This window comes from Mesoplodon bidens (assembly GCF_964165515.1).
Source record: "Mesoplodon bidens genome assembly, chromosome: 3".
Classification (NCBI taxonomy): Eukaryota; Metazoa; Chordata; class Mammalia; order Artiodactyla; family Ziphiidae; genus Mesoplodon; species Mesoplodon bidens.
The window spans coordinates 73,142,635-73,286,813 of record NC_138178.1 but is presented as its reverse complement, the minus strand read 5'-3'; the positions used below and the strand labels follow the sequence as shown (position 1 = coordinate 73,286,813).

At 39.9% G+C, this 144,179-nt stretch overlaps 3 protein-coding genes across 5 annotated transcripts in view; 1 reads left to right on the top strand and 2 right to left on the bottom strand.

Annotated features, from left to right (window-relative positions):
- CERS3 (ceramide synthase 3) overlaps window positions 1-5,813 on the bottom strand; it is a 98,321-nt gene extending 92,508 nt beyond the window's left edge. The window contains exon 1 of the mRNA XM_081230174.1: window positions 5,728-5,813. The gene's annotated coding sequence lies outside the window, so the exon portion shown is untranslated. The remainder of the gene's footprint in view (window positions 1-5,727) is intronic.
- A 28,656-nt stretch (window positions 5,814-34,469) lies between these two features.
- Window positions 34,470-65,671, bottom strand: LINS1 (lines homolog 1). 2 transcript variants are annotated; one of them, XM_081230170.1, is made up of 7 exons: window positions 65,541-65,671; window positions 41,834-42,328; window positions 41,643-41,732; window positions 40,669-40,810; window positions 39,619-40,209; window positions 38,231-38,402; window positions 34,470-36,382 (listed from the first exon to the last, which is right to left on the bottom strand). In XM_081230170.1, the coding sequence occupies exons 1-7, from the start codon at window positions 65,652-65,654 to the stop codon at window positions 35,497-35,499; spliced, it is 2,490 nt and encodes an 829-aa protein (XP_081086296.1). In that variant the 5' UTR covers window positions 65,655-65,671; the 3' UTR covers window positions 34,470-35,496. The 2 variants fall into 2 exon arrangements, with proteins under 2 accessions (XP_081086296.1, XP_081086297.1); XM_081230171.1 differs by having other exon boundaries at window positions 39,730-40,209.
- A 308-nt stretch (window positions 65,672-65,979) lies between these two features.
- On the top strand, window positions 65,980-121,346 carry ASB7 (ankyrin repeat and SOCS box containing 7). 2 transcript variants are annotated; one of them, XM_081230176.1, is made up of 6 exons: window positions 65,980-66,364; window positions 66,588-66,682; window positions 73,333-73,457; window positions 75,373-75,634; window positions 103,613-104,218; window positions 119,369-121,346. In XM_081230176.1, the coding sequence occupies exons 4-6, from the start codon at window positions 75,424-75,426 to the stop codon at window positions 119,506-119,508; spliced, it is 957 nt and encodes a 318-aa protein (XP_081086302.1). In that variant the 5' UTR covers window positions 65,980-66,364; window positions 66,588-66,682; window positions 73,333-73,457; window positions 75,373-75,423; the 3' UTR covers window positions 119,509-121,346. The 2 variants fall into 2 exon arrangements, with proteins under 2 accessions (XP_081086302.1, XP_081086301.1); XM_081230175.1 differs by having other exon boundaries at window positions 65,980-66,417.
- Window positions 121,347-144,179: the final 22,833 nt, after the last annotated feature.

Here is a 144,179-nt window from a genome sequence, read left to right as displayed (position 1 = left end):
CTGTGTTTTTAAAACCTCACAAGTTACTGCTCTAAAAAAAAAAAAATATCCTGAGCATTTGCAACAATGAATCAGTCATTCAGGAGCCCTGCCTGTGACTCAGTCACTTTTAAACACTCTGAGAAGCTCACTGACTCCCACATCAAACTCATAGCCCATCTCTCATCTTGATTCATTTGGCTGAACTCTAGGCCTTTCTGGCAACTGAAAATTGCCAACCGTGTTGACAACTTTTCCGTCTCTGCTTAGTGTTCTCTCGGAAGCAAATGTATTCATTTACTCCTTGGCCATTCTCCGTCCCTTTTTTTCTCATCAGCTACTCAAACTCCATTTTTTCCCATCCTTTGTACATTCTCTAAGTACCAAAATTCCTACTTACATAAAAAAAAATCTGAAGGAACTATAATTTTTATTTATATAAAAGAATCTGAAGCTATTTTTAAAAATAGGAAATATTTACAAGAAAAGTACCTGCAGTTATTTCTTTTTACTTTGGGGAAGTTCAGTAATGGAGGTGGCATCATAGCCCAGCTGTGTTTTCCCACTAATACTGTGGAAATTTTAAACCCTATTTTCAACTCCAGCTGTCAGTAGTTTGCAGGAAGACAATCTAATGAATGTAGGTTTTTATGACTCATTATTTTCTGACCTCATGGATACAGAACCCATCAGGGTGAAGGAAGCCTATTGAGCCACTTTCTCAGACACACACCATTAAATCTGACCTTAGGACTTGAAGAAATAAAATCATCTGGGTTACAGGTTTATCACTATTTGAAGCAACATTTTTGTAAAGTTCTGAAAAAATGTGGTACTCAAACTATTGCTGAGGTAAGAACTCCAAGTCAGGCTGAGTCTTTGGACAGCTTCTGGTAACTATCCATCTAATCCCTACTATAAACATCACATCAGTTTAGAAGATAACTCTACAGAACATATCTCTTGGATAGAGGGGAGTGACAAGAAAGTATCTCTACAGAACAGAAAATATCTCTCAGATAGAGGACAGTGATGAGAAATGGGAAGTTAGGAAAACAAGTTAAATTGAACTAAAGGCATATTCCTGAGCAATGCAGTGAGAGACACTCTTGAATCAGTGTTCACAATTTCTGAGTATTATTATGGTTGGAAGATATGAGAGTTGGTGAGAGTTTTTGTGACTGGGTGACCAGCTGGATTACAGAGGGACCAGGGTTCTCTGGTGAAGAGAAAGTCAGCTCCAGAAGAGCAAGGACCTTGTGTGGCTCATACACTACTGTATACCCAAAGTTTGCCACACAGTAGACACTATACAAGTGCTTGCTGAATGAACTGATGGAGGGTTTACTGAGGCTGGAATGGAGTTTTGAACAATAAAGGCGTGACACCATGGCCAGAAATTATATCTAATTTATTGATAACTATATACAACTTCATTTTCATTAGTTGGAGAACAATTTTTAAAATTTGGTGTAGGAGGTCAGGTAAACATGTTTATCTACCTTTAGTCTACCTTAACTCTACCAACTCAGCCAAAAGAACTGGTTTATGTCTTTAAGATAAAACACAAAAGAAAACATGAGCAGCTACTTGCTTCCTGTGAACAGTGTAAGCACTGAGCCAGTTGTAAATTCCAATTCTGAAAGCATTTTAAGTTGCGCCATTTCAAATGGATAAGACAATGCAAATGACAGAGCAACTTAACTCTGAAGGATATTTATTATGACTAAGTTAGTTTAAAAAAGCTAATAAATGCCTGGGCTTATAACTTTAGAAAACTGAAGAGAAGGAAAAAAAAAAACCCCTATACTTTATGTAAAGAAGTAATTAACTTACAACAAGATAAAAACAATTTTAATTCCCTCATATTGAATTTTACAATTATACCAATTTAAAGCCTCAAAGAAATTCAGAACGAATTTAGAGATGAAAAGGAAAATTTCAGAAGATCTGTAGCAGAAACATGGTATTGCCTCAAAGATGCCATTGAGGGGTGTCAGGATGTCCTAAGTATCCATTGATTTTGCCTTTTAGTTACAGACCCCCCACCCCCACCTCCAGTTTAACCTGGCACGTGGCTGCCCTGCCACACGAGGCAACATTTCCCAACCTCCCTCTAGCACGGCTAGGTGCGGCCATGCGTGACCATGTCTGGGTCAATGACACAGGAGTGGGAACTGATTTGGGTAATCTCCCTAAAGACCAAGCTGCATGTCCTGGCTTCTCTCTGTCTTCCTTCCTGACAGCTGGAAATAGGGATGACAGAACTGGAGCAATTTTTGAAGCCAATTAGCACATTAGCCCTGGTCCACCCATATCTGGACTGTTATGTACAAGAGAAATAAACTTTTATTTCATGTAAGTCATTAGATTTTGACCCTGTTTGCCTGCTCTGTGAAGTCTGGTCTCTTTGGTCCCTTTACCTATTTCCCTTTGCCAGCGGGCCCAGGACCTTTCTAAGTAGGGAGTGGTGGAGAGACACTGCAGGAGGAAGAAGTTTTGGTTTTGGCTCTGGTGCACTCCCAGTGAAGGCTCCAGCAGCCCCCAGCAGCCAGCAGAATCCACCAGCACCTTCCTGGGGAGTTTTGTGGCCAGAGTGTCTCCAGCGAGACACTTCCCAATGAACAGCACCCTAGAGGGCAGATTTCCCGCAAGTTTCTGAGGGCTAGTTCCATAGCCAGCCAGTTCTGCTGGTTTTCCATAGTGACCCCTCAGTGCCCTCTTCATCAGGGTCTGCACATCAGCCCTGGGGGCCTCTTCCTTGTGTACTCTATCTCCGCCCCAGGGGTCGTGACTGCTTCCTATAGCTGTGATTCCTATACTCTTTAGAGTTCTTCCTACTGGTCAATCCTTCATTCTCTAATCCTGATTGACTTGAAGGAAAAGTCCAACAAACTTTATGTGCTTACTCTAATACTAATTAACAAAAGCTAAAGTTATATTGAGCAAATCAAAAAGACCTCTGAAATTGAAATTAGAAGAAAGGGCCTTCTCATTTTGCCCTTCTAATACTGTATGTAGAGTTCGCTTATAGAGTAAAAGTTGACTTGAGATTTTAGGAAGATGTGCTTCTGCCTTTTTGCTTCCACTGATTCCAAAGCATAGGTTAATGTCCCCATGAGCCAGCTATCACTTTCTTCTAGAACAATACTTTTTCATTGTTAGTACACATTATGGAAAAATTTCCAGCAAAACGAATAAATCCCTAAAATGCCAACAAGGCACTTGGCATCTGTACGGGGTCATGTTCTCTCTCAAGCGAAGGCTCTCTCCCCTGGTGCTGTTCTCTTCAGGCCATGTTTCTCTTGGCTCTATAATAAGACTTCACAATATGCCTTGATCTAGGTTCCTAACATAAATATCCCCTTCCTAACTCAAATAATGAGCCAGTGAAGTTTAATTCCTAGAAAAGCACAGGCAGGGTCACCGTTTGCTGTTGTGTGCACAAGAAACCCCACCTGGGGATGGGATGGCTCTGCCGGCAACTTATTGCCCAAAACAACTCCAGCTGTGTTTGGAGGCAGCTCTCACCTTCCTCCCCCTGTGTGCACTCTTCTGTGAGTGAGAAGCTTGTGGCATGGCCCTGGACCACTGGACCCCTGCCTGCTATTCCAGGCTCACTTGTGCATCCCCTTCTCCTCACTTTGTGATCCCACAAGCAAGCCGGTCAGCTTTATGACCCTTAGAGCAGAAGGGAAAGTCCTTTCCTGCCTCAGGGCATATGCATAGACTATTCCTTCTGCCTAGAATGCTCTTTTCACCCATCTTCACCCTACTCTCTCCTCCTTATCCTTCAAGTCTCAATTTAAGTATCTCTAAGATCTTCATCAAGACTTTCCATGACCCCTGGCCCCCCATCACTCTTACAGCTAAAAGAAATATTCCTGTTAGATGCTACCATCACTCCATCCTTTTTCTTCATAACATGTATCAAATTTGTAATTATATATATGTTGATTTGATTAAAGTCTGGTGCCCTCCCCAGACTTCCAGATCCATGAGGGCAGGGACTAAAATTGTTTTTACTCACAATAGCACCCATAACTTGGCATACGGAAAGCGTACAAACAGTACATGCTAAATAGATATTAAGGGAGCCAGTATAACACAGTCGTCAAGCACATGGACTCTGGAGCCAGACTGCCTGTGTTCTGACACTTAACTAGCTATGTGCCCTTCGACAACTAACTTAATGTCAGTTTCCCCAGCTACAAAATGGAAATAATAATTGTACCACCCTGATGAGGTTGTTAAAATAACAAAGTGAGTAAATATTTGTAAATCACTGTATTACATGCCTGTTAAACGGCAGATTGGAGTCAAGCTATCAAATACCAGGTTGCCCTTCTAAAGAGAGCAACTAAATGAACTTCCAGGTCCTAAAATCCTATAATTTACACCTATTAAATTAGAAGACATTATTTAAAAATAATACTCAGTGCTAACTATGCTATAAATGTCTCATATATATCATTTACATATAAATGTACATTCCTATGTTACTGGTGGCAACGTAAATGATACCACCCTTTTGGAATCGGATAATAAATTTTAGGAGTCACTAAAATGTTCATGCTTACCTAGAAATATGTGTAAATTGGACAGAAAACTTTTTAAACTATAGTTAATAAATAACACTTCAGTATTAGTAAATAATGGATTTTTAAAATATGGAATGTTTAAGTACATTTTTAAATGTTAACTCTATGTAATAATAATCAATTAATGCTAAAATTGTAAAATTTATAAACATGAAAAGTGTTATGACACGTTTAAAAAAGAAAATTCAAAATTATATCTATACTATGATCATATGATGGTATATGATCTCATATAATATACTATTTTAATCATAAACATATGTGTGTAAAGACAAAAACTAGAAAGAAACATGAAAAAATAACTGATATGCTAGAACAATAAAACTCTGCATATTTAAGATTTTAAATTATTGTTTTCCCAGTATGCACCCAGCTTCCCATAGTAAAAGGTGTTATTAAGGTGATTTATTTCACATTAATATATTTTAAGAGGCTAACTTTTTAAGTTAACTTTTTAAGTTAATGTTTCATATACAAAAACTAATAGATGATTTGAAGTAAGGCAAGTTTGCTACCTACACAAAACTTATCACAGCCTTTTTACACACACAAACAGGTAACTGAAAATTTAAAATGTGCTTCCTTGGTCAACAGGAAGACAGGCTCTTGTGACCTATCTATAAACTGACTTTAGATTCTGGAGATAATAAAGATAATGCAGAAAAAGCCATTTAAGGAGGGAGTATTCACCAAAAAGTAATTCTCCTGGATGCCTCTTCACCTTTATCGGATCTCTGGTTCATCTCTGTCCTGGTCATTAACTGACAAAGATTGCCAAAGGCCAGCTCAGGAACAAGAGAGGTAAGTGACTGAGGAAGTTTATTTAGACTGGTAACATGGATAGGAGCTTGCAGAAAAACAGGTATGACTGAAATAAGAAGGATGTAAAGCAAAGTTACACAATGGATAAGTTTTAGAAGAATGCAAATCCTGGGGTTCAAAGAAAAGGGGTCCAAGATGATTGAGAAGAAATCTATGAGAAAGTTACATAGATTTGATAATTCTGCCTTCAGAGGTAGAATTCCCTTTCCCTCTTTCCCCTGTTCCCGCCCCCCTTTTTAGTTAACTTTAGAAGTCTAAAATATAAATTAACAGCTGGATAACCAGGCAATGGTGTTGCAATGTAAAGAAATTTTAACCCAATTACCATCATGTCAGCATTTCCTTTCCAGTTGCTGTTAAATATGTTGCTCCTCTCCGCCGTGTCCTTCCTTGCAAGCTCTCCTCCCTTGCCTGGTGAGTCACACATCTTGCTTCATAAATTACGCTGTTATTAGTCTCAGGCACAAGGGACTGATGCAGGCAAAAGCAAGGGAGTTGAGAACCTCGCTGCTGCTAGTGAGTCACAGAGGAACCCGAGGCCAGGCCCTGATTCTGTCTCAGGTTTTCCCACTGGAGAAACTGGAGGATTGGCTGGGTGCAAAGTCCTCCTGCGCACTGTGGCAGGTTCTGCAGAAGCTCCCCACTCACTTAGTCTCAGGTCAGGAAGACCACCATACAAATCGCAAGCCTGCAATTTAAGAATTTTTTAAAAGAGTGCAGTGCTACATACACTGCCTCAAGTAGCTCACTTTCTTTCAAACAGCTGAAAAAGAAAGAACCTTGGCTCTGGCGTCAGACAGCCCGTTCAAGGGCCAGACCTGTCAATAGCTAGGTCTTGGACAACTCAATCTCTGAATCTTCGTCTGAATTAAATGGTGCTAATTCTACCTACTGCAAAGACCTGTTGTGGATTAAGAGTGACTAGGTATGTATGTACTTTACCTGAATACGGTAAAGTACAGAATCAATGTTATGTATTGATACTATCTTATTATCCTGACTTTATTGGGTAGGGGCAAGAATCCCATGTCAGGCTGGTTTAAATAATAAGATTAAATGCTAAGTTTAAAAAGATTCTCCAAGGGAGAGGAATGGGACATCTCCTGCTCCTTCACAGCTGCCTTCCTGCCACTATGTTCACATCTCTCACTACTGGGAAAAGATAACTGGTTTCATATTCTTCTTTCAGTAAAGGAAGCCCACATAATGGGCACAAACTCTGCTAAACAGAGAGTCTGGAGACAAGTCCTGGAGAGGCTGTCTTGTATACAGTCACCTAGTTCCAACCTTCCCAATGGTCAGACTCACCTGGGGGGATGCCCAGACCTTCCCCCCACAACACACTGGGATAGAATTTCAGGACAGGATGCGTAGGAACCCAAGGCCTATTGGCTTGTCAAGAATAGATGTTTGGGAATCTGAATGCCCATCCTACCCCTTTCCAGCTATATGACCTCATCTGTAAAACAGGTATAATGATTTTTATGTTTGTAAACTTTAGGTCAGGATGAAATGAGGTCATGTGTCTCAATCACTTTGTAATGCTCCGTGTATAGTAAGTGCCCAGTAAGCTGCAGGTGTTGGTACTGTGGTCACTATTTACATTTCCTCATCAATGGCACTATGGACTTCCAGGTGGCACAACAGGCAGCCATCATTCACTGATTTCCTGTAATACCCTGATCAGTATTGAGGTTACCCGACCAAGTGTTGGTGGGGGAGCAGCTTTTCTGAGGGATAATCCATTTTCTTGACAGGGTAATTCATTTCCTCAGTGTCAGCAGGATTTCTTACAACACGGTAGCCGTCGGGGGAAGTGTCACCAAAGGAATCTCTTATAAAAGAGAGTGAAACCTACAAAAGGGTATAGAGCCACACCTTGATCAATAAGGAATCTGGAACATCTGTCTCACTCACTGATAAAGAGGAAGAAAGTTACTTTTAGGGAAGGACTTGGTGTTATTAGAGAACTGATGAAGCAAGCCTCCAATTTTAATATTTAAAATATATGCTTATGAAATGTTTCCTGCTGCCACTGCAGAAGGAAACATCCCTTAGAAAAGAACAAGATGACAAAGATTCCCGTTATCTTCAGATGAGGGTGGGGTGCAGTGGGTGTGAGAGCCTAGAGCAGAGGGCAGGGAAGCAGTGAAGGAGTACAGAAAAATAATCTCAATTACACGTTCCCAACGGTTTCCTTCTTTAACTCAGAAATCATTAAAAAAATAAATAAATAAAACGGGAGATTTCCCCCTGGCAAGAAGTGCTGGCATGAGATTAGGAAATTGGGCACCTGCTGGAATAGTCACTGTTTCCTCCTTTGAGCAAACAGGGATGGGTCATCTCCCTTCCTCAGCCCAGACTCTCCCTCTGTCCATGGCCACTAGCTCTTGCTATTTACTCACCAAGAGAAAGTAACTCATAAGATCTCAAAACTGAAAATAACTAGTCATTCCTGTCTAGCTCTATCTAATGCAAGAAGCCCCTTAAAGAAAAAAAAAATGCAGAACACCCAGATTTTAAGTAGATAGGGGGAAAGAGGCACAGAGACAGAGACACAGAGAGACATATAGAGTATCTGCAAAGTCTGCAACGTAGAGAAAATATTTCATTTATTAATTATACTTTTGGGGGAGATTAATGATTAAATCCATGGCTTTAAATTTAGGGATCTTTTGGGATTTCCCCGGTGGTCCAGTGGTTAAGACTCCGTGCGCCCAATGCAGGGGGCCCAGGTTCGATCCCTAGTCAGGGAACTAGATCCTGAATGCTGCAACGAAGATCCCACGTTATGCAACTAAGACCCAGCACAGCCAAATAAATAAATATATTTTATTTATTTTATTTTATAAAAAATTAGGGATCTTTTGACTGCAAAAGTATCTGGAAGAAAAAACATTCTGGGTATATTATATGAAAAATGTAACATATTTAGAAATAAAAATTTCCCTAGGTTTCCAGACTTTTCAAATATATATTCTTTTCAAAAGGGCATCCTTAAATTTCTGTCCAATATATATTTATATGATTTTCATTTGTCTCTGATTTCTGCCATTAGCTGTTGTGAATCAGAGAAAACACCATGCTGACACGTACCAAGGTCCCAGGTCAGTTCCATGTCAGGCACAGAGCCAACTCCCTTTTCCCTGGTCGGGGGAGGTCCAACATGTGCCAGTGTGATCTGCTGGCTATTCCTCTATTGATCTTGATCTGGGGTCTATGGGTTTCTAAGCCTTCTATTTAAAATCTTCTTCTCTAAACTAAGACTTATTGGGTATTTCCTCAGATTTTTTTCTGCCAAAACATACAGTTGCCATTAGTGCTACCATGAATGACTAGTCTGATTCTGTAAAGCAGGACCACATGTGAACCTAGATGAGAGTGGTGGAACTGGGGATGGGCTGACCCGCAGGGCAGGTTGCTGGCTCCATATGCTGTAAGAGAGGATTCAGAGTTCCCCTGTGTCATTCATGTCAGTGAAGTTTAATTATAAATGTCTTAAGGTTGACCAAAAAGAAAAAGATGCTCTGAAAGTGAACAAAAGAATTATGATATTCAACTTCTGCTGCACGGAACAGTACAGATCCAGAAGTTATATTATTTTACCTGTCACATCCATACTAACATTTAGATCTCTATACATTTTGAGGTTAGAAACAAGGTTAATTTTTTTCCATATGGATATTCAAATGATCATTCTTTCCCTATATTATCAATACTGTCATAAATCAAGGGTCCAATAGGTATTGGAGTAAATGTATTGTGTCCAATATGTAAAGTGGAGGTTTATTTCTGGAATCTCTAGTCCATTTCATTGGTCTGTTGTGCCTTTGGCTTTAGTATTTTTTTTAAAGTTTCCTAGTTGATTCTTACTTTCAGCCAGTATTGAGAACCACTACCAGCTACAAAATTAATTAGTAGATCATGACCAGAAATTTTATAGAGTGGAATGGAATAGAAGAGAAAACATCAATACATATCAAGTATTGTTTTGGGAAACTTTTATTCCAGTTAATGTGCGTGTGTGTTCTGAGCTGAGATCTAAAAGTATTTACCATTAGTGATCATTAAAAGAGGTTTGAAAACCACTGTAATAGTGTAATCTGTGAAACAATTACTTAGGAAAATCCAACTTGAATATTATTTTACAGTCATCATCTAGTAATGCTCTGACGCTTTCTCTTCCACAATTGGTTGTAGACCAGCATTCCACAGAAAGCATATTTCCATTGGAAACAAGTCAGGGAAAGCCAGTTACAGCTAATGGAACAGGAGGAGCTCCTTATAAGCCCGTAACGCTGACCCAAGGTCGGAAGTGACAGTGAGCCCGTGGGAACATCACAAATGAAAATTGCCCATCTGCGCAGTTTGAGATTTGTTCAGCATCAGCATATTTTACATTTTTAATCAGATGTCAAGCAAGAAAACAAAATTTGAGGGGAAGAAATTGAAGACAATTTAGTTATTAAATGATGTCAAGTCATCTTCATTATTGAAGAAAATGCTCTCAGAATTTTTGCTTGAATCTTGAAATAATTATTGTTCAGCCTGTGTCAGGATCAATCTAGTCAACAAGTATTTATTGACTACCTGCTAAAGTATGTCTGGCAAATGAATCAAAATAAAAGAAATAAGCCTTGTTCTGGAACACAAGTACTCTATAAAGAACAAATGGATTATGGCATATGCTTTTTCCTCCCTAATCACTTCATTTTAGAACATGGAAATATAAATAAAAATTATTTCAAGTCCCTTAATGTAATATTTTATCTCTTCAAATAACCTAAATATATGCATTAGCTGTGAATTTTACAGTTTTCCCATTAACGAGAATTATGTTTGGTGATTATTTCATAATATATACAAATATTTAATTATTATGTAACAACACCTGAAGCTAGTATAATATGTCAATTATATCTCAGTTTTAAAAAAAGCTAGAAAACTGGGGCTTCCCTGGTGGCGCAGTGGTTGAGAGACCGCCTGCCGATGCAGGGGACACGGGTTCGTGTCCCGGTCTGGGAAGATCCCACATGCCGCGGAGCGGCTGGGCCCGTGAGCCATGGCTGCTGAGCCTGCATGTTCGGAGCCTGTGCTCCACAACGGGAGAGGCCACAGCAGTGAGAGGCCCGCGTACCGCAAAAAAAAAAAAAAAAAGGCTAGAAAACTGCTTCCATTTCTCCCTTCTCCAGGCCCAGTGACCACACGTCACATGTTTCAGAAGGCAGAGCTATAGGATGGAAGAAGGCAGCACAATCTATGACAGGAGAACTAAACCTTTGCTGCACACATGCAAAAAGTATGTATCTTTTGATTTTGTTTTTATATTGTGCACATGCACACGAACGTGTGTGTCTGTGTAGTGTGTGTATGTGTGTATCTGTGTCTATGTCGTGTGTGTGTGTATGTGCATCTGTGTGTCTGTGTGGTGTGTGTTTGTGTGTACCAATACTGAGCAGATGAATTTGGAAATTTTGGTTAAATGTATTAGTTTCCTGGTATTTCCTGAAGATAAATTCAGGAAAAAAAAAAAAAAAGGAAAGTTTCCATTGAATTGAAACTTCTGTAAACCAAATGCCAGCTATGCGTAAGGCCTCTGGTCTGTTCAGTTCACACTCCTTAGAACGCTGTACAGATACCCTCCACAGACTTTCCAGCGACCAGGTTGGCAAAAAAATAAAGAGGAAATGGTTTTTTAAATGAACCAAAACCCTTTAACTTTATATTTGAGCAGCATGTGAACACTCCCTGCCTGAAAAACTTTAAATCCTCCCACTTGGGAAAGGGGAAATGTGTCTCAAGGTCAAACTCCCTCTCACACAGCCCTCTTCTACTTGTTAATGGGCTTCCTCAGACTTTAAGGTCTGATAATAATGAAATTTGGAAATAATTTAACTGTTTCAAAAATACAGTGATTGCTGAAGTCCATTTACAATGGAACATCTGTCCCCTATCCACAGAAATCCCTGGGAAAATTTAGGCTGTTACAGTGTTGTATAAGGTCAAAGCGTCTTTTTTAAAAAAAATTTATTTATTTATTTATTTATTTATTTATTTATTTATTTAGGCTGTGCTGAGTCTTAGTTGCAGCATGTGGGCTCTTCGTTGAGACATGCAGACTTCTTGGTTGTGGCATGCATGCGGGATCTAGTTCTCCAATCAGGGATTGAACCCAGGCCCCCTGCATTGGGAGTGTGGAATCTCACCCACTGGACCACCAGGGAAGTCTCAAGGTCAAAGGTTCTTAATCTCTCCATCCACGTGCTCTTTGAGGTTTTTATACCTAAGCCCTAATTTATTCTAATTAGGCTTTTAACTTAGTTTATATTTTCATCATTTAAAATCCTTGCTATAAGACACAATCTTAAGGCAATATATAGTATGGCCCCTAAAATGATGAGATTGATTGTTGCACTGGGCTTAGGAAAGTCAGTCCTGCCACTTAAGAAAGTCTCCTTTCAGAGTGCCAATTTCTGGTCTGTCTGGGATGACACAAAGATTTCTTCAATCATTCTGGGTCTACCAACTAAATTAAAACAAACTCACGATGTGTAAGACCAATGAGGTCAGTGGTATTGTGTGCGCAGGTGTTTCCAGGAAAAGGAAGAATACAATTGCATTTGATTCCAGAGGGAGCTTCCCTGTGTTCCTCTCCTATCTCTCTGCTATGATCTGCAGTTCACTGGGATTCAAAGTTAGAGACAGATGCCGAAATGCCATTCTTGATGCCAACTGGCCTACTTAACTCCAGGTTTTTAGCCAGTAAATAAATCAATCACTCTTGTCCTGAATCTGTCTTTATAAAGGTATACTATCTCCAGTTCAAGCTTTGTATTGCATAAATCCACACCTAAATTCACACTGTGGAGGCCTTGGAAAGCCCAAGGCTCCTGAGTAGATGGCCTGGGGCCCAAAGCAAATGAATGGTTGCCACACTACTCTCTGTTCCATGAGTTCTTGGAGCCAGACCCTCCTCCCACATGCATCCTGCCAGCAAGGTTTCTGCTATGGCTTTGGGAGCCCAGGAAAACTCAGATGAACTCTGTGTGTGTGTGTGTGTGTGTGTGTGTGTGTGTATGTGTGAATGTGTGCATAAAAACACATCTTTCCTGACCTCTAACTCTGAAATGATTAGCACAACAAACTGACTTTGGTAAAACAAGTATCTGATGTTCTTGCTTTTTGCCTGATTTTACTATGCTTTAGGGGAATCTTGGCACAGGACTTTCACTACCCTGCTTCAGAGGCTATGTCAAAGCTGGATGGTATCCACTATAAAGGATCTCAATAATTACAACGTGATATTCAAAGAAAGTCAATCACACGATGATATAATAAACAAGCACCAGGCATCTCCATGAGGGCAGGTTCTTGCCTCCATTGTTCACTGCTGATACCCCCATGCCCAGAACAGGATCTGGCATGCCAAAGCATCAACAAATAATTGGAGAAATGACTACTATTTATCGAAAGCCTACCATTTTTCAGTCATGCAGACGACACACTGCATAACTTGTCTCTCTATTCCTTATAACAAACAATGCCATGTGATGGACATTATAATAAATAGCTTATAAATAAGGAAACTGAGGTTTGAAGAATTTCACTGACTTGTCTAGGTCACATAATTAGTAACCAGGAAGGAGCTATTCAAATCTAGGTCTGTTCAGTCCAGTTCATCATGCCTTCACCCCAAGAGTAGAAGCAAATTATAGATTGGCTCTTGTTCTTTTGCTATGATACCAAATTAACATATCTGCATATTATTTTGGATTCAGAAACACCTCCAGGTGACAAGGACTCTGTAAAGGGCTGATGGAATACAATAGGAGAATAGAAGGCTCCAATCATATATATATGATTGTATATATATCTGTGTGTAGGAAGGCAACAGAGTTCTGGCTTTCTCTCTTCCCTATTATACTGCTAAAATCTCACTGAGCCTAAATTTCCTTATCTGAAAACTGCATAAGATGAGTCTTGTCTCAATGAATTAAATGGGAAATGCATATACATACAGCAAGAACCCACTAAGTGCAGATTATTGCTAACCCAGAATTATCTTCAAACTTATATACGTTAATTTGATTGCTTTTAGAAAAGACAGAATATTTTTAATGGGAAGACTATACAATTACTGTCAGTATGAACATATGCCTATTTTCCCCTTCAAGAATTTGTCCCTTTGTCCAGCAATTCTACTGATGAAATTTTAAGTGAAAACCCCCTTTTTAAAAAAGGCTTGTAGGGGAGAGGAATGAAAGGTGTTTAAAGTCTGAATCCTCATTCATGGTAGAGAAGGACCTTGGACATTATAGATTAATGAATAAATTAATATTCATCATCTGGTGAGTCCCAAAGGTTTCTTTCCTTTGCTCTGTGTAAGGCTTTTCAGGAAATAAAATTTCTTAAAAGAACATCTTCACTAAACATGGGTTAGAAAAAATAAAGTTTTGTTTTTGTTTCGTTTTTCTGCACAAAGCTGGCAGTTTTAGAATTAATCACCTAATGTCTTCTGGACATGACATTTAGACTATCTCCCTTAAGACAGAACCAGCTTAGAAAACCTTGTTACTGTGAGATGAGCAAATTCTGCCTTGTTCCAAATTTAAGACATTCTAAAATGGCTTTTGCTATGCCGCCTGGAGATCCTCGGTCACCCTTTGCATTTCAGCTTGAGTCAAGGCTTTCCAAATAAACCAAGCTATGCTGATTGAGTGTTCAGCCTCATGTGATTCCACTCTCTGAACAATTCTTCCTGTCCCTTCAGTGAATCAGTTTAAACTCGCCAAAGAGCAAGTAATACAAGTTAGAAGTTTGAATTCAACATTTACTCTCCACTACTAAAGACTTCTGAAGAAAAACTCATCAAGTAAATGGCTTCAAAACTCTCTTTTCTGTATCTCTCCCACAATCAGGCCCAAAACAAACATTTTCATCATTTCTCTCCCACTCTCTCTCTCCCTCTCTCTCTCCCTCTCTCTCCTTCTCTCTCTCTCTCTCTCTCTCTATCTCTCTCTCTCTCTTACACACACACACACACACACACACACAGCCAAGGCCAACTTGGTTTTGAAGGTTCTCAAATAGTAACAACATCCGCAACGTGGTGCCTACCTTTCTGAAACTTCAGTCCACAAAGATGCCCCTTGGTTGTGACGAGAGACAGAGCCAGACTCTCAGTGCTCTAGCCAACTTTGCTCTCATGAGAGAGCAACACACCTCAGCTCTGTGTAAGCTCTGAAATTCTTTCAGAGACCCACCCTCTAAAGTTGCAGGTCAAGATTTCTGACTGAGGGCAGTCAGTGACGTGAGGCACAGCTACTGGATGGCACCTTCAGATTCTTCCTGATGCAATCTTGTTTCCTGTTTGACCACTTGGAGAGGAGAAAACTGGAATTCAGTGGGACACCGAGTCACAAATGCATCAACTGCTTCATCATCATTGCATTTCAGTGCACACAGTCATTAGTCAACTACTGAACAGGATAGTCTTGCTGTTTGTATTAAAAGGAAGGGGTTTATGTGGCAGAAAGAGACCTGAAACACTGATGACAGCCCTGCGCTATCCTCCGAGCTGGTCTGACAGCTGTAGTACTCTCCAGAAGCCTGGAACACAGGCAGGGCTTTTTGCTAACTAAATCACCACCACCACCACCAGCACTGCACCACAAAACTCATTACCAAGGAGCATCAGTCTCAGAAAGGCAACTTTTCCACCTGTTTCCTAGCCATTGAAAAAAAATCCCTTTTTTGAACCATAAAATGACCAAAAAAAGAAAAAGAAATCAGATCATCTTTTATTTTTAGAATAGTTGGATGCAATTCGCTTTGTTTTTATTTGTGTCTCAAAGAACAATCATCACAGACAAGGAAAGACAAACCTTTTAGTAGCACAATATAAATGTTGTTTGTCTGCTTGAGGCACTTCAACTTTAAAGGCAAGTGTCCCTCATTTTATAGTGTTTATTTGAGATGTTGCAACTTTTGGGGCCATTTTCACTTTCTCTTGCCTGAAGATGAAACTATTGCAGGCGTGGATTATTTAAAGGTGCTTTGACAAGTAAGAAAACTTCAACAAGTTTATTCCTGTCCCTCTTATAAGCTGAACCTTGCCTCCCAGGAGGTCTGGGCAGGAGGTACTGCCTCCTCTGAATGCCTGATTCGAAGCTCTTCTCATTGGCTGACTTCAACTGCTGAAAGACAGCTTTTTTCTTCTATCAGCTTAATAGCTGAGAGCAAATTAAAAGCTGACTAGAGGCAGAGGAGGGGAAATGCCAGTTTCAAGCGCTTTGAAACTCCATAGTTTCTCAAATTTCTCTAATGAATTCAGTTCAAAGAAGGAAGCCTGGTCAAGGCCCTTTCACTCAACACTTGCTCACTCAATTCTCCTAGGCTGTTTTTCTCTTCCCAGACTTTCTTTTTTCTATTAAGGTGGTCATAAAATTTAAAGCTCATCTGGCAGGTGGTGGACTTCCAGCAGAGTGGGCACTAAATGCGCAGACTGTGGTTCAGACCCTCATCAGATCTTGCCAGGAGACTATGCAGAATTACCTCACACTATCCATTTCTAGTCTATTGTCTTCTAACTGCCACCAGACTTATTGTAATAGGGAAGAACAAATCTAACTTCATGTTGGATCTGTTTCTTTTTCTTTAAACCTTGTATTCTATTGCTTTGGCTACAAGTTAAGAATGTTGCCTATAGCCTGAAATATACAGGATAGCTCATTCACAAGGCTCTGACCTTTAAATATATAACACTTTTCCATTCACATGGAGATAAAAGGTTGCAGAACAGAGAATAACATTTGTCTTGTTGGAAGTTTATAGGAACATTGTGACTGGACCTCTGCAAGAACAAAGGATTCTGGCACCAAGAAATTGCAGAACCAAACGCACCCCCTCGCCTTTTAGTATAAAAGAAGCTTGAATTCTAACTCAGGGAAGATGGTTCTTTGGGACACTAGTCCACTATTTTCTTGGTCTGCTGGCTTTCTGAATAAAGTTGCTACTCCTCACCCCAACAACTCATTTCTCAGTTTATTGGCCTGTTGTACAGTAAGCAGTAGGAGCTTGGACTCAGTAACATTATCTTCCCAATTAAGTTTTTTTTCTTTATCATGTCTCTTTCCCCTGCTGATAAAGCTCCGCCAGCCACCTTTTCTTATAGGTCTCCTTAGCACAGGAGATAGCTACTCCTCCAGAATCTTCTCTTGTCCCTTCCCACTACCTTCAGGCAAAGCAAACAGGCAGCTTCCATGCCCTTCCATTGACTGCTCTCTGCCCTCTCTGAGTGATGAAAGTCTGACTCCCCTGCCAAGTCCTGCAGCTTTCAGCCCTCCCTGTTCTGTGTTTATACCTATATTACAATGTTCACTCTACTATTACAACTTAGTTGGTTCTGTACCTGCTTCCCCACTACACTGGGAATCCCTCTGGGACATGCCTTACACATCCTTATATTTCTGGAGCTTAGCGCAGTGCTGAGCTGTTCAATACTTGTCAACAGTTAACACTTGTCAACAGTTAAATTGTGGGCATCAAACACTCAATTTCACTCTGCAGATATCTGGGGAAGAGGATACACCTGAACTCTACTCTGGATGCCCTTTCTCAGAATTAAACAAGCCAAGAGTGTTGTAGGACCACATTTTTTTGTTTGTCAATTGTATAACTAAATACATGTCACCTACTGATGAGATAGAATGTTCAAATCAAATATGAAGTATTTATACATAGCTCAATATCTTCTCTATCATTAAAAGAATTTCACATCTGCTGTACTTTTTGAGTCAAGGTCAAGGTGTAGTTCCTCCTTCTTTAGAGACAGATGAAAAACCTATGCAACAGGGGACAATATCTAGAGGGATGGAAGAGAGGAATTCTGGAGGTTTGCTAGTTGTGACTTGGGGGAGCTGTGAATTGCGGGAACTCCCAGACATGTAAGCCTCATGTCTGGGAGTTCCTCTGAGGAAGATAAATAAATATAAACATGGTTCTTTCCAGGACTCCTAAGGTAATGCTTTTCTTTTTCTCTGTTTTTTTTCTCTCTTTCTCACTTGTGCTTCATGATAAATGTATCAGTTCATTGCTAACAGAAAACAGAGAACCTGAAGGAAGCATGACAGAGCAAGATGCATGTGTGGGTGTCACTTCTAGGCAATACTTAACTGTTTCATTTTATGAGAAAACTTTAGGAGTTAAGACATTGAATCAGTTTTATATATTTGAATCTCCATTATAGATATTAAATCATTTATTAAAATCTTAATGATCATTGCATTTTAAAAAGTGAATATTACCTCTGCCAATTAAATGTAGGCAATTAAGCCTGATAAGAGTGGAGAAGTTTCGAGGGGAGCAACAAGGGGTACATTACAAAACATGCGCTTTTACACACAGACCAATCTTGTCACTAAAGGTTACTAAAGTAAGAAAGAGCGTAAAGGATATTTCACAGAGTAAAAGAGGGGTGGGGGATAAGAGCAGTGTGGACTCAGGTAAATCCAATCAAGATTCTGGAAGGCTACTTAGGATCTCAGAAGAGGAAAACAGAGGAAGCAGGACACAGAAAAATGGACTGTGGGACCCAGCAGGAAGCAGACAACTAGACATGGTGCCATAGCTCTGCTAGCAAGGAGCAGAGGTACACAGCTGCACGTGGTGTGGGTGTGGAGGAAAGGGAAGTGGGGCAGCTTCTGATATTCTACGCTGCATGTTATGTTTGACACTGAACCTTAATCTAACTTTCCAGAGAAGAAAATATAAGTTTAATAGAACTGATCTGCTTTTCTCCTCAAAGGAGAAAATCTCTTCCAAGAAACATAATGAATAGTTTTGGCCATGTCCATCTTAACCTAACCAGTCCAATTTTCTGAGCTTTTGCTATCAACAAACTCTGTTTTCTTGTAATGTTTCATCTCATCGTCTTCACAGATTCTTCAAATGCAAAGGTTTGCTCAGAGATAGAAATGTTAACTCAAAATGCTACCAAACCGTGTATTCTTTAAATAGGTATATGGGAAAACTCCTGTGGGATATAATGAAACAAGGAAATGTCTGCACAAATACCTACACTGATTGAATATTGACATAAAATAGTCCCCCTGCCTCCATGATTCAATCTCCACAGTAGATTACAGACTGTAGGAACTGAATTGTGTCTCCCTTACCCCACCCACCAGGGTCCACACTTTCCCTGGCCCAGTGTTGCAAGGGTCTCTGACAGGTGATTTGAGAGGCTACTTCGTGAGAAAGTGAGGAAACTGAAGAGCGAATCATCAGAACTAAGGGTTCTACTGCACTCAAGTGCCCTCCCTTTCCTAAAGCTCCATCCCCTGTCCTGCTTTGTTTCCCCTGGTCACTCCTCACTATCTCTTACTTATTTGTTTTACTGTCTGTCTCCCCATTAGAATGGCAGCTCCATGAGGACTGGGACTTCCATCTGCCTTGTTCACTGCTGAGTCCTCAGGAGTCCAAACAGTTCTTGGCAGAGTCGACACTCAGTGCTGAGAGAGTACATTCAGTTATCTAGCTATTTACCATCGTATCTTCCTCTCTACCACAAAGGGTAGTTACTTTCTCAAAGGTAATTCACTGGGCTTTTTCAAAATTGAAAGTCGGCATTTGTGTGTCGAGAAGATGGCCATTTCTACTTTGAGCTTGTTAGGAGAGGGGGAGAGTCTTCCCTTGAAGACTTAAGTCTGTCTCATATTGAGTACTTGAAGCAAAGGATCTTTAGAATCCAGCTGGCACATTCTCTGGGAAGCCTGTGGTGTCACGTGCCAGCCAGATCACACATCATCATGTTAGCAGGCTCTCCACAGCTTCGTTTGCCACCCCCAGTGATGGCCAGCAGATGGTCTGTGCCTCAGTGATGGGGCAGGCCACATCTCAACTCACCTCCTGCAGAAAGGTTTTGTTGCTAAGCCCCAGTGCCACTTTGTGCTCATTATGTGATCTTACTCTTATTGACTGTGTGACTCCAGACAAGTCATTTAACCTCTCAGTTCCTCAGGTTTCTCAACTGCAAAATGGGGAGGATAACAGCAATACCTTATAGAGTTAGGAAAACATTAAATTAGTTAATATCCATCAAAGCACTTAGGAGAGTACCTGGCATATAGTAAGCACTCTGTGAATTTTAGCTATGATTATAATAATAATTATTATTAATATATTTAATCTATAGGTTTTATTCCTATGTTTATCCCTAATAGACTTTATTTCTTGCATGTAGACTTAGTTTCTCCAATTAAATCTTGAGCATAAGGACTGTATAAAGTTTCCAAGTAGCACCCATTACCATTCTCTGAACAGAGTATTTGTTCATTTGTTAGTCAATGAATAAATACTCATTCAGCAAGTATTTATTGGGTTCATACTAGTGCCAGGCACATCACATTATGTCTTTTGAAGGAGCTAAGGATCTCAAGAATAATAATATAGCATGACTGCCCAAACTGACACAGATGCATACTCACACAAATGAGCAGAACTGTTCACTAACCCTATTATACAGAGTGTAGAGGGAAACAGACACATGTGTATGTGGTGCGGGTATATTTATATGCTCTACCCAGGTACAAACTGGGACAATAAAGGAGATGGACTTCAAAATTTATTATTTCATATCCTTTGTGCAAGCAAGCATAAGCCATGGATTTTAAATGAGGAGCTCAGACTACACAGTATGGCATCAGGAATCAGACTGGAGTGGGCAGATAAACTTTTCATCCTCAAAATCATTAATCCCATGATTATCTCAGTCTGTGAAGGCTGGACTTGGCAGCTTTAACATCTACAGTCCCTTTATCCAGCACTGTGCTGGGCATTCCATGTGCTTTATGAATTGCATCAGCACTAAACAGGTAGGAAGGAAGAGGAGGTAGGAAGAAGATGAATGTTTTAATAAATATCTGGGCCATTGATACCACGTTATGTGTGACTAGACAGTAAGGAAACAAAATGCCCCTTATCCATCTAGCCATCATTCATTCAACACATTTATTATATAAGCTGCTTGAAACACAAAGATGAACAGAAGACCCCTGACCTCAAGGAGCTTATGGTCTATCTTTTCCCTCCCATTCTCCCTCTTACCCCATACCCTACATGCCACCTGCCGACAAAGAACTGGGAGAAGATGTGCTTGGCAACCTGAGACCCCCAAGGATAGGTACCTCTCTTCAGCTTATGAATTTTGGGGAGCAATTTTTTAAAAATCAGGATGGAGTGCTTTATGGAAAACACAAGCTGGACTAAATTTCATGAGATCAGCAACTAAGACTCATTCCCGAGAACAAGAACTCACACTTCTGCCTCCTTGTTAATAAAAGACTTTGTTACTCCACAGGGCATTAGAGACACAGACAGGCTTGAGGTTGGGAGTGAGCATGTGTGGTTCTGTGGCAGTTGAGCAGACTTGGTCACCCTTTAGTCATTTCCAAACCCTCCTAAAGTGGAGTTCTAGGCCAAAGGCATTTCCCCTCATCAGTTGCTTTTGTGCCACCAAAGCATCCAAAGTGACCAGAACATCCTGGTGTGACTGAAAGTGGTGCTGAGGTTCCAATCCTGGGGGCTGCTTCCTGTCCCTTTCTGGTCTCTGAGGGAGAGCTGCCCTCCTGCTTGCAGCTACCAAGTACTCTCAAAACACAAAATGCTTCCTTGCTCCAGAACTTATGGCTTCTTTATGCTGGTTACATGAAATCTAACTTCCGTGACTATCTATTTCCTAACCTCTCCTCCAAAATATAATCTCCACCCAGGCTATCCCACTTTACTCTCAACTGTACCCCAATACCAATCTCCCCTTGGCCTGAGCCAGTGGCTATGCTCATGCCCCACCTGTGATCCCTCCTTATCCCAGCCCCACACATTTCCTCTGGGAAACTTTGCCTCTCAAATCAACCTGAATCAACCTTTCTCTTTCTCTTTACACTTATTATCCAAATCACACCATTAGCCCCACTTTATGTGCAGCCCCATTTTTTTTTTTTTTTTTTTTTTTGCGGTACGCGGGCTTCTCACTGTTGTGGCCTCTCCCGTCGTGGAGCACAGGCTCCGGACACGCAGGCCCAGCGGCCATGGCTCACGGGCACAGCCGCTCCGCAGCATGTGGGATCTTCCTGGACTGGGGCACGAACCCGTGTCCCCTGCATCGGCAGGCGGACTCTCAACCACTGCGCCACCAGGGAAGCCCCAGACCCATATTTTAATAGCACTGCACAAAATCCTCCTGTAACACAACTTGATCAGTATGTGCCTTGTCTCCCCTAGGCTGTAAACAGCCCATGAGCCCAGAAACACTACCAGGTTCATAGGAGACCCTCAATAAATATTAGTTAAGGATCTGATAATACTCTTTCCCCCATGTTTTAAGCTATATGTACCTTCTGCTGCTGCTCTTCCTCCTTCCATGGTATTTTCATTCCTTCAACAATTATTTATTGAGCACTTCCTATGTGCCTAAAAATAGCAAATCACAGTGAACAAGGCAGCTATGGTCCCTGTTTTCTAGCTACTTAAGAGTCTCGAGCTTTGGCTATGGCTGGAAAAAGCAAGTACATTCCCTGAATGTCCACAATCATTTGCTCTCTCTCTGTGGGAAACTATCAACAGATCAGCTGAACTACACAGCAATTGCTGGGGTCTAACACTTTGAAAGAGACTAAAGGGAAATGAGCAAAATACCACATACTAAGTTGATTATAAAATGCCCCTCACTGGCTTCTCCTGAGACCTCAAATAAGGAAAAATAATACCCCTCCCCCCTTTTTAACCTCTTTTGTGTTAGGCTGGTTTTGAATTAGAAATTCAGATGTCACATAACTTGTTTCACTGTTAGGTGCTGTTTGAAAGTGTCCTGTAGGACAAGATGACTTCTATTCACTTATCTCATTTAAAATAGATGCCTTATAATTTCTCTGGACTAAACCTGCCGAATATGTTTCTCTTAAAAGAAACCAGTTTCTCTTAAAGTTGCTACTCAACTACACAACCTTTCCAGGTATAAAAATTGTTTTACTAAAAACTAATAATATGTATCACCAAATGTTTACATGAATAATTTATAGGGCTTCCCTGGTGGCGCAGTGGTTGAGGGTCCGCCTGCCGATGCGGGAGATGCGGGTTCGTGCCCCGGTCTGGGGGGATCCCGCATGCAGTGGAGCAGCTGGGCCCATGAGCCATGGCCGCTGAGCCTGCGTGTCCGGAGCCTGTGCTCCGCAACGGGAGAGGACACAACAGTGAGAGGCCCGAGTACCGCACAAAAAAAAAAAAAAAAAAAATTTATAGTGTGCATTCATTCATACATTTATGGAATTCCTATCATAGCAGTTACTACACCAGTAAGCATGGTTAAAATAAAAATATAATAGTTTGCTTGATCATGTTAAACTGTCTGCAAGGTCCATCTGCAAAATAAAATACTAGCCATTTACAATTAAATGTCTGGCCTAAACATTAGAAGATAAATTGTACACTGGGAAATTAATTTCAACAACTATAGTCCAAACTTATAGTTATTTAAATCCTTAAAATCAAAATCAACCAACTAATCATTCAACAAATAAATACAAACACAAAATATAAAAAATAATTATTACAGTAAGAGTTAAGAGCTTTAAATTTTAGTCACAAATTTTTAAAAAACCTTTTGGGCCTTCCCTGGTGGTGCAGTGGTTAAGAATCTGCCTGCCAATGCAGGGAACTCAGGTTCAAGACCTGGTCTGGGAAGATCCCACACACCGTGGAGCAACTAAGCCCGTGCGCTACAACTACTGAGCCTGCGCTCTATAGCCCACGTGCCACAGCTACTGAGCCCGCGTGCCACAACTACTGAAGCCCACGTGCCTAGAGTCCATGCTCCGCAACAAGAGAAGCCACGGCAATGAGAAGACGGTGCACCGCAACGAAGAGTAGTCCCCACTGGCCGCAACTAGAGAAAGCCTGTGTGCAGCAACGAAGACCCGACACAGCCAAAAATAAATAAATAAATTTATTTTTAAAAAAAATCTTTTATCAAAGCTGAAAAGAAAAACATCTTTCAATAGCAAAAACCCTTTGACCTCAGATATGCTCTGCATCAAGTTTTCAGAGAAAGTAACATCATAACTAGAACAGACCAGAAAACTCTCAGACTGTTAAATTTCATCACTGGCTTTTAGCAAGGACAATGTAAAGCAAAGATCTTCATATGGTCACACATGGTAACAACAGACATAACCTATAAATCATGCATATTTTCACAGTAACAGTGATGGCTTGTGGCTTCTATAATCGGCAACCACCAGAGTGTCTGATCTCATATATTGGAGCAATTCTGCCATTCCATTCCTTACACATCAGCAATGATCTATAATGAATGTGATGGATCAGATACCCAAATACATGCCATGCTAATACCATGTAAAGTAAATATCAAACGTGAAGCTAATTAGGGCAGAAATACCATTTGACTCTTTTATAGTTCCAATCTTTGCAAATAATTGTTATCAAGATAGATTATTACTACTGCAAGGGTACTTTGTATATACGTAACATATTTGTCCTGATCTAAACCTGTAACTTAACTTTTAAAATGTAATTCACAATAAATACATTTTGCATCACAACCTAGTACAAATACACCTATAAATATATATATAACAAACCAAAGTTTTGCACAACAGTACTTATCCATACTATTTTTGATGTACTCTATTGGCTATTCTAATCTTTTAGAAAAATGCTGGTCTGGACTTACTAAACTTGTTTACTGACCTGTTAATGGATTATGAGGCACAATTTACAGTGCCCAAACCAACCTAACTGGATCGACTTACCCTTTCTACAACTCCACATACTACTTAGATATCTGTTTCCTCCCCTCATTTCAGACATTTTCTGATGGGGTAAAAGAAAAATTGGAGTAAGCATCAAATATCAGAGGGTGATTTAGGCCTCCAAACTATGATTATGGGGAATAGGATGGGTGCCTTTTTCATTTTTGAGGCCCCAGCACCCAGATCTCATACTGGGTCTAAGCACATACTGGGTCCTTGATAAATTCTGTTGAATTTTTAGAGTAAATAAAAGGGTATTGTTAGAGTTTGTTTGAAGTCACATAGGGATAATAACTTTCACCTGAGAAAAAGCCCACACAGAAGGATGTCCTGGACAGGAGTACAAAGGCCACAGTGGCCTGTGGAATCAAGTCTAGGCCTTCAGTCCACTTCCCGACAGGCTCTGAGGTTCCCTTACTTAGAAGTCGGCAGAAATCTGGGCTTGACCTCTACTCACCTGGTTGATAAGATGGAGCCAACCCAGCAATTCACAAAAACCCATGAAGGCAAAGACAAAGGCAAAGATGGAAACCTGCTTGGCACTGTAGCCCTGGGACGCGCCTAACCGACTTTGCACGGCCTGGTAAGCAGGGGCTGCAGCAGGAGGGGCAGAGACTCGGCCTAGGACGCGGCCTCGGCCTGCGTGGGGACAGGTAGCCGGACTCGGCCTCGGCCTGGGCGAGGAAGGGGCCCAGTACACAGCCTGCGTGGGGACAGGGGCACAGCCTTGGCCTGCGTGGGCACAGGGACCCAGACTCGGCCTCGGCCTGCGCAGTGACGTCTCCCAGCGGTGAGGTCGGGCCCGCCCGGTGCACACCCGGCCGCAGGGCCCCTGAGCCGCATCCTTCCCACGCACCTTTCTCCTCCTTTGTCCTGAGGCCGAGGCTCCTATCGTAAGCCGGGCTGGGCGGTTAGCTCAGCGGTGCATCCTGGGACGCGGGCCGCTCGAGGCCTGAGGGCGTGGGACCCTGGGTGGGGCCGAGAGGGAGCCCCAACAGGCCACCACGCTGCACCGTAGTAACAACATCTTGCTTTTGGTGGCAGGAATTTACGTGGGCCTACACCTCTCCTAATAGGCACGCTGACCTCGTAACACAGGCATGTAACGGAGGGGCTAAGTAACTTGCCCAAGCTACACAGCTCGCACATAGTACAGCTGAGGCTCGAATCTGGGTTTTTCGTGAGTCCAAACCCAGTGCCCTTGCTACTCAACTACACAACGTTTCTAGGGGGAAAATAACATTGTAACTGGCCTACAGACTGTTCACAATTCGGGGGGTAGGGAGAGGGAGAGGAAACTTCTAGAATAATTACATAAACCCAGGTCTGCAGTGATCTCTCATTACAAGGTTGAATTAACAGAGGTAGATCATAAATAGAAGATAGATAAAATGGGGCAATGAACAATACCCCTCCAGTAAAAGGGGGGAGTATTATTCCTCTGAATATTTTATTAAATATAAACCTAAAATCATTTATAGAGAAGATAGTATAGTGTAGTAAGGAAACAGGCTTTGGAGCCAGACAGCCCTGGGTTTAAACTACGACTCTTCAACTTATTAACTTTGGGATGTGTGACCTTGGGCTTTTTAATAGTCCTTTTAAATGCTATTTTCCTCATGAGTAAAATAAGGATAATAATTCCTCCTTGCAGGGTGTCCTGAGGATTAAATGAGGGGGAAAAAAAGTCTAGAAAGCATTTAGCATAATATCTGGAAAAATTAAGCACTCAGAAAATGACAGCTATTTTTACTATTTGAGTGCACAGAAAATGTAGAAAATTATGTTCTTAATAATGAGCAACTTAATGATTAAGTAAGTCTTATTAAGTGCTAAGTCTTAATTAGTTCTCCATGAAATAAAAACAAAAAGGCATCAAGGAGAGCTCAGGATGAGATAAGAAAACAAGGAGTTGGGATGAAGGTAATATATGAATAGAGATGGATGAAAGGAGATTTCAAGGAAGTAGAAAAATAACCATAATTTAACACCTGCTTTGGAGGTGATGATGAGCTGAACTGACATTGGAGAAGATCAAATCAGTTATGAAGAAGGAAAGAGTTCAGATATTCCACCAGAACACTCAGAAAAAAGAACAAGGATGAGGGTGTTAAGAGAGGAAAGTAAGCATGGAGATTAGAAAGCAGAAACTCAATCTACAAATGATGATTTAAAAATGAAATGTAAAGAATACTGAAGGAATGGCAAAAGAGAACCTAGAAAACATATCTGGGATGGTATGTAAGACTCATCTTGTTCTAGGCAAGAATACTCAAAAGAGAACCAGATGTAGTCAGAACCTCAGGAAATTTCTGGATTTCAAGGACAAGAAATTAGTTTGGACGCATCCATCAGAAAATCAGTTAACCTAAAAATAATCAAATGAGGATGGCCTCAGCTTTCTTCTCCAGAAGCTAAGGATAGAAAAGAAGAGCAAAATGGCAATGGTTTAAGAAAAGTTGTAACACAAAAACTGTTCTCAAACAAGTTGTTATTCAGGTCAACAAAGGAATGGCAACCAAAAGACACTCCGATATACGAGGTCTCAGAAAATATATCCCCCTTCCTAGAAAAATTGCTGAGAGACATACCCTAGACTTCCTTCTTGGAAACGTTACCCGAGAGGAACCAAAATTGAGATTAGTTCATTGGACAGATTGTGAAACAGAGTTAAGACAATGTAATAAATAAATATAATGGTGATAATAAAATGGAATGTAAAAGGCAAAAGTAAAATTGGGAGAAGCTATATAATGTACAAATTTTGGGGAAACAGCAATTTGGTTTATGAATTCATATGAAATTAACAATGGCCAGAAAACTGGAGGGGGCAGGAAAAGTGAAAGTGAACTAAATTTGCATATAATGGAGTCTACACTTATGGCTTCAGTCTTGGCTTTGATGAAAAAGGAATTTTCAAACATTTGTTTTGAAAGCATAAAAGGTAATGACTTGTATAGTTAAAAAAGTAGGCATGTTTTCCAAATAACTACAAGACTTAGTACAAATTACTAACAACCCATCTGCAGCCCAAGAGAAAACAAAGGAAATAACAAAAAAGAATAAACTGTAATGGCAAAAATGTAATTTATGACAACAAAAATCATTTTAAGGTTAAAACTATGTATGCTATACTTCAATAAAAAGGAACAACTTTTCAACTATTAAAAGGGAACAACTTTTGGATTGTTTATAAGGTCCATTTATTTATTGTCTGCTGCTCGTACGTGACCAGACCAAAGAACTCATACCCAAAGGTTTAGATTTAAAGTCATATAATATAGTTGGAACCGCAAACCCTGGTCTTGGATGGTCCCAAAGCACTTTTCTTGAGATACTACAGTGATTTTTTTTTCATCAGCTGGTTCACAAATCAAGTTGCACAGCCCGGGTGTATAACACAGATGGCATAAGAGTTCTAGCATATTTTCTACATATCACTGTCCCACATGGCATGCTACTGTGTTTGTGAGTCCAGCCTCCCATGGTGGTATGTCACCACTGACCTATAACACCTGGAATGACACACCTTTGCTGCAGGTGGCCCTTTGACACCCTCTATAACAGACTATTAAAGAACAAAATAAACAATACTGTTAACTTTTTATAATGCTGTTAAAAGAAATACTTCTGATGGAATCTTGGTTGTTTCTTCTCTCTCCATGCCGATCCAGGAAGTGCAGAGTGCTGTTCAAGATCCATTTCCAAATCCCCATCTGAAGGTGTCCTGACATACTTTTTTGTCCATACGGACCTTCCAGAGAATCAGGCTGTTTGTGATTACTCCTAAATGTTACTCTGATTTCACTCTTAGTTTTTAATAAAACTCATTCGTATAAAGCTGTTGCCAATCAATTTTATTTTCTAGTTCACCACTCATTTTCACTTCCATATAACCATCAAATCATTCATTATACATATTAAAAGTGACACACAAGAGGACATATGCCATATTCAAGCAAAGAATGCTACATGACACCAAAAATGATTTACTTGTCGACAATCTAGTAAGGGGAATCTTTCCACTTTATTACAGAAAAAAATAGCAAAATCAGAAAAAAAAATTTAAAAGAATTTATAGGAAAATCGGCAGTCAAAAATCCAATTCTATTTTACAGTAGTGGGCTATACTACTCTTATGTTTTACAGAAATGAACAAACAAAGTCAGCAATTTAGAAATGGAAAATAAACTTCCTTTCTTAGCAAATAAAAAAAAGTTTAGCTGCAGGAAAACCTGTGCTTCCTTATTATAGTTTGTTAAATAACTTAAAAAACAAAGTCATAAGCAATCATAAATGTGCTGTTGGTGTGTTCACTTTGTGGGCCTCAAGGGAGAAATGTGCCTTGCAGGAGGTCTAAAGCACTTTAAAAAAAACCCACATGCTATCATGATGCCACAGACAATCCCAATCCCCACTCCTAGACAATATCTTTAATGTAAACTCATGTTTTAAACTCTACGGCTTTCAATGATTAGGTAGACTCTTGTCTCAAACCAGACTAAAAACACCTGAACTTTTCTTACTGGAAAGGAAATCATACCCTGATCACATTTCATTTTTCAGTTCTTCTAAGTATTAGAAAACTACTTTCTTTGAAGAAATAGCTAAAGTCCCAAAGAGAAAAAAAAAAAAACACAAACAATCCAGGGTATATATAAACATGTATTTTACCCAACACAGTGAGTAACTGTACTACAGTTTAGTCAATCTACTTGAAAAGGTTAATGTCAATGGCAAATTTAGAAGGGGATCCCTGTTTTTTCTATATCTTAAAAAATATACTAATGAACTGTATAACTAGGAGGGGATACATGGGGTTAACTGTAAAGGCTTTGATCTGCTTTGTTTAGCTCCACTTTCCTTAGAATAATTAGAAAAACTTACAGTTGGTTTGCTAGTCTGACCTATAATAATATAGTCAGAAAAGGCATTTTATCAACCACAATTTTCAAATGAGTATTTTAATATAAAGCAAGACAACTCTATATGGTGTCACAAATGACAATTCATAAAAGACCAATTAAAGTTCAGTATTTAGGTCAAGTTTTTCCAAACCCCTGGGCAGTCCAAGTGGGCTAAATGCAGCATGAGTGGGCCACATGTGCCCTGAGGAGAGGTCAGGAGGTAGGTCAGAGTCCCAGCAGGTGCTTGGTGACCACAATGTTGCCTCTGGGGATGGCATTCAAGTCAGTGATGACACAGTCATTTCACAGGTGCCACAACAAATCCCAGTATTCAGATGGCACAGAGAACACAAATAAGTTGGAAATCACTGTCCTGGTGGTTTCTACCTCCTCTCCCTCTCCTCTCTCCGGGTCCAACTAAAGCTGGTTTGTCACAAGTGACCAACAGCTTACTGATGGTCAAAATGCCCAGCGTCTTCTCAGATACTAAACTCCATATACATTTCCCTTCTCAAGGCCCTACCTGACCTTAGTTTCTGCAAAGTATTTCTTGTTCTCTGGCCTCTGTAATTTTTTTCACTTTCCTTCTTCATCCAGACCTCTTTCCCCTCCTCTCCCTAGTTTCAGGGAAATCAGACCTTCTTCTGTGATTTTCATAATGCATAGGCAAATGACTCCTAAGTCTTGCTCTAACGCTGATCTTCTCATTTTCAACACAGGATTTCTATCTGTCTGCTGGGCATCAACATGTGCTGAAGACAGTGCCCAAGTCACTCAGGTGAAGATGGAGCTCATTTTCCTCCTCTAGACTGTAACGATCTACTTCCCCTATTTCCGTGAACAGCAGCAGCTGCATCTCCACCGTGCACGTGTGAGTGAGAAAACAGCTCCTGTCTCAGGCTGATCTTCTCCTTCCTTTGTAAAATTTAGGTGTATATTTTTTTCCAGTTATAATATTCACACATTGTTGAAAGACTGAGTCTTTCAGTTCTGGAAATTTTTCCTGGATTACTTTAGTACTTTTCCCTCTCTGTTTCCACTTTTCTGTCTAGAACTTCTGCTATTCAGTTATTGAACCTCGTGAACTGTCCTCAAATTTTGTCATTTCTCTTTATTTTCCAATTTTTTTCATCCTGCTGTTATACTTTCTAGATTTCCTCAGCTTACTACATTTCTAATTTTTCATTTCTACTATTGCATTATTCATTGATAAGAAGTTTGTTTCTCCTGAATATTTTTTTATGTATTATCTTTTATAACCATTTATCTCTGAGGATATTACTAGATTAATCTCCTCCTTGCCTAATCTGTCTTGTTTGTTTTGGCCTCTGTCATGTTAAGAGACCTTCCGCAAATGCCTCGTGATCCTTGGCTGTTCACTCCTATGTAAGAGTTGGGCATATAAATGCCAACTAGAAACTCTGCCCATGGGTGGTTTGTGACTGTGGGCTTCATAGTTGGGAGACTTGGCCGAGTAATTTCTTTGGGGAACCCCCCGCCCCACAATGTATCTTTAGATCTTTCCTCTTAAATCTGTGTCAGGTTCCACAGAACTCTCTTCTAATTTCCTGGGGGAAAAGTTTAGGGGTGGTGGTGGTTCTCAACATTCAGTATGTGTCTAATTAATCCCATTTCAGTGTGGTAGCCCTGTCCTCAGCTGTGCCTGCTGTTCCTCAGTCCAAAGACCTGCTCAGGATTTGGCTTTCTTGGACTGCTGTCAGTGCTTGTGTGTCTCACTGCTCCTTTACTCATGTCTTAGTGAGTCTATGGAGGGAGGGGGCCTGATGCAGGCATTCAGCAAGAAGGCCTTGCTCCCCCTCTTCCATTCCTGTTGCCCCTGATGCCAGTGGGACTTCCCCAGGATTCTTTTCAATCTTTCTACTTGTCTGCCTAGCCAATATGTTGCTATGGAGTCACTTTCTTCAAACACAAAACCAGTCACTTACTTGAAAACCACACTGGCTCTCCACTGCCTACAAAACAGTCAAAACTCCTTAGCACAGCACACAAGGTCTTGGATGCTCTGACCCCAGCATAGCTTGCCAGCATGACTTCTCTTCGTACCACTTACCACACACAGTACAATGTTAGTTTTAATAGTGCACATGTACCACCCTCTGCTTGGAGACAGGCAGTTATGGAGAGAAGGTTGGAACTAGACTGACTAGATCCACTGTCTCGGCTCTGCCACTTTACCAGTTTACCAAGTTAATCTCATCCGCAAAATAGGGATCATCATAGTACCTATTATTGTGAGGATTATCAGAGCACTTGGAACAGCAGCCGGCATATAGGAAGTGTGACTGATATATGCGTTAAAGATTTTAGGTCTCTGCACACCTGTCTGCCCCAGAAGACTATCAAGTCCTTGGAGAGGATCTCTTCTCATTTGCTTAACATTTGTGGTGTGTTTATAATAATGGGGCAGACATGATGCTGTTCTCGAGGGACAATGTAAAAAGAGCATGGCAAATGGAGACTGTTGGCAAATTATTAAAACATAATGTGACAAATGCTACAATACAGGAAAGAGCACAGTGAAGAGAACATAAAGCATGTGAGATCTAATGGTTCAAAACAGGTGGAGAAAGCTTCACAGGTCCAACATTTAAGATGGGGCTTGACCAAAAAAAAAAAAAAAAAAAAAAAGATGGGGCTTGATGAATGAATATGTAAGGCAAAAGGTGGTGCTCCTAAGACAGTGAGTGGGGTGAGAACCACAGGTGAGACTAGAGGAACAGGTTGGGGCCAACTGCACAAGGCCCTGTATAACCTGTTTGAGTCTCTATTTTGTTTCAACCACTGTTTGTCAATTTCACCGTCCTAGCACATTGGGAGTGCCATAGACAATTTTGAGGAGTTATAAGTATTTTGTTACTAATAGCTGAAATGCAGCTACTTGGCAATTATTTAAAAAATAAATTAGAACATGCTTCCAAATAATGTTGAAGAAACCAGATATAAAAGAACACATACTCTATGATTCCATTTACATGAAAGACAAAACTAGGCAAAATTAATCTATGTTGTCTCAATTTAGGGTATAGTTACCTTTACCGGTGGATAGTGACTGGAAGGGGATCCAAGGGGGACCCCTGAGTGCCAGTAATGTTGTTTCTTGATGTGGATACTGGTTTCACAGGTATGTTGTTTGTGAAAATTCATCAAGTCGTATACATGTATTTTGCTGCATCTGTTGTATTTTAAGTTAAAACAATAAATTAGATTCATGACACTTTGTGGTCACTTGGACACACATGCGTTTACTTGAAGAAGAGGTGGAGTAACAGACTGGAAACTCATCGTGCAAATATCACTAGTTTTGTGTTCCTTTATGGACTACCTCAGGACAGCTCTGGTACTCTGAACAGCCAGGAAAGTTATCACATGGCCAGAGTCAAGTCACCTTCACCAATAGTAGGGCTTCAGTGAGGGTGGGAGGAATTGGCTTACACCTAAGGGTTATATTGAATATATGTAGCGTCTCTGAAATGCCAACACTCTGCATACATAGGAGATTGCCTTTTCCTCATTTTAGATATAACAAGGGACTGATGGTTCCTTATTAACCTTATAGATAAACACAGGTCAAAAACACATCTTTATAAGCATGACTTTTAATGCACTTAACATTTATGTACCCTTAGGAACATAAAGAATCAGGTTTGTTTTTTTCATTTCCTTAAAAAAAATTTAACTAAAAAAAAAAGTACCCAGTTAAAAACAAGTAAGAGTAGAAAGAGATATATAATGAGAAGTCAAATTTTCTACTTCAGATCTGTTTCCCAGGGCAACCACTATTAGTATTTTCTTCTATGTTCTTACATAAATATTTTATAAACACACAAAGGCATATATAAATGTGTGTGTATTACTCCTTCCCCACCTTCTTTTCTTAAACAAATAGGAGCCCAGTATACTCATTTTTTTTTTATTTTATTTTTATTTTATTTTGCGTTACATGGGCCTCTCACTGTTGTGGCCTCTCCCGTTGCGGAGCACAGGCTCCGGACGCACAGGCTCAACAGCCATGGCTCACGGGCCCAGCTGCTCCGCGGCATGTGGGATCTTCCCAGACCGGGGCACGAACCCGTGTCCCCTGCATCGGCAGGCGGACTCTCAACCACTGCGCCACCAGGGAAGCCCTACTCATTTTTTTTTAACTGTAAATGTTTCATTTCTGTAAACATGAATACAGCCCATTCTTTCCACAAGTATATATAACTGAGCATACGTACTATGAATATATATATTATGACTTACTTAACCAGATTATTTCTAGTCTTTCGCTTTTATAAACAATGTGGCATTGAAAATCCTTGACGATACATACTTTTTAATTTATGTAGAAGCTGCCCCAATGTATACCCCCAACTCTGTTACCAGTTTTTGACCTCTGCATTTCTCTTTGGTTAACATTAGTATCTGTTATTCTGATTAGCCATCCTCTGTTTAGTTCCACTGATCTTCCCATTTCTACCTGAATGAGTACTACCCTGTTTTGATTAACACAGCCTTAAAATATATTTTAATGTCTGATAGGTTCAGTCTCCTTATATTTCTCTATAAAAGGATCATTTAAAAAATATTTTAAGGACATTTCAGATTGTCTTAATGACAGACTGACCAGCGCAATATAGTTATGCTCTCAGTATATAAATCCATCACAGACCTTGGAGATATTGTGGATTCAGTTCCAGATCACCACAATAAAGCAAGTATCACAAGGTGAGTCACACGGATTTTTTGGTTTCCCAGTGCATATGAAAGTTACGTTTACACTATACAGTCTAGTAAGTGTGCAATGGCATTATGCCTATATATCTTAATAAAGAAATACTTTATTGCTAAAACATGCTAACCATCATGTAAGCCTTCAGCGAGGTGTAATTTTTTTGCTGGTGGAGAGTCTTGCCCCGATATAGATGGCTGCTGACTGATCACGGTGGCCATGGCAATTTCTTAAAATAAGACAGCCATGAAGTTTGCCCCACTGATGGACTCTGCCTTTCATGAACCATTTCTCTGTAGCAAGTAATGCATTTGACAGCAGTTTACCCGTAGTAGAAGTGCTTGCAAAATTGGAGTCCTCTCAATCCCTGCCGCTGCTTTATCAACGAAGTTTATACAATATTTTAAATCCTTTGTTGTCATTTCAACAACCTTCACAGAATCTTCACCGGGAGCAGATTCCATCTTAAGAAACCACTTTCTTTGCTCATCCGTAAGAAGCAACTCCTCATCCATTAAAGTTTTATATTTGTAACAAACAATGAAAAAGTTTGAAATATTGCAATTACCAAAATGTGACACAAAGACACAAAGTGAGCAAATGTTGTTGGAAAAAATGGCACCAAAAGACTTGTATGACACAGGACTGCCACAAACCTTCAATTTGTAAAAAGTGCAATATCTACAAAGCACAACAAAGTGAAGCACAATAAAATGAGGCATGCCTGTAATGACATGAAAACTTGAATTTACTGCCTCCTCTCAAAAAGACAGAATATAATTATCCATATCACAACAATTTTAAATAGGAAAATTACCTATTAAAACTCTTTTTAAAGAATACACTTGTGTTCGTAGACCACATATATACGTATAGAGCTAATCACCTCTCTTTAAAAAACTGCTAAGATTTAAGTTTTTTACATATCACATTACACGTAAATACCTCAGGGGGAAATAATAACCATACTGGCTTAAACAGCGTCCCTCCCAAAATTCACATCTACCCAGAACCTGTGCATGTGACCTTATTTGTTGGAGACAGGGTACTTGCTGATATAATTAAGCTAAGATGCGGTCACACTGGATCAGAGTGGGCCCTAACTCAGTGACTGGTGTCCTTACAAGAGGGAAACTGGATACAGATAGACACACAGGGAAAATGTCATGTGACAACAGAGAAAGAGACTGGAGTGATGCAGCTACAAGTCCAGGAATACCAAGGATTGCCAGCAATGGCCAGAAGCTAGGAAGAGGCAGGGAAGGATTCTCCCCTAGAGCCTTGAGAGAAAGTGTGGCCCTGTAGCCATCTTGATTTTGAACTTCTAGCCTCCAGAACTGTGAAAGGATAAATCTCTGTTGTTTTAAGCCACCAAGTTTGTGGTAATTTTTACAGCAGCAATAAGAAACTAATACAATAACTATCCCAAATTTGTGTAAGTTGAACTACCATAAATTTTGAGCACTGTACTTGTGTCAAGTGACTTATCATTTGATATATCTTTTTCAGTCACTAGGCAGCTTCCAAAAGGCAAAGGAAAAGCACGTTAGAAAACCCTTTTGAAGTTTTTTTTTTTTTACTGTTATCTCATTAAGGCACAATTATATTAGGGAAAACCAGTTCCTGTTTTACAAAGGAGTCATACTTCTATTATATATTGTCTCAATATGTTTTAACAACTTCAAAAGTGCTGTTGGATTATATGGGAACAGATTTTTCTTCTGCAAACGATAAATGGCACCTTGTAGCTCTTCAAAGCACTTTACTGTTCTGTAAGATATTCCCACTTTAGAAGCAATGTTATTTGGGCCTATGTGACAATCAACAGAGAAGGGAGTATTAGATTCTTTGGGAACCAGAGACCTTGACTGAGACTCCAGGCTAAGTTCTTTTTTATCCCTACTTGTTCCGATTGTGTCCTGAATTTTCTTCATTGCTTCTTGGTGTAAAGATGTTAGTCTACTGTTTGCTAAACGCTGGTCTGTGGATTCTTCTTCAGAATCATCAGAGGTTTCATAATCTACCAGACATTGAGAAGTTCGTGGGGGAGGCAGACTATTAGCCTGGAGTGTGGCCTGGGCCTCCTCAGACATCACAGCATGGTTCAGTGGTTCAGAAGAAGCTTCAGAAGCCCAAGAGACCCAAGCATGAGCATCTCTGTGATTACCAAGAACAGCCAAAGGACTAGGTTCTGTTTGGTTGCTGCTTCTGTCTTGGACAAGTGAGGAGATACAACAACAAATATTTACGTTATCTTTAGATTCAGTTATATCAAAGTACTTGCAAATGGTGAAAAAATTATCCCAGTCTTTTTGCAATAATTTTAAATACCTAACAAAATACTCAAGAAAACAGGTTTCTGATGAAATCAAAAAATCAAGAAGAACTGTAGAATCAAATCCTATATTTTTTAATAAGAATAAAAAAATACAGTGTGGATTATAGCCATTTTCATGTGTGTGATGGTTCCACATTTCTTTTTCTTGGGTCAAGCTTTCAGTAGCTTCACATTCTCTGAAAACAAAGAGAGCAGAGACTTCAGATTAATGACTGTTTACAAATATAAGTTTTGACAGATGTAATTCAAAAACCATAAATTCTCCTATCAAATTTCTTTTTAATGTATGCTTTTTAAAAAGAAAAAAAATTTCAAAACAATCTCTTTTTCCACAAACTCCATATAAATCTGATTCAATAAAATCCATTGACTTTGGTAGTTCTAGTTTTTACCTGCCCAATTAAAGTCCTCTGTCTTCCTGTCTCTTGACATCAGAATTCCTTGTTCCTACAGGTAACTAATTCCCTGTTACCACAGGTGGGAATTAACCTCCTTCCTTTCCTTCCACACTTGCCTCAACAGGGGTGGGCATGTGACCCAGACTGACCAATCAGAGTACCCAAGCTCCTGGCCACCATGATTCCAACATGAATCTGTGACCCACGCAGGCTAATCAGATCTCTCCAGGACTTCTGCTGGCACCATTAAAGATTATAACCGTAAGGCTGCTGTAAGCCCGGCACTGCTGGTGGCCCTGTCTGAGAATTAATTCAGAGCCGTGAGATAGAAACAAAGAGAAATAATCAATGACATGGTTTGAGTCATATACAGTTATACTTGATGCCAGTTTGACCCCTTAGAATTCCCAATTAAGAGCCAATAAATTCCTTTTTTTTTTTTTTTTTTGCTTAGACCAACTTATGTTGATTTCTACCATTTACAGCCAGTCACTCTTAACTAATACAGTTACATTAAAAAAATACGTATGACATGAGCACATGCCTCTGCGAGCACACTAAACTCAAGCTAAGAAAGTTAGAAATTCACATACAAAGTAAATTTAATTCAGAGGCTTCCTCTTTCTTGAGGAGTGAGAAGTCAGCTTTGAATACAACTAAGATATACTCTACGAGGCATGTGCATTCAGGCGGAATTTGTATTTGACCGTTTCTAAGCCTAATTCAAATCGCATGCAGGAATTCTGTGTTCTTGATTAGAACCTTTTGAAAACTGGCCCCAAACTCTTACAGTCTGAAAGCAGCCACTGCCAGCAGTGTCATAATACAAGTAAGAACTGGCAGCACAACACTGCACCGACAGTCATTAGTAAGAAATCCCTTTCTCTGAAGCCAAGAAAGAAATGGAAATAAAGCAAATACTTTAAGGTTTTAATAAAGCAGAAGCAGAAACAGTGTAAAAGGTTTTCAGTTATTAACTTCATTACCAATTACAGATATTTGCCACAAGAAGATTGACCCAAGATTGACCAAGTACAGCTGTTTTAATAAACAGAAATCGGATCAGTATAAAATGTCATCAGTAACGTAAGTTCATAATCAATTTCAGATATCTGCCTCAAGATGATATCAATCCCAGTTCAACTGTACATTAAAATGAAAATTTACAACAGCTCCTTTGATTACTTACAAGATTGTACTCACCTTTACAAAGTCAAAAATCACCTTACAGAAGTTCAATACAGACAAGTTAGTCTCAGATGTGAAAAGAGTTCTTAAACATCAATTAAGTTAAGACTTAGACAAGTGTATTAACTTATTCCTGATCACACAGGTAAAGCAAAGGTGGAGACTCAGCCAGAACCCATGCTGTCTAATATCAGTCTAGTTCCAATCCCTAGATCTGCCTAGCCAGCCAAGTTTTCATAATGAGAACTCAAATGTAATCTATTTTCATGTAGGGCAGGGTTAAAGAAAGGAATTGGAACTTATAAGGAAACCACAAGATTGTTAGGGATTTTTTTCCCCCCTAATGATGGAAAGTAAATAGTATGTCCAACACATTATTAAAAATGTTTTCTGCTTTCCTGGCATGTAGCTAGTATAATTACTTTAAAATATACGAACCTGGTCAACTTCAGGTAGATGCCCATTGCTGTTTTGGCAGCCTCCAGCATGTCATCGTCTTGTTCTATGAAGACCCTAGACAACCACTCACAAAGATTGTGTGATTGCAGAGACGGCTGAAGGTGAGGCTTTAAGAAGGTCAGTAACTCAGACATGAACCTCTGTAAATCAACTTCAAAAAATGCAAATTTCAAGGAGCAGGCAACAGTTTATGAATGCATTTATAATAACTTGCCTATATATAAATTTATAATATCTAGAGTACTTTAAAATTCATTTTCATAATTCACACTTCCAAAAGTTTGTGAGTTAGGGATTATCTCCACTCTGTATATTAGGAAACTGAGCTTCAGAGAAAAAGTGACCCACTCAGTAGGATACAGTTAAAATGTATAGCCAGATCATCTACTTCCCATGCTGCCAAATAACTAATTATCTCTGAGAAATAAAAGTTACATAAATTCTTGCTAAAAGCCTATAAATGAATGAGTAGTAGGCAACAGAAATCACTTCACTGGATGCCACATGGTTTGTTACTAGAGGCAACAATGCACCCAAACAAAAATAATTTGCCCTCAAAATAACAGAAAAAAATTTTTTTGTTTGTTTAAAATTGTTTAAAGTATTAAAAGAAAGTACTACTATTAAGCACAAAAGTCAAAAAGGTTTTGAGGAGTTTTAACTGCAATTTAAAATTCTTGACATATAACACACGCCATCTAGTGTTGTAAATGATAACTGCACAGTATTATATCTTGAGTGTTACTACAAGCTAAATGTTATCTGAAGCAATTCGGGGAAGTCATTGCTTACAATTCAAACCTTTCACTGAAACTCTATGCTGCTTGCTTAGAGACGTTTACTATTCATTTTTCTCAAATGAAACAGAGGACATAACCTTCCCCAGCACCTACACTGAATACTTTAAATGGCTCTCTTTGGACTCTAAGTTAACATCCTGGAAATTTTATACAAAAATTTCTTCATCAATATAACTTGACATAATAGTTTTGATTCAACTCCTAATTGTCAAAAATCTGTATTAGTAGATATACCAATTTTATGAAGGAAAATATGAATAATATACTACAAATATCTGAATATGAATTGACATTGCTTACTTCGAAGTAACTCAACAGCATCTTATTTTTTTTTAAACATAATTAACTATACCATGCAAATTCAGTTTAGAGCACAAAACTGAAACTTTTTTTCTTAAGGCAATTCTAGTTTTTTCTTTTTTTTGAAGAAAATTAATAAATTATAACTAGAATAACATATAGCTTAAATTGTGAAATTACAGTCCTGAGATTTGATAATTGTGAATAATTTTACTTCAGTAAATAATTACCCATTACTTTGCATACAAAAGGAGTTGAGAGAGTTACCTTTCATTTCATTTGCTGAAGCACCATTTTGAAACTTGATTTCTAAGGATCTAATGATAAGTAAGCTCGCTGCTCTAAGGATCACATGATCTGGACCAGGGACACACTCACATCCAGGTTGGACTTCATCGCCTCCAAAGCAGGAAGGTTTTCCATAGAGAGACAGTGTCCTCAACAAGCCCAAATCCACAGCTTGCAGAACAGCATCAGCCAAAGCCAACAGGTCCACATCTAAAGGATGATCTGGTGCCATGAAGGTAGGGACAGATCCCCGACAAAGGTCTTCACCCACTTTGCAGAGAAGGCACTTTTTGATGAATATGATGAATTTCCTTTTGACAAAAGCCTGAATAGGCCAGGTAATAACGTCGAACACACAAGAAGGTTTCAAAAATAACATCCTCTGGCAAGTGAAATGTAACTTCAGGTGGATTCTGGAGGCTATAAGAAGTTCAAGCAATTCCAGGAAACATATCAAGCTGTTTATTAGTTTAGAAGTATCTTGGTTGTTTTCAAAATGCTGAGAAAATAAGGAATTGTAGAAGACTTCAAAAATAGTGTCAAAAGGAGTCAGGAACTGCTTTAGAATTTCTGTGATTAAAAAAATAGTAATTATAAGCAACAGGAAAAACAAAGACTTCTTAAAAAACAATTTTACAATTCAATTTTTATAATTATTATCACTTTATAAGATGAAAAAATGGATTAGATTGTTTATCTCTAACATGAACAAATGAAGATACACAGACTAAGTAAGAGCTAATAACCATGGCTAATACCCATTTTACAAATAGCAGTAACATCAGACGATGCAAAGGATATATAAAAACGAAAAGCTTTAATTTCAATTTTTAATAATAGTGAAGTTTTACATTTTTTTCCTTTTAAAAAGGTATCCTCAATCAAAAAATATGGGGCACAATTCTTTAGTTTTTCATACTTCAAGACAGATCAGACGTTGTAAAGTAAGTTTTACTCTTCATTATATAACTATAATGCTCCTTGGGAACAAGATAATGACCATTGTTTACGGGGAAACATAATTCATACCTGTTTTTTGTGAACATGTGTCTTTAAAGATTTCTTTTATTACAAAGGTAAGCATCCAGAGGCAGTATACTACTTTATCACTTTCAGAATATTCAGAAAGATTTTTTTGGCAAAAAGAAATCCAGGAATTACTCAATGTTATCTAGAAGTTAGAAAAAATTTAAAGGAGTAAGTTATAATACAATATTTTCTTTAAAATTACAAATTGCCTATTATATACAACTCAATACAACATTGCTTACTCCCTTCCAAAAAAAAGTATGATAATATTTGTTAAAACAAGGACACAAATATCCTAATATTCCTTAAATCAAGAAATTCAATATGCCATAGAAATAAAAGATCAAAGGGAACATGAAAATATTAGCAGTGGTTATTATCTCTGGTAGCTGGAATGATATTCAATTTTTATTTTGGTCTTTATACATTTTCTTTTTTCCCAAATTTTCTACTGCAAATACTGCCTTTTTTAATTCAGGAAAGAATGTTATTTTAAGAAAGGAACAAGCAATTATAGCTGAAAGAAGTCAGTAAATTTAGATTTATTAAATAATTCAGAGATAAGAGAAAAATCTGATAATTTGTTATTTTTTCATTATGCTGAGGACCACTCTTAGAATTTATTTATATTAAACCTGTGAAAATGGTCTTAGTCTCAAGCAGGGGTTCCTAAACCTTTTTTTGGAGGGGAGGAAGGAGGCCCACCTACTTCTTTGACAATCTGAAGAAAGTTATGAACTCTCTGACGTGAAACCCATCTTTTGGGTTAAGAATCTGATTTGTGAAGATTTACAACATATTTAAGACTCTAATCCTTGATATAAGCCATCATCATATTATTCTATTCTTACACTTTTGTGGATTTACACGTTATTGTGTGAGCAAATATTTTACTGATAAAATACTGAATGCCAGAGAGCAATTTTAAAGAAACTATAAAAGAAACAGTAACATAATTTGATTACTTATCTTACCTTTTCCTTCAATTGGAAATACAGAAGTAGTGCAAGGCACTTTGCAGCCATGTGAGATAACAATTTATCCGAGTTTTGGAACATACAGGTCTATAAGAAAACAAATAAATTTACCTACTGTTACTGAATGTTAAAACTTATATTTTAAAAATCTAGATCTTAAAAAAAACCCCAAAAGCAAATGGGCTTACTAGTTTAGAATCGATGTCAGATGATTTTAAAAGAATTTTAATTATATCTCTATATTTCTCCTTTGCATGCAATTCAGTTTCGACAGATAATATTCTGGTTATCATCACTCTGATCACTGTTAACTGAAGGAGCATTATTTCTCGGGTACTGCTCATCTGAAAATGTCTCTGCAAACACACAGGTGCTACAGAAGGGGTAGCCAAATTGACAGAGGATGGCTGATGCTTGCCCTGAACATCAAGGATGTTTGAGCAGTCTGAGGAGGTGGTTGTAGAGCAATCTTGATCTGAAAATGCTGGGTTGAGATAAAAGATGTAATCACGGCTGTCATTTTCAAGTGTGGCTCCAAGAAGTACTTTCCTGTATAATTGTTCTAAAACTTCAAAGAAAGCTTTCATTTTGATTGCCAAATATATCTTACAAGAAGGTCGACAAATCCAAATTGTAAATATTAATCTTAGAAATGGGATGAATCTCTGTTTCTTCAATAAAACCTAAAATAGGAAAAATAATTTAAAAATATAAGTGTTATATACATTACATTACAAGGGAAAGGCATCTGTTTCCACTTAATCATTTAGTCTCTCAAGTTAAAGGTAATACTGATGGCTTAATTTCTAAAAATGGAAAATTGGTAATAAGATTATTTTAAAACCATAAAAATAAAATTTATGTTTTTCATATAGATTTAAGATCATAAAATTATTTTTAATTTTATTACAGTAAAACTTTAGCTTGCCTCTAACATTTTTCAATGGGCTGTCAGAGTTTCTCAACCTTGGCACTATTAACAGTAGGAACTGGGTAATTTTGCTTTGGGGGAGCTGTCTTATGCATTGTAGGAAGTTTTAGCAGCATTCCTGGCCTCTACCCACTAGATGCCAGTAGCATGCCCTTGGGAGGCAAAATCATCCAGGTTGAGAACCATTTGGCTAATAACTCAAATTCATTAACTTTTACTTTCAACTTATAGATGAAAACCTAAAGTTAGATTGCTATGTGGTCAAACTATTATGGTTATTGCTGATTAACTCCCAACTTAAAATTATATGATAATATAGAGAAACCCTGGTTATCATTTATAACATTAAATTAAAAATTTTTAAATGCCATCCCAAGAAAAAGACAAGACGTTAAGCAAAAGCAATCCGAACGTGAGCAAACTGTATTTTGTATTTGTAGCTGGATATAAATTTAGACATCCTGGTTGCCCCAGGCTCCTTTGACCTGATGGAGACCAGAAAGAGTGGGGAGAAAGGAAAGGATCAGACGTGGCTTTTAAAGCAGAGAAATGGGCAATCAACTGATAACTGAATATTAGAGAAAGTATGTAGTTACTATACAGCAAGCGTGGCTAGGAAAAATGAAAGACTTTGGTGCAAGCAAAAGAGATTACTGAATATCCTTTCAATGGAATACTGGAGCCTCTGGAAATTATCGGATCCTACAGGGCTCCGTCTTTTCACTGCCTTTGAGCTATTTTACACCTTGGTAAATTGTAGCTGACTGATAGCAATGCAAATAATTCTTGTCTGTGGACATGCCCATAATTGTCTGGTGAAGGGGCAACCCTTCCTGCAGTGGGAAAAGCCAGTTTTGCTTCCATCTGTAAACTCATTTCAACATTCTTTTACTCTATATAAAGTCAACTTTTCTTTTAAAATGGTTGTGACATTTGTCTAGTTCTTTCATTAATTAACTAGTTAAATAAAATCATTGTTCCGCGTTCATTTTATATGGGTCATGATTTTGTCCTTTTAAAATTTATATTTAACAAAATCCATGAAATTCCTTCCTTTACCCAGACCCACTTATAAATGCCCATCTTTAACCACCTTCCTTCCTCACTGGAAGAGACCTCATAGGGAGGGCTGTCACTTTTACTGGGTCTCACTTTTACTATAGGGCCTACTGGCCTGCCCTTGGTCTTCAAACCTCCCTCTCCACTGGTTTCTTCCCCTTGCTTAGCTTGTGAGGAATTTCAATTCCTGGTCACCCTTACAAGACAAAGCTGCCCTGTTTTAGTCCTCCAGTGCAGAAATAAATATTAAGAAACCTATAGATTTTAAGGTTACAAATGAAGCTTCTGTAAAGTTTTCACCAAATTCTATTTTCAAACCATGGTGTGTATCTCACACAATTTATAAACATAACCTAATACGGTAATATCAGTAACCTTGTTCCACCTGACAATGTTAAAATTTACCTGAGCCCTGTGCTCCCAGAAAGCAGCCATGGTTAAGAAGCACTGAACCTTCTGTGTTCCAAGAAAGGGCTGACCGTATTTCCAGATAGGAGCCACCTTCACCCTTCCTTACTGACTCCCTAGTTTTATAAAACTCCCCATTTTTTCCTTCTTTGAGAGGTTTTCCATTAATATACATTCTCCCTGTTGCAATAGCTTGAATAAAATCATCTCCTTAATTGCCTGGTATATTTTGTCTGTCACATACTAGAAATTAGTTTTCATATTCTACTTCAAAGATGAATTCCATCATACTTATTTTACTTTATATTTTAGTTATAACATTTCTTCCCAATAAAACTACTGGCATTTTAATATATATTCTATTATATAAAATATTCTGTGACAATATTTTTAATTTTAAAACTAATTTAATCAGTAAACCTACCTAATTAGGTTTTAATATTGTATGCTCAACTCTATTAATATAATTTTCAACCACAAATGGAATTATTTTTATTTCAATGCTATAGCAATAAAAATACTTCTACTAGTATTTCTATACATCTTAAGTCCTTAAATTTTACTACAAATGAGAATAAAACTGCTGCTATTTCAACTATTTTCAACCTATAAAAAGACCCATTTCAAGTGGTTCAATAATTTCAGCACACAAAACTAAAGTGAATGCCAATAAATAGGTAAACAAAAAAGCATTTTGGGGGTATGGGGGGATTGGAGGGGAGGATGGGCTGTTTTCTATCACGGTGGGACCCAGGATCTTGATAAGAGTGGTTATGAGAAATCAGATTGAAAAGTTATAAACTTGAAGATACAAAGAGTCAAAATGATGCTTTATAGACAGAAAGAAAAACAAAAGCATTAACTAGGGGTCACAAATGCCAGGCAGATAACAAATGAATGAAGACAGTAGGTGCTAGGCTGCTTCTACTGTGACTATTATAAACCCTTCCTAATTACAGTGTCTTTTAAGATATTAATGCTGGCCAAAGAAACGTGCATTGAAACAAATGTCTATGGTAACCCATTGAGAACTGAGAACTGCAGTTGTTGTTTTAAAGCAATCATAGCACTAAAGGAAAGGACAAATCCTGAAAAAAAGAACTAGGGGATTCACTTAAAGCGATTCACCAAAGCGAAGTGTCTAGGGAAGGATGCTCAGAATGCTGAGAGGCTGTGGAGCCAGCTATCCTGGATAAATGAGAGAGATTTGTCTAGCCTGTAAAGGACACAAATGTTAGGAGAGACCTAATTAGGAAAAGTGAATGAGCAGTGCTTCTCTGAGTTCTTTCAGAAAACGCCTCCTGGAAAAGGAAAGTGAATTCCCACGTCAGGGGGCCTAAGGGGGTGCCCATTACAAGCACAAAATTTGTTTAAAGTCTCTCTTTTATTGTTTAAGGACTGTAAACTATCTGAATTTTGCAGTCAAATCCTAATAGAATCATGCTTGTCTTAATATAAAAAATATATTCCCCACCCATCTTCACATAAAATCAATGATTTAGGGATAATAATTGCTGAAGTTTATCGAGCACCCACTATATATCAGAAACTGTTTTAAGTGAGTAATAGCTTCATAACAACTGTAATAGGTGGGTACTTAATTACCACACCCATTTTACAATAAGGAAACTAAGGCACAAAGAGATCAAGTTTCAGAGCCAGTTAAGTGGCAGAATCAGGATTTGAACCCAGAAAGTCTAATTTCACAGCCAGGGCCCCTTCTCAAATTTCCTCTGATGTTCCAAAGCCTCAGGGCAATGGTTGAATAGAAGCTCTCTAATAAACTTCTTAAGTGTAAGGAGTAACTCACACAGCCTAATCTTTAACAGTTTCTTTTTTTTTTTTTTTTTTGCCCGGGCCTCTCACTGTTGTGGCCTCTCCCGTTGCGGAGCACAGGCTCCGGACGCGCAGGCCCAGAGGCCATGGCTCACGGGTCCAGCCGCTCCGCGGCATGTGGGATCCTCCCGAACCGGGGCACGAACCCATGTCCCCTGCATCGGCAGGTGGACTCTCAACCACTGCGCCACCAGGGAAGCCCTAACAGTTTCTGTTTGTACTCCCACAATACCTTAAAGCAGAATACTGATCCTCAGAATCATTTCTACGTGCTGCACAAATTCTAAAATCAAGGCCAATTACTATACAACTTCCCAACTATGCCACTTCCCAGTGCAAACCACAATTAATTTTTTCAAATGATACTCAGCAACCAAAGGTTGAAACATTAATCAGGACACCCATTTGATTGATTTTTACACTAAATTACTTTTAGTAGCTACATCAAACCCAGGGTGAAAAGCCTAACTATCCACTGATCATACTTTGATATCAGTTCATCAACAATTTAAAGGCAGTATAAATAGGAGTGACTAAGACCTTGATTTAACTTCATTTAAAATAATTTCAACCTTTTACAACAATTAACTCAAGATGCATCACAGGCTTAATACTTAAAATTAACCTTTTAGAAAAAAAAGGAGAAAATCTTTGGGATCCAAGGCTAGGCAAAGAGCTCTTAGACTTGGCCTTCAAAGCCCAATCCATAAAAGTAAAAACTGATAAACTGGACCTCAACAAAATTAAAAACTTTTGTTCTGTGAAAGACCCTATTAAGAGGATAAAAAGATAAGCACAGACTGAGAGAAAATATTTGCTAACGACATTTCCAACAATGGACTAGTATCTAGAATATATAAAAAACTCAATGTTAAAAAAGATAATAATAATTCAATTAGGAAATAGGCAAGAGACACGGACATGTTCACTAAAGAGGATATAGAGCAAGTAAGTACACAAAAAGATGTCCAACTACATTAGCCATTAGGGAAATGTAAATTAAAACCACAGTAAATACCACTATCAATGTGATTGAAATAAAAATTAGTGATACCAAATTCTGGCCAGAACATGGAGAAAGTGGACCACTCTACATTGCTGGTGGGAACACAGAATGGTACAGTCACTGGAAGACAGTCTGGCAGTTTCTTAGAAAACTAAACATACTCTTACCACGTCGTTCCAGCAACTGCACTCCTCGGTGTTTACCCAGAGGAGTTGAAAACTTATGCCCAGAAAAAAACCTGCACATGCATAATTGCCAAAACTTGGCAACAACGAAGATATCCTTAAGTAGGTGAATGAATATATATAAACTGTGGTACATCCACTCAATGGAATATTATTCATGCTAAAATGAAAGTGCTATCAAGCCATGAAAAAGACATGGAGGAAACTTAAAAGCATATTACTAAGTGAAAGAAGTCAATCTGAAAAGGCTACACAGTGTATGGTTCCAGTTATATGACACTCTGGAAAAGGCAAGACTATAGAGACAGTAAAAAGATCAGTGGTTGCCAGAAGTTGGGGGATGAGGGGAAGGATGAATACACAGAGCACAGGACTTTTAGGGCAGTGAAACTACTCTGAATGATACTACAATGATGGATACATGTGATTATACATTTGTCTAAACCCATAGGATGTAAAACACCAAAAGTAAACCCTAATGTGAACTATGGATTTGGGTGATTATGACGCGTCAATGTAGGCTTATCAACTGTAACACATGTACCACTGTGGTATCCCATCTGCAGATGCTGATAATGGAGGAGATAATGCATGTGTGGGGGCAGAGCGTATACAGGAAATCTCTGTACCTTCCTCTTAATTTTGTTGTGAACCTAAAACTGTTCTAAAAAATATAGTCTTTAAAACAAAACAAAAAAGCTAAACATGCTACCATATGACCCAGTAATTACACTCTTGGGCACTTATTCCAGCAAAATAAAGACTTATTTTCACACAAATACCTGTATGTGAAAGTTCGTAGTAGGTTTATTCACAGCAGCCCACAACTAGAGACAATCCAGTTGTCCTTCAACGGATGAATAAACTGTGGTACATCCATACTACTCAGTAATAAGAAGGAAAGAACTATTGATACTTGCAATAATTTGGATGACCCTTAAGGGAATCACGCTAAGAGAAAAAAGCCAATGTCAAAAGGCTGCATACTGTATGGTTCAATTCTTGAAATGACAAAATTAGAGAGCTGGAGAGCACATCAGTGGTTGCCAGATGTTAGTGAGGGCCCCTCCCACTTGGTGGGTGGGTCATAATGGCCTTGTGATAATAGAACTGATGGGGAACACGCTAACCTATATATGTGATAAAATTGCATTGAACTAAATACAGACACGTAAATTAATAGAAGTAAAAGGGGAATCTGAGTTGGAGCAGCAGATTGATTGTATCAATGTCAATATCCTGGTTGTGATACTGTACTACAGTTTTGCAAGATCTACCATTGGAGGAAACTAGTTGAAGGGTACACAAGATCTCTCTGTATTATTTCTTACAACTTCACGTGAATTTACAATTAGCTCAAAATAAAAAGTTAAACTAAAAAAATAACAATTTCAGCTATAGACATCAGCCTTCTGATCCTTAGCAACAATATGCGTAAGACTTCATTAATATCAACTAAAATATAAACGTAAACTTATTAGAAATTGATTTTAAAAATTTCTAGACTGAAAACTGAGAATGGTATTTAAAAGTATTTTCTTAAGAAGTATTCCTAAGAAATAGAGCTTTTAAGTGCATAGTCTATTCACTAGAAAACATTCTCCCACAACTTAATTTTAAAATTCTCAGAAAACAAGTTGCTAGTAATTTACTCCTTTGTCTAAAAAAAAAAAAAATGACACTACTTCTAGGGAGTTCTTTTTTTTACATAAACTCTAAATTAGGAATACAGAAAAATAATTACTTTCATGGTCAGTATGTAAAGTAAAAAACTGCTTTTCTTTCTATGAGAAGCTAATGGTTTGCTAAGTGACTAGAATCTCTCAATACTGGGCTTTGGCCTAATGGAACAATAGGTTCAAATCTGACCACAGCCAGACAGGTTACTTAATCTCTCTCTCCAATAACAAGGCTGCTGTGATTCTTGAGGCAGAAGTTGAGGCACTCTAAACAAAGGCTGCTTCTAAGATTCCAGTTCCTTCCCCCAACTGAGATGGCATTTACTTTGTCCAAAAAATTAAAGTGGGTCTGGTTAGACTCCACAGAAAGTTGGGAGGGGGCGGAGAACCTGGGTGGCAGTGCCAAGGTTAGGAAAGTCTGAGAGGGCAGTGAAGGTACTGAGAAGGCCCAGAAGATGAAAGGACAGAGGTTCCCATCATCCATGTCCACCATCAGGGCCATCATAGCTGGCCAACTCTGATTTCAAGAGCACCTCTCTACCCTAGTGACAAGAGGGGGAAGGATATGTTCCAACAGCACATCCTGTGTTGGGCACCTTCCTTTCGCCCTGCTAGTTCTACTCTTCCCCTTTCTCTGCGTCCCAACATGCTCCTGTAGGAGACGAGGGGGTGAGGAGGGGGGAGAGGGAGAGCAGGAGACTGTTCTTTCCAGTTTCAGGAACTGCTCCTTCTACTTACCTCCAGGCCTAGAGCAGGTACTGGCAGTTACCAGCCCCCAGTGTACACCATCCCTTGCTCATTTCCTTAAAACAAGTTTTAGCTGCCTCAGAATCACTTGCCAAGGCATGTAAAAGCAGACTGCAGGCCTTACCCCAGGAGTTTCAGATCAGCAGTTCTGGGATGGGGCCCCCCAATTTTTATTTCTAACAAGTTTCCAGGTTATTGCTAAAACACTAAGAACACTTAGACCCTGCCTCATGTTTGTAAATCGTCCTCCTATTAAACTCTTGTTGGCAGGACTCTGATCCAGGTCAGGCATCTTTTTTAGCATAAAGAAAAAGTCTGATAATTAAGTTATAGATAAAAGATAAAATGTATGATTAAGACAATACTTAAAAGTGTTTTTCTGTCAACGTGGTATACTGGTAAGAACCTGGGATCTGGGATCTAGAGTCATATGTCTCTACCACATCAGGGTCACCATAGGGCAAGCTACCACCTCAGCTTCAGTCTCCTTCCATGTTCAAGGGCATAATGACGCTGGGAGGGTTAAGTTAAATGATTGTCTCCGTAATAATCCCCAGCGCACATCTGTCAGTGTTTCCTGCGCCCCAGGTGGCCCTGTTAAGACAACACACGGCAGGAATGACTCCAGGCCCTGCCCACCCCACTCCTTCCTTTTACTTCCTTTGTACTTATATTTATGGTGTGAAATTGTTAAAAAATGAATGAACATGATTTATTTTGAGAAAAAACAATGCTCCTCCCCCATTTTTTAAAGGAGTGGCAAGTTAAGAAAGGCACAAATAGAAGACACCGTTTACCAGATTCTTTTTTAATTGAGGTATAATTGATATATAACATTATATTAGTTTCAGGTGTACAAAATAATGACTCACTCTCTCTATATATATATATTGCAAAATGATCACTACAATAAATCCAGTTAACATCCATCAACATAGTTTCAAAAAATTTTTTGTGTGATGAGAACCGTTAAGATCTGCTCTCTTAGCAACTTTCAAATATGGAATGCAGTATTATTAACCATAGTCATCATGTACATGACATCCCCACGATTTATTTATTTTATAAGTGGATGTTTGTAACTTTTTTTTTAATTTTTTTTTTAATTTTTTTATTTTTTTAATTAGTTTCTGCTTTATAACAAAGTGAATCAGTGATACATATACGTCTGTTCCCACATCCCTTCCCTCATGCATCTCCCTCCCTCCCACCCTCCCCATCCCACCCCTCCAGGCGGTCACATAGCACCAAGCTGATCTCCCTGTGCTCTGCGGCTGCTTCCCACTATCTATCTACCTTACGTTTGGTAGTGTATATATGTCCATGCCTCTCTTTCGCTTTGTCACAGCTTACCCTTCCCCCTCCCCATATCCTCAAGTCCATTCTCAAGTAGGTCTGTGTCTTTATTCCCGTTTTGCCCCTAGGTTCTTCATGACATTTTTTTTTAAATTCCGTATATATGTGTTAGCATACGGTATTTGTCTTTCTCTTTCTGACTAACTTCACTCTGTATGACAGACTCTAGGTCTATCCACCTCATTACAAATAGCTCAGTTTCGTTTCTTTTTATGGCTGAGTAATATTCCATTGTATATGTGTGCCACATCTTCTTTATCCATTCATCCGATGATGGACACTTAGGTTGTTTCCAGCTCCGGGCTATTATGAATAGAGCTGCAATGAACATTTTGGTACATGTCTCTTTTTGAATTATGGTTTTCTCAGGGTATATGCCCAGTAGTGGGATTGCTGGGTCATATGGTAGTTCTATTTGTAGTTTTTTAAGGAACCTCCATACCGTTCTCCATAGTGGCTGTACCAATTCACATTCCCACCAGCAGTGCAAGAGTGTTCCCTTTTCTCCACACCCTCTCCAGCATTTATTGTTTCTAGATTTCTTGATGATGGCCATTCTGACTGGTGTGAGATGATATCTCATTGTAGTTTTGATTTGCATTTCTCTAATGATTAATGATGTTGAGCATTCTTTCATGTGTTTGTTGGCAGTCTGTATATCTTCTTTGGAGAAATGCCTATTTAAGTCTTCTGCCCATTTTTGGATTGGGTTGTTTGTTTTTTTGCTATTGAGCTGCATGAGCTGTTTATAAATTTTGGAGATTAATCCTTTGTCAGTTGCTTCATTTGCAAATATTTTCTCCCATTCTGAGGGTTGTCTTTTGGTCTTCTTTATGGTTTCCTTTGCTGTGCAAAAGCTTTGAAGTTTCATTAGGTCCCATTTGTTTATCTTTGTTTTTATTTCCATTTCTCTAGGAGGTGGGTCCAAAAGGATCTTACTGTGATTTATGTCATAGAGTGTTCTACCTATGTTTTCCTCTAAGAGTTTGATAGTTTCTGGCCTTACATTTAAGTCTTTAATCCATTTTGAGCTTATTTTTGTGTATGGTGCTAGGGAATGATCTAATCTCAAACTTTTACATGTCCCTGTCCAGTTTTCCCAGCACCACTTATTGAAGAGGCTGTCCTTTCTCCACTGTACATTCCTGGCTCCTTTATCAAAGATAAGTTGGCCATATGTGCGTGGGTTTATCTCTGGGCTTTCTATCCTGATCCACTGATCTATCTTTCTGTTTTTATGCCAGTACCAGACTGTCTTAATTACTGTAGCTTTGTAGTATAGTCTGAAGTCAGGGAGCCTGATTCCTCCAGCTCTGTTTTTCGTTCTCAAGATTGCTTTAGCTATTCGGGGCCTTTTGTTTTTCCAAACAAATTTTGAAATTTTTTGTTCTAGTTCTGTGAAAAATGCCATTGGTAGTTTGATAGGGATTGCATTGAATCTGTAGATTGCTTTGGGTAGTAGAGTCATTTTCACAATATTGATTCTTCCAATCCAGGAGCATGGTATATCTCTCCATCTATTTGTATCATCTTTAATTTCTTTCATCAGTGTCTTATAGTTTTCTGCATACAGGTCTTTTGTCTCCTTAGGTAGGTTTATTCCTAGATATTTTATTCTTTTTGTTGCGATGGTAAATGGGAGTGTTTTCTTGATTTCATTTTCAGATTTTTCATCATTAGTGTACAGGAATGCCAGAGATTTCTGTACATTAATTTTATATCCTGCTACTTTACCAAATTCATTGATTAGCTCTAGTAGTTTTTCGGTAGCATCTTTAGGATTCTCTATGTATAGTATCATGTCATCTGCAAACAGTGATAGCTTTACTTCTTCTTTTCCAATTTGGATTCCTTTTATTTCCTTTTCTTCTCTGATTGCTGTGGCTAAAACTTCCAAAACTATGTTGAATAAGAGTGGTGAGAGTGGGCAGCCTTGTCTTGTTCCTGATCTTAGTGGAAATGGTTTCAGTTTTTCACCATTGAGGACAATGTTGGCTGTGGGTTTGTCATATATGGCCTTTATTATGTTGAGGAAAGATCCCTCTATACCTAATTTCTGCAGGGTTTTTATCATAAATGGGTGTTGAATTTTGTCGAAAGCTTTCTCTGCATCTATTGAGATGATCATATGGTTTTTCTCCTTCAACTTGTTAATATGGTGTATCACATTGATTGATTTGCGTATATTGAAGAATCCTTGCATTCCTGGGATAAACCCCACTTGATCATGGTGTATGATCCTTTTAATGTGCTGTTGGATTCTGTTTGCTAGTATTTTGTTGAGGATTTTTGCATCTATGTTCATCAGTGATATTGGCCTGTAGTTTTCTTTCTTTGTGACATCCTTGCCTGGTTTTGGTATCAAGGTGATGTCGGCCTCGTAGAATGAGTTTGGGAGTGTTCCTCCCTCTGCTATATTTTGGAAGAGTTTGAGAAGGATAGGTGTTAGCTCTTCTCTAAATGTTTGATAGAATTCACCTGTGAAGCCATCTGGTCCTGGGCTTTTGTTTGATGGAAGATTTTTAATCACAGTTTCAATTTCAGTGCTTGTGATTGGTCTATTCATATTTTCTATTTCTTCCTGAGTCAGTCTTGGCAGGTTGTGCATTTCTAAGAATGTGTCCATTTCTTCCAGGTTGTCCATTTTATTGGAATAGAGTTGCTTATAGTAATCTCTCATGATCTTTTGTATTTCTGCAGTGTCAGTTGTTACTTCTCCTTTTTTCATTTCTAACTCTATTGATTTGAGTCTTCTCCCTTTTTTTCTTGATGAGTCTGGCTAATGGTTTGTCAATTTTGTTTATCTTCTCAAAGAACCAGCTTTTAGTTTGGTTGATCTTTGCTATCGTTTCCTTCATTTCTTTTTCATTTATTTCTGATCTGATCTTTATGATTTCTTTCCTTCTGCTAGCTTTGGGGTATTTTTGTTCTTCTTTCTCTAATTGCTTTAGGTGCAGGGTCAGGTTGTTTACTCGAAATGCTTCCTGTTTCTTAAGGTGGGATTGTATTGCTATAAACTTCCCCCTTAGAACTGCTTTTGCTGCGTCCCATAGGTTTTGGGTCGTCGTGTCTCCATTGTCATTTGTTTCTAGGTATTTTTTAATTTCCTCTTTGATTTCTTCAGTGATCACTTCGTTATTGAGCAGTGTATTGTTTAGCCTCCATGTGTTTGTATTTTTTACACATCTTTTCCTGTAATTGATGTCTAGTCTCATAGCATTGTGGTCGGAGAAGATACTTGATACAATTTCAATTTTCTTCAAATTACCGAGGCTTGATTTGTGACCCAAGATATGATCTATCCTGGAGAATGTTCCATGAGCACTTGAGAAAAATGTGTATTCTGTTGTTTTTGGATGGAATGTCCTATAAATATCAACTAAGTCCATCTCGTTTAATGTATCATTTAAAGCTTGTGTTTCCTTATTTATTTTCATTTTGGATGATCTGTCCATTGGTGAAAGTGGGGTGTTAAAGTCCCCTACTATGATTGTGTTACTGTCGATTTCCCCTTTTATGGCTGTTAGTATTTGCCTTATGTATTGAGGTGCTCCTATGTTGGGTGCATAAATATTTACAATTGTTATATCTTCTTCTTGGATCGATCCCTTTATCGTTATGTAGTGTCCTTCCTTGTCTCTTCTAATAGTCTTTATTTTAAAGTCTATTTTGTCTGATATAAGAATTGCTACTCCAGCTTTCTTTTGATTTCCATTTGCATGGAATATCTTTTTCCATCCCTTTACTTTCAATCTGTATGTGTCTCTAGGTCTGAAGTGTGTCTCTTGTAGACAGCATATATATGGGTCTTGTTTTTGTATCCATTCAGCCACTCTGTGTCTTTTGGTGGGAGCATTTAGTCCATTTACATTTAAGGTAATTATTGATATGTATGTTCCTATTCCCATTTCCTTAATTGCTTTGGGTTCGTTATTGTAGGTATATTCCTTCTGTTGTGTTTCTTGCCTAGAGAAGTTCCTTTAGCATTTGTTGTAAAGCTGGTTTGGTGGTGCTGAACTCTCTCAGCTTTTGCTTGTCTGTAAACGTTTTAATTTCTCCATCAAATCTGAATGAGATCCTTGCTGGGTAGAGTAATCTAGGTTGCAGGTTTCTCTCCTTCATCACTTTAATTATGTCCTGCCACTCCCTTCTGGCTTGTAGGGTTTCTGCTGAGAGATCAGCTGTTAACCTGATGGGGATTCCCTTGTGTGTTATTTGTTGTTTTTGCCTTGCTGCTTTTAATATGATTTCTTTGTGTTTAATTTTTGACAGTTTGATTAATATGTGTCTTGGTGTATTTCTCCTTGGATTTATTCTGTATGGGACTCTCTGTGCCTCCTGGACTTGATTAACTATTTCCTTTCCCATATTGGGGAAGTTTTCAACTATAATCTCTTCAAATATTTTCTCAGTCCCTTTCTTTTTCTCTTCTTCTTCTGGAACCCCTATAATTCGAATGTTGGTGCGTTTAATGTTGTCCCAGAGGTCTCTGAGACTGTCCTCTGTTCTTTTCATTCTTTTTTCTTTATTTTGCTCTGCATCAGTTATTTCCACTATTTTATCTTCCACCTCACTTATCCGTTCTTCTGCCTCAGTTATTCTGCTATTGATCCCATCTAGAGTATTTTTCATTTCATTTATTGTGTTTTTAATCGATGCTTGATTCATCTTTAGTTCTTCTAGGTCCTTGTTAACTGTTTCTTGCATGTTGTCTATTCTATTTCCAAGATTATGGATCTTGGAAATAGAATCTTGGATCAGCTTTACTATCATTATTCTGAATTCTTTTTCAGGTAGACTGCCTATTACCTCTTCATTTGTTAGGTCTGGTAGGTGTTTATCTTGCTCCTTCACCTGCTGTGTGTTTTTCTGCCTTCTCATTTTGTTTATGTTACTGTGTTTGGGGTCTCCTTTTTGCCGGCTGCAGATTCGTAGTTCCCGTTGTTTTTGGTGTCTGACCCCAGTGGCTAAGGTTGTTTCAGTAGGTTGTGTAGGCTTCCTGGTGGGGGGGACTAATTCCTGTGTTCTGGTGGTTGAGGCTCGATCTTGTCTTTCTGGTGGACAGGTCCACGTCTGGTGGTGTGTTTTGGGGTGCCTATGGCCTTATTATGTTTTTAGGTAGCCTCTCTGCTAATGGGTGGGGTTGTGTTCCTGCCTTGCTAGTTGCTTGGCATAGGGTGACCCGCACTGTAGCTTGCTGGTCGTTGACTGAAGCTGGGTGCTGGTGTTGGGATGGAGATCTCTGGGAGATTTTCGCTGCTTGATATTATGTGGAGCTGGGAGGTCTCTTGTGGACCCGTGTCCTGAAGTTGGCTCTCCCACTTCAGAGGCACAGCACTGGCTCCTGGCTGCAGCACCAAGAGCCTTTCATCCACCCGGCTCAGAATAACAGGGAGAAAAAGTAGAAAGAAAGAATTAGTAGAAGAAAGAAAGAGAGAGGGAAAGAAAGGAAGAAGGGAAGAAAGGAAGGAAGGAAGGAAGAAAGAAAGAAAGGAGGGAGGGAGGGAGGAAGGATGGAAAGAAAGAAGGAAAGAAAGGAGGGAGGGAGGGAGGAATGAAAGCAAAAGGAAGAGTGAATGGAAGAAGGGAGGGAGGAAGGAAAGAAAGAAAGAAAGACAGGAGGGAGGGAGGGAGGAAGGAAAGAAAAAGAAAGTGGAAAGAAGAAGGGTGGGAGGGAGGGAGGGAGGAAAGAAAAAGAAAGAAGGAAAGGAGGAGCGGAGGGAGGGAGGGAGGAAGGGAGAGTAGGAAAAAAAGAAAGAGCAGGTAAAGTAAAATAGAATAAAGTATGAAATATAGTAGCGTTATTAAAATTAGAAAGTAATTATTGAAAAAAAAAAAAAACCGGACCGATAGAACCCTGGGACATATGGTGGAAGCAAAGTTATACAGAGAGAATCTTACACAGAAGATTACACATACACATTCACAAAAAGAGAGCAGGGGGAAAAATCAAAAATCTTGCTCTCCAAGTCCACCTCCTCAATTTGGGATAATTCGTTGTAAAAAGAGGAAAAGGGCGAGAAGTCTGAAATCTTGCTCTCTAAGTCCACCTCCTTAATTTGGAATAATTCGTTGTAAAAAGAGGAAAAGGGGGGAAAGTCTTAAATCTTGTCCTCAAAGTCCACTTCCTCAATTTGGGATGATTCGCTGTCCATTCATGCACTCCACAGTCGCAGGGCACATCAAATGGACCGTGGAGCTTTAATCCGCTGCCTCCGAGGCTGCACAGAGAGATTTCCCTGCCTCTGCTCTCACAGCTCCCGGGTCTCAGCCTTGGACCTGGCCCCGCCTCTGCGCGTAGGTCGCCGGAGGGCGTCCGTTCTTCGCTCAGACAGGACGGGTTTAAAGGAGCCGCTGATTCGGGGGCTCTGGCTCACTCAGGCAGAGGGGAGGGAGGGGCGCGCAGTGTGGGGCGGGCCTGCGGCGGCAGAGGCCGGCGTGATGTTGCAGCAGCCCGTGGCGCTCCGTGCACTTTCCCGGGAAAGCCGTCCCCGGGTCTCGGGGACCCCGGCAGTGGCGGGGTGCACAGGCCCCCCGGAAGGCGGGGCGGACAGTGACCCGCACTCGCACACAGGCCCTGCGGCGGCGGCGGCAGCGGCGGCGGCGGTGGCGGGCCGCGGCAGCGGCGGCGGCGGCGGCGGCCCACGCCCGTCTCCGAGGTCCGTGCCTTACCCACGGCTCGTGCCTGTCTCCGGCGCTTCCCCAAGCAGCCCTCTTAATGCCCTCTCCTCGCGCACCAGGAAACAAAAGGGAAAAATGTCTCTTGCCTCTTCAGCAGCTCCAGACCCTTTCCCCGGACTCCCTCCGGGCTAGCCGTGGTGCACTAACCCCTTCAGGCTCTCTTCCTGCCGCCAGCCCCAGTCCTCTCCCTGCGCTCCGACTGAAAGCCGATACCCGAGCCTCAGCTCCCAGCCCCGCCCGCCACGGCGGCCGAGCAGACAAGCCTCTCGGGCTGGTGTGTGCCTGAGGGCACCGGTCCTCTGTGCCAGAATCTCTCCGCTTTGCCCTCCGCACCCCTGTTGCTGTGCTCTCCTCCGCTACTCCGAAGCTTTCCCCCTCCGCCACCTGCAGTCTCCGCCCGCGAAGGGGCTTGTAGTGTGTAGAAACCTTCCCCCCTTCACGGCTCCCTCCCACTGGTGCAGGTCCCGTCCCTATCCTATTGTCTCTGTTTATTCTTTTTTTCTTTTGCCCTACCCAGGTATGTGGGGAGCTTCTTGCCTTTTGGGGGGTCTGAGGTCTTCTGTCAGCGTTCAGTAGGTGTTCTGTAGGAGTTGTTCCACGTGTAGATGAATTTCTGATGTATCTGTGGGGAGGAAGGTGATCTCCGCGTCTTACTCTTCCGCCATCTTCCTCCGGGGCCGGATGTTTGTAACTTTTGATCCCCTTCACTCATTTGCCCTCCACCTCCCCCCACCCCACCAATCTCTAACAAACACCGATCTGTTTTCTGTATCTATGACTTTGGTGTTTTTGTTATTTTTTTTTTATCATCCATCGACACATACTTAGGTTGTTTCCATAAATTGCAAGCAAAGGAATCAGGCAGCAAATGCAAAGGCAACCTACAAAATGGGAGAAAATATTTGCAAACCATATATCTGATAAGGGTTTAATATCCAAAATATATAAAGAACTCATATAACTTGATAGCAAAAACAAAAAATCCAAAAAACTGATTAAAAAATGGGCAGAGGATCTGAATAGACATTTTTCCAAAGACATACAGATGGCCAACAGGTAACACTAAAAGATGCTCAACATCACTGATCATCAGGGAAATGCAAGTCAAAACCACAATGAGATACCTACCACCTCATACCTATTAGATTGGCTGTTTATCAAAAAGACAAGAAATAGCAAGTGTTGGTGAGGATGTGGAGAAAAGGGAACCCTTGTGGGAATGTAAATTAGTGCAGCCACTATGGAAAACAGTATGGAGGTCCCTTAAAAAAAATTAAAACTAGAACTATTATATGATCCAGCAATTCCACCTCTGGGTATTTATCCAAAGGAAGTGAAAACACTAACTTGAAAAGATATATACATCCCTATGCTCACTGCAGCATTATCCACAATAGCCGAGACATGGAAGCAACCTAAGGGTCCATCAACGGATGAATGGATAAAGAAGATGTGATATCTACATATTTATATATCTATAGATATAGATATTATTGTTCAGCCATAAAAAAAGAACAAAATCTTGCCATTTGTGACAATGTGGGTGGACCCCGAGGGCATTATACTAAGTGAAATAAGTCAGATTAAAAAAGACAAATACCATATGATCTCTTTGATATGTGGAATCTAAAAAACCCCCAGATTCATGGATACAGAGAACAGACTGGTGCTTACTAGAGGCAGGGGGTGGGGTGTGGGAAAAATGGTTGAAGGTGGTCAAAAATAAGTAAGTCATGGAATGGAATGTACAGCATGGTGACTATAGTTAACAATACTGTATTGTATATTTGAAAGTTACTAAGGGAGTAGATTTTAAAAGTTCTCATCACACAAAAAATCTGCAACTATGTAAGGAGATGGATGTTAACTAGACTTATTGTGGTGATCATTTTGCAGCATATACAAGTATTGAATCATTATGTTGCTCACCTGAAACTAATAATAATGACTTTCTCCATCAAGGTTAGGCCCTCCTGAGATACTCTCAGTCTCCTAGCACCACTGCTGTCTTACAGAATGTGTCACAATTGTACTTTAATTTATCTGTGCAATAACTTGTAACACACTCCTGCCTTAAGAGGAGTCTGGTTGGGCTTCCCTGGTGGCGCAGTGGTTGAGAATCTGCCTGCTAATGCAGGGGACACAGGTTCGAGCCCTGGTCTGGGAATATGCCACATGCCGCGGAGCAACTAGGCCTGTGAGCCACAACTACTGAGCCTGCGCGTCTGGAGCCTGCCTGTGCTCCTCAACAAGAGAGGCCGGGACAGTGAGAGGCCCGTGCACCGCAATGAAGAGTGGCCCCCGCTTGCCACAACTAGAGAAAGCCCTCACACAGAAACGAAGACCCAACACAGTCAAAAATAAATAAATAAATAAATAAAATTAAAAGCTCAGAAAAAAAAAAAAAAAGAGGAGTCTGGTTCATCACTTCTTCCCCAGCTCCTAGTTCAATGCCAGGTACACAGTAGTATTAACAAATATTTATTGAATATGTTCATGGCTGAATATTCTGCTTCAGTCAAGTTCTCAGGGATTTATTAACTTCATTCATTTAGTGTCCATGAGTAGTGTGTATGTCCAAAATAATCCTAAAATCAGTTCCAAAGTTCATTTTAGTACTGTTTTGATCTCAAAAAAATTTTTAACTGCTGTATAATTTTTAACTTATGAATTTTAAAATACAATAAAAATTTCATGTCAAAAAATTATAAATGCAGTACTATCTATAGCAGGGCTTGAGTTCTGAGCTCATTCGGTCTTTACTGTGTTACACACCTAACAATGTGCTCGAGCTGCACACATTGAAGTCACAATAAAGTGCAAATTAAAACTACCCTTGAGGGAAAAAAATCCCTTAAATTAGCAGAATCAGGGCTACAAGAAGCTCAAGAGCCAGTAGTTAGCTTCCTTTCTTTCAGCACTTTTTTGCTGGGACCGTGAGGTCAAAGTGGAATTTCTCTATCCATCCCCATCCTCTTTTCCTGCCAGGTACTGCTGAACAAAGTTAGGCTAAAAGGCAGATGATGTGACTGCATGTCTGGTGGCCCTATTTACAACACACAGGTCCCGATCTCCCTGCAGTCCCAAGAATGGTGTCTGCTGTCATCAGGGCATAACCTGCTTACTCTCTCCACCAACACTGCGTGCTTTAAGACACAGCCTTCTGGGCAGTAATTCTTGACTTCAGTCACACACTGAACTCTCTGGGGCACTAGGAAAAATGCCTGAGCCCTAGGCACCAACTGAATCAGAGTTGCTGCAGTGGGGCTTGAGCATTTTTCCAACAATCAAGTCCGCTTCCATGCAGGGTATAAACTTAATTCAGGTTGAGTCAGGGTTTTATGAACTAAAACATCATAAGCACTGATCCTGAATTATCTCATTTATATGTTGTAAAATTAGTGTTTCCATTTGTGTGAATTTGATATCACCTAACTGAATGGAAAATGAAGTATGTCTGGTGAAATCTAATCAATTTTCACTTGTTAAAAATATTATGCAATCTAAACTTTTAAATCAATGAAAAGTTATAATTTAAGAATTACCAAATTTGAGAGCACCAATACAGTAAAGCAACTTAGAATTATCTAGAAGCACATTCTGTGAAAGTGTGGTAATACCATGTTCCCTGGTTGTGATATAATTGTACCTGTCAGTAATCTTAAAAATTATTGCAACCTGAACAAAGGATTTCAAGTGAAAGATAAATGACCAGAGAAGTGGAAAAGCTTGGAAAAATTAGGACTCAACTCAGATACCAGCTTCTGTTAAGAAGCTCATAGACCTTCATGTCTTGGTTGAAGCGGCATTTTGCAAACACACTATCCAAATTGCGTGGGTGCTGAGGATGCTGTAAGACTGAACGTGTTCTCCATAACTATTCACATATTTATTCATTCTTTCATTCCTTTTGGAATTCAAAACTGCCTGATTTTATAATCAGTAAACATTATAAAACTGAACTTATAACTTACATTCATACTAGTAAAATACCACTTTTAATAGACTTTTTTACAATGGAGTCCCACTGCTACGAAAATTTGAAAATCCCTGGACCAGGAGATTCCTAAAGCCTCTACGCAATTCAAGAAACCAAGAGTACTAGGGATGTCAGGTGGCAATCCAGGTTGCCAAGAAGGAAGCAGTAATTATTTAGGCAGAATGCACAGATAAAGTCTAGAAATTCATGGCATGAGGTTTATTATTATTTTTTTTGGCCACGCCATGTGGCTTGTGGGATTTTAGTTTCTCAACCAGGGATCGAACCTGGGCCCTCGGCAGTGACAGCGTGGGAGTCCTAACCACTGGACTGCCAGGGAATTCCCCATAGCACAAGTACTGTTGGAACTGTGTGAAACGTCTGAAGACAAAAAGAGTATGCAAAAATACAGTTGGGGGCTTCCCTGGTGGCGCAGTGGTTGAGAGTCCGCCTGCCGATGCAGGGGACACGGGTTCGTGCCCTGGTCCAGGAAGACCCCATATGCCGCGGAGCGGCTGGGCCCGTGAGCCATGGCCGCTGAGCCTGCGTGTCCGGAGCCTGTGCTCCGCAACGGGAGAGGCCACAACAGTGAGAGGCCCACGTACAGCAAAAAAAAAAAAAAAAGAAAGAAAAAAAAAAAGAAAATGCAGTTGGTGGTGGTACTGAAGTTGAGGTATTGTAAGTTGGTTTCCAAACTTTTTGTGATGTTATTTTGTTTTTATAATAAACCAGTAAGAAATCATGGCAGAATTGAAAGGTCAGAAGTTGCTAATATGTAATATCATTTAATATGTCTGAATATAACTGGTTTCTAATTATAATTCAGCTACGTACTTCAAGGAGGAAGGGAAATTTAGAAATTCAAAGTTATGAAATATTGCTGAGAAGTATAAAGATATAAAAAATAGCTGATTTTTTAAAAATTGGGAATTATACATCCAAAAATATGTAGTAGCCTTCAATGTAGTTTTTTTATGAAGAGTTACCTCCAAATAGAGTACCTTTGTTCCAGGCTCTTGTTGAAACCCCTTTGGAAACTGCTCGCAGAGTTTTGCACTGTATATTCTTTTGAATATACAGTTAGATATGATACTTTCTGGGTGGATTTGGTTTAAAGAAACAGCCAGAAGTGATTAAAAACTTCTCTTGTATAATTTGCAGCCTGGCTTTTAATAATACACAACTTTAATTTTTTCTAATCTAAGCAAATGTTTAGCAAGAATGTTCTTTTAAGAATTTGTATTTTCTGAAAAGCCTTACACAGAACAAGGGAAAGAAGTCTTTAGGGCTCACCAGATGTGAATATTAATTTAATCATCAATCTATAGAATTTCAGTGCCTTCTCTATCATGCATGAGGGTTCTCACTTTATAATACATCTTTTCATTCCCCTCCCCCTGCAAGTCTTCAAGTTTTCTTCTTAAAAGGGGCTTCTGCTTACAATTTCATCAGTAGACTTGCTGGCCAAAGGGGTATATTCTTTAAAGGAAAAATGGGCACATGTTCACACAGATAATAATTGTGTAGCCCTTCCATTAAAAATATTTTTGCCTTTTTCTAAACACATACTAATCCTTGACAAGTCAATTTCTCTTGGAGTTCCTTCTTCCTCTCTGGAGATTCCTTCTCAGACAGGCTTGCTGGACCCCTTTCCTTTTACAGTCATTTCTGGGTATGAGATTGGTTCTGGACCCCTCGGGGATACCAAAATCAGTGGATGCTCAAGTCCCTTACATAAAATGGCGTTGTATTTGCATATAACCTATGCACATCCTCCCCTATACTTTAAATCATCTCTTACTTACAATACCTAATATAACATAAATGGTATGTAAATAGTTGCTAAGCTGGTGGCAAGTTCAAGTTTTGCTTTTTGGAACTTTCTGGAATGTTTTTCTTTTTACAAATATTTTTGAGCTGAGGTTGGTTGAATGTGTAACCTGTGAATACAGAGGGTTGACTGTAGTCCCTTAAATGTTTCATGGACTTTCAATGTCTTCAATTAATATCTACATGCTAACAACTCAGAACCCACAGTTAGGTCTAGCTCTCTTCTGGGCTCCACACTCATGTATCTAAATGCCAGTGGAGAGCTGCACTTGGAGTTTCCACAGCACCTTCAATACAAACTCAACTCAGTCTATGGCCTCTCAAACTTGCCATCTCAGTGTACGGCACCTGTATCTCATAGTCACCCAAGTGAGAAACCTGGCTATGTTCCTGGACCCTTCCTAACCTCACTTCTCTCTATCCTCACTGCCACTGTTACGGTACACCACTCCTACCCTGGACAACCACAACAGAGTCCGTGCTAAGCGGCTGTTTCTTGGCCCACCCTACACCCACTTCCTTCTGAAAAACATCTCAACTTTCATTTGGATAAAGTCCAAATCCTTGAACATGGCTTAGCATGTCCTTTGAGATCTGGCTCTTGGGGTCTTCTCACCTCTGTACCCCACAAACTTAGCTCCAGGCTTTCTCTGAGGGCCTCAGAAACTCTGTGCACTTTAAAGATTCCCAAGCTTTGCTTGGCCCATTCTTTCTAAATCACACTCAACCATTTCCCTCCCACTCTCAACCTTCAACTAGGAAACCTCCAGTCTTGGGGAGCCCTCCACATATCCAAGTCAGGATTAGAGGGCCCTGCCAAGTGCTCCCTCAGCCTATACACAGTATTTCTCTCACTGAATTGTCCATAACTATTTTCTAGTTTGGTTCCCCTACGCTTGACTATGAGCTTCCCTGGGCAGGCCTGAACCCAGTTTGCCCACCTAAGCCAATAAGTAGCTCATGTAGAAGGCACCAAAACTAGTATTCTTGATAAATGAATGATAATGTACAATAATATACCAGGATATAAATTTAAAGTGTTTTCAGTGACCCCCATCTGCCACAAAACATCTTAATATATTTTATTAAACAAAAACAGCTGATATGTTGAAATGCATACTTCCTTTATACAGTTAGGCCTTTCTTTGAGGACATCGGTGGTAGTCAAACGTCTGGTGTACTGGGTGACTTAGTTTAAGATAATGTCTACTACTGCCTGGACTACTACAACAGTCTTTCACATTTGCCTTAACCTCACTCCCAGCTACAGTCTTCTCCACTGAGCAGCCAGTGATCTTTTCAAAACATAAACAGATACGATAACTTTCCGACCACCCGCTACAAGGTCTTGCAAGATCCGCAGCCTGTCGCACCCCCCTCCCCCACCCTCAACTTCATTACTAACCATGCTCCCTCTTACGCTGCTTGACTACCTGGCCTTCTTTCTTGCAGTTCCTGCCAACAGCAAAGATTATTCCAGAGTCAGAAGCTCTGCCCTTTTGATGTCTCTGCCTGAAAAATTCTTCCCTCAGATCTTGGCATGGCTGGCTCTTCCTCACTCAGATCGATACTCATAAATGTCACTTCCTCAGAGATCTTTCCTATCTAAAATAGCCATCGCGCCCTAGCCAATCTCGATCCCATTATTCTGCTTTTCTTTACATAACCTATCCCTATCTGATAAGTAATTTTGTGTTTGTCGGTCTCTCTGTAAAAGTGACGAGGGCAAATGATTGCATCTATCCTATCTTGTTCACCGTTGTCTCCCTAACGGCTAGAACAGTGCCCGGAGGGTAATTACCGGCTAAACGAAAAAATGCAGTTAATAAACACGTCCTCCTCCCATATTTTCCACTCTTTTCCCTTTCATTCACAGGAATTCGTGAGAGTCGCTGTTCTTGCAGGAAAGCCCTTGAAGCGTCACCTTCACCCCACAGAGAGTCCTCTTTTCCATGCTAGGCGAGGCACGCCCAGCCTGGGAGCTAGCGGAGCCTCAGGGACCGAGAGAGGAGCCCAGGACCCGGCACTCGCGTCTAAAAAGCTCCGAGGAGAGCGGCGGGACAAGGCGCCCCTCTCCTGGCTTCCTGGGGACTGACGCCTCCGCAATCCTAAGCCCTGGAACAGCCTCTTAGTCGGCCGCACACACGGCCGCACACACGCCTCCCCCGCCGCCGAGGTTAGCGGCTGCGCCCAGTTACCTGCCAGGGAGCTGACTCAAGCCACTCTGCCTTCGCACCGCCATTCGAGGGAGCCCCGGCCCCTTCCGAGACACCGTAGTTCAGGGAAAGTACAAGGCGTTTCCTCTTCCGCATGAGCAGAGGACCTGTTCGGCCTACAGTGTTTCTTAGCAACCGCTTCGAGTCCCTCCGCCCCCTGGCGGAGGGGGAAGTGAGTGAGGCCAATCGGAGACGAGTCCTAACCTCGATCGGCACGCCTCCTCTTACTGTCGCGAATGCACAGGCGGCTTTACGGCAGGCAAGGGGTGGGTACTGCTGGGGTAAGGAGGAGGGAAGGAAGCAACCAACCAACCAAGTCGCCTCCAACCCCCACCCCCACCCACCCCGGACCTGGCTCAGGCTCCAGTGCGGCCGGTGATTGGCCGCTATAGGCTTGGTCCCATCCCAGTGACCCCAAAGTGTTGGAGGGAGGGGGCGGGGGTGGATCAGTGCAAAGTGCATCCCGAAAGCCCCCTGCCTGGAGCCCCCGTGGCTGGCACTTCGGACCCTGAATGACCTGGGACCTCGCTGCCCCGAGACCTCCCGTGTCCCCTCGTAGCTGGGAGCCTCCGGCCCGGAGCGCGGCAGCCCCCTGCTCCGAGCCCTCAGACGGGGACTGCCCCCCCACCCGAGCCGGGACTTCCTCCCTGCACCCCTGCCCCGAGGCTGCCCGGCGGCCAGGACCGCCGCCTCCAGTCTGCTCGGCAGTCTGGATGCTCGCCGGGCTGGGGCCGTGAGGCATCGAAGGAGGATCAAGAACACCCGTGTCCGGCCCTGCCTGGGCTGTTTCTTCAATGGAGAAGTTGGTGAGTGTGGAGGAGGCTGAAAGAAAGAAGAGAAACAGCAGCTGAGGAGACAGGTAAAGTCAGTTACCTCTCCTGAGGGGAAGGGGGCTGGCCTGGGAGGGAGGAGAATCACTGCTTCTTCCTGCTTGCCTTTTACCAGTCTATTCCTCTGCTCCCCCTTCTTCAGAGCCCCCTCCTCCTCGCCCCCGGGGTACTGCATCACTCACAGGTTTCTGATTTCCAGGTTTGAGCTGGCTAGGGGAGGCGAGAGAGCAGGAACGGGGTTGCCCACCCACCAGAGAAGCAGCAGCGAGCCTCTGACCAGCATCCTCCATAAAGGTAATAAGCCAGCCCTCCCCTCCCCCACTGTTTATTCCTGGCCCCTACTCATTAAGCAGTGCTTTATTTTCAGGATGGTTACCTGGGAATGCAACCCTTTCCTGGCTCCAAGTTTCCCAGCAAAAACAAAAACACTGCCCATGCCCCAATCCTTAACATTTTAATAACTTCTCTTTCCCAGGAACATGTTTTTCCCCTTTCTCTCTGTACAGTGTGTTTCCGTGTTTTGCATTATCTTTTGGTGCACTGTACCATTTACCCAGCTCAGAGACTTTGAGACCTTTTTGTAGCTCCCCCTGCCCCTCTTACTCTCATAGGAATTCCACAGTTCCTTGTTAATGGCTCGTTAGTTCTGAATGACGCTGCTTTTCAGTTAAACCACAATTTTCTGTTTTCCCCTGTTCTTTCCTATCATCTTTGCTCTACCTCCATCAGAAAATCTTTTGAGTTACCTAACTGACAGGGGTTTGGTAGAGGATGGTACAGTAATAGCTTGAAATTTGTGAGTTTCAGAAAATAATGTGACTTTTTTTTCTCTAGTAAAAAGTGAATCTGTGTACCTTAGTAGTATGAATGGTATGAAAGCAATACTCCCTCCCGAAGCACTTATGTATAATTAACTCTTTGGGCTTTTGTGTGTTTCTGTGTGACAGATGTGGCTGGGCTCTGAAACTCTTATAAAAAGATAAATCGTATTTGTTATACCTCATTTTCTAATACTTATAAAACTTTACAGAATATCTTGTTAATCATTTGACAGTCAGGAATTTTAAAACAAAATAATGTTTTGGTGTGTTTAGAATCTAGGGTTTTATTTTGGCACTCTTCATAAGATTTCTCATTTCAGAACCCTTACAGAGAATTTGTTAAATTGAAATTTAAGCATCTAATTCATGTGATCACATTTCTGCTGCTGTATTTCGTTGCTGCCTCTGAAAATAGACTAAAGGTAAGTTTAGGACATTCATGTAAGTCCTAAAGAGGGGATGTGAACAGAGAAATTATGTAAGAGTTAATTCAGAAGTTAGCCAAATGAATAGCTTCTCTAACATCCAATAGCAGGAGTATAAAGTGACTTGTTAATCTCAGAGTTATTTTAATATCTCAGATTGTTTAGGGAATTTTAGGTACAAAGAAGTACTTAAAATAGCAGAAGTTGTTAGGAAATCTTTGACTTACTCTGTTTTACTGGACTTTCTGCCTTCCAGAAAAGGAAATTAATGTCTTTCCTGATACTTCTAATTGTCAAGGTGTAGCTAAAGAGACTTTTAAGGGGCTCTGAGGGTTTGCATATTCTTGAGATCTGGAACTGGACACCAAAATGAGAGTGTATGCTACTGAATGGGATTTAAAATCAGTATCTACCGATGACTATTACACAGTGAACATTTAGGGCACCCTTTGTATGTATATGTAGGGTCCACTTCATTTCAGTAAAAGCTAGGTAGAATGCGGTTTTCATTATTGAAATATGTGAATCACTAGAGAAATGCCTAATGATTCCTTTAGAACTTTGAAAAAAATGATAAAATACTTGAAATATGTTTTTAAGGTAAAAATGAATTATGTATTTTCTATTCAGGCCTTCTCAGTTAAATATATTTATACTTTAGATTGAACTCTAGCATGTTTTCATTTCTGAGGGATATTACCACCTGTGCTGACTCAAGTATGTAGGGTAAAGAGAGAACACTGCTTTCCTCTGGTTTCCAGTCAGTTCATTCTCATTGCTTAAATAATGTTTCATTGATCCTCTCAGCTTTTAATGATTTTTCTAAGATTACAGAATATATATAAATTGTCAGCATCTGTTCCTAATATTAGCATGATTGAGAGTATTTGGTCTAGGTTATGCCAGTCATGTAAAATATTGAATTTAGTACTTCGTTACCAACATGGCCAGATAGGTAGTTTATCTTTTTCAGTCTGGTAGTTAACTTTGTGTTAATTCTGTTGTCATTCGCATGGTTTTGAAAGGAAAAAAAAATTTAAAACACCCAATTTTTTTGGTAATCAAGTAAGATTTATGATCACATAGGAAGAATCACTGATTTTAATTGAAGTGTTGCATTTTGAGTATGCTATGGCCAGTACTTATTTTCTTCATACCTAAAGTGATGCCATTCACAATTATGACACGTACAATATCTCTTTATTTGATAACACAGAAGTACATACTGTTCCTAAAAAGTCTAAAGTCAGGTAGTTTCTATAAGCATATCTAATACGTGACTTTCAGCCTTTCATTTCATTCTCAACAGAAGGCATGCCTTATGTGGAATGCTTGTCTCATTTCTTACAAACTTAGGTACCGACATGAGGTTGCTAAGGTGGTAATGCCAGACATGGGTTAATGAGATAAGACTGACAAGACTTCATCACTTATAGTGCTTGTGATTTATGCTTTGAATTGGGTCTGGGGAAGTGAATTACGAAATTTCCTCTGTTACCTTGTCCACATTTCATGAAATTTCTTGGTCTTTCTGTTAGAACTTAGGAGACTTATAGATAAGTCTTGCATGATAATAAATCCTTATGTTATATGGAGGCCCAGTAATTTGAAGGGAATAGGAATACCCTCACTTGTTTTGGAACATAAACACTATGGTGCTTTGTTGAGTGATACTAAAATAACACTTCTACTTCATTTTGGGTTCCAGGCTCTTAGTTATACGAGTAGACCTCGTTAACATCCATCTCACCCATGTTGCACACTTCGGGCATTGTAGTGTTTCTGCATCCATCTTCCTTCTTAGGACTTGTAAACTATTGTTTTTTTTGTTTTTTGTTTCTTTTCCTCTCCTCAGAGCCAGTATCCTTGGAGTTGCTGATTTTATTTCCTTTCCAGCCTGTATCTCTGTTTACTCTGCAAAGAAATGCTTATTTCTTTTTTTGAGTAGCAAGCTGTTATCTTGTTTCTAGTTCGTGTGAAATCTGAAAGCACAGTTCTAATGTGTGTCACTTAACCAAAAAAATGTGTGGCCTTTTAGTGAAAATAATATGTAAAAAGCCATTAATGACTAATCATTTATGCCAAAGGAAACTGGGGACATGTGGGCAAATTTGGTGGAAGTTATATAATTTTAGACAGATCTTAAATATATTTTGTTTTATAGCTATTCTTTATTTTGTGAATATAGATTTCTTTTAATTATATGAAGCAAGAAGCTTTGGTTTTAACTTAATGAGGTTCACTTGGCATCTATATAGAAATTAGATGGCAACATTTTAATTCCTAAATTTATAGTTTCTAATATTGTCAACAGTATAAAAGCTTGGATGCCTAGATTGTTTTCTTTTGTAAGAAAAGTGTAGAGTAGAAAAGATAAATTCATACAATTTAAACACACCATTAACATTGGGCAGTAAAATCTTATATAAAAGTGATATACATTGGGAAGCAGCTCATTTTGATATATAATTCTGAAGTCTTCCTTGTTAGTATGTTTTTTTTTCTTTTTCTGACTGTGAAACCTAGAATGGGATTTCTAAAGATTGCACCCTTAGAGTTTTAGTCATTCTGAGTCAACTTACATTGTACATATGTTTATTAGAAAATTGCCTCCGCCATATTTTTTAATTTTATAGGTCACTACCATGAGCTATCAGACTTTCAAACTTGCACTTTTTGAGGGGGAATAGACTTTTTTCCATTCTCATCTCTGGGCTTCCTTTTTAGTTTTTAATAGGTAACTTTACCACTGGATATTATATTTACTAAGTTCAATAGTCTTTTTCCCCTGTACTTATACATACATGGATGGTTCTACTCTAGTAAATGCAAACTCTCATAAAATTACACCAGGATGAAATTAACTCATCTGATGCTTTGAACTATTAGGATATTTTGGTAATAAGTCATTGGCCTTCATAATTTAACATATGCAGTTGACAGGGGTCATGTGTGCATGTTATGTGTGTCTATGTTGTTTTTTCCCATAAAGACTGAAGCGCTTTTTTGGTTTAAACCTATGGTTATTATTTATAGAGCTTGGTATTGTCAGAAAAGAGAAAAAGGATCTTAACCATTCTAGGTGTATTTGATTCATTTGAAGTATGCAAAACTCTCTATTAAAGTTCTACCCAGGGATGATACGAGTGGCCAAAGCCTAGTAGTATGCCAGGCATGTGTCAGGCACTCAGTAGACTTTCATTTGTCTAATTGAAGCAGACCACGTGGGATTATCACAAGTTACTGTTGTTTGTGCGTCTTTTCTTATAAGAGAGAAATAGTTGAGTCACTTTGACTTTTAACAAAGCCTTTCTTGATATTATTAATAAATTAATACCATTTCATATTCTCCTCAACCCCCACCTCACATGTCCTCCCCACCACTCCGCTGCATTCATGGAAGTGGTGACGGCTATATGGAAAGCAACAACAACAAGAACAAGGACTCTTAAAGGCTCAAGACCGTAGAGGGTCATCTCCACTTTTCTTGGGAGGCAGGGAGTACTGAGGACACACTTAGAAGTAAGGCATTCAGTGGTGTTCATTCTTGCACTGTAGGTGTAGCTCACATGTGAAGTAATCACATGTTCCTTTGTGGAAATGCTGCAGGCTCATCATTGGAGACATTGGTTTGCATTTTTTATTTTAGTACAGTTCTAGATTTATGGAAAAATAGCGAAGGTAATACAGAATTCCCATATACTGCACACTCACCTTCCCCTAATTAACATCTTATATTAATAGATACGTTTGCCACAATTAATGAACCAGTAATGAACATTCTTATTAACTAAAACCCATACTGTATTGAGATTTCTTTAGCTTTTACCTAATATCTTTTTTCTGTTCTAGGATCCCATCTAGGATATCACATTCCATTTAGTCGTCTGTTTAGGCTCCTCTTGGCTATGACTGTTTCTCAGACTTCTTTGTTTCCTTGCTTTTGATGACCTTGACATTTTGAAGAGTACTGGTCAGGTATTTTGTAGAATGCCCCTCAATTGGAATTAGTCTGATATTTTCCTCATGATTAGGCTAGGTCTGTGGGTTTTGGGGAGAAAGAGCACAGAGGTAAATTGCCATTCTCATCATATACTAACAACATGACTTGGCACTCTTGATTTTGACCATGATCACCTGGCTGAGGCAGTGTTTTTCAGGTTTCCCACTGTAAAGTTTCTTCCCCCCTCCCCCATACTATCCTCTTTAAAGGAAGTCACACTTAAGGAGAGAGGAGTTGTGCTCCACCTCCTTGAGGGGAGAGAATTTACACAAGTTATTTGGAATTTTGCACAGGAGATTTATTTCTTCTCCCCCTTTTAAAATTTAATTAGTTATTTATATCAATACAGACTTATTGATATTTATTCTGTACTTTGGGTTAGACTCTAATAGCTCTTTGATTATCTTCTTGTTCGAATTGTTCCATCTTGGCTATTGAGAGCTCTTTTGGTTGGCTCCTCTGTCCCTTTGACATACCCCCATCATTGCATTTTTCTTGGAGTACTTCCTTGCTTTTTGGCACTGTGAGATGCTCTAGGCTCATCTTCTATATTTCTTGCCCAGTCTTAGAATCAGCCATTTCTATAAGGATAACTGCATTTTTTACAGCTTGCCATGTAGGAGTTGTTCTGATCATGCCTAGTTCAGTTAGAAGTGTTAAGCAGAGTTTTAAACCCAATATTATTTATTTCCAAGTGCATGTTTGCAAAGTCTTTGGCCTTCCTTGAAGAAGTTTGACAAGAAAAAATAAAGTGTGAAAAGAAGAAAGGTTCAAAGTAGACCATACTAATTTGGATTGGTTGAAAATCCTGGTCTTTAGCCACCAACACCTATGACTGTCACTTTTCTCCATAGCTTATCAGATTGCCAGGCAGCTTGACCATTCCTTGTTTAAGTGATGGAGGGCTTATTAGCACTCCCACCCCACTGATATGGGACGGCAGTTCTCCCAGTGAGTAATTCCCAGAGGGATTCTGGTGTAATGCATGGAAGTCACTTTGCCTGTGTTCTTAACCTTAATGGAATTCACAGATCTAGGATTTATTTGACGTGGAGAAAGATCCCTATTCTTTTAGTTGTAGAGAATTTTTTCAGAATCCATATGGAGAAGCTGGCAAGACTGTTAATCTTTTACCTAGTTTGGTGTATGCATAAAGGAATAAAAGTTTCAAAATTATTAATGTGATGCCTTTTGTGTGTACGAAGAACCAGCATTTAAAGAAAATCTCCTTTTAGTTGTCATAGATTCCATTTTGACCCTAGCCACCTATTGTATTGAATGCAGATATATTCTCATTTTAATTGTTTAGAAAGAGTAAGAAACTTGCGATGCCAATTAAAAAGTAATTCAGTACTGAAAATATATTTTGAATAGAGCAAAAAGAAGAATTTGTGTTTGCATCCAAATTCCAAGTGTGTGATTTATTATTTTCCTTATTCATTAAAAAAAAAACACACCTGCCTTTCTAGAAAAAAAAAATTCCTGAAAATAAGTCATATCCTATACCACCTTGCGGGTTAATGTAGATTTGAGATAATTTTTTCTAAGAATTGATTTAAGTTCTTTCTTTGCTCTGTAAGTTTGTTGTAAAGTGCTAAAATATAAGCTCATCAAAAGGTAGGCTACTCAGGCAGCTATGTTTCTTTATTTTTTTTTTAGAAAATTTCCTGTGATTGTTATTTCATTCATTTTTAGGTTAAAAAAGAGCTCATTGACACCGGAATCTGGACACACTCTGAGCCCCCTACTCACGATGCTGTATGTGCACAATGGTTATTAGGCAATCCACGTATCAGGAAAAGGGGCATTCTTCCCGTAAGGTAAGTGACTGAGGGTCATAAGTCATCTGTGCTGTTCTGGGGTAAAATCCATTTAGCTTTTATTTCTCCTTCAGATCACCTAATTCATACTAAACACAGCACTTGCTAAAAGAAAATCCAGGTTTGTTTTGATATTGTTTGAATCTTTTTCCTTGCATAGTATGCCTTAAGTGCCAAGGTGATCATCCCAGTTAAAAAAGAAAAATCTGTTAAAGATGATTGTTTTGAGTATATGGTAGTAGTTTCTATTAACTCCTTCTAATGGTCTTCATCTTTCCTTATAATGCTAAAAATAAGCAAAAACCTATTACAAAAGGATTCTTGGTTTTAAAATTTCTAAGACAAGAGACTTAATTTTAGTGTCAGTTGAAAAAGTAATTAAGTGAAGAGATGGGGGAAATCACGTTTATTAAGAAAACAAATTGTCAGGAAATTTCTCATTTCCCAATTTTCCTTGAGGAGATAGCCTGATATTTTTAAATTACATTACTTAGTAGTGATACTTAGGAGTTTTGTAATAACCATTTTCTATGTATGGAACCAGGTAGGATATGTGATTATACTATTAAGCTGTGATAATATGACCTAAGTTATGACCTAAGTTAGGCTTAAGTTGACCTTTGTACAGTCTGTAAGGAGAAGTTTTACAAGGTAAACTATTATTGGTAACAAGATTATCCCAAGATGTCTAACCTACATATGAGACCAGAATGTCTTTAAAGGACTTTCACATAATTTTTTATTTTTAGAAATGGAAGCTACTAATTAGGAGGTGAGTTTAATCTATACCTTAAAGTTAGCCCAGATGGAATGGCTTCCTAGAATTATGTAGTTTAAGTTTCTGTATGTATTTAAAAGCTAAAAAATGCACTAAAAAAGTTTTTATATACACACATATAAGATGTAACTTTTCACCAATTCAGTTTGGACTTTCCTGTTTGCATGAAGGAGATCTCATTTTACATTGGGTTTGAGTACACACCTCTTTTGTGACCTATTAGAGAGTGTTGGAATTCTATATACTGCTTTTACTTTTTTCATGTGGTTAATCAACAGATTGTTTAGATTCCTTTAGTTTTTAAATATCTTGTATGATCTTGCTACTTTGAGTATTTGTAGAATAAAACTTCTGGAAAATGGAAATTAGAAAAGTGCAAAAGAAATGTGGCAGAAAAAGAGGAGTAGTAATTCGTGCCTCAGAGGACATAAAGTGGGGAGGATAGAAAGAGAGACAGAAACAAAAGGAAAGTAAATATAATCTACACATTTTCCTCTAATTTACTTAAACCCCGCCCACTGCCCCTTCCCCCCAACTTTCCACTCTTTGGGGCTAAAAATAAAATATTGTTGAAATACTTTAGGGGACCAGCCTAAAGGTGTTTGCTTTTTTTAAATTTTAAACTACTTCTCGAAATAGCTGGAGGTCTTTAGTCCTAGTCTATGAATTGTCCATTTGATACTCGATATGTACTCGCTGATCTGTGATAGAATCCTTGAATGGTTTATAACTTAAATTTTCCATGTGCATCAGGTAAATGCAAACTCCTAAGAGAAGTACTCATTTGCTTCCTCTGTTGTCTCCATCTTCAGCTGCCCAGCATCACTTTCCATTTTACCTAAAATAAATGTTGTGTTCATTGATATTTGCTTTGAGTTTACAAAAGGCTGCAGAGGAAATTTCCTGTTTTGGCATTTTAGGGCTTTATGCCTCACTTTCTTTTTGAAATCTTTTATAATCTTAGGGAAATAACTGAAAGTTTTGGTCAAAACTGATACATGTTAATTTGTTGTAGTAGTATGAACTGTCATCACTAAAGTTTACATGATTTAGCAATGGAAACTTCTGTGCTATTTAATGAACACACTGTCAGGTGTCAAGTATTCTAAATTTTATGTATTCTACCTACCCTTCAAGGTTGATCCCTGTGACCTAATGAATCCTTGGTAAAAAGTGGACTCAGCTAGGATGTTACACCACCATTGTCGAAGGAACCCTGAACTCCAGGAAGAGTTGCAGATTCAAGCTGCAGTAGCTGCCGGGGATGTTCACACGGTACGAAAGATGTTAGAACAAGGCTATTCTCCAAATGGCCGGGATGCTAATGGCTGGACCCTGCTTCATTTCTCTGCAGCAAGAGGAAAGGAAAGATGTGTTCGTGTATTTCTAGAACATGGAGGTGAGTTTATTAGGAGCAAACCCTTTTTTCCCAAGGAGAAACTTAAAATGAAATTCTATTTAGTTTAAAATATGTGAGTGCTTGTGTATATAATTTCTAATGCTTCTTTTTGCTAATACTAGACTTCTTATTGTCTCCTTTGTGAAGATGTGTTAAAATTATGCTGAGTCTTGTTTAAAACCAGATCGTCTAAAAAATCAGTTTGTTGAATGTGCTTTTTTTCCCCTTGTAACTCTAGTTTCTATATAGCCAGATTTCCCCAGATTATTTCAACTAAAAGCAGCCCTTCTTCAGGTTGTCCAGTTGCTTTGTTTCAGAAGCAGAAGTGGCTGTGGTCTCAACAACTGAGAGTTGCTCAAGCTCCCCCTTTTGAGACTTGCTCAAGCTAACTGAGCTAGCACAGGCCCCCTGTCAATACCATGGCCTTCAGGATACCCTATCTTTTGAATTTACCTCTTCATAAAAAATTTTTAGTTGCTTTTATTACTGTTTTAGAGCACTTGCCTTTTCTAGAATTGTACATAGTTTCTAGGTATCCTACAAGATTGGTTAGCTGAGGTCTAATTTTGTGTAAACATATGCAGTTGGAAACTACATTTGACATTTAATGTTCTTGCTTGAAAAACTGTCCATTCCTGTAATTAATAGTAACTAATAATTGTCTTAAAGTCATTTACTTTTTTCTCCCATTAGATTTTCACTTAATTTATTTTCCTAAAGATGAACAAGTGTATTTTGTCATTTGTACCCATATTATTTTTGTAAATTATGGTGTAAAATAGCCTGGTTGGGACTCAGGATCCATTATGTACCATTCTAGGGCCTGGATTGCTTATTAACAGTCATTTAGTTCCATTTCTATGGTGTACTTTGTTACAAGACTAGTCAAACTTACTTGCAAACTAATTTGAAGTACAGAAAATGTTAGAAGTCACACAGCTCTCATTAGGGTCTTGTGAATTATGTGAAGCTAGGAATACAAAGGCTATGAGCGTGGACTTACTGCAAAGTCCTGCTAAACCTGAGACTAGGAATCATCACACATCCGAGTGGCCCTGAAATAAGAATTATATCCCTGAAATAGTTGACTGTTGACAGGACACCACCATTTGCTAACCTGTGCCTCCTTTGTAGCCATCCTCCATCCCTCCCTGCTGCCCTTGCTCATATCTCATTTCACCTTGAAACTTGAAAACCTCAGCTCTGAAGGCAACGAAGGAGAAATGTAAGAGGAATGCCAGGAGAAAGATCTGAAAAAACTAAGAAGTGGGTGTAGGATCAGAATACTTAAAATTCTGGCAGTGCTTAGTAAAATTAAGACCAAGATCAGAACTCACATTTTTAAACTCTACCTAGTCCTGTTACTTTTCTGTTTCTGCCAGCCTTGCTTTTAAAATATTTAAAATATTAATTAGAAAGAAAGTTCAATTACTCAGGTAATATACGAACTTGTCTCCTTAAAACAAATAAAATACATTTTCAAATAAATTACAAATAAAGCCAAAGTCCCCTTTGGCCAACTCCCAATCCTTAACCTGCCTACCCCTGCCTAGAAGTAACTCATGGGTATGAGTTTGGTTTGGTCCTTATCTTTCTAGATCATTTCCTAAATGTACTTATAGAAAATATGTCTTATTGTGTTGTGTGTGGTTTTTAGAACGTAAATGATATCATACTGACTGTATTATTCTGCAACTGTTAATTTTTGCTCAGCTGTACATAACTTAAGACTTTTTTAATATTGGGTTGGCAAACTTTTTCTGTAAAAGGCTAGATGGTAAAGATTTGGGGCTTTGCGAGCCCTCCTGTCTCTGTTGTTAACTACTCAGCTCTGCCTTTGTAGCATGAAAGCAGCCATAGACAATATGTGAATGAATGAGTGTGGCCATGTGCTGATAAAACTATAAAAACCAGTGGTGTGCCGGATTCGGCCTCTGGTCCCAGTTTGCTGAATCCTGTTTCCTCACCATCCCCCTCTCTCTTTTTGTGTATGTATGTGTATGTAGATATTTTTAACAGCTTTTATTGAGATAGAATTCACATACCTTACAATTCACCCTTTTAAAGTGTACAATTCAGTGGCTTTTAGTGTATTCATAGAGTTGGGCATCCATTACCACAGCCAATTTTAAAACATTTTCATTACCCCAGAAAGGAACCTTGTACCTATTCAGTATTAATACATATAGGTTTACTCTGTTCAACTGCTAGATATAGTATTTATTACTGTGGATATACTATCGTTTGTTTAAACCATTCTTTTTTATTTTTTGAGTGGCTGAAATTTTCTCAGTAGGACATTTTATTAAGAAGGTAACACATACATATAAATACATGGTTAAAAACAAAACAAAAGGTGATACGGACTGTTCAATGAGGGGGAAATGTATGCTCTTCAGCACTGGCCCCTCCTCTCCTTCCCAGAGACAGTCACTCTTACTGGATTCTTCTGTGTCCCTGCAGAGATAGTCTGTGCATATAAGTATGCATATTTTCCACCCTCCATCTTCTAGCCTGCTTCTCTTTTGTTAATCGTCTGTTCTGCATCTTGATTTTTTTCACAAAACGGTTTCTCTAAGTGATAGTTCCTTGTCATTGATTCCATTGTATGGATGTAATTTATTTAAACTTACTCCCCATTGTTGAACATTCTAATTTTTCATTTTTCTGCTTCTAGAAACAGTATTACAGAGAATGTCCTTGACTAATCTTTTTACATATGTGAATTTATCTCTTGGCTAATTCCAAGAAGTATAATTGCCACATCGAAGGGTTGTTAGATTTTTGTTGTTGTTGTTGTTGTTTTGATGGATATTGACAAATTGTCCTCCAAAGAAGGTTGTTAATGGCTCTGCCCTTAACCAGGTGGGAGGGTGCCCAGCCCCCTGCCTTTGCCAGGAGTGTGTCACTAAGTGGTTTGCTCTTCCTCTGTGTGATTTGCTTGCCTCCTTTTTTCCCGAAAATGATATATGAGTAACAAAGCATTGCAAGACTGGGCTGCTTGCTTGTCTTTTTCTTATGACTTGTAGGAGTTGTTTATGTATTCTCTGCTGTTAGTTATATGTTGCAACAGTCTTCTCCCAGCTTGTGGCTTTTCCACATTGTTGTTTTGCTTGTTTTTTGCAGGCAGAAGTTTGCATTTTAAGTAGGTAAACTGTGTTTCTCCTTTGGCTTATAGTTTGTGCTTTTTGTGTCTTGTACATCATACCATAGGGTCATTATTTGCCTATATTTTTTTCTAAAATGTTTCATGGCATTTAGGTCTTTAATCTATCCAGAATTGGTTTTGGTGTATAACATGAGGTGGTCAGGTACAATTTCATACATAAAGGTAGCCTAAATCATCCTTTCTTTCCTCATTGTTATGTCTTGCCAACTCAGGTATAAAGTTTTTCTATACACATGGTTCCATTAGTTCTATTGTCTGTTGTTATATCCCTGGGTCAGTATAATATTGTTGTAAATTATTATTATTCTCTAATAAGTTTTAATATCTGGGGGGAGCGAATCTCCTCTCCTTGTTCTTTAAGGATGTCTTGGCTATTCTTAGCACTTTACATTTCCATATAAAATTTTAAAACAACAAAATTACATATTTTGCAGAAGCCCCTCACGTATTCTTGTATAGCACCGTTTACTTCCTCCTTTTACCCTAGTACAATAAGAGATTTAGGGAGTAGTTTTTAATAGCACATTGTGTATCGATTTGGAAACACAAATAGGAGAGGAGACTTCCTCCTCCTTGCTCCCCTTGGCCACATGTGATGCTTAGACTTGCTCTGTATTTAGTCTAGGCCTGGCTTCTGATTCCTAGAGCAGTGTACCCAGCTGCCTGTTCAGCTTCTCCACACCTGTGGCTCACAGCACAGCGCAGCACGAGCTGCTGCTTTGACCGTGTTCTTTTGCAGTAGATGGCACTACAGCCTATGACTGCTGTGCCAGAAATCTAGAAACCATCCTCCTAAATAGTTGTCAGATCTTTTCCCTTCCTTTCGTTGGAGGCACTGCCCCACCTTTGGGCAAGGAAACCTTGTTCCTCACCAGGACGGTTATGATGTCTCTTTCATTCCTGCTTCCAGTACTGCCCCCTTCCAACCAGTCTCTAAATGGAGCGATCTGTTAAAAATGACAATTAAACTATTTCCTTTTAAAATCCGTCAGTGGTTTCCCACTTCTCTTGGGACAATATTGAGTCCTTAATGTGACCTACACAGCCCTGCAGCCTCTGCTCCTCGGCGATATCTTCCCAGCTTGTCTTTGAGCCACAGCCCATCTGCGTTCTTTCAGACTCACTGAGCTCAGAGGCCTGTGCCCAGGACCTGCTGGGGTCCCCCTGCTCCCTGCACTGCTGCTACCTTCGCCTGGCTCCTGCCTGCATCTCCCTCACCTCTCCCCACACTTTCTCAGGGAAGCCTTCCCTTACCATCCGGACTTGGTCAGATCCCTCTATCATGTGATACCATCGGGCTCTGTACCTTGTTATTGTAGTTCCTATCACAAGCATAATAAATTATTTTTGTAGTATTCTATTTAATTCTATTCTTGTTAGTCTGAGGCTTCATGAGGACAGAACCCATATCTGTATTGTTCTCAATGCGAGAGAGAAAGAGGAAACAAACACCAGTTATCTAAAATAATTGTTCCCCAGCCTTACAGAGACAAGGCTGATCCTTTTCTTTTTATTAAAAAATATTGATTGAAAATGGGCCAGGTGGGATTAGAAAAGTCTCTGAATTCATCATACCTGCTCTTTTCCTTAAACCACAGTTTCTTTAAGAGCTTATAAACTTCCAGTTAGATTGGTCCCCTCCTGTTAATACGTTTATTTTGTGATGGACATTAAGGTGAAATGCAGTCAAAGATTCAAATATGGGAAAGTGAGCAAAGAAATGCACAAGAAACAAGGGTTCACCTTCCTCTTTCCCTCCCTCTCCCCTCCCCCACCTCTGTGCCTGAGATAGAATTCATATAGATAGCTAGATGAGGATGAGGTGACCAGTTGGTCACTTATTCTTATATTTATTCAGCAAATATTTATTGAGCACGTAACGTATGCCAGGCTCTGGCCAGGCCCTGAGATATGGACGTAATCATTGTGCTCGCCTTCTGGCACTTCATAGTCTAGTGGGTGGATGGATTTGTAGCCAACATTTGTTGAGCATTTAGTATCAGCCTAATTCTTCACAACTATTCTGTGAGGGTAAGTAGTAATTTTTCCACTGAGAAAACGGAGCCACAGGATGGTAAGTAATTTGCTCAGTCATTCACTTCATAAATTGCAGAGTCAGGATTCAAACCCATTGTCTTAACCATGATTCTATATGACCTGTAAGAAAACAATGCAGTCCCAGCAGAGTGAGCTAAGCGCCGTGTATAAAAGACCACCCCAGTTGCTGGGGTAAAGGTGGTGGGAGTGGCATGGAAGGCTTACTAGAGAAGACATGGTTTGCATCAAGGTCTTGAAAGGTGAGGCTGCATGGGGTGCTGGAAGGGTGGAGGTGTGGGGTTCTTTCAAACACAGAAGACACTGAGTAAAGGGCTGAAGGAGAAAGGGAGCATGTTTTGTTTTAGGAACTGAAAAAAATTCAGTATGATTGGAGCATATCTGGTCATTTATTTTGGGGACGGTGGTGAGCCATTTGACAGAGAGGAGTGGGAGAAACAGCTGTGTGTTGTAGAAAGCTCACTGGTCGTAGTATTGGGAGTTTAGGGAAAGGGCCCAAGGCCTCAGGCACTGCTGCCTGGTCAGGACTGCAGCCTCATTTCCCTGCACCCCACACGTATTTGTTGAGCACTGCTGTGTGCCAGGCACTGTTCTGAGGGCTGGGAATACAGTAACAAAATAAAGTCCCCGTTGTCATGGCACTTACATTTCAGTAGTTGACAGTAAATATATGATATCAAGTCATGAAGAAAAAGGAAGCAGAGAAGGGATAAAGAGGTACAGGCTTCTGTTTTAAATGAGGTATTCAGGGAAGGCCTCTAATATGACATGTTTGCTGAGGCCTGAAAGAAACGAAGACCAAGCCCTGTGTGTATCTGGGAGAAAAGCGTTAAAGGAAAAGTGTTAAAGTAAAAACTCTAGGCTGGGAATATGCTTAGCACTTTCGAGAAAAAGCCAGGAAGACGGTGGCTGGAGCAGAATAATGGGAGGCGGAGGGGGGGCAAACAGGGCTAAAGAGAGTCAGCTGACACGTTCTGTAGCTCCTAGAAGGCATGGAAAAGACTTTGGACTTTGTTCTGAGTGAGAATGGGGGTGCCATTGAATACTTCTCAACTGAGGCACAATATGAACTTACTTAAGGGCTCACTCTGGCTGCTCTGAGGAAGATAGATTGTGGAGGAGCACAGGAGAAATAGGAAAACCTGTCTGGACGCTTTGGAATAGTTCAGGTGAGAGATGTTCGTGGCTTGGGCTACATGATAGCAGTGGATGTGTTGAGAAGTGGTCGGATTCTGGATATATTTTGAAAATGGAGGCAACAGTATGTGCTGATAGATTGGCTATGAGGTGAGAGGGAAAGAAATTAAGAATAACTGAGGTTTGGGGGCTGAGGATCAGGAAGAAAAGAGTTGTCATTTACTGAATGAGCAGGGGAAAGATAGCCAAAGCAATTGAAAAGAAGAAAGGATATAGATGTTTAATATCAGCCGTTTACCCTACCAGAAATTTTTAATCTCACGTACATTAAAGGAGCAGATCTTATAATTCAATGTGTACACCTGCACCATGAAACCACCAATGAGTGATCACACAGAGCTATCAAAACTCAGAGCTAAGAGGTTGCCTGTCTCTGTGCTGTGGTGACAGCCATGTGACCACAGAGGGAAGCCTGGTTGTGGAGCAGGTATGTGAAGTTCGCTTGCTGCTGCTTGGGAGAAATCCAGTTTCATTGAGGAAATGAGCAAGTTTGACCCGAATTGCTAATACTGTCTATATTCCAAAAGGAAAAAAAAAAAAGTGAGGCTCTCTTTAGTTTAACCTAAACCTGTGCTGTCTATAGCAAGTGTGGCAGCAGGTATACCTCAGAGATACTGGAGGTTGGTTCCAGACCACCCCAATAAAGCGAATATTGCAACAGAGGGAGTCACATGAATTTTTTGGTTTCCCAGTGTCTAAAGAAACAATGTACATATCTTAGTTAAAAAATACTTTATTGCTAAAAAATTGCTAACCATCATCTGAGCCTTCAATGAGTCATAATCTTTTTGCTGGTGGAGGATCTTCCCTCATGTTGTTGGCTACTGAGTGACCAGGGTGGTGGTCGCTGAAGGCTGGAGTGGCAATTTCTTAAAATATGACAAAAATGAAGTTTGCCACCATTGATTAACTCTTCCTTTCACAAATGATTTCTCTGTAGCATGCAGTGTGTTTGATAGCATTTTATCCACAGCAGAACTGCTTCCAAGATTGGAGTCAATTTTGTTAAACCCTACTGCTACTTTCTCAACTAGGTTTATGTAGTATTCTAAATCCTTTCTTGTGATTTCAACAACCTCCACAGCATCTTCACTGAGAGTAAATTCCATCTCAAGAAATCACTTCCTTTGCTCATCCCTGAGAAGCAGCTCCTCACCTGTTAAAATTTTATCATGAGATTGCAGCAATTCAGTCATATCTTCAGGCTCCACTTCTAATTCTAGTTCTCTTGCTAAGTAATCTGCAGTTACTTCCTGTACTGAAGTCTTGAACCCCTCAGAGGCATCCATGAGGGTTGGAATCAACTTCTTCCAAACTCTTGTTAATATTGATATTTTGTCCCCTTCCCATGAATCATGTATGTTCTTAATGGCATCTAGAATGGTGAATCCTTTCCAAAAAGTTTTCAATTTATTTTGCCCGAATCCATCAGAGGAATCACTAATTATGGCAGCTGTAGCCTTAGGAAATGTATTTCTTCAATAATAAAACTTCATAGTCAGAATTACTCCTTGATCCATGGACTGCAGAATGGATATTGTGTTAGGCATGAAAACAACATTAATCTCATTGTATATCTCTATCAGAGCTCTTGGATGTCTAGGTGCGTTGTCAACGAGCAGTAATATATATATTTTTTCATCTTTATTGGAGTATAATTGCTTTACAGTGGTGTGTTAGTTTCTGCTTTATAACAAAGTGAATCAGTTATACATATACATATGTTCCCATATCTCCTCCCTCTTGCGTCTCCCTCCCTCCCACCCTCCCTATCCCACCCATCCAGGTGGTCACAAAGCACTGAGCTGATCTCCCTGTGCTATGCAGCTGCTTCCCACTAGCTATCTATTTTACGTTTGGTAGTGTATATATGTCCATGGCACTCTCTCACTTTGTCACAGTTTACCCTTCCCCCTCCCCATATCCTCAAGTCCATTCTCTAGTAGGTCTGTGTCTTTATTCCCGTATTACCCCTAGGTTCTTCATGACATTTTTTTTTTCTTAGATTCCATATAAATGTGTTAGCATACGGTATTTGTCTTTCTCTTTGTGACTTACTTCACTTTGTATGACAGACTCTAGATCCATCCACCTCACTACAAATCACTCAATTTCGTTTCTTTTTATGGCTGAGTAATATTCCTTTGTATATATGTGCCACATCTTCTTTATCCATTCATCCGATGATGGACACTAAGGTTGTTTCCATCTCCTGGCTATTGTAAATAGAGCTGCAATGAACATTTTGGTACATGACTCTTTTTGAATTATGGATTTCTCAGGGTATATGCCCAGTAGTGGGATTGCTGGGTCATATGGTAGTTCTATTTGTAGTTTTTTAAGGAACCTCCATACTGTTCTCCATAGTGGCTGTACCAATTCACATTCCCACCAGCAGTGCAAGAGTGTTCCCTTTTCTCCACACCCTCTCCAGCATTTATTGTTTCAAGATTTCTTGATGATGGCCATTCTGACTGGTGTGAGATGATATCTCATTGTAGTTTTGATTTGCATTTCTCTAATGATTAATGATGTTGTGCATTCTTTCATCTGTTTGTCGGCAATCTGTATATCTTCTTTGGAGAAATGTCTGTTAAGGTCTTCTGCCCATTTTTGGATTGGATTCTTTGCTTTTTTGTTATTGAGCTGCATGTGCTGCTTGTAAATTTTGGAGATTAATCCTTTGTCAGTTGCTTCATATGAAAATATTTTCTCCCATTCTGAGGGTTGTCTTTTGGTCTTGTTTATGGTTTCCTTTGCTGTGCAAAAGCTTTTTAAGTTTCATTAGGTCCCATTTGTTTATTTTTGTTTTTATTTCCATTTCTCTAGGAGGTGGGTCCAAAGGGATCTTGCTGTAATTTATGTCATAGAGTGTTCTGCCTATGTTTTCCCCTAAGAGTTTGATAGTGTCTGGCCTTACATTTAGGTCTTTAATCCATTTTGAGCATATTTTTGTGTATGGCGTTAGGGACTGTTCTAATCTCATAATTTTACATGTACCTGTCCAGTTTTCCCAGCACCACTTATTGAAGAGGCTGTCCTTTCTCCACTGTACATTCCTGCCTCCTTTATCAAAGATAAGGTGACCATACGTGCATGGGTTTATCTCTGGGTTTTCCATCCTGTTCCATTGATCTATATTTCTGTTTCTGTGCCAGTACCATACTGTCTTGATTACTGTAGCTTTGTAGTATAGCCTGAAGTCAGGGAGCCTGATTCCTCCAGCTCCATTTTTAGTTCTCAAGATTGCTTTGGCTATTCAGGGTCTTTTGTGTTTCCATACAAATTGTGAAATTTTTTGTTCTAATTCTGTGAAAAATGCCAGTGGTAGTTTGATAGGGATTGCATTGAATCTGTAGATTGCTTTGGGTCGTAGAGTCATTTTCACAATGTTGATTCTTCTAATCCAAGAACATGGTATATCTCTCCATTTGTATCATCTTTAATTTCTTTCATCAGTGTCTTATAATTTTCTGCATACAGGTCTTTTGTCTCCTTTGGTAGGTTTATTCCTAGATATTTTATTCTTTTTGTTGCAACGGTAAATGGGAGTGTTTTCCTGATTTCACTTTCAGATTTTTCACCATTAGTGTACAGGAATGCCAGAGATTTCTGTGAATTAATTTTGTATCCTGCTACTTTACCAAATTCATTGATTAGCTCTAGTAGTTTTCTGGTAGCATCTTTAGGATTCTCTATGTATAGTATCATGTCATCTGCAAATAGTGACAGCTTTACTTCTTCTTTTCCGATTTGTATTCCTTTTATTTCCTTTTCTTCTCTGATTGCTGTGGCTAAAACTTCCAAAACTCTGTTGAGTAAGAGTGGTGAGAGTGGGCAACCTTGTCTTGATCCTGATCTTAGTGGAAATGCTTTCAGTTTTTCACCATTGAGGACGATGTTGGCTGTGGGTTTGTCATATATGGCCTTTATTATGTTGAGGAAAGTTGCCTCTATGCCTACTTTCTGAAGGGTTTTTATCATAAATGGGTGTTGAATTGTGTTGAATACTTTCTCTGCATCTATTGAGATGATCATATGGTTTTTCTCCTTCAATTTGTTAATATGGTGTATCACTTTGATTCATTTGCATATATTGAAGAATCCTTGCATTCCTGGAATAAACACCACTTGATCATGGTGTATGATCCTTTTAATGTGCTGTTGGATTCTGTTTGCTAGTATTTTGTTGAGGATTTTTGCATCTATGTTCATCAGTGATATTGGCCTGTAGTTTTCTTTCTTTGTGACATCCTTGTCTGGTTTTGGTATCAAGGTGATGGTGGCCTCATAGAATGAGTCTGGCAGTGTTCCTCCCTCTGCTATATTTTGGAAGAGTTTGAGAAGGAAAGGTGTTAGCTCTTCTCTAAATGTTTGATAGAATTCGCCTGTGAAGCCATCTGGTCCTGAGCTTTTGTTTGTTGGAAGATTTTTAATCAGAGTTTCAATTTCAGTGCTTGTGATTGGTCTGTTCATATTTTCTATTTCTTCCGATTCAGTCTTGGCAGGTTGTGCTCTTCTAAGAATTTGTCCATTTCTTCCAGGTTGTCCATTTTATTGGCATAGAGTTGCTTGTAGTAATCTCTCATGATCTTTTGTATTTCTGCAGTGTCAGTTGTTACTTCTCCTTTTTCATTTCTAATTCTATTGATTTGAGTCTTCTCCCTTTTTTCTTGATGAGTCTGGCTAATGGTTTATCAATTTTGTTTATCTTCTCGAAGAGCCAGCTTTTAGTTTTATTGATCTTTGCTATTGTTTCCTTCATTTCTCTTTCATTTATTTCTGATGTGATCTTTATGATTTCTTTCCTTCTGCTAACTTTGGGGTCTTTTTTTTCTTCTTCCTCTTATTGCTTTAGGTGCAAGTTTAGATTGTTTATTCGAGATGTTTCCTGTTTCTTCAGGTAGGATTGTATTGCTATAAACTTCCCTCTTAGAACTGCTTTTGCTGCATCCCATAGGTTTTGGGTTGTCGTGTGTCCATTGTCATTTGTTCCTAGGTATACTTTGATTTCTTCTTTGATTTCTTCAGTGATCACTTCGTTATTAAGTAGTGTATTGTTTAGCCTCCATGTGTTTGTATTTTTTACAGATCTTTTCCTGTAATTGATACCTAGTCTCATAGTGTTGTGGTCGGAAAAGATACTTGATACAATTTCAATTTTCTTAAATTTACCAAGCCTTTATTTGTGACCTAAGATATGATCTATTCTGGAGAATGTTCCATGAGCACTTGAGAAAAATGTGTATTCTGTTGTTTTTGGATGGAATGTCTTATAAATATCCATTAAGTCCATCTTGTTTAATGTATAATTTAAAGCTTGTGTTTCTGTATTTATTTTCATTTTGGATGATCTGTCCATTGGTGAAAGTGGGGTGTTAAAGTCCCCTACTATGAATGTGTTACTGTCGATTTCCCCTTTTATGGCTGTTAGTATTTGCCTTATGTATTGAGGTGATCCTATGTTGGGTGCATAAATATTTACAATTGTTATATCTTCTTCTTGGACCGATCCCTTTATCATTATGTAGTGTCCTTCTTTGTCTCTTCTAATAGTCTTTATTTTAAAGTCTATTTTGTCTGATATGAGAATTGCTACTCCAGCTTTCTTTTGGTTTTCATTTGCATGGAATATCTTTTCCATCCCCTTACTTTCAGTCTGTATGTGTCTCTAGGTCTGAAGTGGGTCTCTTGTAGATAGCATTTATATGGGTCTTGTTTTTGTATCCATTCAGCCAATCTGTGTCTTTTGGTGGGAGCATTTAATCCATTTACATTTAAGGTAATTATCGATATGTATGTTCCTATTCCCATTGTCTTAATTGTTTTGGGTTTGTTATTGTAGGTCTTTTCCTTCTCTTGTGTTTCTTGCCTAGAGAAGTTCCTTTAGCATTTGTTGTAAAGCTGGTTTGGTGGTGCTGAACTCTCTCAGCTTTTGCTTGTCTGTAAAGGTTTTAATTTCTCCATCAAATTTGAATGAGATCCTTGCTGGGTAGAGTAATCTTGGTTGTAGGTTTTTCTCCTTCATCACTTTAAATATGTCCTTCCAGTCCCTTCTGGCTTGCAGAGTTTCTGCTGAAAGATCAGCTGTTAACCTTATGGGGATTCCCTTGTGTGTTATTTGTTGTTTTTCCCTTGCGGCTTTTAATATGTTTTCTTTGTATTTAATTTTTGACAGTTTGATTAATATGTGTCTTGGCGTGTTTCTCCTTGGATTTATCCTGTATGGGAATCTCTGTGCTTCCTGGACTTGATTAACTATTTCCTTTCCCATATTATTGAAGTTTTCAACTATAATCTCTTCAAATATTTTCTCAGTCCCTTTCTTTTTCTCTTCTTCTTCTGGCACCCTTATAATTCGAATGTTGGTGTGTTTAATGTTGTCCCAGAGGTCTCTGAGACTGTCCTCAGTTCTTTTCATTCTTTTTCTTTATTCTGCTCTGCAGTAGTTATTTCCGCTATTTTATCTTCCAGGTCACTTCTCCATTCTTCTGCCTCAGTTATTCTGCTACTGATCCCTTCTAGAGTATTTTTAATTTCATTTATTGTGTTGTTCATCGTTGCTTGTTTCATCTTTAGTTCTTCTAGGTCCTTGTTAAATGTTTCTTGCATTTTCTCTTTTCTATTTCCAAGATTTTGGATCATCTTTACTATCATTATTCTGAAATCTTTTTCAGGTAGACTGCCTATTTCCTCTTCATTTGTTAGGTCTGGTGGGTTTTTATCGTGCTCCTTCATCTGCTGTGTGTTTTTCTGTCTTCTCATTTTGCTTATCTTACTGTGTTTGGGGGTCTCCTATTTGCAGGCTGCAGGTTCGTAGTTCCCGTTGTTTTTGGTGTCTGTCCCCAATGGCTAAAGTTGTTTCAGTGGGTTGTGTATGCTTCCTGGTGGAGGGGACTAGTGCCTGTGTTCTGGTGGATGAGGCTGGATCTTGTCTTTCTTGTGGGCGGGTCCACGTCTGGTGATGTGTTTTGGGGTGTCTGTGGACTTATTATGATTTGAGGCATCCTCTCGGCTAATGGGTGGGGTTGTGTTCCTGTCTTGCTAGTTGTTTGGCATAGTGTGTCCAGCACTGTAGCTTGCTAGTCATTGAGTGAAGCTGGGTGCTGGTATTGAGATGGAGATCTCTGGGAAATTTTTGCCGTTTGATATTATGTGGAGCTGGGAGGTCTCTTGTGGACCCGTGTCCTGAAGTTGGCTCTCCCACCTCAGAGGCACAGCACTGACTCCTGGCTGCAGCACCAAGAGCCTTTCATCCACATGGCTCAGAATAAAAGGGAGAAAAAGTAGAAAAAAAGAGAGAAAGAAAGAGGATAAAAGAAAATAAAATAAAGGTCAAATAAAAAAAGTTATTAAAATAAAAAAATAATTATTAAGAAAAATAAATTTTTAAGTAAAAAAAAAAAAACGGACACGTAGAACCCTAGGACAAATGGTGAAAGCAAAGCTATACAGACAGAATTTCACACAGAACATACACATACACACTCACAAAAAGAGGAAAAGGGGAAAAAATAATAAATCTTGCTCTCAAAGTCCACCTCCTCAATTTGGGATGATTCGTTGTCTATTCAGGTATTCCACAGATGCAGGGTACGTCAAGTTGATTTTGGAGGTTTTATCTGCTGCTCCTGAGGCTGCTGGGAGAGATTTCCCTTTCTCTTCTTTGTTCGCACAGCTCCCAGGGCTCAGCTTTGGATTTGGCCCAGCCTCTGCGTGTAGGTCGCCGGAGGGTGTCTGTTCTTCGCTCAGACAGGACGGGGTTAAAGGAGCAGCTGACTCGGGGGCTCTGGCTCACTCAGACCGGGGGGAGGGAGGGGTGCAGATGTGGGGCAAGCCTGCGGCGGCAAAGGCCGGTGGGACATTGCACCAGCCTGAGGTGCACCGTGCGTTCTCCTGGGGAAGTTGTCCCTGGATCCCGGGACCCTGGCAGTGGCGGGCTGCACAGACTCCCCAGAAGGGAGGTGTGGATAGTGACCTGTGCTCGCACACAGGCTTCTTGGTGGCAGCAGCAGCAGCCTTAGCGTCTCATGCCCGTCTCTGAGGTCCGTGCTGTTAGCCACGGCTCGAGCCTGTCTCTAGAGCTCCTTTAAGCAGCGCTCTTAATCCCCTCTCCTCGTGCACCAGGATACAAAGAGGGAAGAAAAAGTCTCTTGCCTCTTCGGCAGGTGCAGACTTCTTCCCGGACTCCCTCCTGGCTAGCTGTGGTGCACTAGCCCCCTTCAGGCTGTGTTCACGCCGCCAACCCCAGTCCCCTCTCCCTGCGCTCCGACCGAAGCCTGAGCCTCAGCTCCCAGCCCCGCCCGCCCTGGCAGGTGAGCAGACAAGCCTCTCGGGCTGTTGAGTGCCGGTCGGCACTGATCCTCTGTGCAGGAATCTCTCTGCTTTGCCCTCCGCACCCCTGTTGCTGTGCTCTCCTCCGCGGCTCCGAAGTTTCCCACCTCTGCCACCTGCGGTCTCCACCTGCGAAGGGCCTTCCTAGTGTGTGGAAACCTTTCCTCCTTCACAGCTCCCTCCCACTGGTGCAGGTCCTGTCCCTATTCTTTTGTCTCTGTTTATTCTTTTTTCTTTTGCCCTACCCGGGTATGTGGGGAGTTTCTTGCCTTCGGGGAGGTCTGAGGTCTTCTGCCAGCATTCAGTAGGTGTTCTGTAGGAGTTGTTCCACGTGTAGATGTATTTCTGGTGTGTCTGTGGGGAGGAGGGTGATCTCCGCGTCTTACTCTTCCGCTATCTTCCTCCCTATATCAGCAGTAATATATATATATGTATTTTTTGTGGTATGCGGGCCTTTCACTGCTGCGGCCCCTCCCGCCACGGAGCACAGGCTCCGGACACGCAGGCCCAGCAGCCATGGCTCACAGGCCCAGCCGCTCTGCGGCATGTGGGATCCTCCCAGACCGGGGCACAAACCCACGTGCCCTGCATCGGCAGGCGGACCCCCAACCACTGTGCCACCAGGGAAGCCCCTCAGCAGTAATATTTTGAAAGGAGTCTTTATTTCTGAGCAGTAGATCTCGACGTCGAACTTTATATATTCAGTAAACCGTGTTGTACACAGATGTGCTGTCATCCAGGCTTTGTTGTTCCATTTATAGAGCACAGGCAGAGTAGATTTGGTAGAATTCTTAAGGGCACTAGGATTTTTGGAATGGTAAATGTGCACGGGCTTCAACTTAAAGTCACCAGCTACATTAGCTCCCAACATGAGAGTCAGCCTGTCCCTTGAAGCCGTGCTTTGACTTCTCTTCTCTAGTTATGAAAGTCCTAGGTAGCATCTTCTTCCAATATAACACTGTTTCATCCATATTGAAACACTGTTGTTTAGTGTAGCCACCTTCATTAATTATCTTCTGGATAATTTTGTTGCAGCTTCTACATCAGCACTTGCTGCTTCACCTTGCATTTTGATGTTATGGAGTTGGCTTCTTTCTTGGAACCTCATGAATTAACCTCTGCTAGCTTCAGACTGTTCTTTGGACGTTTCCTCACCCCTCTCAGCCTTCACATAATTGAAGAGAGTTAGGGCCTTGCTTTGAATTAGGCTTTGGCTAAATTAGGGAATGTCGTGGCTGGTTTGATCTTCTATTCAGCCCACTCAGATTTTCTCCATATCAGCAAAAAGGCTGCTCTGCGTTCTTATTGTTCCTGTGTTCACTGGATTAGCACTTTTAATTTCCTTCGAGAACATTTCCTTTGCATTCACAACTTGTCTACCTGTTTTGCACAGGAAGCTTAGCTTTTGGCCTATCTCAGTTTTCAACATGCCTTCCTCACTAAGCGTAATCATTTCTAGCTTTTGATTTAAAGTGAGAGACATGTGACTCTTCATTTGAACAGTTAAAGGCCTGATTTCAATATTGTTGTGTCCCAGGGGACAGGGAGGCCTGAGGAGAGGGAGAGAGACTGGGGAACGGCTGGTTGGTGGAGCAGTCAGAACACATAACAGCATGTATTGATTAAGTTCGCTGTCTTATTATGGGCGTGATTCGTGGCAACCCTAAATAATTAAAATAGTCACATCTAAGATCACTGATCACCATAACAAGTATAATAATGATGAAAAAGTTTGAAGTATTTGAGAATTATCCTAATGTGATACAGAGACAGAAAGTGAGCAAATGCTGTTGGAAAATGGCACCGATGGACTTGATCTAGGTGAGGTTGCCACAAACTTTCAATTTGTAAAAATTGCAGTCATTATCTCTGAAGTGCAATAAAAAGTGCAATAAAATATGTGCCTGTATTTACATTTAAAGTAAACAAAAAATTCAGTTCCATAGTCACGCTAGCCACGTTTCAAGTGCTCAGTAGCCACACGTGACTAGTAGACATATTAGACCTTGTAGATGTAAAATGTTGGCCTGTGCAGATAAGTGATATTTTACTGCTTTACTTTCAGATATCCTGCTTCAAAATGATGAACACTTAGGGTTTTATAATGTCCAAAAATATTAGTGTTTCTAAACACAAATGTGATGCATACAATAGTACCTCTGTCCAAATCCTGGTAATCTTTCTGACCAGGTTAGTGTGCTGTTGGAATTATGGGGAAGAGTCTCTACTATAAGAGTGTGAATTTTAAGAAACCCACTATTATTATATTCATTTTCCCATTTTGAATCTTTCTAAAAATTCTAATACTACACTGGACATTTCAAGAGAGTAACATTAAGAGACCCTATATTAGCTAGTGTGTTTATTTATCTTCAGATTCAGTGTTTATGCAAACTGACCTGGAGGGCGGTCAGCTGAAGCTCTAGAAGTTAATTCCATAAAACACATCCCTGGAGGGACCTGAGATGAGACACCTGATAAGTGTCTCAGGTCTTCTCTTGGTACAGTAGGTAAAATCCTCTTGATGAAACACAAGGAAATAAATGAGAGATATAAGTGATTAGAAAAATCCATAGCAGAATGGTGAGAAATTATTTTTAGCATTTCAAAAATGAAAGATTTTACAAATGGTAATCCCAAATGTGATGAAACAGGGACATTGATGGTAGAAGTTTATTAAAGCACTTGTGGAAAGAAGTTTAGTAGTATGTTAGATCCTGAGAAATGGGAGATTTTTTTGCCAGTAAATCTACTTCTATTAATTTATTCCAAGGAAGCAGTCTTAAGGTACAGGAATTATTTTCTGTATGAAAATTTTACTCTTTGTTATATATAATTTTAAAAATGGAGGCATTTCCAGTGCCCAAATATAGAGGAAAATTAAGTAATTAGACTATGATTACAATTATGAGTAATTTTTAAAAATGTATAGAAGGAAAGCTGAAAGAAGTCTATCATAAGTGTTGACAGTAGGTATTAGAGAATGCTGTTTTTTGCTTTGCTGCTTTTCTAAATTTTTAGTTTTTCATTAACAAAAAAGTAATATTTCTTGGGGAAATTCTGTTTGGGAACATTATACCATCTGACTTTCTGGCTCTTTGTTCTGTGTTGAATTATTAGTCAAGTTTTAGGTTTTTGTCTAGATTTTTTTTTCCTCCATTGTTGCTTTTTCTTCCTATAATAACATGGCACAATGCATAACTGGTATTTAGAACTCCAAGCAGTGCCTGTGCCTGTGTAACTTGGCTAATTGCATTTGGTGCTTTCTAAAACTTTTAAGAAGAGTAATCACATAAATAGTAAATTAGGGTACAATGCTTATACATATATTTTGTAAAATTCTGACTTTCCTGCTTTTAGGATTTTGTAATGTCCAAAAGTAGTTGAGCTTTTAGACACAAATGGGAAGCATATAATAACCTCCATACAAATCCTGGTAATGTTTCTGAACAGTTTAGTTTATATATTCCAATCCTTAGAGTAACCAGTAAAAAAAAAAAAAAAAAAGATAATGCAAAGAAGTATAGCTAAACTGTCAATGGAGACATTAAAATGGAATGTTAAAAAATGTTCTGATAGTACAAAGAAAAAAAAGGTAGTAAAGGGAAGAAGAGGGACAATAGAGGAGACAGATGGAAAACAAATAATAAAATGGTAAATCTAAACTCAACTATATCAATAATTATATTAAACATTAATGGATTAAACACTCCAATTAAAAGTTAGAAATTATCAGAAAGGTAAATAGACAAAACTCAATTAATTACATGCTCACTACAAAGATAATACTTTAAATATAAAGGTACAGGTAGGTTGAAAGTAGATGAATGGATGGGATATATCAGGGAAATATGTCATGCAAATGGCAAGCATGTGAAGGCCCGAGTGGCTACATTAATATCATATAAAATAGATGACAAGACATAGACTATTACCAGAACTAGAGAGAGACATTTCACAGTGACAAATGGAGCACTTCATTAGGAGGAATAACAGTCATAAAATGTGCATACACCTAGAAAGAGGACTTAAAAATACGTGAGGCAAAAAATTTGAAGGGAACTTCAAAATACGTGTTAAAGGGAGAAATGGCCAGCTTCACAATCCTGAATGTTGGAGATTTTTAACATCTCTCAGCAATTGATAGAACATCTAGATTTAAAAAATCAATAACTATAGAAAAATCTAAAAAAAATTATCAAACACATTGACCTAATATTTTTGAAAATTGCATCAGAATATACATTCTTTTATGTGCATGATGTGGACACTAGGATAAACCATATGCTGGCAATAAAATACGTGTCAGTAAACTTTAAAAGGCTGAAATCTTATGGGTATATTCACTAACTGCAATGGAATTCTGTTAGAAATCAACAACAATAACATGTCTAGGACAAACTCAGACATTTAGAAATCAAACAAATTTTGAACTGAATGATAGTGAAAATACAATATATCAGAATTTGTGGGATGTACTAGAGCAGTGCTTAGAGAGGAATTTATAGCTATAAATGTTTGAATAGCAAAGAAGAACCATCTTAAATCAATTACTGAAGTTTTTACCTTAAGAAACTTGAAAAAGAAGAAATTGAGCCCAAAGTGGCTGTTGCCATTTACCCTCTCTGCTCCCCAACAATCTCTGTGTCACATTATCATGGAAGCTGGAATCCTCCTTGATGATGGAAGGGACTGACCTGATTTTGGAGCCCATGGAAATTCCCCATGCCTGGAGCATTGTTGAAAATAACTGTGGTCTTGATCTAGGTGGCAAACAAACTGGAAAGGCCAACAGCACAGCTGCTTGACTGAGGCTGTAACACCAGTTGGGGCAAGCAACAGAGCAGCCTCACATTTAACAGGAGACCTGGCAAATGAGACAGCCATGTGGGCTTTGATAAGCTGCTACATATTTCTGGGAATTGGGAAGGCTGATACATACTTAAGAAAGGCCAGAGAGGACCCCAGTTATCTACTCATCCCTGGCTGAACATGAGGCCAGAAAACAGAAGCTGTAAATTGTAAATTGTCTGTTTATTGAATGTGTGTCTCAACCTATACACAGATCTCTTGGGCAAAGGGTGGAAGCCTTACTGGCTCAAATTGTTTAAGCACAACCTCTGACCAGTTACTAGTCAAACATAAGTTATTCCTAGGAGCAGCCCCTAGAAGCCAGACTTTAATAATAACAACTGAGCAGAGACATAAGTGGCTGTATGCTACAAGGGAGACAGACTATGTAGAATTAGTCTAGGCAGTTCACTAAAACAAATAGCAACAGCAGCCCACCTGGAAGAGGTGAGGATCAAAATCCAGGGGTGCTATGATATAGTCTAAATCTTCAATTTTCAGTAAAATTATGAGACACGCTAAGAAACAGGAATGTATTGCTCATACACAAGAAATGAAACTAGCTAATAGAAAGTGCTTATGAAGGGGCCCAGATGTTACACTTAGTTAACAAAACTTCAGAATAGCTATTATAAATGTATTCAAAGAACTAATAAGGAAACCATGTTCAAAGAATTAAATGAAAACATGTGACAGTGACACATCAAATAGAAATGATCAATAAAGAGATAGAATACATATAATTTTACATATGTAAATGGGAATGTATGTATATACATATATATAAATAGAAATTCTAGAGTTGAAAGTACAGTAACTAAGATGAAGAATTCATTAGAGTGGTTAACAGCAGATTTGAGCTGGCAAAAGAAGGAATCAGTGACCTTGAAAATTTATCAATAGACATTATCTAGTCTGAGGAACATATAAAAAAAGAATTTTTAAAAATATCAACAACAATAAGATATGTAAGACATCTTATGGCCAAAATAACTTATGTTTGACCGGTAACTGGTCAGAGGTTGTGCTTAAGCAGTTTGAGCTGGTAAGGCTTCTACCCTTTGCCCGGGAGATCTGTGTATAGGATGAGACACATTTAATAATCAGACAATTTACAGGTATGCCCCAGCTTCCATTTTCTGGCCTCATGTTCAGCCAGAAGTGAGTAGATAACTGGGGTCCTCTCTGGTCTTTCTTAAGCATGCATCTGCCTTCCCAATTCCCAGAAATATGTAGCAGCTTATCAAAGCCCACATGGCTGTCTCATTTGCCAGGTCTCCTGTTAAATGTGAGGCTGCTGTGTTGCTTGCTGCAAGCAGTATCACAGCCTCACTCAGAGCCCCATAGACCTGTGGAACATTATCAAGCATACCAATATATTCATGAGGCATAATGGGAGCCAGAAAAGAGAAGGGAAAGAGAGAAAGGGAAAGAAAAAAATATTTGAAGAAGAAATGACTGAAAACTTCCTATATTTGATGAAAAATGCTAAACTATACATCTGAGACACTCAGTGTCTCCAAGTAGGATATTCATCTAAGAGATGTAATAGTCAAACTGGGGAATGTTAAAAACAAAGAGAAAATCTTGGAAGCACCTAGAGAAGTGATGCATTATATACGAGGGATCCTCAATGATAAGATTAACAGCTGATTTCTCATAAGAAACAATAGTGGCCAGAAGGCAATGGGATGACATCTTGTAATTACTGAAAACAAATAACAGTCAACCAGCAATTTTAAATCCAGCCAAATTGTCCTTCAGAAATGAAGGTGATAGGGCTTTCCTGGTGCCGCAGTGGTTAAGAATCCGCCTGCCAATGAAGGGGACACGGGTTCAAGCCCTGGTCCAGGAAAATCCCACAGGCCGCGGAGCAACTAAGCCCGTGAGCCACAACTTCTGAGCCCGCACGCCTAGAGCCCATGCTCCGCAACAAGAGAAGCCACCGCAGTGAGTAGCCCACACACCACAACGAAGAGTAGTCCCCACTTGCTGCAACTAGAGAAAGCCCACGTGCAGCAACAAAGACCCAACTCAGCCAAAAATAAATAAATTAATTAATTTAAAAAAAGTAAAAGCCAATAAGAATATTTAAAAAAATTTTTTTAATGAAGGTGATAGAAAGATGTTCCCAGATAAATGAAGGGAATTTGTTGCTCTCAGACCTGCCTTACGAGAAGTACTGAAAGAAGTCCTTCCAGCTGAAAGAAAAGGACCGTGTGTAATCCAAATTCACAGAGCAAATAAAGATCACTGGTAAAGGTAATTATGCATGTAAAAAACAGTATATTTGTTTTCTATTGCTGTGTAACAAATTACACAAACATATGACTTAATACAAGATATACTTATTACCTCACAGTTTTAAGGTGTTGGCCAGACTGTTCTCATCTGTAGGCTTAAATGGAGAAGAATTTGCTTCCAAGCTCATTCAGGTTGTTAGCAGATGAATTCCCTTGGATGTATAGACTGAGGGCCTCAGCTTCTTGCTGGCTACTGGTTGAAGGTTGCCAGTAGTACCCAGAGATAACCTGCAGAGTCTTGGCCTGTGGGCTTTCCCACCAAGGCTCCTTAATTCATCAAGGCAGCAGTGAAAGTTGCTACAATGAGTCTGCTAGCAAGATGGAGTGTTGTGTATCATAACATAACCACAGTAGTGACATTCTGTCACCTTTGCCAGATTCTGTTGGTTAGAAGGAAGTCACAGTTCCTGCTCATACTCGAGGGGAGAGAATTACACAAAGGCATGAGCATCAAGAGGCAGGAATTATGGGAGGGGCCCCCTTAAAATCGTGCTGCCAGAGACAATAGAAATATATTCCCCCCTTTTCATCTCTTAAAAGACAACAACATAAAACAATAATTATAAAACTGTTGTTGGGCTTATATAAAGATGTAATATATATGACATAATAGGACAAAGGAAGGGAGAGGAAAGGGGGCTATCTTGGAACAGTTTCTGTATACTGCTACAATTAAATTCAAAGTAAGAATAGGAATGAAATAACAAAGAGAAGAAAATAAACCAGTGGAATTGAAAATGGACAAATGATGGAGAAAATTTATGAAACCAAGAAAAAGCTGGTTCTTTGAAAATATCAGTAAAATTGATAAATCTCTAGCTAGACTGATGAAGAAAACAAAAGACACATACCAATATCAAGTATGGAAAAAACTGTTTTCACTACAGATCTTATAGATACTAAAAGGATAATAAGGAATATAATGAACACCCTTCTGCCATTTAGAAGAAATGAACAGATTCCTCGAAAGACACATATGGCCACAACTGACCCAAGGGAAAAATAGAACAATCTTAATAGTCCTACATCAAAGAAATTTAATTCATAATTAAAACTTTACACTAGAAGTCTTTAGGTAGGCCCAGCTGCCTTTTCTGTTGAAATATTTCAGATATTAAAGGAATAAACAATAACAACACTACCCAAACGATTTGAGGAAACACTTCCAAACTTATTGTATAAGGCATATAGTACCCAGAAACCAAATAAAGACATTGCAAGAAATGAAAACCACAGACCAATTTCCCTCATGACAAATTAGAAATAACCTTAACAAAATACTATCAAATCTCATCCATCATTATATAAAAAAGAATATTACATCACGACCAAGTAGTGTTTATCCCAAGAATGCAAGCTTTGTTTAACATCTGAAAATATGATGAGTAATTTACCCTATTAATAGAATAAAAGTAAATACCAAATGATCCTTTCAATAGATGCAGAAAATGCATGTGACAGCATAGTATACCCATTCATCATAAAGACTCTCAGCAAGCCAAAAGCAGAAGACAACTTCCAAACCCTAAGGAAAGGCACCTGTGAAAAACTACAACTTACATCATAGTAAATGGTGAACTGCTGAATTCTTTCCCTCTGAGATTAGGAGCAAGGCAAGGGTATATGCTTTTACTACAGTTCGTCAACATTTTATTGTTCAAATAAGGGTCCTGGGATTGGAAAGGAAGAAGTAAAGCTGTCTTTATTTGCAGAGAACATAATTGTATGTTTAGAAAATCGTAAGAAATCTCAAACATTCTAGAACTAAAAAGTGAATTTAGCTAGATTACAGAATACACAAGTTGGTATACAAAAATCAGTTTTATTTCTCTATACCAGTAATTAACATTTAGAAAATGAAATGTAAAAACAATTCATTATGATAACAACAAAGTTTAGTAATAAATGTAATGAAAAATGTGCAGTACTTGTATGCTGAAAAGTACAAAACATTGCTGAGGGAAATTAAAGAAGACCTAAATAAATAGGTATTCTGTGCTCATGGTTTGGAAGAATAAACATTATTTAGATAATTTGGGGCAGATTTACATTTTTAGAGTCGGTAGAGTTCCAATCAGCATTGTAACAGGCTTGTCTGAAGAAATTGGTAGGTTGATTCTAAAATTTATTGCCCAAAACAGTTTAAAGAAGGTTTGAGAATGTTACCTGCTATCAAAACTTACTATAAAGCTGCAGTAATCAAGACAATCTGGTACTGGTATATGGATACACTTTTAGATCAGTGGAACAGAATAGAGTTCAGAAATAGATCCACACTTGTATGGTAAATTGTTTTGTGGCAAAGGCACCAGGATAAATCATCGAGGAAAAGGTAGTTTTTTAAACAAATTGTGCTGGATCAAATAGATATTTATATGGAGAATAATGAACCTTGATCTGATCTTACGCTGTACACAGAAATCAGCTAGCAATGGACCATTGCCCTAAGTATGAGTTAAAAGTATAAAACTTGTAGGAGAAAACGAAACCTATGTGACATTGTGTTGGGCAAAGATTTCTTAAACAGGACACAAAAAGCACAAACCATAGAAGAAAACAAATGACAAATTTCATCAAAATTCAAAACTTTTTCTCTTCAAAAGACACAGTATAGAAAATGAAAAGGCAAGCCATAGACTAGGAGAAAATACAAAACATATCTGACAAAAGGGCTTGTTTCCAGAATATATACACCATTGAGTTTTAAACTCAATAATGAGAACAACTACACAATAAAAATGGGTAAATGATTTCAACAGACACTTCACAAAAGAAAGTATATGAATAAGCCCAGTATCAGAATAAGCCCAGTATCAGTAGTCATCAGGGTAATGTATATTAAAATCCCAGTAAGTTACCACTTTATACTCAATAGAATTGATAAAATTAAAATTACTAATAATGCCAAGTATTAGTGAAGATGTAGAATATTAGGAGCTCTCATACATTGCTGGTGGGAGTGTAATATTGTATAGTCACTTAGAAAAACAGTTTGGCCCTTTTTTAGGAGGTTAAATGTACATTTAACATATGACCCAGCAATTCTCTTCTAGGTATTTACCCAAGTGAACTGAAAACATATATCCACAAACAGACTTGTATATGAATGTTCACAGTAGCCTTATTCATTATAGCCTAGGAATAACCCATTTATCCATTTGCTACTGACTATATAAATAAATAACTGTATATCCATATTATGGTATACTGTTCAGCAATACAAAGGGACGAACTTTTGATGAACAACAACATGTATGAATTTCAAAAACATTATGATAAGTGAAATAAGTCAAATACAAAAGCCTACTACTCTATGATTCCACTTATATCAAATTATAGAAAGGCAAAACATTAGTGGTTGCCTGGGATCCAGAGTCTGGGCAGGGAATTGTCTATAAAGAGGCAGGAAGGAACTTTTTGAGATGATGGCAATATTTTGATTGTAGTGGTAGTCACATGACTGTATACAATTCATCAGAGTTCATCAACCTGTATACTTAAAATGGTTCAGTTTTATTGCACCTCAGTAAAGCTGTTGGAAAGAAAGAAGCCATATTGGTAGGGAATGTTTGTCTGCTTTTATTTATATATACTTTCAAACTTTTCAAATGGGTTTCTTGAGACTGCTACAATTTGTATTAAATAGGTTGCACCTGGGGGGAGAAAGCTTGCTAAAGCGGACAAAGTTATGAGGTGATGGGGCTACCATGTTAGTGTTCAGGGAAGGCTTTTCTGTTGAAGGAACATTTGAACAGACACAGATGAAGTGAATTCAATTAAGTCAAAGAAGGTCTCTTCACATGTGCCCTTCACATTTCTTACAGAATTTATATCTAGGTGTTTTGTAGTTTCTGCTGTTACAAATAAAATCTTTTTCTTATCTTATTGCATTGGCTAATAATCCTTAAATTAATTTTTGTTTTCATCTTTGTCTTATATTTCCTATTTGTTAATTTCTTGAGGAAAGTAACTATACAGATTTTATACGTTGTTAACCTACAGTCTTCCTTCTGTGCTGTGTTTCCAGTGTGTGCTCAATTAATGGATTTTAGTGGTTTTTACTTAGACTAAGCAGATCATTGCTGTATTTGTTCATCTTTGTTTCTCCTAGCTCAGTATAGCACCAAGTTGTAAGTAGAATCTTAAAAAGACCTGAGGGGGAAAACTAAAGATGCAAGTGCAATTTTATGTAACATAATTTTAATTTTACTGTCAAACAAAGCGAGTATAGGATGCACATGAGACTGTTTGCTGGCAACTTTAAAGGCACCCATGGTAGATGAAAGGTGGGAGAAGTGAGAAAAGGTATTCTTAAATTTCACTAACAGATTAAAAGAGAATGTCTGGAAGCAGTTGATTGGTCAGGTATAGATTAGGAATAGCCATCTTGGCAAGATTTATGGTTTTATTTGAATAGAAGGGGCTTTTTTATATTTCATGCCTGTCTTCACTTAGTCTACTTTAGGTAAGTGAGGTATCTGAAAACAGATTTGAGGGCTCAGCATCATCTGTCAAAATGGAAACAGTAGCTCATGTTCATGCCTTACCAGTAGATGGCAGCAATGTGCATTGTTTAAATATTCTTGCTCCTTTTTTTTTTAAATTAAGTAGTGAATAAGTACTGTATATCTTTCTTTTAGTGAAGACCAAGGCAGATATGATACCCTCATTTTCTTTAAACACATAAAAGTCATATTAGTGTTGTGTAATGTCAGTTTATATGAAATAATCTTAGAAATTCAACTGATATAGCTTACCTAAAAAGTGTTAACTTTTTATAGCTTTTGTTGTAACTATTTCTTAATTGAAATTTGTATTCTCCACAGTATCATTACTATTTTAGATACAGTTTTCTGCCTCATAGGTTTTTCTAAGAGACCAAGCTGTCATAAAATGTTTTAGAACTAACCAACATTTTACTAAACAAAACGTGACTGTTTAATCACATGACTGTGGAGGCTTTTTGTTTGTTTGTTTGAAGAACAGTTATGAATTTTTCTCTTTCATGAACAAGCTAAAAATTAATGGTGACTTTCATAAGAAGAAAGTATTTTAATCCTTGGTAGTTAGGTCCACCCAGTTATCTTCACACAGAATTGCTGGCCTCCAGGAAGTGACCTACCTATAGCATATGAGGGTTCTTACCCCTTTTCTGCCCTTGTCCAGGAAGGCTAGTGGGATGAGAGCTGTGTAGAACTGACCCTCAGCTTTAGAAAACATTGGGGGCAGGTGACAAAAGTCTGTGACTTGAGGAGTCACACAGCAGATAAATCATTTTGGTTTCTTTTCTTCTCTTTTATTTCTTTTTTTTTTCCTTCCAGAAATCTGTCGATTTAGGAGAGAGGTTTGGAACTGTTTTAGAAAATAATATTTATTCAGTGCTGAGGTTTCTCCCAATTTTTCTCACAATGTGTGCTGCTTAATTCTTAAAAACTCCAAAGTTCTTGTAAAAGGAAGAATTCAGAATAGAGTTTTATCTTATAAAAACACGATTTATCAAGATCACTTAACATATATCTTACATGTTTTGGAATTCTTACAGATCACAGAAAACCTTTTTTTTTTTAAATTTTTACCTAATACACCCTAAAACAACACAGTCTGCCAGACCACAGTACATCCGTAATTTAGATCAGCAGATGTTGCTACACATGCTTCTTTTTAAGACCAAGAAGCAGCAGAAGAGAAAATAAAACAAAAAGTTCAAAACAGAAGAGAAACATGAAACAGTACAGAGATGAGGGAGTTGGGAAGCCAAGGGCAATTGGTGAAATTAGCAAAGAGAGGGGATGTGGTGATCTGGACTCTGTGTTTTTTGTATACAGCTTTTAAACGCTTTGTAAGTCATATACTCATCCTATTAATCGAGGTTTGATAACTTTCTACTAAATTTTTTCTCCATTAAAACGGTATTTCAATTAAGCTGAGGCAAGAAGGACTTAATGTTCATTATAGTGTTTAATCATTTCACATTTCATATGAGAATTGGCTAAGATGTGCTGTGCCATGGCAGAGTTCGTTGCTTTGTCTCAGAGTCTGCTAATGTTTTCATTTTGGTTTTAACTCTAGCTGATCCCACAGTTAAGGACTTAATCGGAGGCTTCACTGCACTTCATTACGCAGCCATGCATGGCCGGGCTCGGATTGCACGCCTGATGTTAGAATCTGAATACAGGAGCGACATTATTAATGCAAAAAGCAATGATGGCTGGACTCCTCTTCATGTGGCTGCTCACTATGGTAGGGACTCATTTGTCCGACTCCTACTGGAGTTCAAGGCTGAGGTCGACCCGCTCAGTGATAAAGGTACAACGCCGCTTCAGCTCGCCATTATCCGAGAGAGGTCAAGCTGTGTGAAAATCCTCCTGGACCACAATGCCAACATTGACATTCAGAATGGTTTCCTGTTGCGATACGCTGTGATCAAAAGCAATCACTCTTATTGCCGAATGTTCCTTCAGAGAGGAGCAGACACAAACTTGGGTCGCTTAGAAGATGGACAAACTCCTTTACATTTGTCTGCCCTTAGGGATGACGTGCTTTGTGCACGGATGTTATATAATTATGGAGCGGACACGAACACAAGGAACTATGAAGGACAGACCCCACTGGCTGTTTCAATAAGCATTTCTGGAAGTAGTCGACCGTGTTTGGATTTCTTACAAGAAGTCACAAGTATGTAATTTAATTATTACTATTATTACATTTTAAAAAAAATTTTGGGGCCTCCCTGGTGGCGCAGTGGTTGAGAGTCCGCCTGCCGATGCAGGGGATACGGGTTCGTGCCCCGGTCTGGGAGGATCCCATATGCCGCGGAGCGGCTGGGCCCGTGAGCCATGGCCGCTGGGCCTGCGCATCCGGAGCCTGTGCTCCGCAACGGGAGAGGCCACAAGAGTGAGAGGCCCGCATACCGCAAAAAGAAAAAAAAAAGAAAAAAAAAAAAAAAAAAAATTTTGCATCTTCTGAGGAGCTTAAGGTATTTTTACAACTTAAAATGACCAGACATTAATGATTCTTATTAGCCCTGCTCATTCCATTCATCTGAAATGAAAAGAAAGCTCTGTATCACAGGATTTCATTAAAAATTCAGTTGTGTTACTAAAACTAAATGGGGGTAGATAAGGTGTTAGAATACCCTCGATGTTAGATGTTAAGATTGATGCTAGAACAAGGCAGTTCCTACTGGTCATAAACATAGTCTTTCCAGGCTTTCCTGGACTTGAGATTGAGGAATTAGGAGAATTTTGGATCTTAGCATCCATAGCTATGGAAGTGTCCTAGAATTTGTGCTTTATTGCTAAGTTGTTGCTCATGTTTTATTGTTGCTTTTCTTCTTCTTTACAATGTGAACACACATGAACTGGAACAACAGTGTTATTTATCAGACATCTTAGTAATGCAGGTTAAGGATGATAGAAATCAGAAAGTGTTGTAAAGAAAAATTTGCTCCCAGTGGAAAATTTGGTGCCACTGTCTCTGGCCCACACAGGACTGTATAACTGACCTGTTTTTGTGTGGGCACTTTATTTTAAAGCCAGGAAAAGTGTCTGACCCATTGTGTGTAGTGGTGCATGTGTTCGTGTTGTTTTTCGGATAGAGGTATTAGTTTGTGTGGAGTAGCCACCCTCTCCTGTCCGACTTCCTTGTAACCAGTCGAGTATGTGTCTCAGAGCTTAACATCACACATGAAGCCACAGTCTATAAACAAAACATTTGTCTGCCACACTTTTTAATGAATTCCCCTTCCTCACCTAAGTTTTATGTTTCATTCATTGTTATGGAAGAAGAAACACATTCTGGGTACCAGGTACTGGAGGATGAGGAGTTTACTTGACCTGCTTATAAATAATCCACTGCCCCCCTGAGAGCTGAATTTGGGAGTAGAAAACTTATGAAGAAATGAAGTGTAATTTGTATTTTGTTTATTCATAAGAAGGGAAGGATGAAATTATTACCACTAAGTATATTCAGACTCAAGCATAAAAAGAAATCACACTCAGAGTCTAACTCATGCTGTCCAATAGAACTTTCTGTGATGATGGAAATGGTCTCTGTGCTGTCGACTGTGGTAGCCACTAGCCCCATGTGGCTGTTGAACACTTATTATGTGGCAAGTGCCACATAGGAACTGAATTTTTAATTTTATTTAATTGTATTAATTTAAATTTAAACATCCACAAGTGCCTAGTGGCTGTCGACTGTGGTAGCCCCTAGCCCCATGTGGCTGTTGAACACTTATTATGTGGCAAGTGCCACATAGGAACTGAATTTTTAATTTTATTTAATTGTATTAATTTAAATTTAAACATCCACAAGTGCCTAGTGGTTGTCGACTTGTACAGCACAGATAGGCCTGCCTTGGGAGAGGTGTTTTGGGCTATCTGGTAGGTGGTCTCTTGCCAAAAGCTTTTGAGGCACACTGATGTACCCAGAGACAGGAGATGTTGTGTGTGCTGATTCCTCCCCAGCTGACCCTTCAGATCCAGGCCACATTTTAGGAAAAGACTACAGCAAAAATTCAAATGCTGATTCTCTCAGCAAATGTTCTAGCAGTTTTCATTTATATAGACCAGTAGGGGTGTTGGTGTAGTGAAAGATAAGATTACTCTTGAACTTGAGGTTAGAATTCTGTCATGGTATGTAGCCTATAAAGTATATCTTATTCTTAATAAATTCTGAATGTATTTTTGTTGTTGCTGCTATTGTTGTTGTTTTAACTTTAACACTAGAGGCTCATGGTTAAATTACCTTGTCTGTCTTCAGGAAGGCATGTTACACACATAAATGCCGCAGCCTGTTTGTTAAATACTTTGCTCAGTGGTTAATGGTGTAGACTAGGGCTAGACTACGTTAGACCAGCCGTGACTCTACCACACATTAGCTGTAACTTTGGGTGGGTTAGCTAACTGCTCTGTGCCTCAGTGTCCTCATCTTAAAATTGGGGTAATTATATCTGTCTTACAGGCTTGTTGTGAGGATTGAATGAGTTAATATTCATAAAGCACTTAAAACAGTACCTGGCACATTTTAAGTGCTATATATATATTTTTTAAAAATAAAATAATTAATTAAGTGAGGGTAGATGAACAGCAAGAGCTGGCTTGCTACCTACAGAGTGAATCCCCTAGATTCTTATTCTACCATAGCCTCTATTTTCAACTCTATAAACTGTTGTGTAGTCTGCATCTGGAGACAGGCAGCCAGGGGGATGGGTGGAGCTGCCCCTTCATCCCCCAGCCCTTGGAGCTGCTCAGTTCCACCATGGAGTGCTGCTGGAGAGCAAGAATGTTGAGTTAAAAAGAGATTCACATGTACCTTTAAAAGTAGGGCAGATAGAAAAATCGACGGGACTGCCTCTTTGTGTTTGAGTTCTCCACTGCACCTAGAGCAGAGCCATACACCTAGTAGGTCCTCAGTAAGTGTGGGTTGGCTGATTGGCTGCATCTGTAAGGATGGTGGCTGAGCAAACTTGGGATGCTTTTCAGAAGTGAAGGACCATCTGTCCTTGGAAGGCTGCAGTTACCCTCTGTCTTCAGGTGATGCAACATAATTCATTACTTCTTGACTTTGCTGTCAGTGGTGTTTCCTGCCAAAAGCAAATTAAGTGTTCTGCTTCACCTGTGCATTATTTATTAGATTTTCTTTTCCTAGTGAATAATTATGTGCTAGAAGGACCAACTGTAGCTGATGCCCTCTGGAGCTCTGTACTGGCTCTCTTGGAAACCAGAGTGAGGACTTCCCTGGTGGCGTAGTGGTTAAGGATCTACCTGCCAACACAGGGGACATGGGTTCAAACCCTGGTCTGCGAAGATCCCACATGCCGTGGAGCAGCTAAGCCTGCGTGCCGCAACTACTGAGCCTGCACTCTAGAGTCCTCAAGCCACAACTACTGAGCCCATTGCCACAACTACTGAAGCCCACACGCCTAGAGCCCGTGCTCCATAACAAGAGAAGCCACTGCAATGAGAAGCCCGTGCGCTGCAACAAAGAGTAGCCCCCTGCTCGCCGCAACTAGAGAAGGCCCGCGTGCAGCAATGAAGACCGAATGCAACCAAAAATAAATAAATAAATAAATAAATTTTTAAAAAAGAAAAGAAAACCACAGTGAAAGATGGTTAGGTGGTTCAGGGAGCCATCAAGTCAAATCCCTGAGCTCCTTTCAGTCTTTACTGCTGCTGAGAGCTACCGCTCTCTAGGCCCCAAGTCCTTGGCCTCAAATCTGAAAACTCAGACTCCTGAGGTGTAAGGACAACAGAAATGCCACTTGGTGGTCTTTATTCAGGGCCATTTTACTAGAGAGCAAGTTATTTAAATTGGAAGAACTCAAGACAGTCATAATCCTAGAATCTAAAAGCTACTGTGGCTTTTTAGGAAAATTGCCATAAAAACTCTGACACACACTCCATAAAAACAGAGCAGGTCAAGTGGCTTAGTTATAAGGTAGTATCTGTGGGTGCCTTGTTGGTCACAGTAGAGGGAGAAGCCACAAAGAGGTGTTGTTATTCTACAGACAGACTTCCAGAAACCTCTGCCTTCTAGAATGGCTGGAACTCAATGTGATCACCTCCAGAAAGCCAGTCAACTGAAGGAGCAGCTTTTTTGTGCCCTGGAACAGTAAATACAGCTAAGAAGAGCCAAAGATCCTACCTGGAGAATGAAGATCACCTTGCTGAGGGAAAGATGTTTCCTGCTTAGATAAGCCAGTTTTTGGTCTTTTAGTTCTTTTACTAGAAAAAAAAAAAGAGTGGAGCAAATAAACTAAAGGGACAACAACAGAGAGAGCAATGAAAATGTGACCAATGACAGGTAGAAATGGTGGTGATGACAGACAGCAGCAGACGTTCTGATGGAGGTCCATTGATGGAGGATGATGGAGATCCGTTGATGGAGGTCTATTGGAGACACTCATTCTGAGGGTCATGCAAATGCATGCAGTTAATTAAAGTAGAATAATTTGTATGTAGCATTTGCACAGACACCATTTGGAGCTAAGAGGATCATGGGAACTCTGGCGTATAGGAATGGGCAAAAAATCTCTAGCTGAAGATAAAGAGCAGAGATTGTAGGAATGTTTGTCCAATTCAAAAGAAAAAATTAACATTTATGCACAAGAAAGGGCGAGCACAAGAAACTGTTGTTAAAAGAGGTGCAACGTTAAAAATTCAAGAAAGACTATTTCATAAGTAAAGCTTACCCTGAGAAATGGTTAAATGATAATAGAACTCTCCTTGAGCAATGGGATTGTAATCTAGTGCTCTTTTCCCCTTATCATCTCCCTGCCCTACCATGTAAACTTTCCGAGTCAAGGAGTTACTCAGAATATGAAAGTTTTTTAAGAAAGAGAGATTTCATGAGAAAGCAGTTTTGCCCTCTCCCCTGTTTCATGCCCTGCCCCCCACCCCCAAATACCCACACCTTGGTGAGCTAGGAGGACTGCAGTGGCTGGAGTCAGAGAAACGTTTATTCTCCAGGTGAGGTAAGACTCTGGTGAAGTCTCTTCCCTTGCAGAACAGACTTTGTTATGAAGTTTCTGAGTGTATGTCAGATAGTTATTCTCACCCTCCCCCTGGCAGAGCCATGAGGGGGTCTTTATTGTCTCTTCATGTGAGAACCTGATGGGGTTCCTGAAAGGAAAGCCAGAACATCGGGGGTTTCCTAAGACTGTGGCTCTCCCTCTCAGGCTGGTCCATGCACGGCTCTTGGCAGTTTGTCAAAATGACCATTTAAGTGTTCCTACCAGTTTGTGGCTCCAGTAGCTACTGCTGCAGGTGCACAGATTCCAGCTGTGACTCTAGATCTGATTCTCTCTCCAGATTTTATGGTGGAGGTTTGCCCTGTGACATCAGTTTACCGATGGGTCCTAGATAAGTCATTAATTTCAGTTTGTTCAGCTTTTTCTTCTTGTAAAGACTGGAGTGAGGACTTCAAGTTCTTTATATGTTGGAGCTAAAACCAGAAGTCTATTCATTATTTTTATCATTTTTACTTACAATGTGAAAATCATCCTATCCATGGTCCCTTGGGCTGAGTAGAGTTTTGCCCACTTGTATTCAGAGGCACGTGTCTCCCTTATAGCGTCCTGAAGGTTTCTCAGCTGTGCCTGTGTCATGGGTGCGTTGAATCAGCTGAGTCTGGTGGTGGAGAGAGCAGCTAATGGGCTCTTGACCCAGTGTCTGACTTACCTAATAAACTTGGGCAAGCTGCTTAGCCTCCACCTGCCTTATGGGTCTGTTTCCTTCTCTGAAAAATGGGGAAATTAGACCATAGTCCGTGGAGTCCCTCCTTTTAAAAATTCTTGCTAATAAACATTCTTAAAGGGGATGATATCCTGCTGCTTGTGATTTTATTTTATTTTGTTTCTGGATTCATGTAGAACAGTGTGGACTCTTGGGGGTCCTCGAGACAGTTTTAGGTGCCCATGAGGCCAAAACTAATTTCATAACAATACTAGGATATTATTTGCCTTTTCTTTTTTTTTTTATTGGAGTAAAATTGCTTTACAATGTTGTGTTAGTTTCTGCTGTACAATGAAGTGAATCAGCTATATGTATACCTATCTCCCCTCCCTCTTGGACCTCCCTTCTCCCCCACCGCCCCGCCATCTAGGTCATCACAGAGCACAGAGCTGAGCTCCCTGTGCCATACAGCAGGTTCCCATGAGCTATCTGTTTTACACATAGTAGTGTATTTATGTCAAACCTAGTCTCCCAATTCATCCCACCCTCGCCTTCCCCCCCGTGCCCACATGTCCGTTCACTACGTCTGTGTCTCTGCACTGACTTTTGCACTGATGGTGTAAGAGCTGTGGTGGGTAAAATGGCAGGTACCTCAGCATTAATCAAGGCAGTAGTCTCAGAGGGTACTCGTAGTTGTGTTCTTCACCACAAGGCAATCTCAGTAAAGAGTGTTCCAGTTCCATTTAGGAATCTCTTTGATTTAATTTTATTAAATCTTATCCCTTTCAGTATGTACCTTTTAATTATTCTGTGGGATGGAAATTGAAAGTATTCTTACTATGTAATGAAGTGCTGTGATTGAATTGAGGAAAAGTACATCTGTGATTTGTTTGAGCTGAACCAGCAGCATTTTTGGTGGAATACCATTTTTACCTGAAGGATGGACGGACAGCCAAACTATAGCTGTTTTGGCTTTGGTATTTGGTAGACATTTTCTTGAAAATGAATAAAGTGCATTTGTCACCTTAAGGAAAACAACCGACAGTATTTATGGGGAGTCATAAAATTTGAGCTTTCAAGTGAAAATTAGAATTTTGAAAAACTTGTATTTTTGTATTTGCCACTGGGACATTGACAATTTCCCAACATGTAAAGACATTTTTGAGATTAGTAGAGATAATAACAAAAGTAATTTTTTTTTTTTTTTTTTTTTGCGACACGCGGGCCTCTCACTGTTGTGACCTCTCCCGTTGCGGAGCACAGGCTCCGGACGCGCAGGCTCAGCGGCCATGGCTCACAGGCCCAGCCGCTCCGTGGCATGTGGGATCTTCCCAGACCGGGGCACGAACCCGTGTCCCATGCATCAGCAGGCGGACTCTCAACCACTGTGCCACCAGGGAAGCCCCAAAAGTAATTTTTTGATATCATGTAATAAATTGGGTCAACATATGGAAGATCTGCATAATAACCCAGGTAACCAGTATTTTCCAAATGACTAATGCATGATGTTACAAAATCATGCATGGGTAAAAGATCCGTTCAGAGGGCAAAACAGACCAATGGATTTTAATGTGAAAGAGTATAAAGAAGTTCATTGTTGTGGTTTCAGATTCCATATTGCATCTAACCTTTAAAAAAACACCTCTTGTTGAGTTTTGGTGAAGTATCAAAGAAGATCCATGATTATCTAAAAAGGCCATGAAAATGGCCTTCCTTTTCCAACTACCTATGTGAGTCTGGATTTTCTTCATCTACTTCAATCATAACAGCATATTACAACAGATGGTACGCAGAAGCAGATCTGTAAATCCAGCAGTCTTCTCTGAAGCCAGACCTAAGAGATATTTGCAGAGATGTAAAACAGTGCCACTCTTCTCATGAAATCTTTGTTTTGAAAAGCAGCTTTTTTTCCCATAAAAACTTATTTCAACTGATAATAAATTTATTACTAGTATTTTAAGTGAATCAATAAGTATTTTTAAAATTTCTGACATTTATTTTCTAGATATGATGAATATAGATGGGTATAGCACACATAAACAAAAATTCTTTGAGGTCCTATAATTTTAAGAGTGCAAGTCAGTTTAGAAGACTAGTACCCTGGATTCTAGATCCCAGTTTCAGAGATTCACCGTGCACAGCACCATATCAGAGGTGCCAAGGAGTCCTTGAGTAAGTTAACCACTTAACTGTTTACTAAACACCTTTTTTTTTCTTTTTTACATAGCATGGCAGGCTCTCGTATAAATTACTCTTAAGGCAGAGAATATGCCAGTTGGGTTTGTGTTTAATATCTAGAGGAGTCTAAGGTAATGCACTGATCTGTGTTTCTAGTAGATGCTGTTCAAATACTTGAAGCAGCTGCTCATTATGCTTCAGTGGTAGGTAAAAGGTAGTGCTGGGTTGTATCAGTATTTCAATTTGTATGTTTTAAGGAATTAAAGGAGTTAATAATAGGAATTAATTATTTAAATTAAATTTTAAATAATTTTAATGTATTTAATAAATAATTTTTAAATATATTATTTAAATAAAAACTTTTTAAATAAGTAAATTGACCAAAAGGAATTTGAAAAATAAAGGTCTCATACTTCTAAGAGAAAAAGATTAGGTAAATGGGAATGAGTTGGATAAACTGTTGTGCAGAGACTTAATCCATCAAGTACTTAAGATTGTTACTTTCTAGAACATCAGTTACGGGCATTTAAAAATACTATTTTATAAACACTACAGTAACCTGAAATCACGGGCATTTAAAAATACTATTTTAGGGCTTCCCTGGTGACGCAGTGGTTGAGAGTCCGCCTGCCAATGCAGGGGACACGGGTTCGTGCCCCGGTCCGGGAGGATCCCACATGCCGCAGAGCGGCTGGGCCTGTGAGCCATGGCCGCTGAGCCTGCGCCTCTGGAGCCGGTGCTCCGCAACGGGAGAGGCCACAACAGTGAGAGGCCCGCGTAACGCCAAAAAGATAATAATAAAAAAAATAAAATAAAGGAACAAGTCTTTATAAAAAAAAATACTATTTTATAAACACTATGGTAACCTGAAATATGTCTTTATTTAAATTTTAGTCATAGTCAAGTAGTATGTTTTAGCTGCAAAGTTTTAAACTTTAAAAAAAGTAAGAATATAAATCATGACTTTAATTTTAAGAAAGTGAAATTTAGGCTGTGGCTTTCTCAGCTAAGTCCAGCACAGCAACAGGTAGGTATGTAAGCAGATGACCCCATACAACCCCTCAGCATCAGGTGCCCTTACTCCTCCTGTGTTCCTTTCAAATGCTTCTTTAATCAATATCTTTGACTTTTTTTTTTCTTTTTTTTTTTTCAGTATGACTTACCAAAATAGTGTTATTTAGTATAACTCTTTGAGGAAATAATTTGTGTAACACATTTTAACTAAGGTTATTTTTGATTATTGATTTTTCTTCTCATTGGGGATTTTGCTACACATCTACATTGTAGTCTTATTAGGTTATTTAGTCCCAATTATTAAAATCACTTTTAGAAATAAATAAATAGTACACAGTTTTAAGTCAAATTATACCACATTTTAAGGTTCTTTGATATGGAAAGTATTACCTTATTCTGTACTATTTCTGTCATATTTGTATTACTTTCTATTTTTTATGTAGGCTTCTAGGGACTTCTGTTATTTGTTAGGAAGCAATATATGCTTTTGTTTGGCTTAGTGCAAATGAGAAAAATAGGTCAAAGCTCGTGTGCCTGTGAAGAAAAATGTAACAAGTGGACAAATGTCATCAAGGCTGACATTGTGTACTTTTGGATTCTATCTAAGAGTTAAATCAGAGTAGCCTTTTATTTTACAATACCATGATTTTTATTTTGAGGTGAGCTCGCAACTACCTTTGTCCTGTAAAATAAGATTTAACACATTTCATACTAAGTCCCTGTGAAGGGAATTCAGAGGCAAAAGCAAAGGAATAAAATGTGTTTATGGTAGGATCTTAAAATGGGAAACTGAAATAAAACAAAGAGGTATTGGGAGACCATTCCAGATGTTGACCTAAGATGGAGAGTGCTAAATAAATAAGTTTAGCCTATTATAAATGCAGTGGTGGTCATGTCAAAAGGAGGTGCTTTAGGATATTTAATTTTCAAAATTATGCTGCTGCCCTGGTTTTGTAATTATACTAGACCAGACCCTTCAAAAGCTGATTTCCTATTTTATACCAGCCCAATTATTACTAATGATGGGCTTCTTTACCAAATGGAAAGACTAATAACCCTTTGAAGTATTATGTAATCCCCTTGTAGTTCATTAGTATGGATAATAGTTTGTAGTGTTTCTGCATCCCCCATAGTGTTTATAATTCCTTAAATTATACTCTTTTTGTGAGATGTCCCCCAAGGTCTCCCCTGTCATCCCACGGACAAGGCAGTTGCTATTTAACAGGACAGGAGTCATTTTCTAAGACGCCTGGTAAGCAGCGTGCACGTGTGTTGGTTTTTTGCTTTTGTTCCCTTTATTCTCTTTCTCTGCCTTCTTTTCCTCTGCCACCACCTCCTTCTTTCTCTTGCCCCTTTAATCTCTGGGACAGTGCATTTTTAAGTACATAGTAGGTGCTCAGTAAATACTTTTGAGTGATATGTTGACAACAAAATAAATAATAGGCACATCTCAGAGATACTGCAGGTTCTGTTCCAGACCACTGCAATAAAGTGACTATTGCAATAAAGCAAGTCATTCAAATTGTTTGGTTTCCCAGCACATGGAAAAGTTATGTTTAGACTATATTGTAGTATATCAAGTGTGCAATAGCATTATGTCTAAAAAAACAATGTGTGTACCTTAATTTAAAAAATACTTTATTGCTAGAAAATGCTAATCATCATCTGAGCCTTTTAGCCTAGTAGTAACTTCAAGAAAAGGATCACTGATCACAGATCACCATAATAATATAATAATAATGGCAATGTTTGAAATATTGCAAGAACTACCAAAATGTGACACAGAGACATGAAGTGAGCAAATGCTGCTGGAAAAATGGCGCTGATAGACTTCCTCAATTCAGGGTTGCCACAGACCTTCAATTTGTAAAAAATGCAGTATCTGCGAAACACAATAAAACGAGGTATGCCTGTACTTCTTTTTCAGTCATAATCTTCTATTCCTAAAATGATATTCCTGAAAAAATGGGTCCTTAAATAGTCTTAGAAATAACAGTCATTACAATTAGTCTTTATTACTCTTTATTATGTAACCCGCTTTTCACTCAGTGCTGCTACCTGGCAAGGTGAGGGAATATCTGTATATTTGTGGAGCAGTAGTATAACGACACACCTCACTTCATCACTGCACAGCTTTTTTATACAAAGTTCTCACATCTCTGCCAACTCCAGGTCATGTAGTGATTTCCAGAATATGATTTCCATCAATTTGCTCAGGACTGTTTCCCAGGACTAGATTACGAGTTGTTCTTTTACTGTTAAGTTGTCAGCTAGTTTTCTTACCGTCTTAACACCAGGAAGCTTCATCTTCCAAAAAGGAGCCCTCTACATTTCTGAGAAGGGGAAGTAAAACGTATCCTTACAAGTATTTAAAATTACTATTTTAACATTTATTTACCAAATACTCTATTAGCTCTTACTATATGCCTGTGTACTATTGTAAGCACTTTACCAAAACTAATTCTTTATATGCTTGTAAGGCCTATTATGTAGGTGGTGTTATCCTTAGTTCATAGGTGTAGAAACCAAGGCAGGAGGCTAAGTAGCTCACCCAAGAGCTACTGGGGCCAGCAGTTGATGCTGGCTGCAGAGTTGATGCTTTTAACCACTCTGGCCTTTACCATTCAAGGTCTTTCTGCAGACAGGAATTATACATGGTCAGGAAATCTTCAAAAGATCACATTCTCCCCAGACATTAAAAGACTGCCACAACACACTGCTTAAGAAGAAGAAAATTCTGTAGCAAATTGAGTAAAACTTTCTGACATTTAGGCATAGAAAGTGCATTTTTCCCTGGGAAAGGCTAATGCACCAATAGCTTCTGAGGGTGGTAGTATTTCTGTAGCTTCCTCCTTTGAATTTATTAAACCATTAAAAGTCTCCCCTTTCCTCCAGCTTCTAGTAACATTTTTAAAACTTTCCCTTAAGCCCTGACCAACAGCCTCGTCAAAGCTTCCCCCCCGGCCTGGTCCCAATGACAAAGCCATCTATTTTAGATTTTTTTTTTTTTAATGGCAACCCCCTACTTCCACATCCCAGAATCTCACTTGGTTATCTAATGCTGCAAATTTTAGTGGCTTAAAATAATAATAGTTGATTATTTTACTTCTCTACTCCAAGCAGTGTCATCTGGAGCCACTTGACTGGGGCCTTTCCACTGTCAAAAGGGCTCACTCTGATGGCTGGCTAGTTGTGCGGGCACTTGGCTGGGAGCTCAGCCTGGATGTTGGGCATTGACCTCAGTTCCTTTTTGTAGACTGTTGAGACTTCTTCATGGCGTGGTGATAGCTGTGTGCCAAGAGTGAATGTCCCAAGAGCCAGGTGAAAGCTATGATCTATGAGTTCCACCATAGTCATGAGCCCACCCAGTTTCAAGGAGAGGGAACCTAGATACCGTCTCTTAATGATGGGGTATCCAGTCACATTGTAAAAGAAAGAGCATGAGGCATAGGAGGTACTGTGGTCGTTTTTGGAGAGTATAATCTGCCACAAAACGAGACCATCAGAAGATCCCCTATTTGGAACCTATTGTTTCCATCTTTTCTATCTTAGCTAAGCAAATTCCAATAATACAGGTTTTCCACATTGTTAGATGATATGTTTTCATTTAAGTACACATGTATATTTATATATGTCAATTCTATGTCATCTGTTTTTTGCCTGAATACATTGTGGTTGTTCTTTTCATTAATATTGTACTTGAAAAGGACCTGCCATCTATTAGGAAGATCAAATTCTTTAAAAAAAGAAGATTCAAATCTGATACATATTCTGGTGGTTTGCATTTGCAGATCAAATACTATAAGCATTTATTGAAAAATGACAGTGATAATTTATTCTCTTCCTAAAGGTAGCCCATGAATGGTGATGAAAAATAATTCAAAACAGGTTAGAAAACGATTTGCCGTTGACATGGGTGTGTTTTGCAATGAGCTGACTGTTTTATACTTTAAGGACAAGCCTATTAAGTGTTCATTTGTTCAACTAGTATTTGTTGAGTATTGTGTCAGGCATTGGACTTTTGCATTGGCAACCAGAAATCGTCTTACCCTCATGGAACATGTGAGGAAGATGGACATTAATGGGTAATCACCAAGTAAATGTAAAATCATAGCCTTGTTAAGTACTGTAGAGAAAAGGAGCTCGGAGAGAATCTGATGGGGAACCTGACCTCATCTCCCTTTCAGCAGTGCCCTTTTAGTAGAGATCTGGACGATGAGGGGGACACACCTCACCAAGAGACTCATGAGTGAGTGCTACAGCCTCACAGGGATCCTTATGCAGACATCCACGGATACACGTGCCCCTAGCTTACAGCCATTTTTAGGAAAGCAGTAGCTTCAGCTGTGATTCTGTTAAGAGACCATGTATTAAGTACCTCTTGGAAAGCACATGTTCATACAGGTCTTACAGAGCAGAGGTCTAAGTTTTAAGGACCCTTTTTCGTTTATAAAGAATTACTTAATTTTGAATAATGGTGATCCCTGTAAACGAGTACAATTCAAGTAAGTACTAAGTACAGCAGTAGTACTCCATGTATGGCCTGGGGACCCCTGGAGTTAGCCAGACTCTTTCAGGATATCGAGGTCAGAGCAATTTTCATAATAATACTAAGACACTATTTGTCTTTTCCACATTCCTTCTTTTATGAGAGTAAGTGGACTTCCCCAGAGACTGGGTGATGTGGTTTCATCACAACAGATTGAGTGTAGGAGCATATATGAGAGTTCAGCCATCATCTGTTAAGCCAGACCTTTAAAAGATTTGCAGAAATGTGAAAGAATGCCATTCTTCTCATTTGTTTTTGAAAATATTGTTACCTTCATAACAATGGTATTTATGTTAACTAACATATAATGGGGTTTATCTTTGTTATTTTTAAATGAATTAATAAGTATTTCTGAAATTTCTGTTTTAACCTCTAATATGGTAAAGTGTTTTGGGGTTTTTTAAAATTATTTATTTATTATTTATTTATGGCTGCGTTGGGTCCTCACTGCTGCGCGCGGGCCCCCTCCAGTTGCAGCGAGCGGGGGCCACTCTCCACTGCGGTGCGCGGGCCTCTCGTTGCGGTGCCCCCGCCCCATTGCGGAGCCGGGCTCCAGGTGCGCGGGCCCAGCAGTCATGGCCCACAGGCTCTAGATCGCAGGCTCAGTAGTTGTGGCTGGCGGCTCTAGAGCGCAGGCTCAGCAGTTGTGGCTCACAGGCTCTAGAGTGCAGGCTCAGCAGCCCTGGCACACGGACTTAGCCACTCCGCGGCACGTGGGATCCTCCTGGACCAGGGATCGAACCTGTGTCCCTTGCATTGGCAGGCGGATTCCCATCCACTGGGCCACCAGGGAAGTCCCTGTAAAGAGGTTTTGAGGCCAAGAAGTTTGAGAATCGCTGAAGTATAGCATCCTGCTTGACTTTGAGCATGTTACTTAGAGATGCAAGCAGTCTGTAAAATGGGGATGATGATCAAAGTACTTCCCTCGTAAAAGGATTAAACGAGTTAGTATATATCGGGAGCTTATAAGACTACATGGCACAGAGTACACATTCAACATATGTTAGCTTGTATTATTATTACCATTTAATATGAAAGTAGAATTTATGTGAATCCAAACACTTCTGAGGCTCTGTGGCAAAGAATTTTTGCTTGTGTTTGTGGTCATCTATATTGATTTGGTAAAACACAATATTCAAAAGTGAAAGGAATTGCATTTTGTAATTTTTCTTTTGAGTTGGGTTATAGCAGAGGTTTTTATTGGCAGATTGTCAGGGTGGCACGTTTGAAGAGATGGAGATTCAGAATAGCTTGGGGTGCTTTTTCCGCCCCCGCTGCCCTCCCAGTCCATGCCCTCCCCACAGCCAAGTTCTGCTGTGTCCAGAATCATGGTGAACACCAGGGCAGATGTCATTTGGGAGAGCTCCCCAGGATTGTGTTCTGTGCCCTGGACAGTGAGCTGACAGGAGGAGCCATGTTAGAAAGCATCTCTTTTAGTTCCCTCACTTTTCAGGTGGAGAAACTGAGGCCCAGAAGAGTGATTTGCCTCACACTGGTTCACCCAGCATATTAGAGGCCTACCTGGGACAAGAACTGACATTCCAGTTTGTACTGGTAGGCATACCAGGCTTAGAGTCAGAAGAGCTGGTTTTAGCCTCTGTCTAAAAAGCTTTAATTGGTCGTCTGACATTGAGCAATTGACTAAAATCCCTGATCTTTAGTGTCCCTATTTGTAAAATGGAGGTGAAAATATCGACCATCCCAGGGATGTGAAAAGGATCAAATGAGACACCATATGAAGGTACCCAGGACATGTCCTCCTAGCTAGAGTCTCTCTGATCCTTTGAATGTAAAGTCCACAGAGAGACACTTCCCAGTGAAATAAACTATTCTTTTCAGAACCTTAAAGCCCGCCTTAAATGTTGTGCTTTGCAGCTTTGTAATATTTTCTTTTTTCTGTCTTTATAGGACAGCCCAGAAACTTGCAGGACCTGTGCCGAATTAAAATTCGACAATGTATAGGCCTTCAAAACCTAAAGCTACTTGATGAACTACCAATTGCCAAGGTCATGAAAGACTACTTAAAACACAAATTTGATGATATCTGATATACACAGAACTGTGAGCAAGATAGGAGTTATATTCCAGATACTTAAAAGGCTTTTTGCCTTGCACAAAGTATATCCTATGCAATTTCTGATTTGCTGTGAAATCAGAAAGCAGGTATACACTTTTAGGTTTTTTTTGTTTGTTTGTTTGGTTTTCATTGTAGGGGAGGGATGTTTTTATATATATAAACACACACACACACACACACACACACCCACATGCTTGAAGGTCTTAATTTGGTTTCTTGGTCCAAGTTTACGAGGTTCAAGCTTTCTATACAATATTGCATTTAAAACAGTTGTTTTTCCAAAATGACACAAGCAGGTTAGGAGTGGAGAATTTACCCTTTCCAAATGTATGGGTTCATTGACGTGCACAATATTATAAACCAGCAGAGCACTTGTTACAGTTTGGAGGCACAGTTTTACCCAGGGCATCCTGGGTTCTACTGGAAAACGCCCTAAGAAAATTTTAACGTAACGCTGTCACCCCTGTCATTTTTAATGAGTACAAATTGGCTGTTTCAAACTGTTCTTTTCCTAATTAATGTGGCTTTGGATGACATAAATCCATTACCTCTGCTTTCCTGTTGGTGTGCTCTTGTTTTTAACTTATTTTTTTTTTAACAACTGAAGTACACTACCCAGAGACGTTGCGTCTCAACTTCTGTCTCTAGTTGAATTGTGCTTTTAAAAAAACTAATGGGAAAGAAACTAGCTTTATAAAGCCCGTGTATTCTGTTTTTAAAACAGTGCCTCCAGTGCAGTACTCTTTCTGGTGTATTTTATGCATTATTTCACTTGATGTTCCTCATTCCACAGCTGGCTTTGACATGCCTGTGAGAACAGGAACCACCACTAATTTTAATTGCAGAACCATAGTATGTCAGTTGCAATTTCCATTTTAGCAATTTCCATTTTAAGCTTTGTTTTTACTTCACTTTAAGCTGAAAATTTCATGTCCTGGTGGTAGCGTATTCCCTAAAAATAGCCCAAAATATTGTTAAACCATTTGGCTTTAATGGTTAAATAATTTGGGGTGGTTTCATGGTGTTTTTTTCTTCCCAGTTGAAATAAAATTTCTAAAGGGTAAAATTTCTAATGGGTGCACATTTGTAAATCTGGTTAATTCCTAATATGCTAATTAAGCATTTCCTATCTATTTTAAAGTTATGCACAGTGACGCTCTTCAGAACAGTTATTTTCTGGGTTGATTGGCATATGTTTTAGTGTAAACATAAATATGATAAAGTGTCAATAACAATGGTTCTAGAGGCATTAGGGATCTATGGTGATGCCCTTGGAAATGAGTTCTGTGCTTGATTTGTCATCATGTTAGTTTCAGAAGAAACTTTAAAAATATCCCAGTATTGTTCTTAGTGCTTTAGGAAATCTCAGAATAGTTACACACCAGTAATAAATTCATTATCAGAAGTTTACAAGATGAAGGGCTTCTCTTGTCTGAATTTGTAGTTTTAAGTCATTAAGTATAAAGCTATTTCACCTACCTGAAAAGTATAACTAAGCAGAATTAGGAGTCTACTCTGGCTTTACCCTTTTCAGAGCCAGCAGTGTTATTTCCTCAAGCACAGAGTTTATTCTCTTGGATGCAGAGTAGCTGTGGCATCAGATGTCTGATCTGCTGGGCCTAGGCTGGGTACAGGTTTCTGAAGAACAGGCGGCTTCGGGAAGAGGTTGCTGTGGGGGATTACAGATGGGCTACGTAGCCTCTTCTACAGGGAACCACTAAGAGTGTGGCCAGTTTTGTAACCATCCCAAAACTATAACTGGAACATGATGGATAGAAATGGGTGGTCTTTTTTTTTTTTTCATAAAAATATCTCCAAAAAGTTATCTTCTGAGAGAGAGGCCTTTATGAAGCTAGGAGCTGAGCTGTGTTCTCATTCTGGAAACCAATAGCCAGGTCAGAGCTAAGGCACATTTGCAGCATCAGGGACCTGGCATGGCCAGAAATGAATTGTGTTACTTTTCCCTGAAACCCTGGGCCCAGGGAGACGAGGAGATGGGAGGGCCTGTGGGGTCCTGCACTCTGAGCAGTGATGTTAATGTTACATTTGCACAGGACTTATTTCCTCATGTGTCTATTAATTTATTCAGTTAGTTCAAAATGATTTTCTTTCCCCAGCCAGTCAAAGGTTTCCAAACTAAGTTAGCCACTGAGTTTGAGTCAGGGAATTCCGAGTAAAAAGGTCAGATGAAGGTAAATTCTTTGTTCTGTATTGCTGCTGCGACTTCAGAAAAAAGTTATGAATGCTCTTCCTGGAATCAAAATTTCTATTTAATGAAGAAGTGTATAATTCCATTATTTATTGTTTGAGGTTTCATTTTTCTGGAAGTTTAAAAAGAATTTTTTGTTGTTGTTGTTAATAGAATCCCAATCACGTATCATATTTAACAATAACTAAAATGTCTCCAAGTTGGTAACTGGTGGAATATAGTGATGAACGTGCTGGTCTGCACTTGAATTTGATTGACAGAGAAGCTTTCTGTAGTAACATAATGAGAACACATATTTTCAGAAAATCAACTGATTGGTTTTTCCAGAATCTTGACTGAAATGTTCAGAATAGTGTCAAATTTGTCACTGATCCTTCTATGTTTCTTTTGAAATTTATTATTTAAGCCTATTACTAAACCTTTTTAGAAATATATTTGGCAAGTACACCAAAGAAACCAGCTCATAAAAGATGATGATCATTAATGAACTGCAAACCTCATCTTTTAAAAACAGATTTTTTTGTGTGTAAATATTTGTGTTTATAAATGTACAGCAGAGTAAGTTTTTTAGATTATTTAATTCCCATATTTCTAAACTATTTACCACAGAATAATCCATGCTTGTTAGTTTGGAGGACTTGACTATTTTGTTTTTTTAATTCATTATCAGTCATGCTTGGAACAGCATTTCCGCTAGAGAATTCAGTGTTCTGGCAGTAGCAAGAGTACACATCTGGAGCGTGAGGGAGTCTAGCTTGATTTGTCAGATACACACCCTATGAGATGAGAATGTGTAGTTTAATTACCAGAGTGGACCATACAAAAACTGAGATTCTAACTTTCTTGCAGAATTGCTCATCAGCCCAGAATGTGATTGGGATGAGGCCCTTTGCCCACAAATTTAGCTTTCATGTAACTCCTAGTGTGTTATATCATAATGTATTTTGTTCTTCCTTTGTAATGTAAGTTTTGCTTTGGGTCAATTTGAATTAAAAAAAACAACTTAAATCTGGTTTAAAACATATTGGAATTGTGTTTTATTTCTAGTCTACCTTCACTTTTTAATACTTCCAGCTATTTGGTCAAAAGAAACAGAACTCTGTCTTTCATTCCTCAGCATTTTAGATAATTGGGAATTGTATAAGAATGTGATACAGAAAACAGCACCATTTTGGATCAGATAAGGAAGCCCCCCTCCCTTTTTTAAGGTATTCTGCAAACACCTACCAACAAAAGACTATCTATCCCATTCTTGAGTGTGTTGATCCAGCACTGAGCCTTTTGGGGCCGTATTCACCTCTCCCTCACCTTGACTGAGGACAGAGTTTGGACCACAGCATCTCTAAGAACAGAACAGTATATTCAGTTAAACAATGAATTTGAGGTAGTTTATTAGCTTACAAGAGATAGAAGGAAAATAACTTTGATTTCATATTTCCTCTGTATGTAAGCACAGCTTGATTTAGGAGAGACCTCAGACTAATGTGAATGATGCTGTGCTAAGAAGAAGGGAGGACAGATGACTTAGCACCCCGTGCAGAAACGCAGTGTTTTGCTACCATAACCTTGTTACAGACTTGTCCAGGGTTTGGCACAAATGAAAGCCGAGAATGGGACATTTGAAACTGTTCCTAATGATCAGCAGGGGAGTTCAGATGTGAAAAAGAGCTGTGTTACTTGGAAATCTTGAGGTCATTCCTTTTCCAATATGATGTAAGTAGTGTATTGTTTTTTCAGCTGAAAGACAACTTACAAAAATGGCTTTCTAGCTATTGATAAAACAGATTATCTACTTGATAAAAAAATATTTCCACATCCCATGTAGTTGGGTTTCAAAGGTAAAAGAAAGTGGATTTTTGTATCATCTTTGTATTTATGTAACAATGTAGCTTTGTGTTCTCTTAACACGTCTGACAAACTTTGATGTTAGCATTTATATTAGCTTAATACCAATAAAGATTTTAAATATCCACTGCCAGATACTGTTATTTAGATTGATGTAGACTCCTAAGATACAAAGGCAAATTTGTCTTTATTTTATCATTAGTTATTCTGTCATTACCTATAAGGTCTCTTAAGTCTTAGATGAAAAGCAAAGGGTCAGCCAGCATATGGCTCTACTGGAGCCCATGACTCTTCTCGTATGCTGCTGATAAATAGTGTTCAAAATCTTGTACTACATTTCTCTAAGATCATGGTACATTTTATAGATACTTCTTTATCTTCCAGAAAAACTCTTGATTCCTGAGTGACAGTTAACATGCTCAATCCCATATGAAAAAAGACTGAGGTGCTTTGCGCAAGGTCCTATGAGAGATCATCATTGTGTGAATAAAACCTGGCAATAGCGCTGTTGCTGCAGAGCATGGTCTCTTGTCCTGCAGGGGAGTGTCTTCCACCAAGTGTTGCTCTTTCCATTTCTCACTCACCTGTGCCCAGAGTGCCTCGTGCTGGGTTTCAGTTGTGCGTCCACAAGCTAAATGCTTTATCAATTCTGAAGACCCATAAACCGTTAGAAGTAAAGGATCAGATTAAAGCAAAATATTTCTCTTCTGTTGCAGATATGACCTTTAAGCAAAAATCATGTAATCATTTGTAGTTATTGTAAATATATTTTAAATTAAATCTTGGTTTGTTTCAGCATCTTAAAAATCACACTCAGAACCTTTTTTTATGTTTCCTTGTAATTAGGAAATTGTTTTAAATGAATGCAAATGTAATTTATGTTACATTAGGTAGTAATTAAGTGACTCACTTTTCCGTGAAATAGTATTTTATGAATCAGAAATGAGATGGCTTAATTTGGGTAAGGGGATTCAGTTGAAGCTGAGAAACTCGGTTATGTGCTGAGTAGACTGACCCTTTGTGACTGACACAGAGGTAATCCAGCTGCAGATATTTCCTATTTTATCTGGCAAACAGAGTCTTATTTTTCTTGCTGCTCAGTCTTGAGCTGATGTTGCTTTTCTTCCTCTGATAGTTTTGGGTCAGGTCACTGCTCAGTTTTCTTTTTCTTTACTGAAAAAAAAGAACACTTGTAGGGGTGGACTTACTGTACATGACCATTTTATATTTCTCTGGAGGTTTTCTAGATTTTTCCCCCTCTTACTTCTGTCCACTTAACCCTTTTGTGAAGCACACACACGTGCACAAAGCATGGCCTCGCCAAGTTGCTTTTTTGATTTTTGAGTTCCCTGATTGCTTGTTTACCCTGCCTTACCTGGATGGAAATACAGCTTAATATCATTAGGAAATATAGCATAATATCATTTAAGAAGCCTAATAAATAAGTCTGGGCTACATCCATTTCCCATCTTGGGTAGCACCAGAGAGGAACAAATGGCATTTCTTCCTGGTTTATTACGTGTTCTTAAGAAATCATTTTCTGTGAGTCCATTGCCCAGTGGGCTCCTTGAGGATGGACCCTGGGTCTTATTTGCCTGAATCTCCAACAGTATTTGCCGAAAGAATCAGTTTTCCAGAGCCATAGGTACACGTGGCATTTGGTCCTCAGCCAGTAACTTTATTCCTTCAAGCTTCCAAGGAACCCAGGGCCGTGTGGATGACAGCACCAGCATTTCCCAGCTCCAAATCTCAGGTAAGTATCGTCCTCCTAATTCCTGCCAGTGTTGTCTTTTGCTGTTCCTTCCTCCCTTCTGCCCCCACCTCTCTGCCCTCCCCTCCATCATGGTCACTGAGCAGTCGACCCATGTGATCAATGGTGCGTGGACACTGGGGTGGCAGACTTCCGAAGAGATGCCACAGGGCTCTGGTCATGGGGAATTCTGCCTACTGGGAGTCTCCCTCCCCGCGCTCCCACGGTGTGTTGAGCCTCTGAAGGATCACACTTCTCCTGAGGACCCTCCATGCATGTCTAGCTCAGAGCTTCCCAGCAGTGACCCCAGCTCACTGGTGTGTCTCTGTGGGTTACAGCTGTGCTCTCCTCACATCTCAGGGCAGCTAGGTGGGGACTGAGGTAGAGCCCCTGGTTCATCCCCCCCGGCTGGGCTCTTCCCCGCTTTCCCACGGGCAGCACGAATGACGTCATTGTTCACGTAGCCGGGGAGCGCTGCATAGCTGCCTCCTGCGTCTAACCGTTGCTCCTCTCCATGGTGCCTGCCACACAGGGCCTTTCACATAGTGGGTGCTCAGTTGTTATTCTTCAAATGAATTAATCTAGTCCAAGCCCTTTCTTTTACAGGCAGGGAAGCCCTTTTTTATGGGTCGAGAATTGAGGTGACTCAGTAACTGTGGCCCTGCCTGTAGTGGCTGGCAGTGAAGGGCACAGCAGCCAGGACTCCTCAACCTCTGGTTCTTCAGCGATCCCAGCTTCGGGTGGCTTGGCCCTCACTTGCATCCGGTGTTTTCTGTGGAACAGAAACTGAACCCCTTGTTAACAGAGCAATGATGGAATGAGATACATTTTGGCAAGAGTTGGCAAGGCTCAGGACTCTATACGTATACTTCCTGGATTAAAGCCCACACATCCATAAAACTGCCTCTAATTTCCTACAAAATGCTTCCTGAGAGTTCCATCTTGGTCTCCAATGTGTCTTTTTGAAAAATCATGACTGGGGCTTCCCTGGTGGGGCAGTGGTTGAGAGTCCGCCTGCCCATGCAGGGGACACGGGTTCGTGCCCTGGTCCGGGAGGATCCCACATGCTGCGGAGCGGCTGGGCCCGTGAGCCATGGCCGCTGAGCCTGCGCGTCCAGAGCCTGTGCTCCGCAACGGGAGAGGCCACAGCAGTGAGAGGCCCGCGTACCGCAAAAAAAAAAAAAAAAAAAAAAAATCATGACTGAAAGGGCTTAGGTTCTGGGGGCGACCTTAGGAACGGCATCGCCAGCCTCCTGAGCGTGGGGCTAGGAATTCTCATTGTGCTGTGCTTTTGTTTTGCTTTGTGTTTACAAGGCGAGTTGAATAACTGCATATATGAGGCTGCTGAAGGATGCCAGTGGCGTTTATACTCAGCATTTTTTCCCTTTAAGTTTTCATTACAGGCAGCTAAGAGATTGATCCACCACTGTCTTTTCATCATATTTTATGATCCCTCACCTTCACAGTATGTGTTTCCATTGAGAGTTCAAGACACTTGCAGAGGAGTAGAGAGAGGAACTTGGACATTTTGACTTAGAATTAAAGTTGAACTGAAACAAATTGTACAAATCCTTGTATCACATAGCAACTGTAAGAAGCTGATTGATAAATTTTTCTGTCAGGTGATTATCTCTAACAAATAGAAAATAAGACTTGTCAATTTAGATATGGTGGGCTGAGTGGAGCTGCCGACTTGGAGGATGTCACCTTATTAGCTTACCCGAATTCATCAGTCCTTGAGACTAAAGTTATAATGCTTTTATTCCAGAAAGTACTGTCGACTCAAATACACTATCCGTAGAACATTTTGAGGTCCCATCGTTAAACTTACAGTGGACACGTCAGTAACAAGGTGGCCATTTCTCTTCCAACTTCCTGTTAAACCCAATGAAAGTCGCCACCACCTCGCCACCCCTAGCAGGTGTTTCTAGGGCATGAGGTGTAGGGGGTTAGGGCCTCCACCTGCTGATGTAATATCAGAGGTGGAGAGATGGAAGTCCCTTGCCTCATGCCTCTCCTTGTGGGGAGAGTGGGCCCTGGGAGAAAAGGGCCAGGTACACAGCTACAGTCTGATGACAAACAAGGTGCACCAGGAACCTAGATCTGAGCCAGGCACAACTGGTAGCAATAACAGCCTTGCCTTGGCTCCTTAAAGAATGAGGGACACTGCCTTGCCTGGACCTGCACAGCGTTGCCACTGCATCCTACACCCAGTAGGGCCTAGGAAGCAGCAACTTTGCTTCAGCCTGTTCAGAACACTTGTCTTTAGTCCTGATTCCTATTAAATCTGTCCTTAGGCATATCTGCTCTGTAATGTGTAAGTGACAAATGTGTGTTGTCATCCACCCCTGGAGGGATGTGTTTGTACGTGTGTGTGCCTTAGAAAGAAAGCTTTAGAAGACAAGGATGAGGTTCTGATTAAAGAAATGTGTTGGGGAGGAGAGTGTCACTCTCTCCTCCCCAGGGAGGGGGGCGGGCCTGTGGCGCCTCTGCAGAGAGGTCAGCTGTGGTTGTGTGTTGTGAGCAGGGCTTCTGCGTTGAGAGCCGCCTGTGGACTTACAGTAACGGGCTGGTCAAGTCTGGAAGGGGATGGGAAACTAAGGAGGTGATGGAGGGGGCTGGTACTCAGGTGTGAGTACCTGGTAGCTGGTAGTCCTGTGGCTGGGGAGAGCAAGGGAGGGGTCCCATCCTGCTGGGCTGGTAGTCGGGCTGTCCTTGCGACTGCTTCTCCAAGGCATTCCTGTCCCAGCCCTGAGGAGGCCCTTCCCTCCCAGCCTCCCGCCCCTTGGCCCTTACCCTTCCTTTAGGAAGTCCTAGTTGGAGGCTTTGCCTTGCAGTTCCTCTTCCTAGGGAAGAAAGTGGTCTGCATGTTTGTGTCCACCTGCCATGCCAGAAGCCTCTGGAAGGCAGGGATCTGGCCTTAGGCTTTGCGGCCCAACAACAAGACCAGCACCTGCGAGTAGACAGTCAGTTGCCTCCCAGATGTTTGGGGAGTGAGGAGGTGGGTGTGATAGCCCCTTCAAGGCCCTGGTAGCAGGTAAGAAAGCCGGAAGGGAACCAACACTAGATTCACTGTGTGGACTCGAAGCTGTGTGGACTTATACTTATTCTAACTTACTTCTCACCCCCATACTGCCAGGTAGGTGTTTGGTCATCCTCACAATGAAGAGGCTGAGGTTGAGTCCTCCCCACTCCGGTTTTCCTGTCTGGCTCTGCCCGGCCCTGGCCCAGCCTTTCATGCCTCCTCACCAGGGGTGCTTCCCTAAGCCTCCCACCTGGGCTTACTCCCCCTTCCCCAGGCTCCCCAGAGTCTTTACTCCCGCTGTTATCACAGGTACCAGCCGCTCGCTGTCTTGTTCTCTGTGTACCTCTGCTCCTCAGGTTCTTAATACAGAGCTAGGAACCCCGCATAAGGCTGTGCAAATGTTATGTGCATGCACACGTGGCTTTTCCTGGGAGGAGGGTCTGGGCCGTCAAGTCGTCAGAGGGGTCTGTAGCCCCCTAGTGTCAGAAACAGCGCATTGACCGACCCCTGAAGCAGTTCCCGAGCATCTGTCTCCCTGCCAGCCCAATGCCAAGGGCAGCTCGCCCACCACCTTGGGGGCCCTGTCCGTGTCCTTTGCCCAAGTTCCACGCTGAGCCTGGTGAGAACTGTAGCACACGCCTCCTGCCTCCTGGACATGGAGTCGCCATCTGGCCCTGACTGGGCTGGGGCTTGGGGTCTGCTCCCTTGGCCCTCTTCTCCCCGACCTTACCATTTCCTTGCTTAACTGTTTCCACATGGGTCCTGGACGTCTTTCTTCAGTGAGAAGGTTTTAGGGGATAGAGAGACTTGTTAAGCTGGAGGAGACCTGTGGCATCCCATGCTGCAGATCAGGGATAGGAGAGGCTGGTGGGCTTTGCCCGTGGCCTGGCAGCAGGTGATGCTGCTGGACCAGCCTCCAGGTCATCGCACCGTCAGTCTGTCCTCTGCAGGCTCCCGTGTTACCTTGAAAGGAAGACTCGCAGAGCTGGGAGGGGGACAATAGCAACCTTGAGTGTCCTGGATGATGAGGCTTCATGTTACCTGCCTGAGGCCACCTGGAGGGTCACTATATCACCAGAGTAGGCCCTGCAGTGGCCCACTCTGAGTGGGCCAGGACCAGTGGCTGGAAACTAGGTTTCTAGCCTTGAGCCAGGCTGGCTCTCCAAAGTATGTAACCCCTCGTTGCATCCTCTTCTGGACACTTTTGTGCATTAAGATGAAAGGGTGAGTATACAGGCTCCAGTATGGAACATCTAAACCCTATGTTATATGAGGATCCTGGCTATTCCTTTGAGAATTCTGTAGAAGCGCTTACTCATAAAGCCTTTAATTAATTGGCTAGCTTCATGGAAATGCTTGATGTTTAAGAAGTTATTAGGAGCTTCCAAAAAAACCTGACCTGAGATTAACTGATACCATTACTACCTTCTTCATTTAAAATTTTTATAAATTAAAAAGTGCTTGAATCACCTTCTGTTTTAATGGACAGAAATAAAAATCTTGCTTAGTAGAAGCTCATCATCACATGATAGACAAGTTGAGTTGTTCCTCCAGTCAGACTGGACCCCTGGTATTGAAAATAAAGCTCCTGAGAGCAGTCCCTTGGTCTTCCTGATGCAGTAGAACCCCAGCTTAGTGTTTCTGAGAGGTTCCTGATACAACCTTCGTAGATTCCACCCTTGTGTTGTTTACTGAGATGTTCACAAAATTGGGGAAAGTTTGGAAATGATCAGTTGAGGATTGGTTGTCCCTTCAACACATATTTTTGGAACACCTGTGCTGAGGGGCCAGCATCATGCCAGCACTCATAGCCAGCAGTACCTGGGAAAGGAAAGAGGCAGGGCTGGTGTGGGGAGACCAAGTGTGTGGAGACCGGGTAGTGTTATGCTTGACCGAGGACTCCCACGTTCTAAATTCAAAATGTGTACAATTCCCGAGTGTGGAATTATGGTGCTCCACTGTATACATTACCGGGCGAGGGTCTCAAACTTGAGAGGGCCTCAGAATCCCCTGGAGAGCTTGTTAAAATATTGCTGAGCCTCCCAGAGTTTCTGATGCAGCAGGGCTAGGGTGGAGCCTGAGAATCTGCATTTCTAATGCAGATGATGTGGACGGTGCTGGTCTGGAGACCGTCTTAGAACCACTGCATTTGGGTATTTAGGTTCTTCCATGGCAAATGGAAGAGAGAGAAAAAGAGAAAAATCCAACAGTTACTATGAGATGTTTCAGAAACCACCTACCTACTTGTCCATGAGTTGTGCGTATAGTATTTCTAGTGATTCTCAGAAGCCACATGTGAAATGAGTCCCCTTATTCTATGCGCAGCCTTGAATAGTTCTGTATGTGTTATGTGAACAAAGACTACAAATCTGTCTTGCCATATTACAAGCTGACTCTACATCTGGGCCTTTATGTCTTCAATTATCTTTTGCAACTGCTTAATTTAAGTTGGGCACAGACAAAACTGGTAGCCTGTAGTTCTGTTATCCTGCTGTTATTATTCTTCAACCTAGTTTAGCAGCTCGTAAATAATATGTCTGCCCAACATTAATAATGACAGCCCTGGCCTGCTCGGGGGTGGGGGAGACAATGACTCTGGCTGCTCCAGCCAGCATGTGCCTTGGTACTGCCGACAAGGCAGGCTGCCAATGGCGTGTCCTGAAGATGGGAGAAGCATCAGCAGCCTTGCCCCAAGTGCTGATGGCAGACGGGAGACACCTTGCCAGGTCAGGCCGGGTGCAGCCTGAGCTCCCAGAGGGGCCCAAGGGAACCACAGCACCCACGAATCCTTACCCAACCCATGGATGCAGCCTGGGTTTCTTGGGAGCTAAGCTGGTGTTACCTGCTTTAAGAAAGAAAAACTAATCAGCTAGGAGATGAGTGTAGATTTGCACCCGATGCCGCTGCTACCGGTCCAGGAGCCACTCTGAGAGCCACTGACATGGAGTCATCCCTGGATGGAACCTGCCTGCTAAAAGGAAGAATCAGTTACTTAAAAAAAAAAAAGTTTTATTGAGGTGTAATTATTATAGAAAAATTTGCACATTTTAATGTTTACAATGTGATGGGTTTGATTGTTCTCACTGGAAAGTGGTAAAACAGACAACTTGAAGGAAGGGGAAGGTCCCAAGTTCCTCCTCATGGTAGGATAGGCTACTGCACATAATCCAAGGTCTCAGACAGGTAACGAGTGGCACAAGTTCCTAGTCTCCAGGGGCAGGTGGCCTTGGGGTAGAGGGGCAGGTTGGAACTCATGTGGCAAGGACAGTACATAGTGGTGTCCCAAATGTTCTGAGGGAACTCCCCGAGGGAGGCTCAGTCTACCCCTCGCTCCAAAGCCTGGCCTGGTGGGTCTTGGGAGGTGGCTGCAGGCAGCCCGCCCTGCCCCTGTCAGCCATGTGGCCTCCTTACAAGGGTACAGCTGGCTGAGGTGGAGGTACAGGGGGCCAGAAATCCTTTGTCAGGTAAACGTGCTTAATGAAATATTTAGGGTCTTTGGATTCTTGGAAGGATTTTAACAGTCCTATTCTCCAACACCTGTATCTCCTAACTTACCTAATCGAGTATTTTTCTAAAGGGAAATGTAGCAGAATCCCCAGCCTAGAAGTCCAGGGTCATGAGCAATCCCTGGCCTGCTGTAATATTGGTTTTTGGCTTGGGGAGAGACCACGTGAATATGACAAAATTTATATGTCTGGGTTGTGAGTAAATGGGTGTTTGTGCTATTATTCTCTGAGCCTTCATTAAACATTTTACCCAAAAATGAAAAGAAAAATTTTCTTCTTGCCCACCTGACTGTAAGTTCTTTGCAGACTGGGTCTGTTTTTTCCTTTTTGGATTCCAGCACAGAGGCTGGCACATTGCAAACAACCACTCATTAGGTGGAAATTTTGGTCTATTTGAGTAGAGGAGAGTGATTCCTAAAATTCATTAGTTATTAGTATAGAGAGGCTTCTTTCTTTCAACACAGCTGTACCTAGTGCCTACAAACTGCTGCAGTTGGCCCCCTGGTAATCGAAGAGAGATGGGGTCAGGAACCTGCCTCCCAAATGTTTAGAGCTTTGGGGAGAAGAGGAGGTAAACAGAAGTTACTAATGCAGTGGGAAACCAGGGAGGGCCACAGAAGAGCACCAGACGGAAAGCTGCGGAGCAACACTGCTGATTTTGGCTCCTGAGATGCTGCTCCCTGTTCTTTCTTTCTTTTTTTTTTATTCAAACAGAAAGTCACAAAAATTATAATCGCCCTCATCAGTTCACTCAGTCCCATGTAATTAATTATTTTATCATCTTGATCTTTTGTTAGCACTTTTATGAATTCATCAGTTTTCCATTGGAGTTCTGAAAATGCTTATTCATTCAGTTCAGCAGTATAGTCAGTTACCAGAAACCTGTACTTGTCAGAGTCTTTTCCATGAATTCCTTGAAGATGAAACCGTTTTATAGGAACATTTTTGTGAAAGCATCAGAGTACATCCAGAGCTGTCTGTAAATGACAAAAGACTTAAAAATGACCATGGTTAAAGATTTGATGAAAGTTCATAATAATGCAATTGACAAGGAAATTTAGTTATTTCTGAGATATACATTTTAAAGTAATAACTAGAATTATGACTTATAACATCATTATACCAGAACATATAAGATTTTTAGAAATTTCATGTAATGTCTGAAACATCTATATTAACGTATTTCCATACAAATAACCCAAAGAAAGTTTAGTATTAGTTGTTTTTTTGTTTGTTTTTTAATACTGCAGTTTCTTATTAGTCATCAATTTTATACACATCAGTGTATACATGTCAATCCCAATCGCCCAATTCAGCACACCACCATCCCCACCCCACTGCGGTTTTCCCCCCTTGGTGTCCATACGTTTGTTCTCTACATCTGGGTCTCAACTTCTGCCCTGCAAACCGGTTCATCTGTACCATTTTTCTAGGTTCCACATACATGCGTTAATATACGATATTTGTTTTTCTCTTTCTGACTTACTTCACTCTGTATGACAGTCTCTAGATCCATCCACGTCTCAACAAATGACTCAATTTTGTTCCTTTTTATGGCTGAGTAATATTCCATTGTATGTATGTACCACAACTTCTTTATCCATTCATCTGTCGATAAGCATTTAGGTTGCTTCCATGACCTGGCTATTGTAAATAGTGCTGCAATGAACATTGGGGTGCATATGTCTTTTTGAATTATGGTTTTCTCTGGGTATATGCCCAGTAGTGGGATTGCTGGGTCATATGGTAATTCTATTTTTAGTTTTTTCAGGAACCACCATACTGTTCTCCATAGTGGCTATTACCAATTAACATTCCCACCAACAGTGCAAGAGTGTTCCCTTTTCTCCACACCCTCTCCAGCATTTGTTGTTTGTATCCCTGTTCTTTCTGATTGGCTTGCTGAAGACAGAAAAGGTCTGTGACATGGATGTCACATGGCCTGGGTTTAATTGGCTTTGCTGGTAAATGGCCGTGTGACCCCGGGCAAGTGCTTTGCCAAGGATTAGAGGATCTGAGCTAAGGGCTCCTTCACCCACCATCACTGTCTGATTCAAAAGTGACAGAGAAGACAGGAAGGGGAAGAATGGGCACCTAGGACAACAGACCAAACTGTGAGCTCCAGTGGGGTGTGGGGAGATGTTCGTTACTCTCCTCCCCTCCCCTCCCCACCCATCCTATTAACAGCGGCTTATTAGAGGTGGTTTATGAAAACACTGGAATCCATGCTCCGGGGTCTGTACTGCTCTGACGGAGGGTTTAGCACCGTAAAACTCACTTTGTAAAAGTGCAGCAGCTGTGATAAATAAGCTTAAGCCTCAGTAATCACTTTTTCACTTTTACCAATTATGCTAGGCTGCTTTGTGACAGAAGTTAATACCAAGTAAGAATTTTAAAGAAGCCTCATTTTCCTTGTCTAATTAAATTAAATACTTGAAAGGTGATTCACATGTTGATTTTCCTACCATTAGTCAACTGAAAATTACAGGGTTTTTTTAGGAGTTTGAGCCCCGTGATTCTCCTGCTCAGCCTGTAGGGTCAGGGAACCCTCACCCCTGGATGCTCTCCTGCCGGCAACCCACCCACCCGTTTTTTGTGTGCAGCTGTCCACGGCGGGGCTTTTTGGCCGCCACTGCCCAGGAGAATTTATGGAGGGCATGCTTGTTAGTTTTTTAATCCTTCCACAAAAATCTGCACAGGATGCCTTTGTTTCCAGGTGTTTGATATTCCCACCATGTGTCAGGTCTCTCTAGACTGAGAAACCAGGATAGGCTCGTCCTTCCTGGTTGGTCTTTTTTCTCCTGGAGAGCTCAGCCACTCAGAGTCTCTAATCTTCCTCCAAGGTGACCATCTGGGTTATTTAAATACCCGTAGGTCCTGACAATTTTATTTCAACAGTGTCACCCGGATGCTATAATTTGAAACGTGAAATACTTTTCTCTATTTTCTGTTTTTACACTATGCTTTCTGCTCCTTGTTTCTGGGATAACACATATGCATGCGTTAGAAAATGTAGCATGCTCCATACAGGTATTTCTTGGACACGTGCCAGGCCCTGAGGAGCATCAGGGAGCCTGGCTGATGGATGGCATTGAGTGTGAGTGAGCTTGCTTTGCCTAAACGTTTGAAGAGTCATCACCTGTAAAGTGACTATCTGGTATAAGTTTTCATGATTGGATCAAATTATTCACCAGTTTCCATGCTCCATTTCCAGATCGCCCGCCCCTCTTGAAGCATATAATCATTGTGTGCATCTTTCTTTTTTTTTTTTAACATCTTTATTGGAGTATAATTGCTTTACAATGGTGTGTTAGTTTCTGCTTTATAACAAAGTGAATCAGATATCCATATACATATGTTCCCATATCTCTTCCCTCTTGCATCTCCCTCCCTCCCACCCTCCCTATCCCACCCCTCTAGGTGATCACAAACCACCGAGCTGATCTCCCTGTGCTATGCGGCTGCTTCCCACTAGCTATCTATTTTATGTTTGGTAGTGTATATATATCCATGCCACTCTCTCACTTTGTCACAGCTTACCCTTCCCCCGCCCCATATCCTCAAGTCCATTCTCTAGTAGGTCTGGGTCTTTATTCCCATCTTACCCCTAGGTTCTTCATGACCTTTTTTTTTTTTTCTTAGATTCCATATATATGTGTTAGCATATGGTATTTGTTTTTCTCTTTCTGACTTAATTCACTCTGTATGACAGACTCTAGGTCCATCCACCTCACTACAAACAACTCAATTTCGTTTCTTTTAATGGCTGAGTAATATTCCATTGTATATATGTGCTACATCTTCTTTATCCATTCATCTGATTATGGACACTTAGGTTGCTTCCATCTCCTGGCTATTGTAAATAGAGCTGCAATGAACATTTTGGTACATGACTCTTTTTGAATTATGGTTTTCTCAGGGTATATGCCCAGTAGTGGAATTGCTGGGTCATATGGTAGTTCTATTTTTAGTTTTTTAAGGAACCTCCATACTGTTCTCCATAGTGGCTGTACCAATTCACATTCCCACCAGCAGTGCAAGAGTGTTCCCTTTTCTCCACACCCTCTCCAGCATTTATTGTTTCAAGATTTCTTGATGATGGCCATTCTGACTGGTGTGAGATGATATCTCATTGTAGTTTTGATTTGCATTTCTCTAATGATTAATGATGTTGAGCATTCTTTCATGTGTTTGTTGGCAATCTGTATATCTTCTTTGGAGAAATGTCTGTTTAGGTCTTCTGCCCATTTTTGGATTGGGTTGTTTGTTTTTTTGTTATTGAACTGCATGAGCTGCTTGTCAATTTTGGAGATTAATCCTTTGTCAGTTGTTTCATTTGCAAATATTTTCTCCCACTCTGAAGGTTGTCTTTTGGTCTTGTTTATGATTTCCTTTACTGTGCAAAAGCTTTGAAGTTTCATTAGGCCCCATTTGTTTATTTTTGTTTTTATTTCCATTTCTCTAGGAGGTGGGTCCAAAAGGATCTTGCTGTAATTTATGCCATAGAGTGTTCTGCCTATGTTTTCCTCTAAGAGTTTGATAGTGTCTGGCCTTACATTTAGGTCTTTAATCAATTTTGAGCTTATTTTTGTGTATGGTGTTAGGGAGTGTTCTAATTTCATACTTTTACATGTACCTGTCCAGTTTTCCCAGCACCACTTATTGAAGAGGCTGTCTTTTCTCCACTGTGTAATCTTGCCTCCTTTATCAAAGATAAGGTGACCATATGTGCGTGGGTTTATATCTGGGCTTTCTATCCTGTTCCATTGATCTATATTTCTGTTTTTGTGCCAGTACCATACTGTCTTGATTACTGTAGCTTTGTAGTATAGTCTGAAGTCAGGGAGCCTGATTCCTCCAGCTCCATTTTTCATTCTCAAGATTGCTTTGGCTATTCAGGGTCTTTTGTGTTTCCATACAAATTGTGAAATTTTTTGTTCTAATTCTGTGAAAAATGCCATTGGTAGTTTGATAGGGATTGCACTGAATCTGTAGATTGCTTTGGGTAGTAGAGTCATTTTCACAATGTTGATTCTTCCAATCCAAGAACATGGTATATCTCTCCATCTATTTGTATCATCTTTAATTTCTTTCATCAGTGTCTTATAATTTTCTGCATATAAGTCTTTTTTCTCCTTAGGTAGGTTTATTCCTAGACATTTTATTTTTTTTGTTTCAATGGTAAATGGGAGTGTTTTCTTAATTTCACTTTCAGATTTTTCATCATTAGTGTATAGGAATGCCAGAGATTTCTGTGCATTAATTTTGTATCCTGCGACTTTACCAAATTCATTGATTAGCTCTAGTAGTTTTCTGGTAGCATCTTTAGGATTCTCTATGTAGAGTACCATGTCATCTGCAAACAGTGACATCTTTACTTCTTCTTTTCTGATTTGTATTCCTTTTATTTCTTTTTCTTCTCTGATTGCTGTGGCTAAAACTTCCAAAAGTATGTTGAATAATAGTGGTGAGAGTGGGCAACTTTGTCTTGTTCCTGATCTTAGTGGAAATGGTTTCAGTGTTTCACCATTGAGGACGATGTTGGCTGTGGGTTTGTCATATATGGCCTTTATTATGTTGAGGAAAGTTCCCTCTATGCCTACTTTCTGCAGGGTTTTTATCATAAATGGGTGTTGAATTTTGTCAAAAGCTTTCTCTGCATCTATTGAGATGATCATATGGCTTTGCTCCTTCTATTTGTTAATATGGTGTATCACATTGATTGATTTGCATATATTGAAGAATCCTTGCAGAATTGAAGAATTCCTGGAATAAACCCCACTTGATCATGGTGTATGATCCTTTTTATGTGCTGTTGGATTCTGTTTGCTAATATTTTGTTGAGGATTTTTGCATCTGTGTTCATCAGTGATATTGGCCTGTAGTTTTCTTTCTTTTTGACATCTTTATCTGGTTTTGGTATCAGGGTGATGGTGGCCTCGTAGAATGAGTTTGAGAGTGTTCCTCCCTCTGCTATATTTTGGAAGAGTTTGAGAAGGATAGGTGTTAGCTCTTCTCTAAATGTTTGATAGAATTCATCTGTGAAGCCATCTGGTCCTGGGCTTTTGCTTGTTGGAAGATTTTGAATCACAGTTTCATTTTCATTACTTGTGATTGGTCTGTTCATATTTTCTATTTCTTCCTGGTTCAATCTCAGCAGGCTGTGCATTTCTAAGAATTTGTCCATTTCTTCCAGGTTGTCCATTTTATTAGCATAGAGTTGCTTGTAGTAATCTCTCATGACCCTTTGTATTTCTGCAGTGTCAGTTGTTACTTCTTTTTCATTTCTAATTCTGTTGATTTGAGTCTTCTCCTCTTTTTTCTTGTTGAGTCTGGCTAACGGTTTATCAATCTTGTTTATCTTCTCAAAGAACCAGCTTTTAGGTTTACTAATCTTTGCTATCGTTTCCTTCATTTCTTTTTTATTTATTTCACATCTGGTCTTTATGATTTGTTTCCTTCTGCTGACTTTGGGGATTTTTGTTCTTCTTTCTCTAATTGCTTTAGGTGCAAGGTTAGGTTGTTTATTTGAGATGTTTCTTGTTTCTTAAGGTAGGATTGTATTGCTATAAAGTTCCCTCTTAGAACTGCTTTTGCTGCATCCCATAGGTTTTTGGTCGTCGTGTCTCCATTGTCATTTGTTTCTAGGTATTTTTTGATTTCCTCTTTGGTTTCTTCAGTGCTCACTTCATTATTAAGTAGTGTATTGTTTAGCCTTCATGTGCGCATATTTCAAAAAGTCCTTCGTATTTCAAAATGAGTGTGTACCCTTAAAATGTAAACAGTAAATATATATTAAGTAAAAAGTAGAAGTCCCTTCTCTTTTCCTCCCAGTGTTAACCATGTAGTGTTTATTCTAACAGCTCTTTCTCTGTGAATTTAGTTTTACATTTAGTTTTACAAAAATGATCTCTCTGCAGCTTATCTCTACTCATAGAGACCCTTTCATGTTACCATGTGTAGATGTGTAAATGTACCTAATTCTAGTTAATGGCTAAATAATATTCCACGTTCTTTTTTTTTTTTTTTTCATGTATATTAAGCATCTTCCATGTGCCAGTCTCTTCTCTAGGGACTGGTGATATAGCAAGAACTAGCTATTTTGTATTGTCTGTTTCTTGCTAATTTGTTTATAGAATATAAAGTATCCAACCTACTTCTCAATCACTGTATCATCAAGAGCTTTTATTTTCTCAGGCTGAAATGTGCTTAATGTGTATATTTTAATTGTCTACATTAAAATATAAACTCCACAAAATCCATGATGTTGCCTATCTTATTCACTGATACATCCCCAGCACTAAAAACAGTTTTTGACAAATAATACCAGCAGCTCAAAACCTATTGAGTCTCTGCATAGCTGGATGGACATGTGGATGGACACACAGGTGAACGGATGATTCTTGTATTTCCCATGAATAAAGGGATCAGGGGAAGAAGTAGAACTGCTCATTGATCACCTTGCTTGGGTTTCCTTCAACTTCCACCACAATCCTAGCTACTTTAGACAGATATATGATTTAGTCTTATTTCTATTCATTATATCTTTATACAAGCGTGTATTTACCCATTCTTTTGTTAAAATATTGACCATTTCTATATTTGGGCATCAGGCATTCCCTGAGCCCTTCAATGTCCCCTGCCCCCACTGCCCCTGCCCTCCTCGACCTCGGAGACCTCACCCAGATCCCGCAGCTCCAGAACTGGCCACCTGCCCCAGCAGGGGCTTACCAGCACCTGGCCCTTTTGCAGGACCAGTGTCAGTTCTGATTGGTCAGGACCCTTGTCTTGAAATTTGCTCAGTGTTTTGAATATCACCCCAGCCTTTGTGGACACAATAAAGTTCTGGTTCACTTGTTCAAGAGAATCACTCAGCTTTAACCTTTAAAATCACAAATCAGGTATATCACTTCCCTGCTCAAAACCACTGATTGCTTTGAATGCATTGAATCTGAAGTGTTTATGATGGCCTCAGCACCTTCTCTGACCCTCATCACTTCTCTGGAACTGCTCTGACCCCCTGTGTTCCCTGACACAGGGCACACTCCTGCCGCAGAACCTTCCTCTGCACTTACTGTCCCTCTGCCAGGAATACTCCTGCCCAGAGAACAGACAGCAGCTCACTCAGTCATTCCAGGCCTGCCCCAAGGGCCCCTTCTCAGACAGCTTGCCCTTGGCTGCTTGGCAAAAAAGTCAGGCTCTCTGCTCCCAAGCCCCTTCATACACTTTATGTTGTCTTCATAGCCTTTGATTTATGCAGACCCTCAGTAAATATATATCATGCATTTATATATAACATCTATATAATACAATATACCTAGAATATAGCAGACCCTCAATAAATTATATATATGTTTATGTACATACTATACACCTGGAATATAGCAGACGCTTAATAAATATTTGTGGATTGAATAAAGAAGTGGATAAATAGAAACATCATGTAAGAGTATAATTGTTTGCTTCAGTGTTCAGAGGACTGAAGACTCCTACATGAGGAAATTTCTCATTATTCACATAACCAAGTACAGGAACTGGACAATGATTTTACAAGATATTTGAGCTACCATCTTCGGTTTGTGCATGGCCCACTCCCATTTTATTTATTCATTTATTAATAATATGTTATAGATATCAAGCTTCCACAGAATCTAAGAACTAGAATACTGATAATAATGTTCACTGACATCTGTGCTCCTCCTTCCTCCTGAGACGTCACCACTAACCTGCATTGGGATTTTATAATGCTGCTCTTTCCTTGTCTCACTAGTATGGTCGGCCCTCCATGTCCATGGGTTCCAAATCTGCACATTCAACCAAGCACAGATGAAAACTATTTGGAAAAAAAATTCCAGAAAGTTTCAAAAAGCAAAACTTGAATTTGCTGCCCACCAGCAACTATGTACATAGCATTTACATTGTATTAACAACTATGTCCATAGCACTTACATTGTATTAGATATTACAAGAAATCTAGAGATGATTTAAAGTATAGGGGAGGATGTGCAGTAGGTTATATGCAAATACCATGCCATTTTATACAGAGGACATGAGCATTCGTGGATTTTGGTTTCTTCTAGATTTTGGAACCAATACCCCACAGATACTAAGAGATGACTGTAGTAGTGCAATCTTGTGTATGTGCTTGCTGGCAATATTTTCTCCACTATGCTTCTCAGAAGGCAAAGCAATGGAATGTGTGTCTTCTAATTACAACAAATTCCCCTTCCTTTTTTTTGCTCTGGACGCGCAGGCTCAGCAGCCATGGCTCACGGGCTTAGCTGCTCTGCAGCATGTGGGATCCTCCCGGACCGGGGCACGAACCCGTGTCCCCTACACGGGGGACAGGCGCAGGTGGACTCCCAACCACTGCGCCACCAGGGAAGCCCTCCCCTTCCTTTTAAAAATTTTTTAGTTTTTAAAATATTTTTCCTTTTATTTATTTTTATTCTCTTGGATTTCTCTTTATTTTGCTTGTTTCCCCCACCAGCTTTTTAACATGAATATCTTCACATGAAAAAGTAGAAAAAAATTATACACTGAATACCTCCATGTAGATCCAACAACTGTGAAGATTTTAACATCATTGCTTTATCCCTGTGTGTACACACATAGGTATCTTTTTTGTGCCATTTAAAAGTAAGTTGTAGACATCATGACACTTCACCCCTAAATACTCTACCCTGTATCCAAGAATAAAGACATTCTTCAATATAAACATGATGCCAACATCATTCCTAAGAAAATAATGGTCATTCCATATTCTAATGTAATATCCAGTCCATATTCAGATTTCCTCAATTGCCACAAGAATGTCTGTTATAACTATTTTGATATTTTTAATCAGGATTTAATATAGGTTTATATATTACATTCAGTGTGTCTCTTTCAGTCTCTTTTAGCCTAGAACACTGCCTCCTAAATTTATCTATCTATCTATCTATCTATCTATCTATCTATCTATCTATCTATCTGTCTTCTATCTATTTAATTTTTATTTTCATGTGATTGAGTAAAGAGTCTAGAAGAGTTGCCTTGGAGAATATCCCATAATCTGGATTTGTGTGACTGTTTATTCCTCATGTCATTTAGCTTGTTCATCATCTACTGTTGGTATTTCCTGTAAGCTGGAGGTCAATCTGGCAGCTAGGCTGTATTCAGGGTAAACATTTTATAGATGATGCTGTGTATTAGAATACATATTAAGAGTTTCATCTTTAAAGGCAGTTGAAAGTAGACAGTTCCTAGGCCTTGCCAAAAGACTACTAATCTTGCATTAAAAAAGGCAAGAATCATTTCTACCCTAGGAAAGCCTTAATGAGGAAAACATCTGGCCACTTAGCAGAGGCTGGGAATGGCTTATGTCCCTTCCAGGAATAGCTAGTGTTTGGTGATGCACCGCACTGCATCCGAGTCGCATTTCCCTTCCCTACACGTTTACCCTAAGCTAAAGTGAGGTGAGGAAACAGGCCAGCCGATGGAGGGCAAGGCTTGGCCAGGCCTGTTTGTTTTGGTTTGGATGGAGGATTTTGTTCCTCATTTCTTTACACATGGTGTTTCTTTTTTCCCCCTCTCTTTCTCTAATCTTGTGTTTCATGTCTCAGGCCAAAAACCGAATAACAAAGTAAATAGATGGCCCAAGCTGGTTGGTCCCACAGAGTTGGAGCTGGAGAGACTCACTTGAAAATTCCCTTCCTTAGGTTTTAAATTCTGTGGTTCAGACTTGCTTGTGTTTAAACACACACACAATCCTCCCAGAACTGTGCTGCATTTGGTCTGAGCCCTTGGCTGATGTTTCTGGGGCATTTCTAACTGTTCACCCGGAGCCCTGTTGATGTGGCACCACGGATTGGGTTTTGATGGAAGACACCTGGGCACGTTTCACTGTGAATAGTTTTCTCCACTTAGACAGAGGTCACTGGGACTTTTGGTCAACACTGTGGCGTTGCTCACATTGCCAGAGTGTTGGGGTCCTTGTCAACCCATCTGGGGAAGGACGGGCAACAACATCCCCACCTAAAGCAAGCAGCACCACCCAACCAAAAACCCATGGCTTTCTGGCTTGAGCAGCTTAATGGTGCATAAAAACCATCCTCCCATCCTCCAAGAAAACTTGGTAGTTGGTTTTACTAGAATCATCCTAATTGTGTCACTGTGGTGGATTGGGTCACAGGCAGCAGGACTGAGACGTGTTCAAGCACAGACAGGCAGTAACGTACAATAAGGAGCCCGTCGGCTGGGCCGGCCTCCTGCGCACTCAGCAGGAGAGCAGGACAGTGAGAGCAGGAGCTGGTATCGCAAGCCGGGAGCATCACTGTGCATGCTGGCTCGCTCTCACAGGGCTTGTCTGAGAAGAGTCTGCTGGTCTGCGGGCACCACAGGGGCTTGCATGGATGGAGCTACACATGTGGTGTCCATGTTTTCTGAACCCTAAATCAAGATTTATGGTCCTTCAGTGGGTTTTGCTGCTTTTAGGGAGTCTGGGAGGCAGCTTGGGAAAGAATATTTTCTAGCCGAAATTTGAATTTCTGGAATATTTTGACAGCTTATGGGGATTCAGGTTTAGAACATTTGGAATTGTAACTTTTCTGGAGAATCCAGGATGTCGGTCACTGTATTAGTGTGTGAGGGCTGCCACAGACTGGGTGGCATAAACAACAGAAATGTATTGTCTTCCAGTTCTGAAGGCCAGAAGTCTGAGATCCAGGGGTCCGGAGGGTTGGTTCCTTCTGGAGGCTGTGAGGGAGCATCTGTCCAGGCCTCTTCCCCAGATGCTGGTGGTTTGCTGGCCATCTCTGGGGTTCCTTAGCTGGGTGAAGCATCGCCCTGATTTCTACCTTCATCTTCATATGGCATCCTCCCTGTATGCATGTTTTTCTGCATCCAAATTTTCACGTTGTATAAGGACACCAGTCATATTGGATTAGGGCTCACCCTAATGACCTCATCTTGGTTCAATCTGCAAAGACACTGTTTCCTAATAAGTTACATTCTGGGGTACTGGGAGCCAGAACCTCAACATAGGAATTTGGGTGGGGGACACGACTCAGCCCCTAACACTCACCATGTTAAACCACAACTGTCTGAGGCCTCCTTGGTCTAATCAAGCTCCCACCTCACCTGTCTGAGGCCTCCTTGGTCTAATCAAGCTCCCAGTGTCTTTGGACTCCAGATTTAAATGGGAAAGGTGAGGACTCACCTTTCAACATTTGCTCAACAAAGTGATGGGAGGCTGTGAAAAAGTGGGGCTGCGGTACTAGCAGTAATGGGCATGCACCTGTGTTTCAGGGCAATAAGAAGGAGAAGA

Bases quoted from the DNA above. Each gene is read 5' to 3' on its own strand.
- LINS1 (XM_081230170.1), bottom strand. From the start codon at position 65,654: ATGCGGAAGAGGAAACGCCTTGTACTTTCCCTGAACTACGGTGTCTCG. The intron at 41,733-41,833 runs GTAAGCCCATTT...GTTTTCTTATAG, and splicing joins CTGACATCGATTCTAAACTA to ACCTGTATGTTCCAAAACTC. The intron at 40,811-41,642 runs GTAAGATAAGTA...TCTAACTTCTAG, and splicing joins ATTTCCAATTGAAGGAAAAG to ATAACATTGAGTAATTCCTG.
- ASB7 (XM_081230176.1), top strand. From the start codon at position 75,424: ATGTTACACCACCATTGTCGAAGGAACCCTGAACTCCAGGAAGAGTTG. The intron at 75,635-103,612 runs GTGAGTTTATTA...TTTTAACTCTAG, and splicing joins TGTATTTCTAGAACATGGAG to CTGATCCCACAGTTAAGGAC. The intron at 104,219-119,368 runs GTATGTAATTTA...CTGTCTTTATAG, and splicing joins TTTCTTACAAGAAGTCACAA to GACAGCCCAGAAACTTGCAG.